General features: G+C 36.9%; 1 protein-coding gene across 4 annotated transcripts; it reads left to right on the top strand.

Moving 5' to 3' along the window:
- Positions 1 to 3,654: 3,654 nt before the first annotated feature.
- On the top strand, positions 3,655 to 104,467 carry WDR27 (WD repeat domain 27). 4 transcript variants are annotated; one of them, XM_017817613.1, is made up of 24 exons: positions 3,655 to 3,972; positions 4,863 to 5,004; positions 6,388 to 6,512; positions 6,981 to 7,094; positions 8,158 to 8,209; positions 9,269 to 9,342; positions 10,080 to 10,194; positions 12,000 to 12,132; positions 14,614 to 14,717; positions 15,151 to 15,218; positions 16,132 to 16,265; positions 18,797 to 18,873; positions 20,415 to 20,493; positions 21,018 to 21,089; positions 22,292 to 22,395; positions 25,101 to 25,190; positions 29,382 to 29,503; positions 30,086 to 30,219; positions 31,437 to 31,534; positions 31,830 to 31,951; positions 36,084 to 36,181; positions 47,827 to 47,929; positions 60,649 to 60,747; positions 103,769 to 104,467. In XM_017817613.1, exons 1-24 carry the CDS (start codon positions 3,790 to 3,792, stop codon positions 103,814 to 103,816), a joined length of 2,490 nt encoding a protein of 829 aa, XP_017673102.1. In that variant the 5' UTR covers positions 3,655 to 3,789; the 3' UTR covers positions 103,817 to 104,467. The 4 variants fall into 4 exon arrangements, with proteins under 4 accessions (XP_017673102.1, XP_017673099.1, XP_017673101.1 ...); XM_017817610.1 differs by lacking the exon at positions 103,769 to 104,467 and adding an exon at positions 63,967 to 64,074; XM_017817612.1 differs by lacking the exon at positions 103,769 to 104,467 and adding an exon at positions 63,967 to 64,073 and having other exon boundaries at positions 9,272 to 9,342.
- The last annotated feature ends 12,587 nt before the right edge of the window (positions 104,468 to 117,054 follow it).

Raw genomic sequence — 117,054 nt, 5'->3', positions numbered from 1 at the left:
AAAAGGGAGGTAACTTGTTTTATATCTTTATAGGGGCCCAATTAAGTTTTACGACTTGTTTTTCTTTTCTCTCCAGGTCATATTGACCTTACACTGTTTTCTCTTAATTAGCTCGAATCATTTTCTCAGTTTATCACAAGGTGGAACTTCCTGTGCATCAGTTTCTGCCTGTTGTCTATTGTCCTACTGAATACCCCTTGATTTCATTGATTTCAACAGATACCTTGACCTGGCTGAGCTTTTTAAAATCATAAGCAAGAATGAAGGATTGAAATGAAAAAAAAATCTGCATGAAGTGCTTTGTGTTCTGGAAGATTCAAGAGAATCTGTGTATGTACCCCAGGGGCCCTGTATTAACTGAGTTAATGCTCTGTCTTCAAAGCCCTCCAATTTCATAAAACCCACGTAACTTGTTCTGTTCATTCCTACCTCAAACAAATGGGCTGCATAAACCTGCCAGATGCAGATTCTCATAAATTTCATCTTTTCAAAAATCAATTTCAATCTTATAAACAGACTACTGCTTAAAACATTAAAATATTAAAGCTGCTAAACCTAATTTTTAAAGTTCTTCTTACAATGATTGAATATTGAGACCAATAGAAATATACTGTTGGACACAAAAACATGATATGGTAAAGGACTACTATTTCCCTAAAATGCCCTAAAATTGCAACAGTCTCTGATTTTCCACATGGCTGTCAGTTCCAATTGACATGGGTGGGTACCCAGGATGTGGGAACGTGCTGGAGCCAAGATCCTTTAGGCATTGTTTTGCGTAGAAACAGGGCATCACCCGGAGGTGTTTCATGGGGGTGTGGTGAGGTAAAAAATTCTCTTTGCACACTCAGACATCATTAATGTTCTCATAAAACTGTTGCCTTGTTCCAACAGGGCAGAAATCTGCTGCCTGTTATGGTGCTGGATGAGTGGCATCTTGGCCACTGAGAAGCAACAGCACCTACTGGAAGGGTGAAAAGCAGTGATGGTCTGAATTGGACTCCATCAGATTGATGTTACTGGCTCAGGGTTCAGCTGCAGGAAAGCAGTTGGTGATCTAACTGCTGTTGCATCAGTCAAGAAATCAGTTCAAGATCTCTGATACTTCCTTGGATTGCTACTAGTTCCCTACTTGTTACGGACAGTAAGATGTTGGAAGTATTATATCTATAAGCATTAAAGATGCAAATGAATTATGATGAAAATTGTAAAAAAGCATACTAGACTGCCTAGAGGCAGTTACAGAGACACAACATATTTCAGAACAAGTTCTTTAATACTCATGGGGGTTGTTTGCCTGGCAGAACAACACCTTTTTTTCTGTGTCAGCGTTTGTCTTTTTTTACTGATGACTAAACTGTCATAACACATTCATGACTGTATCACTCATGAAAAATTGTCACCAGCAATAAAATGTTCTCTAGTATTTCCAGCCATGAGTCACAGTTCAGAAAATCACTGTCATGTGCAGTGCATTGAGTTACCTCTGTGCAGCTGGTGCTCAATACAGTGGCTTTACCCAAATTCACATGCAGACACAAAAGAGAATTTGGACTCGTACTTTCTCCAGGCAAAAGTAACACAAGGAGATTGTTTTCTCAATGATAATATATATATTAGATGCCCATATAGGGTAAAAATGCTCATAGTCCTAATTATAGACACAATAAGATATTCCTGTAGAAAGTATCTTTTTGAAATGCAATTGAGGTAGATATTGAGTCCACAGATTGATCTACATCAAAATGGTTTAAGTTGGTGCAGATCACACGCTTGATCATAAAATCATAACCTGGGGGTTGAAAGGGGTCTCCAAAGTCCTCCAGTCCAACTTGCTGTTCAAAACAGTTCTAATTAAATCTGGTTGCTCAGAACAATGTCCATTTGACTCCTGGACAACTCCGGGGATAGAGACTCTTAAGAAACTTGTTCTGATATTCAACCACCATCATGGTATTAAAAAAAAATTGCTGACATCCAATTGGATTTTCACAAGTTCCAGCTTATCGCTGAGTGCCTCTGAGAAAAGTCTATCTCTGTCTTCCCTGTATCCTACAATTTTGTAGTTATAGGCAACAATAAGGTCTCAGCTGCCTTTTTTTCAGGCTGAAGAGGCCCAGTTCTCTCAGCCTCTCTGTGTACATCACCTTCTCCACATCCCGACCATCTTTCTTGCCCCCTACTAGAATTGCTGTAGTATGTCAATATCTTTCTTTTACCAAAAAAACCCAAAACTGGACACAGCACTGCAGATGTGGCCTTCCAGGTGCCAAATAGAGGGGGAAAAGCACTCCTAGGACCTGCTGGCTACTCTCTATTACTAACACAGCCCAGGATGCTGTTGCGTGCTTCTGCTGCAAGGGCACAGTGGTGGTTCATATTCAGCTTCTCCAGCAAAATCTCTGGATCCTTTCTGTGGAGCCCCTTCCTAGACAGCCATCCTTCAGCTTGTCCTCTTGCCTGGAGTTACTCTGTGCCAAATGCAGGACTTCACTTACTCTTGTTGGACTCCAAAAAATTCTCATCATCTGCTTTCTGACTGCTCCTCCCCATTTGGCATCATCCACAAACTTGGTGAGAGCGAAAGGTTTGTTTTTTTTCTTGGTGATGCTGCTTCATGTGCTGTCATGGGTTGGTCTGTGCTGTGCCCTCTGCATCACAGAACCACTGAAAGGATTTGGTTGGAAAGGACCTTTAACAATCACTTAGTCCAAACCCCCTGCTGTGGGCAGGGACACCTTCTAGTAGATTAAGTTGGTCAAAGCTTCATTGAGCCTGGCCTTGAACCCTTTTAGTGGCAGGATATCCATAGCTTCTCTGGGAAACCTGTTCCAGTGCCTCACCACCTGTGCTGTAAAAAGTTTGCTCCTTATGTCCAATCCAAATCCACCCTCTCTTAGTGTAACGCCATTGCCCCTTGTCCTGACACTACAGGCCTTGGTAAAAAGTTTCTCTCTGTCTTTCTTACATGCCCCTTGTATATATTCGGAGACTACTATAATGTGTTCCTGGAGCCTTCTCTTTTCCAGGCTGAAAAAGTTCCACCTGAATATGAGGAAGAATTTTGCTGCGTGAGTAACCATGCACTGAAATAGATTGCCCAAAGAGGTTGTGGAGTCTCCCTCACTGGAGATATTCAAGAACTACCTGGACACAATCCTGTGCCATGTGCTCTAGGATGACCTTGCTTGAGCAGGGAGGTTGGACCAGATGACCCGCTGTGGTGCCTTCTAACCTGACCCATTCTGATTCAGTGAAAACCCCAACTCTTTCATCCTGTCTTCTGACAGGAGAGGTGTTGGCATCCGTCCTTACAGACCGGCTCAACACGTCCTGCCTGTCTCGTGCTGGATGCAGTGCTCCAGCTGGGGTCCCGCTAGAGCGGAGTCGAGTGGGGCAATCTCTACCCCGGACCTGCCGGCCACACTGCTTTCTGTGCAGCCCGGCTGCGGAGAACCGCCACGTCTGGAGAGCGAGGGAGCAGCCCCGGGCGGCTGTCGCCGGCCGCGGGGCCCGTTGCGCAGGCCAGGCGACCCCCGGTGCCGCCGCGGGCCCGCCGCGCTCCGCGGCCAGCGAGGGCTGTCCCGCCCGGCCACCCGTCGGCGGCGCCGCTGCCCTGGTGACGGGCCGCGCCGGGCGCGGCGGGAGGCGGAGGGGCCCGGCCGGGCGGGGCTCTCCGGCTCCCCGCGGGAGGGTCCTCCGCCCCGGGCCCTGTGAACCTCGGCCCCCGCGGGCAGGGCGCAGCCGGAGAGGAGAAGCCGGCCCCGGTGGTCCGTTCCCAGCCTCAGGATGGAAAGCGCCGGGGCCCGTTGTTCCTCTGGAGGAAGCTGCGAACCTGACGTTGTCTGTGAAAAGCGCTTGTTTAAAGCCAAACTGCCCGAGCCCCTTGTTCAGCTGGCGTGCAGTCACCACCACTGTGCTTTCCCTGTGAATGGCAATGAGTTATGCATCTGGAACACAGCCACCGCTCAGGTAAAGCCACAATATATCCCTGCATAGTTTTCTACTTTAAACTAAGGCTTGTAAGGGAGATATACATAAAATATCTGAGGGTAATGTAGAAGGGTCAGGCTTCACTTTAATGCTGGAAAGATATCAGCACTTGTTGTGAGCTTTATTATTGTGATAAGAGTAATATAAGCTGTTGTGGTGGGTTGACGTGGCTGGCAGCTAAACCATCACACAGTGTCCTGATCACTCCTTCCCAGTGGAGTGGAGAGAGAGCATGGGATGGGCAAAAACGAGGAAAAAGTCTCAGGTTGAGTTAAAGATAGTTTAATGAGTGAAGGGAAGACAAAGAAAGAAGCCATACGAAGGCAGTCATTTACCACCCCCTATAAGCACACCAATCCCAGTACAGGCTTCAAGGAAAAGCCAGCTTAGAAGACAATCCCCCAGGCCCTCAACACCTTCTTCATGCAGTACCCCAGTTTTGTTGCTGAGCACATCATAGGGTAGGGAATATGCCTTTGCTGGTTCAGAAGAGTTGTCCTGGCTGTGTCCCCTTACAGCTTCTTGTGCATCTTCAACCTATTATTGAGATGGGGAAATTGAGAAAAAGTGGTGAGAAAGAGAAGGCCTTCATGCTGTGCAAGCAGTGTTTGGCAACAGCCAAAACACTGCTGTATTATCATCACTGTTTTTGTCACAAAATCCAAATCACTGTGCTGCTATGCAAAAAGTTATTTCCATCCCAGACAAGCCCAGTATAGCTACATTGTAGTTGATTAAGTGATTTTGAAACAATAAATAAAAACTAGTTAGTGTTTTGTTGACTGCATGTCATCCATTTGTAGTTTTGTATTGTTCATAACCTTTGTTTGAAGTGATTAATTTAACTCTTCTTTATCTACATTTGTCAGTCATTATTTTTGTCAGGGCATCATTACTCGATTTCTGCGTTGTCATTCGGAAGTAACATCAGTCCACCTCTTGTCTGCTCTGCCTCTCATGAACGTGTGATAGTGTGGAATCTTGATGAATGTACACAGAAGGTGCAAGAAGGTAGTGTGTTATTTATATAATATATATCCTTAGGAGTGGCTGAAGAATCACAGTTGGAAGGAACCCACAAGGATCATTGAGTCCAAGTCTTAAGTGAAAGGCCTGTCTAGGGATCAAACCCACAACTTTGAGGTTATCAACACCACACTCTAACCAACTGAGCTAATCTCAGGGTCTCTATATAACATATATATAAAAGGAAGTGATACAAAGGGAATCATTCACCACCAATCACTCAGACCAATACCCAGCCAGATTGAGCAGTGGCCACCTCGAAGACCATCCCCAACATCTGCTTTTCTCCCGCTGTTCCTTATGTAACAAGATTGTTATTTCTGAGAAGCACACCTCAACCACTCAGATTCAGCATCCCTAACAGCGATATCGGTGCTTTATTTCTCTGTTTCCCTTCTTCCTCGGCGACACCGTGCTGGGCCGGGGGCCGGGGGCTGCAGGCGGGAGGCGGCGGCGGCGGCCCCGCCGGGGCAGCCCCGGGAGCTGACCAAGGTGCTGTGCGGGAACAAGCGCCTGCCATCAACCTCGGGGGAAACGCAGGGAAGCACTGCAAAGACAGTGACGTTCTGCCGCTGTGGAACAAAATGGACAGAAAAAAAATAATCATAGCAGCACTGCATAATTAAACATGCAATGCCAAAATAACTAAATTCTACCTTGTCTGGAACATCTGTGGAACTAGTGTTTCGCATCCCGCCTTTTCTGGTCCTGCCTCTCCTGTCTCTGGAACACCGTTGTCACGTGTGTGTGAGCAATGCAAGTATCTGATTTGTGAGGGAAGTGTGTCAGTGAAAGAGAGTTATGGTGACATAACACACAGAAAGCAGGAGTTTTAGTATCCTGACCACCATATAGGTTTGGAGCCTCAACCAATGAAGTTAGATTCTAGGGAGCAGTTCTAACCCCTCTTCAAGCTTAAATAGATTGGAAAGTAGAGAAATAATGAAAGAGGAGAAAAAAAGTATCAAGACGTATTTTTCAAAGCCCTGTCTTGCTGTGCTTCAGTCAGGATTTCTTATGTCCAAAATTAATGTGGCTCTGCTGGGTTCCATGGGCACATCACCCTACTCCAAAAATCCTGTCTGTGGCAATCTTCAATGGAAGCATAACTTGATGGGAATTTTTAATATCTCAAAGAGTACCAGATCATGTCTAGGCCACAAGGCAGATGGAGGAATTCTGATGGTGCATAGTTCTGTGCTTTTCAATAGCCTGGTGTAATGAAACAGTGTGTTGTTCTGTACATCTTCCTGACAGAAACTGGGACAGCTTCTATAGTTAGATAACTACTATGCGAAGTTTCTAAAAATCTCACTGCAACAGAGTTTTATATTTCATTGAGTATCATTAACAATACAATTGCTGCAGGGTTTACACCTCATGGAATTGTTATAAGAACTCTTTTGGGAATGGTGCTTCATGTAAGATTTAGCCCAGATGATCAACAAGTGGCAGTATGTGCTGGAAATCGGATCTACATGTTAAGTGCAAAGGTGAGATACCATTCTCTGTAGCCATGGTGCTGGTATTTCATTAACTGATTCACTTTCAAATAAAATCATGATACAGAAATGTTAGTATAATTAAGCAAAAGTGTTCATTTTCTCTCATAAAATAAGTGTGAACAGATGTTTGATAATGCAACACATACCAAATAGAAAACTAGATTAAAAAAGCTGAAGTGAAAGAATATCTCAATAACTTAGAAGAAGAAAACATTCTTAGGTCATCTGAAAAATTATTCCTATATCATTCATTCTGAAGAACCAAATGTAATCTGTAGTGGCTTTGTCAGCAGGACGATATACAGGGCTGCAGTTTCCATGAAAAAAATCTTATTGAGTTATACTTTGAAAACAAATCTGACAATGTTTAGCAACAGTTATTATTAAAATATTTACTTAATAGTCAATTTTAGTTTGAAACCTAATGTGTTTTTGGTTTTGACTGACTAATCACAGAATGAAGCTATACTAGCTAAGTTGGATGGCCACCTGGCTCCAGTGACTGCTGCTGAGTTTTGCACATGGGAGAAAAGCATGCTCATATCAGTGTCAGAAGACAGAACCTTTAAGGCAAGGAAATTGCATAGATAAACTTAAAAAAGAATAATTTAGTGAATATGTGAAGTAATTTTGTTCCCCTTGAAATATTATGTGAGGATAAAGCAAAAAACATCTTTGATTTTATAGAGAGAAGGACATGGTTCTTAGAGATGCTAAGAATTTTTGTAAAAATTATTGTAAAAATTAATTTCTCTTTTTTAAAAGAACAATGCAGATTTTGTATATTCAAAACTTTCCACGTGAATTGTTAACTTTGGTGATTATTATCATCTAGCACATAGGAAGAAAATAAAATATTTTGATTAGTTTCACTGTAGCTGAAGTGTTTTAGGTATGCTAAACTGAATTAAAACATTTCACTTTGAGTCTGCTGACATTGATTTGAATTTTCCCTTTTGGGAATATCGGCTTGGGTTATTGTATGCAATGGCTGGGTTATTGCATATTGGTAGGATTTTTTACAGACAACATTTTATATGATGACACCATGGATTGCTGCTGCTGTGCGTGATGACAATTGTAAGACAACTTAGACAGTAAGAGGAAACAAAAAGCCTGAGTGAACCCAGATGTATTTTCTAGGAGATATTGGGATAGGTACCTTGATTGCATACACTTTAATCTACTACTGATTGTCCTCAATATGACTCTAAATGTAGCCCAAAATTTTTTCTACAAGCTAAAATAAATATCAAAGGTTGTGGGTCCCTCCCCTCTCTCCCCTCCCTTCTCCCCTTCCTTTCCTCTTTTTTAATTTTCTGGTGCATTAATGTATGAATTTTCATTAATTTAGTTAAAATCACTAAGATATCAAACTAAGCAAAGATGATAACAAGTACTTCTAATTACTTCATGTAATCATATTATGTAAGTTTCACCTTTTACACCATGGATGCTTATCAATTAAACAAAGCCCTTTGTATTTGGAAACAAGTGCTGAAAAAAATCCGTATCTAAGGACATCACTTTCAATGGCTGCATTTCTCTGTTTTCACCACGTGATGGCCGTTAAAGGTTGTGTTTCCTTAGAGACCTTAGTAGATACCTATCTACGTCTTTTTTTTATTCAAAGGTGTGGGACTATTCTACCGGCCAATTAATATATCAGTCGGGAATAATAACAGGTAAGTTTTCTATTTTTATATGTATTTTTTCATAGTCTATCATTATTGTAGAAGTTTTTAGTTGATTTAGTAAAAATAATTCTAGAAGACTATGGAGCAGTAAACATATTATCCTTTAAAGCCAATAGTAACTGTATGTTCCTTTAAAGTGGACTTCCTGGTGGATAGTTTTAGTGTACTTTTATAAACAACTCTTTTTGTACAGGATGTGTATGTAACGTGCCACTTACTGAGATACACAAATGGAGCTCTCTTGTTTTATAGGCAGAATTCCACTATCTGAGTACTGTGTGCTTTCTTTCCTTCAAGTTTTGTGCATGACATAAAAAGAAATACTACACCATTTGTAGGTTTATTAACAGTGTCTGCAGTTGATGGTATATATTGACTTTAAAGATGAAAGCTTGTTTTTTGGAAAGACGAGCAAAAGGAGAGAAGAGGAGGAGGGCAAGCATTGTCTTCGGTGTAGCAGGGACCCCTCCTTCAAAGCACTTTTCCTACAGGAACCGTACAGGTTTCAACAGGACCTACTCAGAACTTCCCTTTGGTTGTTCCTGCTTGTGGTGCTGTTAGTGGTGACTGGAGCACACTCTGGGGGTGTGAGTTGCATGGAGCTGGTTGTTAAGCTTTGTACATAACGTTTTGTTGAAGGACCTCATATAAACTAAAAGCTAAAAACACACATTAGGAAAGGAGAGGGAGAAGCAATGAATCCCCCCATTTGCCTGTGGCAATTGTTTAGCTTGAAAACCTGCCATGAGCACAATGTCAGTGTTTGCAGGTGCAAGACCATGAAACCAACTGCATGGTTGAAACAAGGGAAAGCTTCTGACCACAGGGGTTCTGAAAACCATGCCACAGCAGCTTGGGTAAAAGGCAGTTTGCAAACCCGCAAGTGAAAAGCCCTTAGCAGCCCAAAGACTAAGGCACACAAATCACTGTGCAACTGTAAGAAGTGCAGTAAGGTTTTTTCCCCTATTTTTATGAATAGGAGGTATTAAATTTTGAATCATGTGTTTTAATTAAATGTATTTCAATCAAATACTTTTTTTTTCCAAGCAGCGTTTCCTTTGCTAAGTCTGCTAATTGATGAAGAAAACAAACAACTTGTCACTGGATGTGCTGAGGGACAGGTAAAAATTGCCCATTAAACTTAGTCTCTATGTCAAAACAGTCAACTATTATTAATGTTTCTGTCTATAAAAAAGCTTCACAAACGGCATACAAGTTTTGAAGTGTTGCAGTGGTTATTTTAGCAATCATAATTCAATTCTTTGACCATAAACCATATATAGTATATAAGACTTCTATTACAAAACAAACTTTTTCCCAAAAACCAGGAAAGTTTTTAGGAGCACAATCAGTGATTATGTAAGAAGAGTATGCTGAGAGGCTATAAATATACCCGTTTTAAAAGAAAAAAATGTGAAAAATAGGACTATGATTTCAGCATGTTGGAATTCTAATACAAATGTAATAACTGTGAAGATGCATTTCACCTCTTTAATGTTAGTTATATATTTTTATGAGATTTTTCAGCTGTTTTCCTTCATGATTACTGTTCAGTGAATTCTTAAGAAAATTAAAGATTTAACTACACCTTTGTCTTAAAAGAGAAAGGTATAAATGAAATTCACCTACATGACCCAGTGAACAATAACATGCACGTTACCTGTGATTTTTAATTGTGGGAAACAGTCTATGAGGAGTTTTTTTCAAACACATAAACATGTGGGAATTTGATGTGCTGTTCAAAGAAGTTCATTAGTTACATCAAAAGTTTTAAATACTGGATCTTTAGTTTGTATTAATGTAAGCTTTATATTTAGTGTCAAAGGGTTATTGCAATTGCTTTTTCTTTTTCTTGCAGCTTTGGATCTTCAGTTTAATCAGTGATCATAATTATCGTTGTGTAACACATATCAACTTAAAGAAAGAGCAAGAGAAATTCTGTAATAAAGTGTGGAAATCTGGAAAAGAAATAGGTAGCACAGTGCTTCTAGAATGCTCTATAGTTGTTAGTGGCTACTGAGTGTGTGCTTTTTACACCCCGTAAGATTTTAATGTAAGTGATAGAATTATGAGTCTCAGACTATGGCATGGAATTCTTACTGAAGCTGATATGTAGTTGGGTATTGGCCTATCTGGAAAGAATTACACATGTATGTCTGTAATAAAATCTTGGCCAATGCATTTGCTTATAAAATGTTACATGATGTGCACTAGTAAGTAATTTGTTTTTTACTGAACTCGTTACCCAAGACTACAGTGAGAACAGAACCAATGCCTCAGAATTAATCCCTTGTCTAAATGGAACAACATTTCTCAGTTACCTTTGAAGTTTCTAGGAATCTCCTTATTTTTTTATTTTTTTTTTTTTTATTATTTATTTTTTCTTTATCCATAGCAGTCCCTCCATGATATCATTTTTCTCTGGCTATGGTATTTCTAGTGGTATAACACAGAGTACTTCTGAGTCTTTAAAGGCTGCACTGGTAGCCTCAGCAGGGTGACTCCCTGATATCAAACTGATTTGATAGTTCTCTTGTTCTGCCTCAGGTCACCATGAGCAGGTAACATCATTGGTACCAGGAGAGGTAACTGTCTTCCCAGGGGCAGTGCCAGTGCAGACACCCATCCCCTCAGCATTGCTGTGGCTGTGTCTGCATTCCCTTATCCAGTTCTGATTCTTCCTCAGAATTCTGGAAGTCCTTTAGGGCTACCTGCCCTGGCCACTGTGAGCAGTGCAACTGCAGTAGCAACAGGCGTGCTGAGCACCTGATTGTCCTGCGATGGGCATGTTTGCCGTGTGGTTGCCGCATGGTGGGCGTGTGAATGGTGCGTGATCGTGGTGTGCCACCCACCTGCTCGGCCTGCCTGCCACAGAGTGCCCAGAGGTTGGGCGCACCAGGGAGAGGGTTACCTCTCGTGGTACCTGACTCCAAGGCAAAACAAGAGAACTGTTGGAACATTTTACACCTCTTAGGGATGTGGTCCCTTGAGGATTCTCGGATCCTCCTTGGATCCCTGAGGATCAGGCATTCAGACTACTTGCACACCTGCTGAAGTGGGTTGAGGTCCTTCTAAAGGCAAGCAAGACAGAGCTTTCTTAGGGAAAGGGACATCTGCTTTCCCTTGCTTACTCTTTTTCTGAATCAATGACTGCTGTATTCTTACTTGCCTAGTGGTCCAGCTTCCATAATTCTAAGCTCCTAACCTAAGGAGGAAGACTGCTACATTTCTTGTTATTGTTTAAAATATATGGATGTCACTGTTATGTTTGAAAGACAGTGATGTAATATTTGTGCCTAATGCTGAATTTAATGCTAGTAGTTCTTAGTGGTGAATGCACATTCATGATGGGTTGGAGACTCCTTGGGAAGATGAAACTGAAGTGGATTTTCACCTTGTTTTTGGATTGCATTGTAATTTTAGTGTCAAGGGAATTTTCAGGCTAAGTGGATCCCCAGCATAATTAAGGATATATGGCTTTCGGTGTCACTTTTTTGAGATGAAAACACCTACATTCTGCAAAATCCTTTTCAGTCCATAAGTAGGCTCTTTGGATTTTATCTCTAGGTATTTGAAATAAGACATTTGAAGAAAGCACATTAAGAATCAGGAAAGCAATTTCAAGAGGGCTAGGATGTATCCATCTTCTGAAATAGAAGTTTCTTGAGTGTGGTCTTAGTTCATGCTCCTTCACTACTTCCAATTCTCTCTTAAATCCTATCTGTTTCCCTTATTTTATTGTCTTTTGATAGCTAGTATTGTTGATTGTCTTTCTTAGGTGAAGGGCAAAATGATTCCAAGGTTTGCAAAACAGACAACACGAGACCAGAAGGATCAGTGGAAACATCATTGCCTGTTCTCTTAATTGAACATTGTGACTTTTCAGTATGTTTCCATAATGAAGAAAAGATGTAAGTCCTTTAAAATACCACCTAGTATTTGTCTTGAATTTATTCCTAGGAGTTCCTATTGGTTCTTGGATTGTTTTTACTGCAACTTAATATTTTTTAGAAAATGCAGTAGGAAAACGATATTTTTAGTGATCTGCAAGTTTTGATGGCCTACTCTTAGGAAGATAATATACACAAACTTAAAACTGGTTGTTATTCTGAAAAATAATTTTATAAAAATGTCATTGGGAATATCCATTTTAACATCTATTGATACCAGTTGATCAGGGAAGATGAATTAAAAAGTAATTAAGAAACCAAATTTATTCTGAGTTTGCTTTCCTGAAGAAATAAATCTTATGCTGCCACTGCATAGTTTGCATTCCAAATTTAATAACTTTTGAACTACATAAACCTGCTCCAGTCAAACTTCTGTACTAGAGACAGAGATTTCAGAACATGATGTTTTTACTCCTTCCATGAATTAATTCTTATGTTACATTTCTTTCCTGAAGAGAAATTTATCCATATTATCAGGCACCCAGGGATCTGTTCAGGACACTGCCACAAGAAGTGTCTTATAGAACAACTTGGGTTTTTTTTGTTATTTGTAATTGTCATTTGGATAAATTTCTCAGCCATATCATGTTTTAGGAAACTCTTGTCCTGACCTTTGCCCTATGGTGGGTTTTACAGATGTAACTGATTAAACTCTGGTTAGATATATAAACAACTTCTGGTAAACAAAGAAGAAAAATATCCAGAAGTCCTGGATAATTTTGGTTGTCTTTATGTCCAAATTAAGTAATTATTAACAATTATTTTCATAATGCTTGCATTTTCAGAAATACTACCACTGAGAGGAAGGAAGTGGTGATTTTTAAGATGCACATCTCAGACATACTTTAATGTAATGCTAACACTTTAAGGCCATATGATGAATTATTACAGTCAGTCTTATTGCTTGTATAATATCACTCTCAAATTATCAAAATTTTGTCTGCATAAAACCCATAGGTTTTATTTGAGCTACAGCACATCTTTAAAGATTACTAGTTTTCTGGTGATAAAGAATCCACCATGTCCCTAGTTAAGTTGTTCCAGGAACTGACTAATTCCATTTTATTTCTAATCTGAGTTACCCTCTTTTTGTGTACCGTTATTACCTTTAAGTATATTTTTTAATCTTATAGTCCAGGGTCCGCCACTATCAAGTTCCCTCCTTGGACAGCAAATTCTAGCTCATGAACAAATTACCTCTGCACTTCTGGATGAAATAGTTTGTACATTGTATAAGGCATGTTTTGTGTAACATTTTTAACATTTTAACATTTCTTTTTCAATCTCCTTTTGAAACATGGTTGCCTGAAATGAATCCACAGTAACAGGTTATTTGAAACAATTTTCTGAATTGAAATAACATCACTTTCCAATACCCACCTGTTACTGCCTCACATTGCACATCTAAGAATTATTTGTTCTTTTAGCTCTCACATCACAGTTGAAGGTTTTGTTCTGCTTATAAACTGTCTATTCAGGTCTTCTTAAACTATTTGACTGTATGTGTTTGGAGGGGGTTTTTTCTTTGTTTCTTTTATTTTGTTTTTAATTAAAAAAGGTATTAAGCCACTGTGGTGAGTATTTTCATGCCAAGTTTCAGTTTTATACTTTTTCATTCCCTTATTTTAACTCTTGTGGTCTGACTTTACAAATAAAACTAATACGTCTACTCACTCCTATCTGGAAAATTTATTAAGATATTGATGTCAATTTTTATATATTCTGGCATCAAAACATTTTTAGTTCTTTGAAAATGACAACTGTTATTTTGTTACAATCATCTTATGCTTGATAACATTTTTCTTCTGTGAGGGTGTTGACTGAAATTGTAACCAGTTGATTTACTCTGTGGTGATTCCAAAAGCTGGATTTCATTACCTAACTGCAGTACTGCTGCCACTAAGCACAGACTGAGACAGACATTCCAGGCTTGGCTGGGTTTTTTTTTCCTCTTAGTTTGTGCTGACTTTTCTCTTATACTTTAATTATGTACAAACATACCTTGAATTTCACTGGTTTTTGAGTGTTCATGTGGAAGTGGTAAAAGTAAGACTATATGTGGACTTGCCTCGTTGTTTGAATTTACTCTTTGTGTATACAGTGCTTTTACAACATCTCCCAGCTCTTACAAACCACAGTAATTTTTGAAGAAAAGTATTTCCTCTGTTGTTTTAGACTTGCCATAAGCACTTATGTAAAATCAAGGGTTGAGTTCTGTTCTTGGTTTTCAAAACTTCACCAATTTTGTTTGAAAGTTTTTACTTTGAGCTATAGATTTAAAAAAATATGCTGTAAATGAAAAATCTTTATTTTAATGGGGTTTATTATTGTTGTCCTGGGACTGGGTAACAAGTATTAAAAACGCTATTTGCTGTGTGTTGTGTGGTAATAAAAAAAGCTTCTCTATGCTACTCAGAGATATTTTTCTCCTTTTTTTAATAGGTATTCTGCCCTTAATACTAGCTATTTTTGGATAGGAACCTCTACTGGCTTGTTAATAATTAATTTGGCAAACTTTGAATTAGAAGCTTTTTTGTCTTACAAAGGTATGTTCTGTGAGATATTTGACTACACTATAATGTGATTGCTTTTATTATCTGACATAAATAGTACAAGAATTAGTTTGTGAAATAGCAGAATACAATTAAAACTGTTTCTTTAAAAATAGCTTTCTTCCAGTTAATTTTTATATGGTTTCCTGGACCTGATTTTCTCAGAAGACATGTTGGCACTAGATTTGTGTAGTGGCTGGCAATTAATTTTTATTCAATTTTGCAGTTCATGAGTGTTAAATACAAGGAATGTTATTCTACTCCTACTTAATAATGTGAGGGTAGGCTAGAAGGATATATTCTGAAGACAGTGGATTAGGTTCATGTCAAATTAGTATGAGTAATTTTTTTTTCTGTCTTGGGGATGTTAGGTTTTTCTTATGAAATGCAAATACAATTTTATAGCTCTGTGTTCTCTTTGGTAAAGATTACAGTGACCTCAGCATTCGGTTTGCCAGATCATGTGCACTGACAAAGAAGACAGTTAATGGAAAGGTGAGTATACAGCAAGCATTGATTTAATGAATGTTTACACTTCCAGTATTTCCAATAGCTAGTAATTATATGTTTTTTTTAGAGATTAATATGCGCATTTGTTTTACTTGGTGTGAATTACACAGTAATTTCTTTGGAGAGGACTGGTTCTACTGTATGAGATGTATTAGTTTTAATAGCTGGATAGTTTTAAAGCTCTCACAGCTTGTATATAGTCTGTAGGGATTAATAAGGAGAAGGTGAATTTTTATAGTGTTCGGTGTGTATCTTGAATGTTAAGAATGACCACTGGGGAAGGAGAGGCAATCTTTTAGGGGAAGAAAGATATAAGCATTGTTGTTGTTTCTCAAACAAATGTTAGGATGAACTACTTTTGAATCCTTCCAAGAAGTCTGTCAAAACTATTTGAGTTGTGGAAAGTCATTAAAAGTGATTTAAGGAACTGGAAGGCATTCTGGTCTGTATACTCCATTTCTGATGTTGCAGGTTTCCTACAGAACGGAGTTTAATCTAGGCCTTTCTGTATACTTAACAAAGCAGTGTCTTGCTTTAGAGAAGAATTTTGTTTTAAATTCAGCTCTTAGAATGTTTCGTTCATGTTGCTGAAACCAGTCTTTCTTCCATGTGTACTTCTTGTCTCACAACTGTTATTGCAGAAATAGGTCCAGTGTAGAAGCTGTTGGAATTCCTCTCTCTGTTATGTATGCAAGACTGTTAAGACACTTACTTAAGCAACATAAGCATAGTTTTGAAGGACAGTATTAACCACTCTTTGCTGCTTAATGCTCTTCAGGACCAATCCATGGATATTTTTGACTAATTTTCATAAATGACAGAAAGTGATTTTGTATTATAAATGCTTTGTTGTTGGAGCTTGTAAACAGAGTATTATTTTATGGTATAATTGCTGCAGGTTTTGTGCTTGATCACCTCCATGTTTGAAGATACGATTGCTGTGTTGGAAGTTAACCTTGCTACATTGGTGAGAACTCAGAACAATGTTTTTCTCCCATGTGGAAATGAGAACAGTCTATCAGTTATTGCCAGGTACAGAATAATTCAATGTTTTTTTTTCTCTGTGTTGGATTGGGCATTTGTTTATCTGGCAAATAAGGTGCATCACATGGTATTGTACAGTGCTATTTGTTGATATGGTTTTATTTTACTTCTTTTCCTGTCATGCTTTAGTTGTATAGAGTGTGAGAAATCACAGAATCACAGAATGGTTCAGTTTGGAAGGCAGTTTGGAAGGCACCTCTGCAGGTCACCTTGTCCAACTACCTTGTTCAAACAGATCCACTTGGAGTCCGTTGGCCAGCACCACATCTGTGGTGGTTTCACCCCAAAAATCCAATTTCCAAGCTTTCCCACAATTTGTTTGGGAGTAGAGAAGTTTTCAGACAGACACAATTCAGCATGGGGGAAGGGAATTATATTAAAATTATTAACAGAATAAATATAATACATATATATATATATATAATCTTAAGTATGAAAACTATAACTAAAGAAACTTAAACTAAAGAATAAATAGATACACAGCATTAACACAATTTCTACCACCCCTAGACGCTCCCACATCAGTTCAGGAGAAGTTTTCAGGGCGATAGTTAAAGTCTCTCTTTCTCAAATGGAGTTTTGGGGGTTGGGCTGCACCCCCACCAACTGCTCGGCCTCCGTCGAGCAGCTTCTCTTGGGTTTCGAGGGAACTCTAGTCTCACCAGGTCTTTGCCACAGTCAAGGAATTAAAGTTTCTGAGACTTTTTTCCTATCCCGCGGGCTTCCTCCTGGGGGGGGTAAGGTTCAAGGACTCCTCCACGCTGGATCTATTCTCCCCACCAAGGTCGCAGGATTTTTCTCTGTTTTGCTCAGTCTTTTATATACCCCGAAATTTCATTAGAGTCTCTTCTCAGAAAAACCTGCTCTGTTGGCTCTATGCCACATTCTAGGCCTGCTCTGCTCTATTCCGTGCGTTGCTGTCACCACTTCTTCACAAGGCCTTACTCAGGGCCAGGGTTGGACGGCCCCGGGCCATCACCGCCGCACCGGCGTCACGGCTGCCGCTCCAGCCTGTCCCGGGCTACTCCGTGGCTGCCGCAGGGCTCTGCCAGCTCCTCACCACCGCTTCCCCCCCGCGGTGGGGGAAGGCGGTGAGGCCGGCTGGGAAACTCCTGGGGAGTTCCTCTCACTCCAGTGCCGTGCCTGGCCACCGGGGCTGGCCGCTCGGGGCTGTGCCGCCGCCCCCGCTGGCAGTGTGGGGGGAAAACGGAGAAAAACTCCCGCAGCCCTGGCTGGACCAGGGCAGCGGGGGCCCAGGGGCTCCCCCAAACTCGAGGGGGACTCCCCTCGGCACTTATATGGCTGCCCGATTTTCCAGCTACGCCAACAGCTTCCCTTCCCAGTTGTTGTGCTATGTTAATTTCACAGGGGCGAAACACAGCTCTCCAGTGGTCCTACGTCAGAAACTTACTTGGGATTAACCATGTCCAGCCCCAGGGGGTGGGGCCAGGTGGGTGAAACCACCACAACTTCCAAACAACTTTTGGATATCTCCAAGGGAGGAGGCATCATAGGCTCTCCGGGCAGCCTGTGCCAGTGCTCAGTAATCCTCACAGTACAAAAGTATTTCCTGGTGTTCAGACAGACTCTCCTGTGTTTCATTTTTTGTGCATTGCCTCTTGTCTTGTCAGTGGGTGCTGGACTCTGCTTTACAGCATATACTGCTGCATAGGGTTGTTCCTTCTCTGGTTGTTCCTTCTTCTTTGCATTTCACCTTGATGAACTTCACAAGGTTGCTGTCAGCCCGTCTTCTCCAGACAGTAAATGTCTCTCTGGATGGCAGCACAATTTTCTGCTCTTAAAGGCACTCCTCTCAGTTTTGTGTCATCAGAAAACGTGGTGAGGGTACACTCTGCTCCTTCATCCAGATTATTAATTCAGATGTTGAATGGAATTGGGCCCAATATTGACCCCTGATGTACTCTGCTAGTTATCTGGTTTTCAGTCCACCTCAGTGTGGGCTCACCCAGCCCATACTTCATCAGCTTCTCTATGAGAATCTTATGGGGAACAGTGTGAAAAGCCTTACTGAAGTCAAAGTAGACAATATCCACTGCTCTCTCCTCATCTACTGAGCCATTCATTTTATCATAGAAGTTTATCAAGTTCACCCTTGGTGAATTCCTGCTGACTACCACCTTCTTGTCCTTTAAGTCCCTGTAAATGATTTATGAGAAAATACTGACATCTTAAAGACAACAAAAAACCTGCAATATACACTGAAGTGCAGATTTCAGTGCTTATAATAAAATCAAGTCAACATGAAATAGGATCTAACATGTAAATGCAATCATCTGTGAATCCAGTCAGGGCCAAGGCTTGTCTATGCTGCTGGGTATCTTAGCTAATAACTAATCCACTATGCCTTGTTTGTTTTTATTAAAATGTCATTGCTGTTGTTGCACATATACCTGCCCACATGCAGAAAAATAGCTAAAAGGGAGTTCTGACAGCTTTTCCTAGTCTGATACTTTTGTCCATTGCATTGATCAAGTTTTGTTCTTGGTTTTATAACTTAGGTGTTCTTTATTGACAAATTCTCCATTGCTTAAAGGTTTAAAGAAAAACAGGAAAGAACCTTCTAGTAAAACATTTGGTAAGTATAAACCAATCTTGAAATTAATTAATGAAGTTATATTTTTAATAAAAGTAACTGACTTCCAACTGGCTTGTGCCTAATACAATCAATATATTTATTTCTGGTTTAAATATACATTACATTATATTTTTACTTTAGTAGGAAGAATTTTATACTGCTAACATTATTTCATATCCTACGTATGTATTCTAGTTGAAAATGGTGTTAATAAGTATTTTTCTTCTTTCAAAAGCAATTCTCTGAGAATTTGCTGTGTATTTTAAGTGTTAGAGTGTAGAATGTTTATATTTTCATAAGTCATTCTTTTTCAATATCATGCAGTGTATCTTTCTGTATAATTGTCATTTCTTTCTTAACTTTGGTTACCTGTTTTGGTAAATTTTGTTGTCCTGGATAGTCTTTTGTCAATATCTGCAAGTTTAGGAAGTTAATTTTTGTCTCAATGTCCTACTGTTTAAAGAAAGAGATCTGACTTCCAATTGCTGTTGAAGCACTGGTAGCTTTAGTTAGCAACAATAAAGCAAAGTCCAAAAAATGCTTACAAAATGTTTTCGTCATCAGCTTTTACTTAAGAAGGGTGTAAAAATGCTGGTAGATGTAGACATGTAGAAATAATCTATTTTTGGACCTGTTAGAATGTCAAAGGTTATGTTTTTAGTGGTTTATGATATTCTGAGAATGCATCTACAGTGTTTTAGCTAGAATTCCAGGCTGCTTTGGACACCCAGCACTGACACTTGTGCTACCTTTGTTGACATCTCATGATCAGATAAATGCTGTAAGGAAATCCTTTGGTCTCTTCAGGCAAGTGGCATTGGGAGCTTCTCAGGAAGGACCTTTTTCTGCCTCATTGCTACATAAAGAGAAAGGACAGTGGGAGTTGAAGGGAATCCATCCTCAGCATAGCTAAATGTATCCATGAGATCACTCCCAATGCATCTGAAGTTTTTCTCTGGGAATATCAACAGGATTTTCCCCTTTACAACATTTATTTGTTTCGTTTGTTTCTGCTGATATGAAATACTCATATTCAGTTTGGGACTGTAGGCTGCCCTTCAGGCTTCTTAGTATGGCAGTGTGCATGCAGACAAGTACCAATGACCTAAGACCCATAGAAGCACAAATACTTACATATACCCATCAGTCAGTTTGTTAATGATCTTTAGATGAGTTTTATATTCCAAATATAAGGTGTGAATACATTATAGATAGTGCATACAAAGTCTAAGCATAAAATAGGCAGCCAAAAACCACATTTGTGAATGAATGATGAAAAAAGTGATTCAGAACAATATTCTTGCTACTTCAAAGTTTAAAGAAGTTCTTAATCATTCATATTTTTGGAGAAGGGATGCTATACAATGCAACAGTTCATATATCTTTCCTTTCTCGGTAATCATTATTCTAGAGTGGTTGGTCAGAAATGTGTTTTGTAACATAAGGAGACATCCAATATTTATACTGGGCTAGCCTATCTACCTTAACTGTAAAAATATAATGTTAACCCCCCCATTTTAATGTAAATTAAATTATTATAGGAGTGAAAAGCACAGTGAAAGATAAGCCATTGGTTTTCCATAATAAAATCAAATCATCAGGATATACAGCAGCACCACGGTGAGTAGATATATTACTATTTTGCCTGTTTTATTGATGTGTGATATTTTTTCACATAATAGAGCCATGTAGTCTTATGACTGTGAAATTAATCACCTGTGAAAAACAGTTATGATGTTATCAAACAAAAGAATTGAAAAATATATTGCAAAACAGAATTTTCACAGCTTCTGGTTATTGTTCAGCTTCCTTTTGAAATCCATATTAGGCATCCTGACTCTTTCATCTGATTACTCTTGTTTCTTCAGCTTGCAGAAAGAATTGTCTGAGAACTTTATTTGAATGGATTTTGTCCTTTGGAGTGCATTATTCAACAAACAACTCACAGAAATTAAAGTGCAAACTCAGGCATTAGATCATTAGAAATCTATATTATCATCAAAGAGTACATTCTCTTACCTACTGACATTACCAGTAGACATAAATAGTAAGAAGGAAGTAGGATTGCTTTTGTTTTAAATAAGCTGTTTTTCTCATGCAATGTTTAATGTTTCATCTAGAAGAGTCTATTTTCTTTCTCATAGAAGGACTATGTTTTCTCCTAATACTAACCTGAATAAAAAAGAGGTATCAAAGTGGAAGACCAGTTGTAAATGGTAAGTAATCTAGTAACTCTGTTAGAGGAGGAACAAATTAAAATGAGGATAATTAGAGTTCTATTGAAAATATTATTTGTCTCTGTTACTTTCATTTGAATTTTTTAGTTAGGTGTATCTCTGGAACTAAAAGGCTTTGTAAATTTGATATAAAATGACTGCAGCAAGTGATTGGGATTATCAGACTATCAATTAAATTTGAGTGTTTCATATAAAAGAAAATATACATATCTATTTTCTTAGATTTGTATTGATAGAAAGAGGAACAGATGCTAAATATGGTTGGAAGTGAAGTCCCAGAATGTTCTTAAGCTGCAGTTCCAGTCAGAAAAATAGCTGAATGTGGCACAGAGAGACATAGTGATTTCAGATCATGTGCCTTGTTCACCCCTAAAATCATGTTATCTTAAGCTAATACAGGGATTTAATGGATTTAATCAAAATATACATAATGGTGCAAATTGACCATTCCAAAGTGGAATCTTCATCACTGTGGACTCAAACAACAGATTTTTTTTTTAGAGCTGGCACTTTCATGTTAATTTTTGTGGAATGTTAAATGAGGATATTGCACCCATTTTTTCTCTTTACTATTATATAGTCTTTTTGTCTATGTAGTACAAACGTAAAAGTAAAGAATGATTAATGCCATCATTTTTCTCATTTAAAAAGAGCTGTTAGAGGATTAAGAAAAACCACTTAATAGCTCAAGACTAAGTTGTTTTAATCCTTGCACACATAGGTAAGCTTTTACATGAGCACTTCAGATAATTTCTTTTTTGGTTTACACTGTTTTATGATAGGTTAACCTACTAAGTACTGTAAGTTTTGTGTGTGTGTGTTGTTTTTTGTGTGTTGTTTTTTTCTTAGTTAAATTGCCTTTTTTTTTTTTAGTTAATATTGCTTTTTGTCACAAGAAGGTAGAGTTTGCATTTTTTAAATACTTTTGTTAGATAGCTATGCAACTTAAGAAACTTGATTTTTTTACAGGTCTATGTTAATTCTTGATCTCATGAATTCATAACGGTGATTGGGGTAATTTAAGTATGACAATTTAAAATTCATTTGGCTCTTACCTTGAATTTAACATAAGTTTTCCAGGAAATATTTATATAGTGGTGTTTATAATAGTTCCCAAAGAACATTTATTTCATAACTGAAATGAAAATGTACTTCTTTCTTTCTTTTTTCCTTCTTTGAAGTAAAAATAAAGAATATCCATTGGACGGGGATCCTCCAATCAAATATGAGAAACAGATATCTGTTACTTGTAAGCCAACTCCAATTTTTTGTATTCAGTATTCTGGTAAGTACAGGGTTTGTAAAATGTGCCGTTCTGTCAGTGTGCAGAAAGAAAACCAAAATTTGTGTGGCATAGTATATAAAGACTGTGGAATCACTAGAAAAATTCCCAGAAAACTTTCTGGCAGTACCACATACTGTTTGATCATAATTTTTGTCTTGAAAAACCATTCAAGCTGTTAACATGAATGCAGAAGGATTCTATTTCTGATTTTATGTCTTTTCCTTTTGAATTTATTCTATGACTTTCCCACTACAACTTGAAAATGAGTAGTTCTTTCACTAAAGAGTTTATTTTCTGAGACATTTATTGTCATTAGGGTGTATTGTAAGTTGAGTTTCAAAAGACTCAGAATACTCATATTTCTTATATAAATATTATTCAGTTTTTCTATGTTGAAATATAAAAAAGGAATTCTTCTGGGTAATCCAAAGAAGGGCATTTTTCTTAACTGCTTTGGATAAATGACTCTTGCAATAGGGTTAAGTCAGTTCCAATGTAAATATGATTAAGCAGAAACCACTCCTTATATTAGCACTGAAGCATTTTACCAAGTATATAATTATGTCAGTGTACACCATGCAAGCCACAATAGTTTCAAAGTATTTAAAAATATATATCTTCATAAAAGGATTATTTATATCTTTATATAAGTATTTTGATGACAAGTACAACTTTCATCCTCAAGGAAAAAAGCAATTAGGTGCAATCAGTAACTTTTCTAAAATATACTCCAGCCATCTCTCTGCTCCTTAGAGAATGGGAAGAAGTTGTTATTTAAGGCTCCTGAAAGAAATTGGTTGCAGAGAGCTTATTTCTAGGAAAGTTTGTGCACTTAAAATGAAAAGTTCATTTTTAGCAAAGAAAATAATCACTACAGTTTTGATAGTACATTTTAAGTCTAAATCTTCTGTTACTGTGAGGAAGAAACATCTTTCTCTGTTTTTGTCCTTGTGTCTTGTCTCTTACCCAGACATGCATGCACACACAGGCTTAAACAACCACAGTTTAGCAAAAATAGTAAAGATTTTTTTTTTTTTTGGGTTAAAAAATTGTATTATTGTAACCTTGTAAGGAGGGGTTCTGTTACTGTTGTAGTCTGTATTGACCAGATGGTTCCTAGTTTTACAATATATTTTCGGCTACAAATTTGCAACTTTGAGTTCCACCTTGGAACAATCCCTAAAGTAGTCTTTGTAAACTGCGAGTCATAATAATTAACATTTATTAGCATCTCCAAACATAGCAGAAAGGAAATTAAATGGCAAAATTAAGTAAGACTTAAGATTTAAAAATTAAGACTTGTTGCTCTCTTAATATAAACTTTCATTCAGGATTTGAGATGATATTCCAATAAACAAGCCTCCAAGATTCTATGCAAAATTATTGTCTCTCATTCTTTATGCACAAGAATGTTTATATGTTGTTAATTCTTTGTGTGTGTCTATGGCTTACCTTATATGCATACCTGATATACTTATCAATCAACCCTTATGCTGAAAATCCATACTGTCAAAACTTTAAGAAAAGTGGGAGAAATCTGCAGAAGAGCACTGCATTTTACTCCAGAGACTTCATATCTTCAAGTTTGTGAAGAGCAATGTGTTTGTGAGGTGTTTACTGAAGACTAATTCTTTGTCAGTTGACTATAATGGTGCATATAGTTACTGGTAACAGAAAAAAGGATTCTGGTATGCCTCTTCTTAGCAAATATGTCAGCCTCATGTTTCTCACTTAAAATTCACTTTTAGTAGGTGACTCTCAGAGATTAGAAATATGGATCTCTTATCTGTTTATATTGCCATAATGTGGGGAAAAATGTGTTGTGGAATACAGTATTCGGAACCAGCTATGTGGATGGTACCTGGACACTGGATAGCAGTGCCTAAAGTTGGTGAAATCAAACATGACTTTTACTCCATCTCTCTGTAAAGATGCTCTGGAGATTTAAGAAGGGGGCACTCAGATGACACCTCCTTAAGAACACCGCTTATGGTGAACCTAGTAACATTAATTTGAATTCTGTTCTTCGTTTTCTTAATCTCTCCCTGTGCTGTCTTCTCTTGCTCCACCTTCCCTTGTTTTATCCAATTGGTTCATTTATTTGCTCTTTAATTTTTTTCAATGAAAACTTTTAAGTGAACAGGTAAATTTCACAAATCTCTGCCATTAATGTAGACCTTAGAGAGTCTATCCTTTCAATGTGTGCCTCTGCTGATTACCAATATAAATAAACAATCTAACTTCACTTGGATAGTTTTTAGGATTACCTTATGGAGGAAGTTCATCATCTATAAGAAGTAATCCAGAATGACTATTCTGCATTTTTTTTATTCTAATATATAAAAAGTGATATAACTTCAATAGGAAGATATAAAAAAGGAGACTAAGAAAATAGATTTAAATGACTGCTAACAATTTCTGCATTTAAATTTTGTAGCATACTTTTTGTGAAAAGTGAACTTCTGCCTTGTGATGAAAACCATTTAGGGAATATGTCAAGACAAGAAATCAATTGCATACAAATTCCAACCAATTCTCCAACATGAATTTGTGCTGTTCATACAAAATACGTGTTAAACATATGAAATGAATATCTGGTTTGTGTTTTGTTGTAGTGACATATGTGAGTTTTTATGAATCAAAGAAACAGCATATTAGGTCCTTGTTGCTTTCAAATGTAAATCATTAGATACTTTTCTTCATAGGGGATGGAGAGATGCTGGCTTGTGGCCTGGCTGACAAAACTGTACTGATATTCAATTCCAATCTCACCGATACATATAATGTTTTTTCAGGTAAATTTATGAATTATATTATTAAAGATATAGTGTATGATTGAGTTTGATCTAGAATGGCATATTAACTAAAAGATTCCACTTACATCACCTAGAGAAGAACAAGGGAGAGGGAGTACTGATGATTCAAGGTTTAGAATTATTTCTCTGATTGCTTAATTTTGTTTAGAATTAAACTGACTACCAGATTTTCCCATTTCTCAGCTTTTTGGGAGGTAAGTAGTAATCTGTCATTATATATATATATGTATATATATATTTTGCAATGTGCATTGTGTATGAATAGTACAATAATTAAATAGAAACAAAAAAGGCGATGTATTGCAATGATTATGCATGTGTATATTGGAGTAGTATATTGTAATTAGCCAAAAAGTTGACTGTGATGACTTGGCAAAAGATGTGTTTGGTTTGCAACTCCAACCTTCTAAAGAACAATTATTTAAAAAACGAGGGGCTATTCCTATGGAGAAATCCATATCTGCAGAAGTGTGTGCATGTGTGAACACATGCATTTTTAAACGAGTCTTAAAAACCAAATGTTTTCTAAATTTCTAAAAGAACTATCTGTTAAAGTTTTAATAACATTGAATGCTATGACTTTAAATTAGTCCTGCTGAATTAGTTTTCTGTGAAACTTCATAATGGAAGATGACTGTTTTTTACTTGCAGACCCTAACAAGTATTAAAAATAGACTATTTTAAGTTATTTTAGAAAATTATTTTTAATAAATAACTCTGAAAACTGATTTTTGAAAACTAGTTTTCTTTTTGAGTAATATTCATTGTATTTAGTGAAAGAAACTGTGGCATTAAGGAGGCAATATTGCTGATATTCTCCTTCTTGTGTGAAGAAATTTATGATAATATGATTTATGGGCAGAGTAATGAGGTCTTTTTCTTCAACAATAGCAAGTTCATAAACTTTGAAAAAAATTTTTCTTCTAATTTGAGCAAATTCGTAATGCAAGTTATATAATCTGCAATCAAGAGTAGTGTTTGGAGGTTTTATTGACATAATTTTGTTATGTAGGTAGTACTACATAACAAAAGCAACAAAACAGAAGGAGTAATTTTGTCCAAAGAGACCACCATATATCTGGAATATATTTAACAGATCAGGATTTCTAAAAAATGCAATTAACCCAAACAGATCACAATTCTGTATTTCCTTCCCTTATTTGTTACATGCATCTTTAAAAATAATGATACAGTATTGCTACAGTTGCAAAATTATTCCATAGGGCTCTAAATTTTCCTTGTGCAGTATGTCTTCTGTTTCTGTTCTTTGCAGTTTGTCTTTGCATCACAGATCCAGCTTCTGTCTATGTGAAATGCTACCAAGGCTGGTTTTACTTGAATGTGTATAGAGATTATGTGCTGCAGAAAGTGACATTTCAGTTCCATTAAAAACTCTTTCTTCTCGATATTTTTGTCACTGGAGATTGTTTTTATGCAGGTTTCATTGATTTTGGACTCGTAATAGCTCAGTTTTACCTTTGTTGCATATCCAGGAAAGATACTAATTTAATTGATTTCATTGATTTCATCGCATGAACACCTCCATATACTTGCTACATAATAAATAATATCTAAGGAATAATTCAATACTGGCAATAACAGATAACATAGACTTTAATAAGAAAAAATATTCTGAGTAGACATATTTGAAAGCAGAAAAAGAAGATTAGAATTGAGAGATTTCTACATTAAAAATACCCCTTAGTTCATGTTTCTCACTTTCATGAAGAATACAGTCGTTAGGTTTTGACACATTATTGACAGAAGGATTTGTCTTTCCATAAAATAAAATTAAATATGATGATTTTATAGGATGCTTCTGACATTCAAAACTCTCTAAAATACTGCAGTACTCTGCAAATTCAGGCCAACTTCTGATGAGAAGAGTAAAATAAGCTTCATCAAACTTCATGCTTCTACAGAGAATATTTTTCTGGTGCCAGTAGTTAAGATGTCGAGTTAGTTCTTGGTCTTGTTTTAAAAAAAAAAAAAATTGGTGTATTCCTAAATTGTTCTTCTGATTGTGGCTTTATTCTTTAGCTTTCTTAGGTTTTGCACTACTGTCTGATTTATTTCATTGTTGCCTTTAATCTCTTATGTCTTTTTTTTAATGATACAGAGTCTGAAAAGCAATGTAAACCACATTTTACTTCAGGCTCTTTAGGTAGCATAAGATTTAAACCTGTGGATCTAATTCTTTTCAAAAGCAACATAAATATGAAACTGCCAGATACTGTACTGTAGGGGAGTAGGAACCTCAAGCCATCAATTACCTGCTTATTTCATATACATAGTGCAATTCAGATTCAACTTTTGTGCAGTTCACACTATCATGAAATCACCAGTTTATTTTTGGTGCCCTTGGTTTAAAACTATCATAATATATGTTTTTTCATTAAAACCCATGATGCATTACTCTTATTAAGAGCTGCAACTGATGGTAATGTAAAACTATATTTTTCAAGAAATGGCAATTATGTTTTTTCTGGTAAAAAAAATCAATTTCAAGGCAGCATTAGCATCTGAATATAGCTGCATATTAAAAATCATATTTTTATAATGCAGCACCGGAGAGGAATGGTAAAACAACAGAATTTTTTTCTATAAGCCCATTTTATTCAACTTTGTTCCCTGAAGTGCGCAATTATGGTTTTAAGTAGTGTTGCATTCCTTTTCAGTGGTGACTCTTCAGGTGTCTGTGTCCCGTAAGTTAAGTTAATGTTGACCGACTGTGAAGAGTTACAGTCAGCATGGCCTTTTTGAAGAAGTCTTTTTACAAAACCAGCTGCTGTTTTCAATGTGCTTCAGGACTGGGGAACCCTGAATAATGCCAGTTTTGAAACTTTCTGGGCTCTTGCAAGCCAGCTGGCATCTCCTCCACTGTGCTTTGGGACCAGGGGGCCTGGAGTGCAGAGATTATAAAGCTTTTTGCGTGGCTCTTCCAATTTTCCAAATCTCAGATTTTCCTAAAATTTCTCATGTTCCTTGCCACTTTGGAAACCTGTTTTGTATATTTTGTTGTGGTGGTGTTTTTAGAAAACCAAAGCCTCTAAATAAATCTTTGTCTTGTGAATAAAACAAGTATAGTACTTATATATGTATTTATACACTACCTATGCAGTTCTCTGGTGAAAATTCTACAGGTGTTTGGTAACTGGGAATTAAAATATCTCATTTATAAGTTTTTTATAGACATATGTGATCATGGAAGATCTCAGTCGCTGAGATAAATTGAATAACCTTCCTACAGTTTAAAGCAATCTATTTTTTTAATGTAAAACTTCAGTTGATTAAGGAGAAAATGTACACAAGGGGGCAGCAGCAGAACTTTGAATGTTTTAAGGCTAGATGAAATTCATCAAACTTCATCTGACAAATTAGAATAATATGGGTCAAAATTTATTAAGTTTGATTGAAATATGTTCTTTCTTGACCTTTTTGATCAGCATCAATATAATTTTAGATCAAATTAATCATTTTAGCTTTTACATAATGTTTCTGGCTTTTGAGTTCTTTGTAAGTTTACAATCTTGTTTTTAACTATGTCACGCCAAATATAAAGTCTCTTTCTAGTAGATGCAAAATGCAAAAATGCAAAAGTTAATAACAAAAAATCTATTGACTGGACATTATAATGCTTTAAACTATAATTTTTAAACAAGCAGTTACATTTTTTAATCTAATGAGACAGTCCTGCAGCAGCTGTTGAAGTGGTGTGTTCATTATGTTTTTACAAAAACAGCTAGCTCACTAATAAAAGGCTAGCAAACAAAATAAAGAATTTCAACTATTTGTAAGGTCTTAAGGGATTTCCAGATCATGTTTAATATAAAATTTCATTATAAAATATAATACTCAGATTCTCTTTTGAGTAATACTGTATCTTTGCTTAAACTTAATTTCAAGGATCTTTCTTGAAAATGCTCTTCCAATGACTTGAAGAAATTAAAGTCAGAATTATCCTTGTCTGATTATTAATGAAAGACATTTTCCTGTGTTTTTTTGGTGGAAGAAAAATTCACACTGTTGCAGTTTTAATCCGACCATTTGAAGTCTATACTTAAAATGTATTATAATATTGTGCATAATTATATTAATACAGTTAACTCTGGACAAATGTGTGAACGCAAGAAATGAGCTTTATGGTATTTTCATTATTATTTTTATTAGGTCATGATGGTGCAGTTAACTCTGTTGGCTGGAGTCATAACAGGAAGTGGTTAGTTTCTGCGTCAGAAGACAGAACTTTAAGGGTCTGGTCAGTCTGCAATAAGGAACCTGCCTTAATTATGGTAATTAGAAACTTCCACTGGTTTGGACACAGAGGACACTGTTTTAGACTTTCATCTATTTTCATTTTAAGAGCTCTATAGAAGGAACATACAACCTAATTTTTAGAGCTACTGAGTGGTGACTCCAACTAATATCTGGGTGTTCTCCGTTAACTTAAATTAAGTTTTTCTCTTCATAATTTACAAAAAGAAAAAAAATCAGCCTTGATAGAAGAAAACTAGTGGGCTTGTCTGAAAGTTTTGGTTTTATTGTCTGCTCTGTATATTCTGTTTTCACTGGCTCAGTTCTGCTTGACTTTGTAGTCTACTCCCCAATTCAAATAGAAGTTTAGAGTATGAAGTTAGATTCTATTAGGTTCAATTGACTACAGATTCTATTAAATTTACTGCCAACTAATTTATGCAGAATGAAAACTATTTTTAGATTAATAGATGTCAAAAATAGGAAGGATCACTACAGTACATTAAACTCTTGGCCTTTGATCAGGATAACAGGGAGTCTTTGCCTTAACACCAGGAATCTCAGACAAAAAATATTTGTTGTGTTTGAATCCATTATTAATAAATTCCTTTTCATTTCAGGGTAAAGAAAACTTCGATAAGACTGTACGCTTTGCGCAGTTTTATTTTTTAGATACATTTATATTACTGTGTTGTGGAGCTGAATTTCATCTATTAAATTTCCATCTAGACACAACCAAGGATGACCTCAAACGGTGAGTACAATTTCTCTTTAACAGACAAATGAAAGTACTTGTACTGTTTGATCTGGGATTTTGTTGGTGGTGATGTGGACTGGGGGGCAAAAGTATTACAGAAGAAAAAAAATTGAACAAATTGTAGAAGCTAATTGCAAAATATCTTTGTTCTGAGTGGAAGGACAAAAAGAATTAGGGCTACAGCACTGAAGTCTTAGTTGATATTGTGAATGGCATGTCCTATCTGTTCGTGATATTAAACAGTATTGGGTTGCATCCTTAGATGGGAAAAACTGGCCTATTTCCTTGGTAGTGTTGTTGCTGAACATAAAAGCATACTGAGCACAAGCTTAAATATGTTTTTGAATAGGAGTGCTTTCCTGGATTTAGGCATGAACCTGGTAGGTGAAATTTCACTGAAATGTTAAATGGTCAGACAGAAACACGTAATATCTTTCTTCCATAACCTGATTACCTATTTTCTGTGTTGCCTGTTAATTCTTAGCTTATGGAGATATTACTAAAGCAATAAAAAGGTAACGTAAATTGCTATATGAACTTTAATCTCTAAGAGACAAGAACTTATGTAGTGTCTAGTTCAGTGTGTCCACAAAGCCTGGCTTAATTTTAATTGACTTGAATTGAACATGTATAGGACATGTAACAAATGCATTATGAATCTCAGTTTACTGTTGACTTTTTTCTTTTTATGTGAAATTCTACCTAGGCAGATAACCCACATGACCTTAAAGAGTTCTGTGTATTTTGGGAAGCAAAATTTCTTTGGTAGTGTGTGATCAGCCCCTGGTTCTGCTCCTGCCTAAGTGGAAATTATTCTTTCCTCACTGTTTGCTCCTCATTTTCTTTCTGATTGCCCTATGATTAGCACATTAAATGCTATACTGAAGCTAGTGGACTTCTTGTTGAACATAGGTACTTCATAGATTTTTTTTCTGTTCAACATTTTCAGTATACGTACGGGATTATTTTAGTCTTTCATGTTGATGGAAGATCAATCGTATGTATATGAATATCATGTTTCTTTTCATCTAAATAATTTTGGTTACCAAGTTTTTTAATAGAGTTCAACAATAAGTCAAAAGATCTGTGGCTTTAATTTTTAATAATGAAAGAAAGCGTTTTGATTTTCTTTGGGATTCCAGAGGGAGTTTACTGGTGACCACAAATCCTAACTTATTTCATTAACACTAGCATTCATTTGATATTCTTTGCAGATACAAACAGAAGAGTGTTTGCAAACTGGTACAGAAATTCCCCATGGCTTCAACAGTGGAGATTACCAGCCTTTCAGCAGTAAATGATTTTTACTCTTGTATCCTTTGTATTTTGTATTTTCTTTGTAGTTCTTTGGACTTAATGACATGGACATCAGTAAGTAGCATCTGATTATTTACTACTCTGATTATTTACAGTAAAAAGCTGTAATTTTTTGTGATGTTGAACTTCCTCCTTGGATAAAAATTTTTAGTGCTCTAAGATTTTTGGTGCTGCTCATAGGTCAATAAATAAAACAGAGTTTTGATATTATATATCTATCTTTATTTTTGTCTATCTATGTGCTTTTGTTCCTTTAGATCAGTTTAACTTTAACACAGAGACCTGAACAGATATCGTACTTACAGCTGGCAGTAACCGAGCATTGGAAGTTTTTGACCTCAATGCAGGCTGCAGCACAGCAGTGATACCAGAAGTTCATACTAGATCAGTCCATCAGATCTACCAAAATAAGGTATATACTTTATTGAATTTTATTTGTAGTACCACTACAACACCATGAACAAAAAAATTAGAGGGTAGAAATATAACAGATAGTAATAGTTTTTTATATGTTGGGGAGAGTGGGCAAGGACATGAGTCTGTGTGATAAAGGCATACAGATTTCATTTGTTCTCTAGCATAAAGGAGAGAGCAGTGAGAATGACTGAGCAAGCTTGCTATTAGAGAAGTGTTTATTACCCTTTGCCTTACTCTTGCTAGAATGTAATAATGTAGTTCAGCAAAAACTTTTCCTTATGTAACTGTTCTCCTCTAAAGTTCAATCTGACATTGTCTGATTTATTCTGAAACTTCAGAAACAGCAACAAAAAAAAAATTCTCAGTACTGCAATGGAATAGATGGCTAAAACCCTCTCATCCTTGCTCTTTTTTTTCCTTAAAGGTTGATTTGAGTGTTTGGAGTTTTTATGGTACCGTACATTCTGGAATGCCTACTGTTTTAGGTCTGGTTGAATGTGGTTCTTCTCTCCCAGTTTGAAAGTCCTTGCTTCTGTGGATTTAAAACAGTTCCTTATTATTACTGTTGTAGAACTCTTTGTGGGTTTTCCTTATAGATGCGATCTGGAAAAACACTTAAAATTGTGCTAACTATTTCAGTACTGTTTGTAACACATATAGGCTTAAGGTTCTGGCTTTTCTTCTTGCTTGGTCAGCTTAGTGCCTTCAGATTATTTAATCAAGAAAAACTTTAAGGCTGCAGGCAAATATTCACTTGGGAAAAAAACCAAGAGGTATGTGGTATAACAAAGAAAATTGATCATTTTGGGGGAAAATGGTACATCAAGGTTCTCTTTTTTTTTAAATTATATAAAATTAATACTTTAGATAAGTCAAGAGGAAAATGACACACCATTATTTTATTACATTGGATAGTTTAAAGCTATTAGAGTAAATATAACTGCATTTTCATTAAGATGATATGTTAAAATATATTATAAACTTATAAAAACATGCAGAATGCTGTGTGCAAACTACATCCTGTTTAAAGTTTGAACCCCGTTGGAATATAAGGTTAGCTAAGGATAAGAGTTGATGCCATAGAAGCAGATCTGTGGAGTGAAACAGTTGATGCTAAAGATCTAGTGCCTACACCTCAAAATTTATGAAGGCTTTCCTTTGGACTATTCCTAATTTCTTCATGTGGACTGAATACTTGTTAGTGATTGCAGTGTATATATATATATATATATATATATATATATATATATATATATATACACACATAAATACACATATATATATTCTACATTAGGGAAGGTGTGTTCCAATTAAGTGTGGGAGAAACCTATTAGCAAATTATTAAGTACATAGGATATCCTAGAAACCTGGGAGTTCAGCATGACATTCCGTTATTTTTGGTTTTGGACAGAGGCAGCTGTAAGCAAGTACATATAATATGCATTGTAATTACTTTGATTTTAAATTGTCCCTTTGATGTGTTCTAGAGATTGCGAGAATTACCAGTGTGTAAAATTCATCTCAGCCTGCAGTGAACTTGATTAAGCTTATTATATCATTCCATTGCTTTGCATACTAACTTTTAAGAGACATGGTAAAAGGAATTGATTGAAATATCAAAATCATGTTCCCGTCATAGAGTTTAGGAACATCTGAGATACAGAAACAGATGGCAATTTGAGATCAGGCCACAGAGATTCAGGGCTTTAGTGTTAATAATACATTTATAATACTGCAAAAAAATATTCTCTGGACAGGACTCTATCGTTGCAAACCACAAACGTTTGGATGGTAATTATGCTCTACTAGCACATTTATAGTAATTTTCACAGAAACAGCAAGTTTTCAGTTTTCTGCTCAGACCCTTTTATTTCAAAATTCATTGGTTCATTAATTAGGAAATGTACCTGATATGAAGTATGAAAAAATTAATAGGCAACTCAGAAATTTCAGTTAGTTAACTTCTTTCTACAATGCTATCTAAAGGTATGTGCTTGCCTGGAAGGTATGGAGTGCTTTCTGAGACATCTGTTGATTGGTGCCTTTAGCATGAGCCAGCTGCACTATTTGGATGACATGAATGGTGCTCATATGGAATTAGTGAAAGAAGTAGGGATTCTGTTGAACCCTGTCCTTGAGGCCAAATTTTATGTGTAAGTTGCCATGTAGTTAGTCTAGAGAGAAGCTGAGAAGGGATTACAGTAGTGGATAAGCAAGATGATGGGGCAGAGGCAAGTGATTTGTCTATCAGAATGAAAGAATATAGTTTCAAGAGTGTGTGGGAATATGCTACTTTTGCCAACAGATTCTCCTAAATAATAGATTATCATAAATTAAGGGACTATAAAACCACAAAGTGATAAATGAAATTCAGCTTATATATTATCCCAACTAGTACATATTTTCTTGTCTTCTATAATCGGTATTCAGTAGCATATATATTTTGAAGATACAAGTATAGCTATGTATTGGTAAAGTGTATTACTGAGAAAATGTTGTCAGGGCAGGGAAGGAACAAATGTATTACACTTCTTACCTAGTTCATTACTTAGTGTATTCTATAGTAAAGGAGCAGTGCCCAAAGTAAATGTGTATGTGTCTGTAGAAGTTTTCATATTTAGCTCTGTGATCTTTGCTGGCTGAAGCGAGGGGTGGTGAGTAAAAGTTCCAAAAGCACAAGAAGAAAGGGTGCTCTGTAACTTTTAATGAATGTTATCCTTTGGACAACTACTGTCTTTGTCTTTTGCATTACTCTTTTTTTTTATAGTTATACACAGCTAAATGTGAGAATGTGTAGACTTTGTTGGGAAGTCTGTTGCACAGTGCATTTTAATTCATCTGTTAGAGCAAGCTATACACTAGCTTCCATAACAAATAGAAGATTCCTGGCAGTCAAACAGTGATTGCAGGAAATTACCTTGAGGTTTCTGTGAGGTATTTAGCCAAATCAAGAATGTGAATGGTAAGGAAAAGAAAGAGAAAATTTTAACTGTTTATATTTAGTTCCCTGGAGAAAGATGTTTGTAGCCAGCAAAATGGCTGGGATTTGCCAACGTGGATGTTAAAAAATCATAGGTTTTAGACTGGGTTTAATTATTTTAAATGTACAAATCCAAAATTAGTCCTGTTATGAATAAATGTGGTTGATACTGAAGTCAATGGAAAGTGTGCCCACTTAGCTCACGTCTTATAGTTAATTGTTGAACTAATCTTTGATCCCTCCCTTTTCATTGCTCTTATTACCTCCCCTAAACTTCCCATAATGTCTTGTGCAATCACAAAAAGATCTTCCCCTATGTTACATCATGGATCCCATACCCTAATATTTAATAATCCCCAGATGATCCAGAGAGCCTCTCCCTTTCTTTCATTATGGTGGGTGTCACCCCTGGACCAAAGGGCTTATGGCTGTCCTGGGACAGTGCTGAGAGGAGTGGAGGCAGTGCTCCATTTCTCTGACTGGGTTATGGGACTTCCTTCACATGCCACCTTTCCTCTTCACTCCTTTGTGTATGTGCAAACAAGCTATTCTCACATAACCTAACAAGAATTTACTGTTTATTTCTTAAGTGGACTGAATTCTTCACCGAGAGCATGGTTGGTCACTGGACCAGACTCCTCAGGGAAGTGGTCCTGGCACAAAGCCTGTAAGAGTTCAAGGAGCATCTGGACGATGCTCTTAGACGTATGATGTAGTTCTGCAGGGAGCAGGGAGTTGGCTTCCATGATCCCTATAAATCTATTCCAACTCAAGATCTTCTAATAATAATGGCCAGTCTTTGCGAGCGAAGATTTGGGAAAGGTCATTAACCCTTTGAGCCTGCGCAGTGGATTTTTTAGGTGAGACACAGCGTGCGCTGAACTGAGCCCACCCTTTAATCCTGAGGTTCATCTGCCGGGGCCGAGCAAGCTTGGACAGTGGCAGTGAGGTCCTCAGAACGTAGGTTTGTTTAGAGTGACCTTCTCTTAGATGGATTGCCTTACAGGGCTGACGAGCTCCATCTGCCCGGGGGGCTGGGAATCAAACCCGGGTTGCAGCGATGAAAGTGCTGCACCCTAACAACTCGTAAAACTATCTATAAAACACCATGAGGATACTTACCTGAAACTGATTTACTATTTTACAGGGATCATCCTTCAGCACTCAGCAACCTGAAGCTTACAACCTTTTCATGACCACAGCTGCAGGTGATGGCATCAAACTGTGGGATTTAAGAACACTGAGGTAAGAATGAATTAGGTACCTTGGAATAAAAAGCCATGGTTTATCTTGTCATACTTGCTGTGATATACCAGTAGAAACCTGGATGTGGAATAAGGTCTACAGTCAGGCCTTTAAGAAAAGAATGAAAGGCTGATTGAAATTTACTAATTTTTAGAGACCAAACAGAATGCTCATTCCTCAATTATAGTTATAATATGTGGAAGCCATTAAATATTTAAAATTTATCACCCATGTTAACTTACCTTTGTAGATCTAATTGTGTGTCTATAATAGTATACTGAACTGAATGGTAATGGTATTTCCAAAACAGCATGTCATTACCTCTAAAAGAGGTAAAATTTATGATCCGTCTTTTAAAATATAAACGCAATTGTAACAATATTACTACAAATCATGCATGTAGTGCTATAAATTTGCATAACACATTATCATAAGCTCAGAATTTCTAAACACGTGGCAATGTTATACTGGGGAAAGCTGTGGGACAAAGGAATAGCACGTCAGGGAGGGAACATTGCTCATGAAAATAAATACTTGGGGCTTGTGCAGGCTAAAAGAATTATGTGTAAAAGAAGAGGGGTTTGAACAGGAGGATGTTAAAGTTCTGAAGAATAATTTCATATTTGTTTTCTGTGAATGTAAACCTATATTTATTGAAAGACGTAATATAATTTTTCTAGTACTGAATTTTCTATCTGGGCAGTGCTGAATGAGCCTTTAATTTATTTCTATCTTTCTATGGTAAGAATATGTTAAATCTGCAGGGGGCATGTATGTTCTTTCCAAGAGCATTTCTGTCTTAGTTGCACTGAATGCCAGAAAGTAATGAAACTAGAGACTGCTGGGGATTGGAATCTGTTACCTTCTTATGTTTTTCTAATAAGCTGCTCAAACTGTGTTGCTGAAGAGTAATGAAACAGTAGCAAGCTTTTCACAGATCACTTATCTATCTCTTTGTTTCTAAATACTAGTATAAGTAAGGTAGGTGAATGGTAAAATAGTTAAAGTGTAAAATCTGGGCAACCAATTAAATGAATATGTCTTGGGAAGAAGGGACTAATTTATGTATGTTATTGCTCTATATTTAATTTGGCTAAGTCAGTGTATTCTAGTGTCTGCTGTGTTCTATTAGCCAAACTTCAAAAAAGTGATTCAAGTCCTTAACAACAGATATTTTAAGAGTGCTTATTAGGTGTTATGTATATGTGTGTATTTGTTACACATTAGACAGATCAATGGTATTAACTGTTGTGGAGAAGAAATAGAGAAAATGAATCATTACTAGTAACTTTCAAGAAAAAAAAAACAAACAATTTTTTAAAATGAAATTTTCTGTCATTGCTCAGACCAGAGACCGAGTCTTCTATATTTTGAAATCTCTTCTTGAGTTCTCATGAGGGAAACTCTTCAATTTTTCCTATGTGTTCACCAGGTGTTTTTCACATAAATAAATTTAAAATGTCTGAGTTTGGAAAGCTCTATCTGAACTCGGAACAAGTCTCTGCTCAAGTGTTAGGTCTACTATAGTTACTCAGACTGAACACTTTTGCTTATTTTTTTGGTTCATAGGTCTTGTCCAATCAAATCCAGTCCATCCCTTGCACTGTTGAGTACTTACAGGAGAGATTAGTTCCTAAACAATCTTATGGTGGGTCAGCACCTTTAATCTCTTAAAGTTGTTGACTTGTAAAGTTGATGCATCAGCAACTGTGTTTTAAATGGTCCTTCTGGAATGACCTCTCTGTTTCTGCTTTGGGTTTGCCAGAATAGGGTCCCTTTAGTGAAATCTTTGTCCAGTGTTCTTGAAATATAGCAAAGGTAAGTCCACCTTCTCATTTATACTATTTGCAGTCTTGTGGATAGTAACTGCAAGATCTCACCTTTACTGTTTGTTAATTTTGTTCTACATATCTGCCCTAGACATCCACAGTGAACATTTTGCTTTTATTTAATCTGCTTCTTCCCCTTAAGGAGTCTATCCATTGTTATTTTATGTAATAATACGGTAAAGTACCAATTTCTGATTAAATAGGGGGAAGAAAAACCCTCCAGTACAGTGCTTTTCAAACTGCTGTTGAAAGCATGGGAAATAATTTGCAGATTACCTCTGCACAATGTCCCTAAGACTCTTAGGGGTTATTTTATTCAGTTTCTTTGAGTATTGTTCCTTTTTTTATTTTTATAACATGCATTCCTTTTCTCACAATTGACTGAGGAGTCGTAGCAGGATGCTCAGGTTCTTTTTTGATCTTTGCTTAGATTAAATCTTCAGACATATTAACCTGGCCTACGGCTTAATAAGTTTTGAATATATTGATATTTTTGTTCTGAATCCACAAGAATTTTTCTGTTCAGTCTCTGTTATAAACTACATTTTTTTTCCCATTGAAAATTCATTTAATTTATCTGTTCTTTTGTTCCTAAAGTTGGTGAGAGTATTTTGCAACTTCAATTTTCATCATCTTTTCTGGATAAAGCTGTGAATCTGTCTGTCTCTTTCACTATTGATAATCTGGAGGCATTCCAAAATTGCTTCAGAGAGTGCCAGAAAGTCTTATGGGTTCCTCTGAAGGTGGTACAAGAAAAGGCATTTTAACTTTCTGATGTTGCCAGCCAACCTCACACAGCCAGGTCATCTTGCCAATAAATGAGGGAATCTTGGACACTGCCAGTGGTTTTTGGATTTACTCAAACTCCTGCTTCATTTACTTTGAAATGCACGGGTTTGTAAAGTTTCATCTGAATCTTTTGAATATTTTTATACTTCTCCTGCATGTTCCTTGTTTATAACTATAGCTAAGAGAAGAAAAGCTCCAGACAATCTACAAAGCAGACTTAGGAATAAAGAAACAAGGGGAATAGGTTTTTTTGGGGAAGAAGAACCAATTATGGCTACTCTTCTTCCAGGTTAGGATAACGAACTATGAGGCCTTATGAATACATGCTTTAGGGTAAGATAATGACCTTTGACCAACTTCCAAGACATTTTGAAGAGCAATTTAAGCCTATCTTTCTAAAAGAATGGCTACTTGCAGAACAAGTAAAATTGCTTTCTCTTGTGAAAGCAGTGAACACAGGGGTTAGACTGCATGGAATCTGATTACCAGATCAGGATTCCCAAGAAAGACTCAGGCAAATATTTTATGTTTAGGAGGTACAAAAGGTTAATGCATTCTTACATTTTTTGAAGGAGTTGAAGTGTTCTTTGTGATGAAATATTGTAGACTCTTATTTCATATGACAATTTTTAATTCTGCTTTACCAATCTGGATCCATTCAATTTCTCACTTCCTCCCACTTGTAGATTAGATAATTCTGTGCATTAAATGTCCAGAAGAAAGGAAATTTCTTTCATTTGTTATGTTAGGAAGAAACTATAAATTCAAAATGTTGCCCTTTTCACTTTGTTAAATGCATTTAGAATATTGACTAAACACTTAGTAGCACCAGCTTACATTCACTAGCAAAGTTTCATGAACACCCATATCTTCATGAATGGCTGATATTGAGAAAAACAGTGAGTTCAGATTTCTGCAGCTTCCCTTGCATGATTCATTCCAAAGAATTGCTTTCCTAAAGAGAGGTTCCAGAATGTAAAGTAATGTAAACTTTTCCTCCCCAAGGTGGATTTCAGATCTTCTGTAAAGCTTTTAGGCACTGATGTGGCTCTTCCTTGCTCATCAGTAAATTATGGCTAAAGGCATAATACAGTAAAACTTCATCTTTCTTTGTGCGAGTAATTGGAGAGCAATGTCATGGAAAGGGACCTGAGTGTCCTGGTCGATGGCAAGCTGAATATGAGTCAGCAGCACTCTGGCAACCAGGAGGGCCAACCGTGTCCTGGGGTGCATCAGGCAAATCATCGCCAGCAGTTTAAGGGAGGGGATTGTCCTGCTTTGCTCTGCACTGGTGTGGCTTCACCTTGAATACTGTGGCAGTTTTGGGCACTGCAATGTAAGAAAGATATTAAGCTCTGAGAGAACATCCAAAGGAGGGCAACGAAGATGGTGAAGGGCCTTGAGGGGAAGCCGTAGGAAGAGAGGCTGAGGTCACTTGTTCTGTTCAGCCTGGAGAAGAGGAGACTGAGGGGAGACCTCATTGCAGTCTACAACTTCCTTGTGAAGGGAAGAGGAGGGGCAGACACTGATCTCTTCTCTATGGTGACCAGTGACAGGACTCAAGGGAATGACCTGAAGTTGTGTCAGGGGAGGTTAAGGTTGGATATTAGAAAAAGGTTCTTCACCCAGAGGGTGGTGGGCACTGGAACAGGTTCCCCGGGGAAGTGGTCACGGCACCAAGCCTGCCAGAGTGGAAGAAGCATTTGGACAATGCTCTCAGGCACACAGTCTGACTCTTGGGGATGGTCCTGTGCAGGGCCAGGAGTTGGATTCAATGTCCCTTCCAATTCAGAATGTTCCAAGATTCTATGTTGTCAGTGTACCTGTCTCAAGTCCTGCCTCTAGCCTTGTTTCCTGCATAGATATTGACCTACCTTGTAGGTAGTTTGCTTTGAGTTCTGTCTCCAGCAGACCCATGTAGCAGCATTGCCTCCAACCCTGTATCTGACTCCATCTCCTGCTGCTTCTGACTGGACTACCGGGAGGGACTCTGGATCTCGTTCATCATCTCACTTCTGCTGGTACTGTCAGTGTTACCAGCACACTACTTTGCCTACCCTATTCAAATACAGTGGGACAGTGCCCTGGTCAGTGATGAGACTGTGCCATGACCACCACTGGCTTCTCACTCATTTTCCCTTTGCAGAAATTTTCCCCTGTAGCAGCCCTGCTCTTGCTGTACTCTGAGAGGCATAGTCACCATTATATTTATTTTTCACACAATGTACATAGGTCTGCAAAAAGCACACAGATGAATGCTTTTATCTTGTTTCTGCTCAGAAAAAAAAAAGCTACTAAGTTGTTCCTGGTAATTATCAAACATGTGATCCATGTAGTTAATTGGAATGCAAAAGCTGCTTAATGTTCTAAGCAATACTCCTAACTTGAATTTCTTCCACTTCTGAAAGGGATAGTAAGAGAGATAGAAAAATATTTTGGGTGAGTGAAGAGCTGCTCAGGTCTTTTCATGTCCTAAGACATCAAAAAAATACTCTGCTCTTGTCGGCTATTGCCTTCCATTTGAAGGACGAAGACCTGCATCAAAAGCAGACTTCTTAATCTAACAAATTCAGCTTTTGGCAGAATGAGATGAAACAAGGCACAAGTTGTCTTTATGACTGGAGCTTAGGGGGTTTTATATGCCTTTTGCAGGGATGCCCATTATCTTGTGAGCCTGCTGACTCTCTGAGAATGCAGGTTCTCCTATGGATAATTCTAGGCATTCTGGGTCAGTAAGATAACTTCATAAGCAACACCTGGGTGACTGGGGAAATCGTACTGAGGGCTTATTTTTCTCCTCCTTCCTCTCTCTTGGGTTTCTCGTTTTGTTGGCCACCTCTTGGTAATAAATATTGTTTTTTGTTGAGCTTTCAACAGTGTATGGTTTCAGTTTCAGCATCCTTTCGAACTTTCCCTGTTACAGAAGGGTTGAAAACTGTCCGAATGGGAACCTCACTGGGTGATAAGTCACATGAAGTCTAGTTGGAGGCCAGTAATTAGCAGCGTACTCCAGGGATCAGTACTGGTTCCAGTCCTGTTCAGCATCTAAATTAACTATCTGAATGATAAAGCAGAGTGAATCAAGTGACACAAAACTAGGAGGAGTGTCTGATACAGTGGAGGGTTGTGCTGCCATCTACAATGGCCTCAACAGTCTGTAGAACTGGGCTGACAGGAGCCTCATGAAGTTCAGCAAGGGGAAGTGCAAAGTGTCCCTGGCACCAAATGCAACCCCCAGGCACCAGTATATGCTAAGGGGGGCAACTAGATGGAAAACAGCTTTGCAGAAAAGGCCACCAAGAGGAACATGAGCTAGAACACGTGCCTTTGTGGCCAAGAAAGCTAATGATGTCCTGGGCTGCATCAGGAAGAGTGTTGCCAGCAGATTGTGGGAGGTGATGGCTCCCCTCTGTTTAGCATTGGTGAAGCCACACTGGCTCTATGTGGTCAAGTGAGGTTGTATAAGATGACCTCCAGAGCTGCCTGCCAACCTCAGCCATGATGTCAGTTTGTGATTCTATGAAATTATCATTTGTTCTTTACTTGCCGTAGAAATATAGGTATGGAAAACTTTCTGGGGGAACTGATGTAGTATTGAATAAGAGAGCAAGATGGACAATAACAGATGAAACTGAAAATTAATTTAGAAGGCAGGAATGGGACAGCTGTGCTGTGCTGTCAGATGTGATTGTTATCTACCCAGAAATGGGGAAAGCAGGGAAAAGTTAGTACAGCCCAGTTTAGAGGTCTAGGATGCTGCCATGGTAGGTGTGAGGAGGTAGATGTGCTAGCTGCTAGATTACTGTTGATTACTGTAGAATATTGAAGGTAATGAGAATAGCACGGTCAGGGTGTTAGGAGTAGCTCCCAAATCCTGCCACACTAACATCTCAAGTGACAGGAGCAGCCTGCTCTGACTCACGCTCTGATCACTTGAGAAACAGAAGTTCAGCTGCTCTAATGCTGTGGTGCTGCTGAAGTAGCCATTTCTCATCAATTTCTGAAAAAAAAAAAAAAAGAAAGTCAGTGGGTGCATATTGGACCACAGTGAAAATTTGAGGACTATTGGACTACTTACACATACTGAATTGCTTCTGCAGAATACTCAGCTACCTGATAATGCTTTGATGTATGATCCCAGGGAAAATCAGTTTCACCTTCTTTCAACCTCTGAAAGGATTAGCCAATTGTATAAAAGATAGTTTTAGACATTAAGGTAAAATCTCCAACTAGTATTATGATCCTGTGCAACATATTTTAGAAGAATTCCCACAGCCACATGGAACTCATACATTTTCTCACAATTGCACTTTGAGAGCCTTAGGGTCAGAATTGCAGTTTGAATGAGATACTTCAATTTTGAGATACTTTTTAGTTTGCACCTCCACTGTGAACTAACTGCTTGACATCATCCTAAACAAAATACACATATACACATACTCAGAATTTGATTACTTGGTTTCTTCTGAACGTGAGGATATCATGATTTATCGTATTTTTTTTCCTTGGAGCTTTTGTGTCTAGTTATATGGATTCTTAGGGATAAAGCAGTGGCTGGAGTTCCTCCAAGTTTGAGAGTGGAGATGCATGAAAGTATAGAGGATGGGCAACATGTAGTCCCTGCTGGAGGCTAGGGTGAAAATATGCTGAGCTCCCACTTGAAGGATTTGGTTTGTGTTTAAAATGAAACCCATATGTATAGTACATCTAAGGTAGCTACTGCTACTGTCATGTTATACTTGGATTCTGCAGAACCTCAGTGGATCTGTTGGTACTGAAGGGTCTCTAAACAAATACCAGAGCACTGGGAACAAGTAATAGAATACAAGGAGAAAGGGTTAGAAAAAACAAAAGACAATGTTGGTTTGCAGGTTTTTTTTTTAAAACAAATCAAGTAGAATTAAATAGACTTATTTGTGAAAGTATCCCCTTATTCATAAAGACACACACCATTCCAGCATCTTTTGCTTATAAAGACAAATAATATATTTCATTTTTTTCTAATATTCTCCAAGTTTTTTTGCAACATAAAAAGATACATATTTTGGAATGTAGACTAAAAGATGTACAATGGAGAACATAGGGAAAACTTGGCTGTTTGCTGTCCCATGCAATTACCAGATGTTTGTCATGGTAACCTCTGAAAAACTCTGACCAGAAAAGCATTCTTAGGAGGCTGGACAGCATGCCAGCTGGCCACGTAAAGCCTGAAATATCCAAAATAATTTTGATCACCACCTGTTGCTACTTAAAAAAAAAAAAAAAGGATAAAGAAGCCTGAAAGAAGAAACCCCCTAAAAGAATACACATAGCATCTATCTATTTATTCTAGGATTTTTTTTCCATTTTTTCCATTGCTGTGATACTTGGAGTTATCTGGAGCTAATAGATTGCATAACAAAGATTCTACTGAACTCTGTGGAAAGTTTAATTAGAATAATTTTTTTTAATGTGTTTTTAGAACGGGATTTTGAGGGGGTGGGGAAGTAGCTAAACTTGTAATAGAACATATATCCTCATATAAAGAAAAAGTTGAACAGGAAAACCATGAAGAGAATAGAATCCAGGGTATGGGTTATTACTGTGGCTGTACTAGCACAAGGAAAGAGGCACTCTCCTATGACTCAGACATTGCTTTATATTGCTGTGGTATAGCAGAGAAAAGATCAGTGAAAGCCTTGGAATACTGTTAGTTTTATGTATCCATTTATAAGTGAAGCAATCGAGTTATTGGTCACAAATACAGAGGAGTCAAATTCTTTTGAAAGGAAGTGGTTTGCAGCATTTTATTAGCAGACTTTTCTGTGAAGCAGAAACACCCCCTTGATGAAGTTATCTTTTACAGCCCCTGAGAATGAGGTCTTAAAGACTTAGAAGTAGTCCAGATGACCAGTGCTTTACTTAAGGAAGAATGCTCATCCTGAAGACACGTTCAGGAAGGACAATGGATATATGAATTTTGTTTATTTTTCTCAGGAGGAAATTTCTTTCATAGGGTTCTGATGTATCTTACAAGTATAAGATTAAAAATAAACTTTTTCTTCAAATTTTCTATTAAAAGGCACTCAGAAGGAAAAGAAAAACCTCCCTGAAATTTGTAAGCAGTGCAACTGGGACTCTGTCTGAGACAAGAAAAACATGATTAAGGCTGATTTTTGGGACAGATTTACTCTACACAATGAATAATATTTGATAGGAGCCTAACTGAGGGCAAAATCTTGCAATGCCACATCTGACCATAAAGGGGAACAACAGACATATCAGGCTTATGTTTTATTTCTCTCTGTCTAGGATATTTGAAAGAAAGATGTCCTCAAAGTTACAATAGTGCCTTTGCTGTTAATCACAGTATTGCATCATGATTGTGGTTGGAAGGCACCTTTGGAAGTCACCTTGTCCATCCACCCTGCTTCAAGCAGAGTCACCTGGAGTCAGTTGCCCAGAATTATGTCCAAATGACTTTTGAATATATCCAAGGAAGGAGACACCATAACCTCCTCTGGCAGCCTGTGCCAGTGCTCATTCACCCTCACAAAAAAGTGGGGAAGTAAACAAATGTCTCCTAGTGTTCATAAAGAACCTCTTGTATTTCAGTTTTTGCCCATTGACTCTTTTCCCATCACTGAGCACCACTGGAAAGAGTCTAGCTCTGTCTTCTTTAGGGTCTTCCTTCAGCTCTCCGATGGCTGATGTCATTGTCAGGCCACTGTCAATTATCTTGGAAAGATCATGATGATCAAGAGAGGTGCCTGAAGACTGAAGGAAAGTAAATGTCACTCCTATCTTCAAAAATGGCATGAAGGAGATCTAAGGGAACTGAGAGACCTTGATCCCTGGAAAGGTGACAGAACAACTAACTCTGGAAACCATTTCCAGCGACTGAGCTCTGGCACAGGTTTCCCAGTGAGGTTGTGGATTTTCACACCTTGAAGATATTCAAAACCCATCCAGACACAGTCATTGGCAACTGACTGTAGGTGAGCAGAGTAGCTGGACAAGATGACCTCCAGAGATGCCTTCCAACCTCAGTCATTATGTGATTTTGTGAAAGCTGCGGCATGTGAAGCATAGGCTGCCCTTCATGTTTTCTTTCAGGTTACTTCCCAAAAAGTAAAGCTTTTTGAAAGTATAAATCAAATATATGTTCTATGATGTGTCCTCCATTACCTAACCTTTGGAGTCATATGTGTTAGAATGCTGGATATGAAAGGAGACTGAGGTAGCTAGTATTCCCCTTTACTGTCAATAGGAAGCTTGAACAGAGGCAGGTTATTCAATAGACCAAATTCACAATGTGGCCATTGCTTATTGAAAGTCTCTGAGTATTCATGAGAGAAAACTGAAGTTGAAAAATGTTTTTACATCTCAGTCACAGTAATTGACTGCCTTTATAAGTTGCTTTTCTTTAACTGTAGTATACTCTTAAATTGGGTTATTTACAGCAGTTTTAGGGTAGAACTAGTTTGACGTGAAAGGTCTGGTTACTGTAAGCTCAAAATGTCTCTTTATATCAGTAGCTTTGTTATACAGAAATTCAACCATACACATACTATAAAGTTTGGAGTTAGGCTCTGTAAAATTTTGTATTTTCACGCATTCAAAAGTATCTCTTTTATGCTTTAGTAAGTAATAGCAGTTGGATCAGTCACAAAGTAATGTTTTTGTTTAATTATGCCTGTTTCACCTGGGTGAATGAAAACAACTTGGCATTTAATGCATTCTTACACATACATGCGTGTCTACAACAGAACAATGTGGGGTAAAAATATAGAGCTTTCTGCATGTAGGTTCAGTCAATTGAATTTACATAGCTTCTGTGCTTTTACTGGCCAGGAAAAAGTGTATATCACAGATGTTGGCAGGAGATTTTAGTATTTCAAATTTGTTCCTGGACCTAGCATATGTTAAAAAAAGAAAAGAATATGTGACAGCTGCATTATAATGAAGTATGTGGATTTGTTTTGTAACAAAAAAGTAGGTTGACAGCATTCATAATAAAGGCAAAAGAAGAACACAGGGTATTATAAGTCTGTTTTATACCTCATGGGTATAAAAAAAAACCTCTGAAATGAGGTCTACATATGTAAATGATAGTTCTGAATGGGGTTGAAACTTGTACTAAAATGTGTTTTAATATTGAAGAAACTCTAAATAGTACTTTTTTCCCCCTTAGTTTTGTATTGACTGCAAAGCTATCACAGTTCTTTACAACCATGTATTTTTTTTAGATGGATATTAATCTTCATCTCATTAAAAACATTTTTATTATTAAATGGTCCAAGTGTGCTCAGCTACCAAAAACCTACTCCACAATGCTTCTTGCAATATTAGCATGAAAAGCAGGAAATTAATTCTTTGTATTAGATTTAAATGCATTCCTTCCTTTAGACTGTATTAATGCAAATAGGTAAGAATTTATTTACAGTTATAGGCTAGATATAGCTAGATTTATCAGTTTGGAATGTCATTTTGATATTGCCTTTCTTGAATTACCATATAAAATAAAACAAAGTTTAAATATCCAGATTTGGTTGTAAAAAAAGCAAGCAATAATTATTTATGTTATGATTCCACATACCATATCTTCATTTGATATAAATTACTTGAGGAAGATTTCTAAATCTTTACAGAGCAGACTTCCACAAGAGCTTCTTCTTAATGCAGGAGTTCAGCTTTCCCTTCTGAGTTGGCTACCTAGGGTATCTTAATGATAGGCATTACAGCTCCTAATTTCTATTTACTGATGATGTTTCTACCTCTGTAAAATAAACAAGGCCAAAGCATGTGTTTGGTCATTGTCCTGGGATAGTTTTGTGTGTTCTTTTTATTTTTAGTCATTAATGTTCTTTAATGTCTTTCAGTTTTTTCAAAACCTACTGCGGAGATATTTAAAACTTAATTTGTGAATTTGCCTTAGTCAATTTGTAGACTAAGGAAAATGGATGAGATTTCAGTGGGATGTCATGAAAATGGCAGTAAAAAATGTAATTTTTACTTAGTGTTAACAACACTGAAATTTCTCTGTAGGTGTGAACGTCGTTTTGAAGGGCACAGTAGCCGCTGCTATCCATGCGGAATTGCAGTATCTCCTTGTGGACGATTTATAGCCAGTGGATCAGATGACAAATATGTAAGTAATGCTTTTGCTTATTTTCCTCCTAAACTATAGGAACTACTCATATTGTATATAAAAGAGTCTTTTTAAGTGTGTTTCTAGGATTCATTTTAATGTGTGAAACTGAGGTCTATGATACTTTCATGTAATTAATTCATATGTAGCAGTTACATATGATTCATGATCTTTTTGTCTGAAAAATCCCTGCACAGCTACATCTTAGTGCTCAAAGTAATTGTTGAAAACTTGTTTCTACAGGTTTTTATAATGCTTGACTCTGAATTGTCATGTGGCATCAAAGATGAGGAGAATGTAGCACATTCCTGTAGCACAGCTTTATCTGTTTTATGCATATCTGACCACTAGGAACCATGTAGCAACTACATATAAATTTAATTAAGCTCCCAAATACAGGGTGGTAAATCTTTTTTCATGGGTTTCTTAGGAACCAGTCAGCTGAATAAAAAATGAGAAGTCATTCAACTGGAATTGGAACTTTCCACACCCTTGGTGTGTGTTTTCTTCCCAGACAGGTTCTCTTTTCAATGTCAACCATCTTTAAATTATTACACTTACGAAAGAATCCTGAGTAAATGTGTATTGCTACGTTTTTGAGTATGCACCTAATTTTAATTCAGTTGTGCCTACATTGTTGGCAGAATGTTTTCCACAGTGTTTGCTAAGAGATAGATGATTGCTAACTTGTACTAAAGGCATTTGAAACCAAAGTTGAATTGGGTTTGTTGCAAACACAACCTTTCAATACAGGTGGGTAGGGAAGTTTTAACTTTCTTCTAGGCATTTCTAGGTGAGTCATCAAAACATGACACTGTTTCTGGTCAAATTCAGAATGAGAGGAATTTACTGTTGTGGCTAGTTTTGAAATACTGGCTCAAATCATGTATGAAGGTTAGAGATTTTGTTGTTAGATTTCTGGATTTCTGGCAACAGGTAGTGTGTTCTTGACATTTCCATGATAAAATATACTTTTCAAGTTTCTTGTAAATTGCATTTCAAAATGCAAATTGCAATACAAAAGAAGGGCTTTTTGTTTTGTCTGTGAAACAAACACATCTAATATTCATCTCGGTTCATAATGTACATGATACAAATATGTTTATTTGAGATTACTAATTAAGGCTGCTTTTGAATTGTATAAAAAGAGGTGCAGTCACAAGACCTGTTCTCTTCTCTTTTGTGTTAAGGTATTTGTTTGGAATTAGTGCTGATACAAAAAAGAAAGACAGCATGATTTTACCCTTACTCCAAAGTCTTGGCACACGGTGGGTCATCAAATAAAGCTGAATAGCTAGAGTGCATCCTGCTCCACTTGGCACACAGTCCCTGGTGGGCACAGTGCCAGCCAATACTTTCTAGTGTGGCTCCTGGGTTAGAATTTTTTGCATAATTTGCATCCTATGTCTGTAGAGAATTTTCATTGTCCTTGTCCCCTTAGGAAAACTGGGTCAAGTTTTGGAATCATGCTTACACTGTACTGTTAGGACAAAATGCAGGTTTTGGGCATTTTTAGGAGGCTTCCTTTTGAAGTGTTGAGACTGAATATACTTTTGTGTTTCCTTTTGAAACAGAAAATTAAATGTGGCATTGAATAGCCCATTCATATTGTTCAATTAAAAACATCCTGACAGATGGGCTAACGTGTAACTGGGACAGTTTTGATAGAATCAAGAAGTCACATAGTTTTGCAGATTGTATGAATGAATGTCCATTGGAATTAAAAAAACATCATAAAAAATCAGCACTGTGGATACAAAGCGCATTCTGGAAATAAGTTATGTAACTTTCCACTGAGCAGTAACTGTATCTTCAATCATCTTGGAATTTACTTTATCAAGTGCAAATCTCGCACTCTGTGGTTAACAAATGTGATTGATTTTAAAGCCAAAAGAGGCATAATTGGAATATAATTGAGAGACATTAATCTTAAACTGCCTTTTATATTTCACAATATCTGAAGTATTTGACAGAGAGAAATATGTTGTCTACATTGATTAATAACAAAATCACATTCCTTCATGTCATAGAAACAGGAAACCAAAATACGTTATTGTAAGATAAAGAGATGAAAATTCTGTCTGCCTTTTTCTCTACTTAGAAAGTGTATAACCTATTTTATATAAGAAGAGCTTGGTTTAGCTTCTGTGTGGGTGAAGTAGCCACTTGGTTTTATTTGAACTGCTTTCGTGTGTGTTAGTGTGAGATTTGTAGAAACTGTAAATTGAGGGTTGAAAGTGTTTCCCTAACTGATTACTCCAACTTCTTTAAGAGAATTTTTATCCAGACCCGTATAGGACCTGATAGTCTGATCAAAGTGGGTAATCAGTATCCTGGTTTTGAACGGTGATTTTCTTTTACTTAATTAATCATGATTAGAAAATATAGAAAGTTAACATTTCTAACATCAGATTTTCTCTTCATTTTGAATAGTCTAAGGTTACAAGTGAAATTGGTTGACTTTTTCTCAACTGAATATACCTAATATTTTAATTTCTAGCCATTTTACAAGGGGACAGTTTAAAGTTTCTGACTATCAAACAACACTATTAAGGATGTTGGACAAATATACTCTAAATTGGGTTTGGATTTCCATTTTGCTGGGCTCTGTACAAAAATGTTTACCTAAACATTTGTTGACTAAAGAAATCTTAGTGTAAAAAACCAAAAAATATCTGGAGAGTGTGAAATGCTACTTTTTATAATAAAAATAACTAATTTTCTTCAGTGCTCCATGTAGTTATAGTTGGGTGTTTTACTTCCTGTCTAATTAGGTTCTTAATTTTTGTCTTTGAAAACCTTAGGGCTCTCTGAATAAATTACAAGTTTCCAGAAATGAAGTAGGGAATGCAGAAATAAATATTTTTGGCTCTTTAATTGTTTTCAGACTTATTCTTTCTAACTCTCTTTGAACTGTAGACTCTAAGAGGCACATTTTGACCGTAGTGCTGAAATGGAATTTTCTGAAATAAAACTCTCTGTCCCTGTCAAATCTCAAAGCCTGGGTTCACAGTTAACATGGATTGACCCATACTACAAACCCAGAAGTTTTTCAGCATAACAGGTTGCTACATCAATAACATCAATAACAAAAATACATGGGTAATATATGACATTGTCTTCCCTTTTATTTACACTTTCCACAAAGTCTAGGATTTTACCCACTGCCTACTGCATTGTCTTTGAAATTTTAAATCCAAGACTAAATTTATACCTTTTAACTGTGAAGGCACCAAAGTTAGAGTAGGAAGATTGTTTCTTCTTACCCAGAGGGCATCAATACCCAAAGGGGTAACAGAAGACAGGATAAAGCAATTTCATGATTATACATAACCTCACTACTTGATCCCCTAATTGTTTTTTTCAAAATTGGTTTTAGAGTAAATTCCCATTATGCAAATGATGCTGGAAAGTGATTCTGGTCAGGGGCATATGCAAAGAGTTCTGCAAACCTGTGAGTGGTGTCTGAATGCAAACCCAGGCCTGATACTGTGTGCAGACTTGGTTGTTTTCTGATATAGGATTCTGCATCAGGCATAACACCAACTGCAGAATTTGTTTACAGTTGACACCTTGATTTTAAATAGCTACAGAGGTTGATATTCCAAATAGAATATCAGTCTTCTTGCGTAATAGAATATCAGTCCTGCTGAGCAATATATTCTAGTGTTTTGCTACCAGAAAAATACATTTGGAAGTTGGGTTGCCAGCACTGTTTTGTTCTGTACATCTTGCACTGCACTACTTCTTAATGTAATCATTTCCATAGACGTTTATGTTATATTTCTTAATTCCCATAAATATAGTATTAGTCACATTGGTCTTTCTGTGGCTCAGTTCTGACTTATGAAATGGAGATTAGCAATGATATGTTTCTTCTCTCCTTTTAGCTTTAAAAGAAGAATTTAAATGTGGCCTATCTCAGTTTGTTATTCCTGCGATTAGTTGATCTGATCTCATTTATATAAAATACTTCCATCCTTGTGTGTCTGTGGTGTGATAAAATTTAAAATTTCATCAGATTAGGTCCAGGATTGCAAAAAATGGTCTAGATATCAAAGAAGAAACACCTCAAGAGTGCCAAAATTTAAATGATAAAATAATGCGGTTGTTTGTTGTCCCTTTGAGACTCCAGTTTGCTAGAACTTTCTGGTATGAATGAATAGAAGGTGAAAGACTACAGATGGGGGAAGAGGCAAGGGGTCGGGAAAGATATTCTGGTATGGATGAATGCAAATGTAAGAGAGAGGATTTGTTAACAACTTAGAATGTTTAGTTCTATATCTCTTAGGAGTGTATCTTGGAGGTATCACTGATGCTTCAATCAGGTGTCTTTGATACAATAGAGTATGCTTTAATATTTGGCTTGAAAACAATAAGAGAAATTTTTTTACTGCTTTACTTGAAAATTACTTTTAGAAATGTGTGATAGTGCTATTATATAGTATTTATTGTTGTGGTCTATGCTTCATACCAGAGGGCTTGCAGAACAGAATGTATTCTATGAGGCAGTAGTAGCAACTATCTGAAGTATTTTGGTTTTCAGTGTCATTGGTATCCCAATTATATATTGCTCAAGTTTTATTTTATGTGTCCAAACTGTTTAACTAAGATAGGCTTTAAGAGAAAACATCTGGAGAAAATACCATTAGTGATGTTTACTGTGGAAAAGGCAGGAATGACATTGTTTGGCAGAACAAAATCCAGAGAATATGACAGCAGAGAATGAATGACAGAGACTGAGACTGCCTCTCTGTCAGCTATTGCTAGAGAAAATCTATCTCTTCCAAAGAAGAACAAAAATTTATGTTACTCTTGAATCTGAGTTTCTTGAATTCTTTGGTAGTGTAGTTGGCCCTTAGGCTGATTGTCCTAGGAATCAAGAGATAAATAGTGCTTTCTTATTAATACAGTCATGATTTTGGGTATGCTGTTACCTCACTACCTCTTTGGGTGTATCTTTGAAGATGACTGAAAATAGTAGCCTTGGTAGATTATTTTATGAACCGTGGAATTATGTGAATATGAGTAGATTAATTGCTCTTCTGTGCTTTTTAGTCAGTTTGGACTATTGCTTTGTCTAGGCTGCTGCACCTCAGACCTGACCACCACAAAATCAGACTGGCACTTAAGAGAAGTGGATGATTTTCTGCTGGCTATATATGTGTTGTTATTTAACTAGTACAAAACACCTTTTTTTTTTCCAATCAAACTGAATTTTGTTAGTCTGTAGTGTGTTACTGTGTTAACATTTCAGTTTGGTAATGTTTTTGAGAGCTGAGAGGAAGTATGAGAAATTAGCCTTTTTGCTAAAGAAAACTAACTTTATAGAAAATAACATGTGTTCAAATGCAGGCAAAACACAAAGTCAAAGTAGATATGAATACCAAAGGTTCATTTTGGAATGTATGCAGCAGTGAGGCGCTAAAAGTGGATATGTATAGTTTTGAACCCACAGGGCTTACGTTTTCTATACGTGCAGCTCTTGGTCTACAACTCTACCAGTAGCTGAATTTTGTGTATCATTGGTACATATGACTGTAATCCTACTAGTTGATTGCATTTTGCTTGCAAATTTATTAAGATGGGGTAATTCTTTCTAAAGGTACTAAAATTCCCTGTTATGCATAAAAATCTGATTAAAGATCCTCTGTACCATCTGAATCTTTCAGTACTTTTGTCAAACAGTCGACACCAGTACATAAACAGGGAATGTGATTATTGGTAGACTTGCTATAGAGAAGGATCTTAACAGCAGTCAGAAAAGAGACATTTTGAAAGTGAGTGTGATCCAACCATCATGTTTCATAATGAGAGGTGAGGTAAATTTTCTTATAACAAAATCTTCAATTAATAATTCTGCACTCTGACAATACTACCTTTATTGTAAAAGTAAAAGCAACCTAAATACAATAGTGTTTGGTGCTACATAAATTTCTTAGGCAGACAAATGAAAACAATCATATATATAAGGCCTTGAAATTCACAAATGAAATAGAAACTAAAATGGGCAAAAATTACAATTTGGATGCTTCAGAGAAGGGTGGCTTACAGAGGCAAGTCAGAGATACGGTTTCTGTAATCTTTTTTTAGTGAGGAAAATTCAAAATGTGTTAGCTACAATTGCCATCAGATTGATATATCTAAAAAGTATCTTTGCAACCTGAAAGATGACTGACCTTGATAATATTGACTATTAATAATAAAGAGCATTTTTAATATTCACTGGTACTCTTTTTGTAGTTATATCAAAGGAACTCATATGGAAACTGGAATCTTACTGTAGTGGGAAATTTCCTGTGACTAGCACAAAGACAGCCTCCATAAGTGGCATTAAAAGGGGAAGGGACTCTGAGGGGCCATACTGTACTCAACATTTTGATGCCAGGCTTGATTAAACTTTCCATGTAACCATGTGGCAAATATGTAAGAAATCTTGGGACTGAAAAGCATTAATCAGTGCTTAGGATACTTGTGAAATCTTTTTTATTATGTGTGAATTTGGCACTGATACCTATAGTTAAGGTAGTTTAACACTTTCCACTATAATTCTGTTTTTGTTTGCTTATAACTGAGAACATTTTGGGCTGAAACTTTCCATGTTGGGTGTCTGCTTCAGGCTGATTGTTTTTTTTTTCTTTAGTATTTCAGGAGCTTTTTCAGCTTGAGATTGAGGAAAAATACATGATTCAATGAGATATGTGCCCCAGTATAAACAGGGGACAATGGAGTTCAAATCAAGCAATTATATCATAAACTCTGAGATTATGCATCAAGTTTGATGGCACTGATGGTGACAAATGAAGAATAAAGCCTTATTAATAAATGCAGATATCTTTTATGAAATCATAAGTAAGATTATTTATTTATTTTTCCATCAAGGGGCTTTAACACTTCTATCTTCTGTAGCTCATTTGAAAGATTAGAAAAAATAGTCACAGAAAAGGGATGACTTTGACCAATCTATGCAAAACCTGTGAAGAAAAAAATTCTCTATTTGCTTATGGCCAAATTAGGCATCCTAGACATCAGTGTCTTTTTGGTTTTTGTTAGTGGGGTTTCTTTCTGTGATCTGTTTGTAAACTATGTACTCCAGTTTGAGGCCCCAGCAGTTACAAAGGGTTTTCCTGGAAGCTGGTGTTGCTTTTCTGATCCCTGTCCAAAAGGTGATAACAAGGAGAATTTTTGTGTTATTCTTCAGTGTTTCTGTTTCTGATTTGCTTCCCCCTTTTTCTCATCTCAGGAGGGGCTAGGAGTATAAGTAGTTTGACACAAATGCATATGGCCATGGATTGGATTAGGGAACAGATGGGGACAAGTTTCCTTTGAAGATAGCATGTGAGAAAACAGAGGAAAGAATTTATAGTGAAACTTTGCAGATAAAGAGTCAATTTATTTAGCACACTCTACCAATGCAGTAGAATAAAGTAGTTTTCCAGTTGGATATGAATTCCTCCACTCAAGGAGGGGCCTTCACCCTTCTTTTCTGTCTCTTGGTACAAATCTGAAGAAGAAAGCACAAGCTTATATACTCTTGTAAGGTGCTAAATACACTGTCACACTCTGGGTTAATGAAAACTGACTACTCCAAATTTTCTTCAAACAACAAGTGAAAGGAAATACAAGTAAGTATGTGGTTATGGGTGCAGGAAACTTGTTTGGAAGCTAATGGGTACAGGTAAATTATTTTTACTTTTGGCTGACCCTGAGCAAGAAATGGAAAGGAAATACCAATATCTACTGAATCAGTATTTTTATTAGAAGAAATTGGTCTTAATATATAAAAAAGGAATTGACTTTGGCTAAAGTCTACAACAGATTATATGCACATATGTATTTTTTGTATTGCTGAGTACTTCCTAGACTGTTTTGTTTTCTTTTTTGTTACATTTGGTTTGCTGAAAATCTGTTCTTCCTCTGTCATTGATTTCATATTTTCAAGGGTTTTTTAATTCTATGGCTACTGTTCTGATATCATTTATAACTCAGTTACTAACCGTTTTTTGGGGGCTTTTTTTTTTTTTTTTTTCTGTAGAGAAGAAAATCTGCTAAGTATAGAATAGCAAAAGAATTTGAATGACACCAGGAAATACAGTAAAACTAAAATTATGGCAGACTAACATAGAAGAATGTTTATACTGGAGTTATTTCTCTTCTTATGAATGTTATTTCTGTTAAAACACAATTCTTTGTTTTTTTTTTTTTAACTATTGAAGTTAAAAATGAATGTATTGAAAAGTTTATTTTCACTCTTGAACCAAGCTAACTTTTATTCTCAGAATTTAGGCTATCATTACCTAGTTTAAATATCTGTGACTAGAGTTACTTAAACAGAAGCTTTATGTGATGATGTTTTATGTGATGATGTTTTTCTTTTAATCACATTTCATTGTGTTACATGTCAAAATTACTCTGATTGAAAATTATTATTACTTTCCCTTAAATCACAGTTATTGGAAGAGAAGATGATAGCTGCCACGACATAATGAACTATTCTTGGATGTAGCTAGAGACTGTGCCCCTTTTTCTGTTGAAGTTGAACTGTGACACCTAAATATTTAAGATTTATAGGGCTAGAAGTACAGTATCAGAAAGATGTTTACCACTAGTTCCATTCAGATAGAATTGTAAGAACGAAGTACAATGGGCAGGTTGCATTCCCAGCCATGTTCTGTGTGTTTTGTTTAGCAGCTGTTCAGTATGAACTTAGTCTTTGTAGTAAAGGTCAGAGTAAAGGTCTTTCCCATGTCTTCAAATGCTTTGGTGGTTGGCTACAGATGGGGTTCTACCTGTAGTTGCTTGTCACTACTTTTCTCTGGCTCAGTGAATCTTCTTATACAATGTGACGATTTAGAAGAGTGTTGCATCCCAGCCTAATCTCTAGCTCAGGGTTTAGAATAATTTTTTGAAAGGTGGGGGGTAAGAGTTTGAATGCTTTTTAGTTTGAGAAGTGTGATTAGACCACCAAATACACGCTTGCTGCATTCTACTGAAACTGTACAAATGCTTCATAGCATTTTTTGAAATAAAAGTATGAGCCAAATGGTTGATTTAGAAACTGTGTGGAAGAGTAAAAATTACTAGAATACCTGGGCTTCACAAACTTTGGATTTGTCTTCAAAAAAATAGTGAAATATTATCACATGTATTTTACAGAGTGGAATGGGAACATAAAGATTTAGCCAAAAATGAATGTGGTCCTTCCTGAATTAAACTGAGAACCTGGAATGGAAAATTAATTTTTATTGGATAATTTTGGCAAAGTTCTGTAAGCTACTGGATTATGATGGAAAAATTTCAGCTTCATTAACCATGTCTCTCTGTGATAGGTTCTCTTGGTTAAAAAATGGAGCATGTTTCTTCTTAGCTTAGAAATTGTTGGAAGGCATTGTAGATCTGTGAATCAGAGCATTTTGTGCTCTTGACTCTTGCCGTCATTGACTTTACCTCTTCTTTGTGCCTCCTTCCGATAAAGGGAAGGAGAATAGACTTGAACAGGAGAAGTAGCAGTAAAGCAATTTGAAGCCAGAAAGAGAAAATATGGTGAGTGATAGAAAGCATAGTCCTGTCTGCTGCCTGTACCTTTCTGCCAAAGACTGGTCTGAGTATATGGAGAAGAACTGATGCAATTGGAGAGTAATTAACTTGTGAAGGGAAATAATTGCTTGCAGTAGAAGTTTTGTAAACCTATTGTACTAGCTACCCATGTGTCAGTTGTGCAAAGTCCAGATAACTTACAGTATGTACCAAGCACCTGAATTTTGATTTTATCTCCAGTGCAGTTCTATTCTGGTTAAGTTCTTATATCTAACGAAGTTCTGCAGTTTGTTAAAAAACACAATTTATTTGTCCTGTTTTGGTCATTCCCACAGTTCTAAAGGGGATAGATGTGCTCAATAGCTATGAGGAATAGGATTTGACTCTTTTATGATACAAACACTTCAAACTGTCATGACATTACTGAATATTTTGATACCATTGAACCATTTTGACAAGAGATCCTCAAGATTTTGGAGGGCTGTTTGGTAAGAATGATTTCTCCCTGTTCTCACAAATACTCTTTCTTTAGTTAGTTAAATGCGGAGGAGTTCTGGAGAGTGCAGTGCAGCTTGTAATACTTCTTGCTCACCTCTCACTCAGTGCACTCCTTTCCTTTCTGGAATCTCCCTGGAATATGGATTTCTGTACCATCTTATCTCTCATTTTCTTGAGACATGCATATTCCAATTAATTTTGTGAGCATGGCTGTTGTATTCTGCTCTGGAACTGTGGCGGTGATAGTACAACCTGACTGCAGTCTCTACTACACCTCTTCTTTGCTGGAGTACAAAGGTAATTTCTAGCACTCTGTTTGTGTCCAGCCCTATCTGGACAAAAGGGCTGTCCGATACAAAGTGTGGCAAAGCTTGGCTAAGAAGAAGAGAGCACAATGTTACCGGTACTGAGATATCACATACCTGTCAACATCTGATAATTTTGATACCGTTTGAGTCATGGTATAGTATCATCAGAGTGAAGAATGGAAAGCCACGATGTAGGCAGGAGAATGTAAATAACCAACACTGCCTCTTTATTCTTTTATATCAATAAAAGATGAATCTGGAGGTACTGGAACTGGAGGTACTTATAAAGAACTGTTCTTCAGTTTCTGTATGGTGACAGCAAGAACTTGAGTAGTCCTGTATACAGACTGATTTTACTAATACGTGGTCTTGTACTTCCTATTAGAGCAAATACTTTCATGTCTACAGACACATCGGATCGCTTTCCTTTGTGTCATTATATCACTTTTGTCTTGTTTGGATTCCCCTTACCTATCTGTTCCCTTGTGAACTGATCATGTCCCAAGTGGTGGAAATCACAGTAGCTGTGTTATGGCCATGTGTTTTAAAACAAACAAACAGTTGCTGCTTTCATACTACTAGCAATGACTACTCATTATAACTAGTTTCCTGAGATGTTTTAAAGTAGGGAGAAAGGTCTTACTTTTTAAGGTAGGATTTGCAATTAACAAGCATTTGCTGTATCCATTTAGGAAGGACAGAATGATTTTACCACATTGCTGGAGACAATGCTACTTTCCCAGTTAGCATGGCAATATCTGTGTGGAATGCTACCAAAGATCCAGAGTTTAAAAATTCATACCTACATTTCTGTCTGTATTTAGGTACTCCATTTGTGCCAGTAGGTGGTTTTAATTCCATATCCTGGGCAGAATCCAGGATATGTGAGGTTTATAAAGTGGATACAATTAAGTAGATTTACATTTGGCTTCTTGGTTTGCATAGCAGTGAATTTGGTTATGAATGGAATACTTGACACTGAGGACAATCCAGTGTTGCTTCAGTGCTGGTTAGGACTAGAGAATCTTAGGTGTTGAATCATAAGATTTCTTTTCTGAGTAGAACATTACAAGTTTTTCAGGACCTGCATTGGTCCATGAGTCCTTTCATATGTTGGGAAGACTGTCATTTGAGTCTGTAGGTTTTTTGGACATATACCTTGCCATTTGCTGTCTGCTAGGGGAAGCTCAGCTGCCTTGAGTCTGAATGATTTAACTTATTTTAGGGTACTATCAGCAAAAAACTGAAGTTGCAGAGTGATACACTGTTGTAATAGCATCTATACACAGTTTGGTTTAGTTTGTCAGGCTGTGTTCTAAATTCCACATTCATTAACTGCAGAGATTTGGTAAAGACAATGAAACTTTAATTTTTTTTTTATTGAAACTGTAAAGTTTGGATTATCATTTTAATATTTTTTCACGCTTTACAATTCATTCTATCTTTTGAGATACACATTTTATTTATAATGTACCAAATAAGTCTACATATGTTATGTGTCTGTTTAATATGCCTTGTGTATGCCTAGTGTATCCTGCAAACAATTGTTATTTTACTAGATAAGGAACAGTCTAAAACAATCCTATGTGTCTGCACATGACTTTCGCAAGTATTTCTTATGTGGAGGACTTATCCTCCTGGATTTATTTTCAAACCTTTTTTTAACGTAAGATGATGCTAATTTAGAATCACAATGCGATCATTTTCATAGCGTCAGTATGCTTATGACTTTCACTGATTTTTGGATTGGTTTCTTGATGCAGTGTTGCATTTGCACTGTTTCATTATTTGAGGCTGTACCAGTAAAAATTTAATTTTCTTCTTGGAAGGTGCTTTTCCCCTTTTTATTTTGAGAAACAAAAGCAGGCAATATATTTTTGCTCACTGATGATACCTGCATCATTTGTAATATTATTGAATTGTTATTGAATTCTATGCTGTTCAATTAAAAACTGAAAAGATCTGTGTTGAAACTGAAAAATTTATTTTAAAAGAGAAGTTTTCAAATTTAGAAAGGTCTTAGATTCTACTTAAAATAAAGGATTTAAATTCCAAAGAACACCATTTAAAATATATTTTAAGAGGGTCATTGTTTTACCTACGTACTTGAAATATACCTAATGTTTAGTTATTTATGGGGAAAAGATTCTAAATATTCTCTCTAAATACTTTTTTTTTTCATTTAACTTAAGCATATGCTAAATTATCCCAAATTATAGAAAACAATTCTAAGATGATGATTTTTATATCTTTTTAGCTATGATTAAAATTTTCTAACTTCTCCGTAGGCTGAATATTTAGCCTTCCTATACAATTTAGTGCTTCTAGAACACAATAAATCTTTTTATAGTGAAAATATGGTCTCATTTTTTTTAGGCTTACATATATGAAATGCGTTCAAGCACTTTCTTACATAAACTGGGGAGACACACAGAATCTGTCATCAATGTCACCTTTAGTCCTTCATCTCCACAGGTAAGTCATTGCTTTTTTTTCCTCTGTAATTAAAACACGTAAAATCTTGTAACTTTGTAATTTTAAAGTTACAAAATTTCCAAAAAACTCCTCACTGTAATCTTGCTTTTTACTGCTCTTTTTTTTAATTGCCAATATGCTGTGCATATGTAAGGCTGTTCATCTACTTCCAGCTATAGTGTGGTTATTGTGCCAATTATAAACTCATGCAAAATGCCTCATTCTGCAGAGACAAATGCTCTGACAAAGGGCCTATAAAGAAGACTTCTGGCCTGGGAACTATATTGAGCCTGTATATGTTGAAGGTTGGGAAAATGTACATCCACATCAAATTACCTGAATAGACTACTAATTCAGAGTATGTAAGGGAAAAATAAATAGGGACAGGAATGTGACAAGGGGCTCAGGCCTGCTGTCATTACTCAAAGGCCTGAAAGATTTAGAAAGCAACATTATTTTAAGTGTACTGTGTCAGAATAAATATTGAAATAGCTTTATCACAATATTTTGAAAAACTGTTAATGTTGTGCTTTGAGCCTTTCAGATCTCTATAGATAAAAAGTACTCCAAAGAAGTTAGGCATTATGCAATAACAGGTTCTATTTTTTCACTCATCATTAATACTATGCTAACAGCATTATATTTCAATGTAATGGTTTAATGATAGTGCAGCATTATATACAAAGGACTTTGCTAAGTTTTATCTTGTCACCCAAGCTTCCCTGCATCTTGTTTGTCATGTGTATACTGTTTTAATCCTATGGATTTTCCTTCTTTGTTTTAATATATTGAATCTGCATTGAAATGTTATACTTTCTACTTTTTTCCTTACTTAAAAGACACAACAATGATCACTATATATACATAAAAGAGTACACAGTAGCTCCTGTTTACTCACTATCTCCTCACCACTGGCTATGCGTGCTACTATTAAAAAATATTTATCTGTAAGTAAAATTTCTTTACATTCAGGACTATTGTCACATTTATGTATCTCCTTCCATTTTTTAATAAATGTTCTAGCTTTTTAGTGATTTTAGACTTCCTGGAAGTTTTATTCGTTGTGTATATGTTGTTTGAACTGCAAAATTGTTGATCGCTATCTTGTGGTGAACATTATGTATCTCTTGGTTTGGGATTCAGCAATACTATATTCAACCAAATGGTATGTTTTATTAAATTTTACACCCAGATTAAGACTAATAAAAGGTTTAGCACTGAACACATTTCTGCAAAAAGGTGTTATATACTAAAAGAGTAGACCTGACTGGAGTCTGGCAGCACCTTGATCTGTGGTGCAGCTGTTGGAATGCAGCTTGGTGGGAAATGTCTTATTAGAGTTCATCTGTTAAAAGTCTAGTGGCTCAGTTGTAGTAATATTATGGAACAAGGCTTTGAAATAACTAAGTTCAGGCAAATCAGCTGTTGATCAAGGGGGAAAGAATCCATAAATGGTGTAAAATAAACATTGGCTGTGGCTCCAAGCCAGTCTGCTCTCAGAGTGTGCCTTGGGGCACAAATTCTGAACTTTACGAAACATCACGTGGTCAGTTTAAGAGCCAAATCTGAAGTTCACGGGCCACAAATCCTTTTCTTGAAGAGCTCTTTCCTGAGAAAGAAGATCTGTTGGATTTCAACCAGCTAATGAATCTCCCCAAAAATATGGTTCTGGGGGAAGATTTTGAAGCTGATATTATCAGGAACATTTTACTAAAAAGCAAGACGTGTGCAAAACCTGTTCCTTTAAAATATTACAGATAAAATATAAATTTGATTACCCAAGTCATTGTGCATAGTAAGCTCTTCAAAATGCTTTCTGAGTAAGTATTTTTGGGGGAGTTACAGAACAAAAAAAAAATAAAGTTACCTGGGCTTTCCAATATAGAATTTAGCATGAAGTTACATTCAAAGGCACTAGAAGAAAAAACTAAGCAATGCAATGATAAGCTTGTATAGTGGAAAAGAAGAAAACCACAAATGAATCAGAAAAGGATAAGCCTTGAAAGAGAGACTTTGTATTAGGCATCCAGAGCTTCCAATACTGGAAGACTTTTATACCTACTGTTACCACTAGTTAGGGATTTAAAACTGACTCTATTCTTGTTTCATCCAATATTTGAATGAATGCAATTAAGAGTTATATTAGGTTCTGAATAGCTACTGCACAGAACCCCATTGCATTCAAAGGGATACACTGGCAGGAGAAGGAGAAAGGGGAGCAAAAAGAAAGTGACCGATGAGTGAAATTCAAACATTATGGCTAAGCTTTCTGCTGTGGAAAGATGCAGCCAAAAGTGAGGTGTACTGGCAGTGCTCCTGTTCTGTCATTGCTTGCCCAGCACCTGTCCATGAGGTAGCTTGTTCCAACCAATTTTATAACTCTGACTTGCATAAATGTTCTTCTAGAAAAGAGAGAAAAACCCTGAATGGGTATAATAGTGGCTTTTTATTTAATTGATGGGGGCATAGTTGCTTTCATCATATGGTACTCTGGAATGATTTATAAAGTTATTTCTATGAAAGCTGGAGAAAGGAAATAAGATAGAAACTTTGCATTTATTTTAATTTTCAAGATGATTTTTCAGTTTTTATTCCTTATTGTCATTTCCTGTTTTTCAGACATTGTTCAAAACTTATGTAGGGAAAAGTGGTTCTCTTACTATAACCACTAATAGAATTTCAATTTATTTTAGGGAATACACATTAAGGAGTGTTATAGTGTTTAACTACAATAACTATAGTTATTAACTATAACACATTTGAGCCAGTCTAAAGTAAAAAACAGTAGGAGTCTTATCTTCCAAATATGGGAATGTTAAATAATCTTTGAAATGTTTTTCAAGCAGGATAAAAGCAAACGGGGACACCGTTGTCGTCTGCTGGTTTTTGGCGGGTTTTGTGAAGTTGGGTGTTAGTATATACTGTGATAGCAGTTATTTTTCATGACAGAATCATGAGTTTGAAATCAGCATGCATTGCTACCACCCTACTGATATACTGAGAGGTAGCTCATCCCTTTGATGTGCTGGGGCTAAATATGCAGTCAGTCAACTGGCTTGGCTGAGAACCTTCTGATGCAGAGTGTGATTAAATTTGGGTGACAAATCAGAAGAAAGAGAGAGACTATTTAATATTTTTCCAGCATGTTCTCATGTACCTCAATAGCAAGTCTGCAACTCTTTACTCATTTCACAAACCTGTTCTCTTTTCTTATACTAGTTTAATCTGCTGAGGAAGAAATTTCACAAGTTTTCTTTACAAGCAGTAATGTGCAGTAATGTAGTCATTGTATGAAGACTGTCTTTGTCAAAGACTGTTCAGCAGTTTGTGTCTGGTAAGAAGATATTTCCTTTACCAACATGCAGCCAAAAAAGATAGTTCTTTAAAAAGAAAAAAAAAAGAGTCTGCTGCTGACTTCATATATGAGATTTCTGAGTTTGAATGTATTTTTCTCCTTGTCTTCTTGAACTGTTAGCTAAATCTGTGTACTCACAGATGTGTAATCTCACAGAATCACAGAATATGCTGAGTTGGAATCATTGAGTTCAGTCCTCAGTCCTTCACAGGACCATTCCCAAGAGTCACACCATGGGCCTGAGAGTATCACCAAAACACTTCTTGAACTCTGTCAGGCTTGTCACTGTGACCACTTCCCTGGAGAGCCTGTTCCAGTGCCCAACTACCCTCTGGGTGAAGAAGCTCTTTCTAATATCCAACCTAAACCTCCCCTGAAACAACTTCAGGCCATTCTCTTGGGTTCTTCACTGGTCACCACAGAGAAGAGATCAGTGCCTGCCCCTCTTCTTCCTCTCATGAGGATGTTGTAGACTGCAATGAGATCTCCCCTTAGTCTCTTCTTCTCCAGGCTGAAAACAGACCAAGGGACCTCAGCCACTCAGTGAATTGAATGAGAATTTGGAGTGGATATTTCTTAAATTTAATGAACATATCAGTTTAATTTTCCCAAATTATTGAAGTATCAGTCTGATGAAATTTTATTAATATTTTATTACAATATCCTTCTTTTATCCTCAGAGTTAAGATTTATTATCATGGTATTAATTGAAAAAAAAGTGATGGCAGTTAATGCAATTAGTATTAATCTTTCATGGGCTGTTCCAATTTGATCAACTTGTAAATGGTACCAAGTAAAGTAGTATTCGTGTAAAGTAGTCCAAGGCAGCTGCATGTGCCCTTTCTTTTTCTTATAAGACTCTAAGACTTGTGAGAGGGGGAAGCTGGGGTGAAAAGATCATTTCAAAAGGTAACAGCAGCTAGAGTATTGTTGAGCAAACAAATCATCGTGACAGTGAGTAAAACCTTTAGGGTTTTTTATGTAAGATGGTGTTTTTTAAAAAAATTATTTGCCATAATTGACTGATGTAGCCGTGTAGTTTACAAGCCTACAACTTGTTAAAAATTTTGGGATAGTCTTCAGATGTAGAGAATTGCATAACCGTTCAACTTCCAAACTTTCAGCAGTTAAATGGATTTAGAAATGGAGCCAAAGCACAGAAGTGCTAGTCTAAGTGGCTTGGGGGAAAAGAGGAACTTCAGCTTTAGGCACCTTTGGGAGATTCTCAATGTGGGCTTGGTTTCCTACAGTGTCGTGTTTGGCTACTGCCTTTAACTCTCTGATTACACTTGCAAATCTTGGCCCTTGTCATTTTAAAAACTGCTTTGATGGCAAAGAACATAGAGCTCTGGGTTGTACCACACTCCAGCTACGAGGGCAGTTGAGCCTGTGGAGACACAGCAGATAGTCCTACTGAGTTAATTCCAACCCCTGAGAATTCAGACTTAGAGTCCATTACTGCACATGTAGGTCTCTGTTTATAGCAGAAAGATAACTCCTTTTGCAGTTTCTAACAAACCTCAATAATGCTGTGTAATGATATAGTAAAATAGGAGTTTGATGTTGTTGTGGAAAAAATTGTTTATACCAAAGAAATTCTTTCAAGTATGTATGACAACTCTGAAGAAGGATGGCAGATTTTAAAAGAAAAATAAAAAGCCTCTATAAGCTAGAGAGGATGATACAATTCAGTTTACTCATTGGATACTCCAGCCATTCTAACTGTGTTGCCAGCAAACAACAGCTGTACACCACATGATTTTAGAGGAATATGCTTGCAGAGGCAAGCTTCTCAACTCATAGCACATTTGTCATAAAATCTTTATGGCATTTCTTACAAGTAGATATTTTACTGAATGGCACTACTAGGTTGAAAGAGGTGGTACAAAACAATTGGTTACTGAGCTGTTCAATGTGAATTCTGTTTACCAGTATCTAGGCAGGATTCCCTGTGGATTGGAAAGAGAGAGAATTGGCTGGGAGTGGGAAGGAAAGACACTGACTGTAGGGATAGGGATAATTTGGAGAACAGACAGGTTCTTGGAACCTGTCAGATAGAAAGCAAGAGTGAAGAGGGAGTGCTGGAGACAAGTCTAAGAACTGGAGGGAAAGAACATATGTATGGGGAAGTGATGATGTTGGAGACATGAAGAGAGTGCCTAGAGGGAGGGAATGAAAGCCCTGAGGAGAGAAGTAAGAGATGATAGCTGCAAGGTTAAGACTTACAGTTTCTACACTTCTAGTTAAGCCTTTTTTTCTGAAAAAGATAGGAAAAGGAGATGCCCATGGACTGGTTTTCAGAGTTGCTGAGAACCAGAGGTTACTCTTGACCTAACAGTTCTGAGAATGTGTGCCCAATGCCTAAGAAAAAAACTGCTTTTCAAAGAATGTAAGGGGAAGTTTCCAGAAGAAATCAACCTCTCTTGCTCCCTTCACACACTACAAACTGTCTTCAGGAGCCAATAATGCAATATTGAAAGGAATAAGCAAGTGAGTGTCTACTTTTCATGCTCCATGAAGGGGCATGTAGAAAAATATTTTGTGAAGTGTACTTTCACAAAATACAGTGTCCTCCTCTGTCCAGGAAAGTTGAAATGAGGAAGCTTTGCCAAATAGGAAGAACTAAAGGACTAATGTTTAGGAGTTTGTTCAGCTACGTTTTTTATACAGAAGTTATTCTATAAGAATTAGAATTTAATTATCTTACATAGCTCTCTAGGAAGCTTTCAAGATATCTTATTTCTTTTTTGTACCATCTTGAAAAGTGTTGCTATCATGTATTTAACTCACTCAACAAACAGTATTCACAGAATGCAGTTGAACATTTGCTGATACTAAAAACCATTCTGGAGGAAGATTCAGTTCTAAAATTCCTGAGCTTTTCATGTGAAACAGGTACAAAGATTCTTCCCCCACTTCAATTAAGAATCCAGCATTTGTATTCCAAGAAGATTCTCTCTTCTTACATGGTCTTTGGGAAATTTAAAGCCAAATCAATTGGCAATCATGATACAAACGTGTAGTGGATGTATAACAAATCAGAATTCAGACATTAAAAACATATTTAGATGAAATACAAGGAAAATGAAGTGTGAAATAGAGTGCGTTCTGAATGAGCTTTTGGAAAAGGGAAAGCTAAGTCTTAGCTAACAGATTAAATATGAAAAGAAAAACAGACTCAACTTCTGTCTTAAATTAAAATAGCAACATAAAGTGATTCCAGCTGTCTGATGGAGTATGATATAGCCACGCCAAACATTTTGGCTGAGCTCCTGGCTGTATCTGAACTCTGTAGAGCGTAGTAGGGGAAAGTGGAAAGTAGAATTCTTTAAAGCTGCCTTTTGTACCTCTTTTCTTCCAGTCCACTGCATAAAGTACAGCAGCCTCAGAAGTGCTTGATGCTGCCCTCCCTAACAAGTTTTCCCTGTGAGCTGATCTGGCAGCTGAGAGGGACTTCTGCTTTGCCTTCTTCATTTCAGGCCTATGATGTGTGCTGGAGTAGGCAGGCAAGAGTACCTGTTGATAAAGGGACCCTGTGCCCCTTTTCCTTATCTCATAGAAACATTCAACATCTGCCATCACCCAGCCACTGTGCTTCTGAAGAGTGGTATTTTATGTGTTTAAAAACTATGGTAATGCATGCATTAGAATGTTGGCATTGTCATCTGAAGGGATTGGTTCATCTATGCTTTTTCATAAGTCATTCACATTGTATCTACTTTGTCTGGAATATCACAGTACCTGAGACACACTGTGACGTTTTTTTACAGAATAGTAGCTGTATTCTATCCAGCTAGTTGCTTACTAATGCAAGAACATTTCTAGAAAGAAATAGATGATTCCCCACTGATATGCCATGCCATGCCATGCCATGCCATACCATACAGTGCCATACCATGCCACACTACAAACCCACATTTGGGACTTATTCCAGCATTTGCTACTTTCATTTCACCTTCTCTGCTAATGTCTGGAGAGAATGACTCTGACTCTGCTGCTACGTTTTTCTTCTCTGATCAGGAAGTGGGTGACCTACATTGTTCATTAAAGAGGGAAGTTAGATCTAGAGCAAGACAAATGACAATGATGAAGACTATCTTTTAAAATGTCACCTCAGTATGTGCATCATTCTTTAACCTGAAGCATAGAATGTCTTGGGGTGGGAGGGACATTAAATACCATCTATTTTCAATGACCCTGCCCTGGGAAGGGATACCACCCACTAGACCAGGTTGCTCAGGGGCTTTATCCAACGTGGTCTTGAACCTTTCCAGGGATGGGGCAACCACAACCTCCTTGGGCAACTTGTTTCAGTGTTTAACTACCCTCCAAGTAAAGAATTTCTTCCAAACATCTAATCTAAATCTCTCTTCTCTTAGTTTAAAACCATTTCCCCCATGTCCTGTCACTATCTTCCTGTGTAAAAGACACTCTCCTTGTTTATAAACCCCTTTCAGGTGCAGAAAGAACACAGTAAGGTCTTCCGGGAGCCTTCTCTTCTCCAGGTTGAAGAATCTCAACTCTCTGCTTGTCTTAGGAGAGGTGCCCACTCCTCTGATCATTTTGTGGATGTGCTCCAACAGGTCCACATCTTTCTTGTGCTGAGAAGCCCAGAGCTGGGTGCAGTACTCTAGGTGGGGTCTCACAAGAGCAGAGTAAAACTGGAGAATCGTATCCCTTGACCTGATGGCCACACTTCTTTTGATGCAGCCTGGGATGTAGTTGGCCTTCTGGGCTATGAGCACACACTGTTGTCTCATGTCCAGCTTTTCATCTACAGGAAACCTCAAGTCCTTCTCCACAGGGCTACTTTCAATGAGTTCTTCTTCTGGTTCATACTTACAGCTGGGATTTCCTTGACCCAAGTCCAGTACCTTGCTGTTGGACTCATTGAACTCATGGGGTTCTCGTGGGCCCACTTACCAAGTTTTCCCAGGTCTCCGTGGATGGCATCCCTTCCTTCTGTTCAGTCATCAGCACCACTCAGCTTTGTGTCATCTGTAAACTTGCTGAGGGTGCACTCAATCCCACTGTCTTTTAATTGATAAAGTTATTAGAGAGCACCAGTCCCAAGATGGAGACCTGAGAGACACCATTCATCACTGGCCACCACATAGACATTCAGCCATTGACCACAATTCTCTGGCTGTGCCCATTCAGATGATTCCTTATCCAATGAATAATTCACCCTTCAAATCCGTGTATCTCCAATTTGGAGATAAGGATGCCATGTGGGACCATGTGTAAGGTCTTACATAAGTCTGGGTAGATGACAACAGGCAGTTTTTCCTTGTTGGCTGTTACAGTCACTCCATAATAGGAGGCCCCCAAATCCCATGAGGAGCAGCTAAGGACTTTGAGCTTGTCTAGATTGGAGAAAAGAGGCTAAGAGGCGACCTCATTGCTCTCTACAGCTTCTTGAGGAGGGGACATGAGGAGTCTTTTCCCTGGTATCCAGTGACAGGGTATGTGGAAATGGGTCAAAGATGCATCCATCAGGGGGCTTTGGACGTGATGTGATGAAACATTTCTTTACAGAGAGGGTGGTGAAACAGTAAAACAGGCTTCCTGGAGAGGCGGTCAATGTCTTGCGCTTTAATATCATGCTTTAATTTTTGGTCAGCCCTAAAATGGTCAGGCAGTTGTACTAGGTGATCCTTATAGATCTCTTCCAGCTGAATTCTGTTCTATTTAATTCTAATTCTAATTCAATATCAAATTCAAATCTGAATTCTGTTTCTGCTATGGAGATTATGGGCGCTGAAAGAAATGAGGCTGCACACCACACAGAGTTAGATTTCGGGATTTGTCCCTCAATCTTTCTGGCGTTCCCCTTTTATTAGGGTTCCTTCATAAACAGCACCTGGTATGTGTCTTTTAGTTAACCAAAATTGCCAGGATCATCCTAAACCCGCGCCTTGATCCCACACATTCACTTTACATCACGTGGCTGTGTTCAGACACGAGAGAGCAACACACACTATCATGCAGACTGTTCAAAGTGGTTTTCACTTTGAGAACACTGTGCTTTCTTTATCAAAAACACCAGTCAAGGCCAAAACGCTTCTTTTTGATCCTAATTAACTGAATGCAGGTGCTGCTGGCTCAACTTGCTCCCACATCCTGCTATCTCCTCCTTTCCCTAGCAGTACATGCTGAAGAGATCTCTGATATTTCTTCCCAGCCCTGCATTAGTAGAGGGCACTGAATGGCTAATCATGTCACAGCCTAGGCATTGGCTCTATCCCTTTGTGGAAAGAAGTCGTGTACCTTCTGATGGGTGTGAGAGCTGTGAATCTTCTTGCAATGATTTGACTAACTGAACAAATTTGCAAAAAGTGTATATGAAGTATGTTTTTTGGAAGTCTTCCAGTTTAGCTGGGTTTCCAGTTTTCCTGTGAAAACAGGATGTCAAACCCCTGCATCTCTGACACTAGCAAGGCTCAGTGATTAAGCCCTCAATCTGAAGCAGAGTGTGCTCCTGAACTAAATGGTTGCAAATGTTTTTGAGCTGAGCAATACCTGTTCATTTCCCTGTGGATTTTTTTTCTCCTTGTAATAAATTTTAGAAATGCCTGAGCTGTTTTCTGTGGGAAAAATGCTAAAACAAAAGAGTCTGAGAACAGTAGTACTCATCAGAGCGAAGGTTCATCTGGCCCAATACTCTCTTTCTAAAGCAGTCAACCATCATTTTCTAAAGCAGAGCATATGAGCTGTGCAGGTGCCAGGGAGTGCTTGTAGGTCTCAGTGGCTGGGACTGGCATTCCCTGGGACCTCCACCAACATTATCTCCTGTGAAGGGCCCAGGGGATGTGTCTCAGCTCAGCTGGGACCCTCAGTCCCTTCCTGAGCAGTGTTGTAGATGTGTCTGTTTCTGAACTCATTTTCTTGGTGGGCCTGGGACCTGCACTGCAGATTGTTGCTCTCCTGGATGACCCCTCATGCTAGGTCATACCTTGTGAGGCATAACGTAACTTCTATTCTATTCTATTCTATTCTATTCTATTCTATTCTATTCTATTCTATTCTATTCTATTCTATTCTATTCTATTCTATTCTATTCTATTCTANCTATTTTCTATTCTATTCTATTCTCTATTCTATTCTATTCTATTCTATTCTATTCTATTCTCTATTCTATTCTATTTTCTATTCTATTCTATTCTATTCCTTGTGCTCACTGTGAATTGAATAATGATGAGACTGCCACTTGCCTGAAATGCAAGGACTTTTTCAGCTCTAAACCCACTTTCAAGGACACATGTCACAAAGATTACAAGTAGAAACAGGATTTTTATTTGTTTCCTTTTGTCTTCTGAATCTGTTTCAGAGCCAATGCTCATGAGAATTAACACTGTCTCACAATCTTCAGATTATTCAATTTTTTCACAACTAATGTAGACATGTAAAATCTTATCATTTAGTGGTCTTTTCTGAATCCCAATAATGTGTTAAAGTTTATTTATTAATTATGATGAATTACTTACGATAAAAATTATTTTACAAGCCAATTTTTTGTTGGCATGACTCCATAGACTTTCCTTTCCTGAAGACTGTTTCTTGTGATGCCGAAAAACCTCGGCATGATTAACTGCTCAGAGACTTTTGCATCTTTAAGCATTAAGGTATTTGTTTATTCAACGTTGGGAGCAACCCAGCTCGTGCCGGACAAACTTGCTCGACCTGAAAGTGCAAAAGCAAGCACTTTAGATACATGGTTACATCATTTAACATATATTTTAATAAGTAGGCTGGTCTCTGGGCAGAGTCTTTCCAGACATCCGCAGTCTTCTACTGCGGGGGTCTTCTCCTTGAGCCTTCATCCCTCTGGTGGCTGCCATGGATGTCTTCCTCGATTTGACCTCTTTAGGTTAGGTGACCTGAATCCTTCAAGCTTGCAAAATCCTGGCTCTGGGCCTTGTATATGTCATTCGAATGTCTAGTTTACCTAACTTGTTACATTGTATATACTACTCCTATTGTTTCTGTAATAAGGACTTTGGTTCAGCAAGCAGAACAGCACATGATATTAACCAGTGCTCCTAAAATGTTCTTCTAGCTAAACAGGTAGAGCAAACAGGACAAGGTATACCAGCTGAACCATTGTTAACTCTTTTTTTGTGCCTTTTTGCCATCATTGTGTCTTACTGAAGTAAAGGAATTATTTTTGCCTCAAAAACGTTTGAAGAAGAAAGGGCTATACTTTTTATTTAGAATTTTTGGGACAAAGTGAAGCCTTTTGCTTATTAACAAGTTGAAACACAAACTTTCATTTAGAAAATTACTTGCTCAAGGGAAGTACAATTGCTGTGATGCAGAGTCTTTGAGAAACGATGAGGATAGCTAAATCCTAAAGAAGTATCTAGCCATATTTGTCTGAATGGGTGTATGTATTTACCATCTATGTGTACCATATCCATCATAACTAGACATATAAATAATGCATTTAAAATAATGAAAGAAGCACTTTTCTGTTAGAGTGTGAAATCTGTGAAATTCTACATTGAATTGTTAAAGCTAGAAAAACTTTTTAAAAAAAGGTTGGTGTTTTTATTTCTAAAGAAATTTTGACCTTGATTAGACCTTTTATTAATACATTTAAAATATGTTATTTTTTTTACTTTCAAATTTAGCAATTTAATAAAATATGAATTCTTGAAATGGAAATGAAGTGGAAAATATAATTATTTTCTTGTGCTTCTTTTACTAACACAGGTCTTAAAAACTGATTAGTGAAATATGAATCTTGTTTCTTATTACTATGCTGAGATAAATTTCAGGCAAAGGCTTTGCATTAGGGTATCCAAAATCGGATAAAGTGCTCATAGTTTTAAATCCCAAATTATAAATTTATATATACAGCAGAAATAGATTTTTTTTTCCTTGCTTAAAGTCAAGACAGAATCATCCATGTTCTCACAGTATGTACTCAGAACTCGTGGCCATAAATTCAACAGTATTTCTTAGGAATATAGACCTTGCATTGTAATTATGTGATAGGAGGGTTCCTGAGTTGCAGCACAAGTCTGTCAAGTATGGCTTTCTCAGGCATAAACTGTGTGGATCATCAAAGGATTTAAGGAACCTTCTTGTTATCTATCTTCCATCATGCAGTTCTGTTTTCACTTACCTTTGAGTTTTTTGTTGGTTTGCGTTTTGGGTTTTCTCTCCTTTTAAGCATTTGAAAAAAAATTAAAGAGGGGCCTTTCAGACTATTGAGATTTCCTGGAGATATTTTAGCATCAGAAACTTCATGGATAAGGTGCAAATTAGTAGGATCACTATCAATACAAAAACATCCTTCACTAGTAAAAATGTTGAAAGAAAAATTGTTGATATGCTGATAGCCTATTACCCAGGATGAGTGATGGACTCTGCAAGGAGAATTGTTCCTGTGTATCTACTTTAGTTCAAAATTTTGAAATCCAGCCTTTCCCCACCATTTTCCCCCTTGGTTCTGTAAGGTCTGGCATACTGCAGGCAGTGAAAAATTGGATATAATATGAAACATTTTATTGTAGGCAAGGGATTCTGGTGCAGACGCTGATCACACGTAGGCAGTTTGAGTCCATTAGCCTTTACTAGCTCTGTCTCAGCTGTAGTCCTGAAAAGTCACCAGTTGGTCTTCACTGGTTTAAAATAGTTTATGCTGAAATGTAATATGTGCCATTGCAAAATGAGATTATGTTTTTTACAATTAAAATTTTAGGTTTGAGTTATAATGAATGTAGTATAGGAGCCTTTGTAAAGGAGAATAATTACCCACTTTGGAATTTGGACACAACACTGGGGGTGAGAAACCTGCAGTGGTGAAAAACAACATCTGATTCCGGTTATCAGCTAACCTTCCTATATTAAAGATTTTTTCAGATCAATGGGTAGTGCCAAATATAATAAATAGTGTAATAATAAAAAGGGAAACGGAAATCATAGAGCTATCATTCTAAGAAAAGGCATGAAGTAAGATTACTGTTTATACAGAGTATGACATAAATGCTGCTCTTTCAAGGGTACATATTTCTATTAGAATTTCTTAAGAATAATACACATAGAGCCAGCAGATGAATCTTGAGGACTTCCAAGAAGATGTACTGTAAACTAAAAGACATACTATGTCTGGCAGCATTTTATTGTATCTGGAGACCATAACATTTTCTTCTGTGATTCTAACTAGAAGTTGAATTCCTTCCATTTTATTTTCAGGACTGTTTTAATATGAAGTCTGATACAAAATTGAGAAATATCTTTCTTTGATTTTGCTTAAGAAGCAGTCCAAAAGTCTGTAGGAATACATTAATTATAACAATAGCTTACTATAAATGCCTACCATGACAAGTAACAATAGTTACAAAAAAAATGTTGTTTTGGAAAAATCACTTTTTCTTTGGGCCATTTTAGAGAAATATGTATTAGTTCTCATCTTAAGGTTAAAAAGTACCTAATGAGGAACACCCAAGGTGTGATTCATTAAAAAATTCATTAGGATTTCCAAAATCCCTTCTCTATTGTTTTAGTGTGACATATGAACATGGACTACCTTTTAGTTTGCTTGTAATCTAGTCGTGATCTGAAAGTTTCGTATAGGTTCCAGCTAGTACCTGAAATGTTGGCATACTTATCAAGAGAAGTGTTTTTCACTTCAAATACTTTTGCTTTCCAAATTTCAGACTTACTCTATATTTGAAAGTTGGAACAAATTCTGTCTATGAATGACTCAACTTCAAAATGTTTTGTTTGCACTGCAGAATATGATACACTCTCCATTGGGAAGCTGCTAGTCTGGCAGGTTTAGCTAGTTTTCCCATTGACTTACCAAGTGTTATGCAAGCACTGCTATCCCATGACTCGAACAGCTCCTGTTACTTTTACTTTAGATATGGAAACAGAGCTTTAAAACATCTTATAAATAATAAGGTCCTTCATGAAAGTTAAGTGCAATATTTCAAGATACAAAGGTCTGTATGAAATAAATATGATTCCACTTTCTTTAAGTGTGAGTTATATGCCTTAATTATTTTTAAACAGAATATCCTTTTCTCTTGAAAATATTTAAATATGCAATATGTCATTTAAGACTATGGTTTGGCATTTGAATTTGCTATGATCTGAAAAATAGTTTCCTGAGGAAAAGGTGGATTACCTAGCAATAAAATGAACTTTGTTTCTGTAGGTATATAGATATATGGTGAATTAATTCATGAAAAAATTGTATTTTGAGTCCCAAGCAATATCATCCAGGCACATATACACATTATAAATTGCTCAGCCACAGAGGATGAGTACTATCCAGAAGAAAACAAAACCTTTACAAAAATGAAGCAAGGTCGAATTACTAAAACCAGTTGTTACCTAGGTCATTCAGATTGAATGATGAGGTTGTGTGTTATGGAACTGTGGGGTTTGTTAGAATGGCAGAAATACTTCTTCCAGCTACATTATTTTAAAAGGCAAATCTCTGTTAAACTTCCAGGAAAATCTGCCTAACATATAACCAATAAATTAAAATTGACCAATGTGATGGAGTTTTATACAGTGAAATGAGTCATATTATCTCCTGTTTGCATGCAAGGAGAGGTAATAAAATTAGCTAGCATTTCTGGCCTCTTCAAGAAGGGAATGCAAACAAAGGAGACCATGATGGAGTCTGAAGGAAAAGAGGCTGTTCTTCAGGAGCAATTTAAAGAAAACAAATGTTAATGTATTTATTTAATTACATAGTTAAGACTTGTACTAAAACAGGGAGAGGCTTTTCATTAACCTATTACATTACATGGGAAACTGTAACGAAGCAAGAAATTTTTATTTTTTTCAGTAAAGGGTTTTGTAAATAAACTGTATTATATCAGGTCTGGAATCCATTTGATTGACATCACTGCAGCTGGCCAGCCTGTCACAGTGCTTACAGCTGAAGTGAAAAACTGCCATAGTTTCTAAGCTCCCACTTCTGTAAACATCTCCTGTTGCATTGAGTTATTTTTGGAGTTTAAATGTGCAGTGGTTCCAAAGAAGTGGTGCCAATGAGTAGAGTCTAAAAAGCAGTATTGAAAATCACTTACTTACTTTAATTTAGTAAAATATTATATATTAAATGGCAAAGTGCCTTTCAACTTAGCTACGAATACCTTTATTTCTGACATTATTTGATTTATTAAATGTTTGCTGTTTTGTGCCTGATAGACACCAAGTATGGCCTTACAGTTAAATAGGAGAACAAATGAGATGGTCCATCAGAGTTATACTCAAGATGTAGAATGCAAGGCTTCCTAAGAGCTAAATTTGTTACAGGGCATTAATGGACGATATTCAAACCAAATGCAATGTGCATCCTTCCATTTTCATTTCCACTATGTTTTTAGATTTAAAAATTGGAAAGATTTAAAAGTAAAAATAAATACTGCTACAGTTAAAACAGAATGTTAAAGTGACTGAGATTTATACAGTAGGTGGGAGGGACAACACTCTGTAGGAAATAGAATTTTGGAGTGTAGCTAGATCATACAGCAATGTTCATGACAGAGTTGCTCGCAAGACAACAGTGGCTCTTTATTAATAGTGATATTGGAGACTGGAAATAAAAGTAGATTGCAAAAACATCGGCCCATATTAATGAATCTGGTTTTGTACTTTTCCAGGATTTCATGCAGAAGAGTCTGAGGTATCTGCTACAGATATTGGCTTATGGACTAAATAGTAGGATATAAAAACACTCAAGTGATTTAGGCTTCTGAGAGCTTAGAGATCCTTTTTGAAGATAGAATTGGAACCTGTTCTTAAGTCAGTTATTTAGTTATCATTTATTAACTTGTTAGATATTTTATTCAGTGTTTGAGCTTTTAGTCCTTTAGCTCAACTTATGGAGGCTCTTACTGTTGTTGAATGGCCTGAGTCAAATTCCTCAAGCAAACCCACAATGGGTGGTCATAATACGTTGACAGTCAGGGAGAGTCCACCAATAACAAATAGCTCCTAAATAGCATGTATCATGGGTGGTCCAAGAGTTTCCTGGGAGGGACAGTTTCAGGAAGACACTGTGGCTTGAATGGAAGTAGTGCTCTCTGTTTATAGATATGTTCTTTGTTTAATTCTGCTAAGCATGGCTAACCTTGTGACAGCCACTCCTATGGGAAGGGGGCATTGTAGAAAAAGAAGATTCTGCATACATAATAACTCCATATGAAACAGTCTCACTGGTCACAGTCTCATTTTTAGGCATACTTTGGTTAACTGGCTTTCTATTTTTCAGTGAAGAAAATCAGAGTTTACAACTCAGTTTGTAACTATAGAGGCAGGTGTGGCTACTGGATTGTGGTAAAGTAGTGAAAGATCAGAATATCTGATTACACATCTTGTAATATCTTTACATTAATTAGTATAGTTGCATTCTTCTGAAAAGAATATAGTTTTACTACACAATACTGTATACAGTTGCACTCTTGTGCTGCTCTCTTGCCAAGCTATAGAATTTTTCCAAACCAAGCTGAAAGGAATTTGTGTGCCAAAATGCTGTAGGGAAATGTTAATCTGAATTATGTTTGCCTAGTATGGAAGTGAATCACTTTGATTACCTCGTTATTACAGCAGAGTTTCTTTTTTGTTGACTATTACTTATGAATGACCCTACCTCCAATAGGGTAGGGTCCAATAGTACAGCTCCCTTTGTTTAAAAATCAGTGGTGCTGTCACTAATGGTTTCAATGCCTTCCGTGTATTCTCCATCTGCCAGTGCATTTATCAGTTCTTAGTGGTTTATATTAACCTATTTATATCAGAGATGGCAAACTGAAATTTAGCCATGACAAATCAGCAAAGTAGCCAATTTTTTTTCTTTCCAGTCTGGGTAGTATATGCTTATTCTTCATTAAATGCAGTCTTATGTCTTTCTTTTTATAAAATGCAAATCCTGTAATAGCAAAACCAATTGTTTTAAGTGGAAAAAATGAAGAAAAACCAGAAAAAGCATGTTGCTATAAACAGCTATTAGGGTTGAATCATACTAGAATTTTGCGAATGTTTTCATTTTAGCATGTCGGTTATTAATTTCTGATGTTTTCTGCTTTTTGGGCAAATTATTAACACATGTTTTTCTTCTCAGCTCTCAAGAAAAAAGTGTTTTCTTATTTTTAAAGTAAAAAGTGAGCAAAAAGACAATTTGCACTTGTGTGTGTCTGTCTTGAAAAACACAAATTCTTCAGCAACATGAAATAGATGCTAAAATCATATGAAGGATCTCATATTTTCAAAAAGTATTTTCCATTGGTTTATGAGAAGAACACTGTTGCAGTTCTCTACTGCATTATGTTGTATATGTGCAATAAACCTGACATGAATCTTTACACTGCTTAATTTTGGGGGAAAAAAAAGGATCACAAAGAAACAATAAACTACACTGGATTAGTATTGATTAATTCTGACACACAAAATAGCTTTAAGATTAGTTAGAAGTAAGCTATTGGTAATTTCATAGTTAGTTATGCAAGCATATAAGCCAGTCTCTTCAGTTATTGAAATCAGTAGCAACTCCATTTGTTTTTATTCCCCTACTTCTCTGATAGTATGAGAATAGAAACAGACTGATGACATCTTTTTTTTTAGCTGTAATTAGCCTGCTTTTTTATTTTTTTTTGGTATTTGCTGTTTAGAAATACGTAATAGTTTAGGCTTCAGAACTAAAAGTTTGTTTCAAGATCAACATCGATCATGGAATTTGCAAGCGCAAATTTGACAACCTGTTTGAATTTACTGCAATTTTGCTTGGTGAAGAATTCAGAAAAAATGGCTCTTGGTTTTGTTTCCAAAATTCATAATGTGAATCTGAAACCAACTGTTGCCTCATAACAGTTTGATCTCACAATTGATTTATTGGATGATATGGTTGCTCCTCTGTATATTAGTGCTGATGAAAAGAGTAAACTGTCCCTTTTTGATTTTGAATTCACATAATTGTTTTTCAGCACACAAATAAGTAAGACTTTCCGTATGTACAAATGCTAGTAGAGATCACCAGAAAACCTATAATTTACCATCCTATTCTGAAGAATGCTTCAGGTCTAACTAATATTGCCAAACTACAGAGGGTCAGCCATGTTCGGAATTCTTACTTGGCGTTTAAATGTCTCTAGTCAGCAAAAATATGTGTCTCTGAAGATGGTGAAAGAGGAGTTGGGAATGCAGTCTTGTAAACTAATGTTCTTTGTAGGAGGGGCACTAGTAGTATGGAGGAAAAAAACCTGTTATATACCTTATTAATGGCCCAGTTCCATCTCAGATCCTGAAAGTGTTAGCCTGATCTATGGTGAAATCATTCCCGTAGATTTAAGCGCATTGGGAAAATTGTTTAGCTTTCATACTTATGTACATTAAACTATTTGTGCCTGCCATTACAACCTGCTTATAATTGTGATGCTATAAACATTGTTACGTGTTGTTGAAGACATTTATTCCTTCATCCTATTTAAGAAATGCAGATATTTTTAAAAAGTTAATTAATTCATTGGGCAAAATAAAAATCTTTTTTTCTTATAGGTAATGGCAAAGAAGTCTTTCATGGGATTGCAGTAAATGAAAGCAAATTAATTATCTATTTGTGCTTTCACATGTGTTTGAATATTTCTCAGTGGGAGTCAATTCAGGCAGCAATCTCTTCCTGTCAGTACAGCTGAAAAAATATTTTTACACAGCTAGATCCCGTATATGATCTGATACCATGTGAGGATAATTAAATCTTGCGGAACTGTTGACAGCAGTTTTTGATTTCCATTTGTCCTTATCCAAGCTGCTCCACTGTAATTTTAGGGAATCTCTTATTGGTAGGTGGCTGTGCTTGACAATACATAACCTTGGCCTGAAGATTGCTTTGCATTTGCTTTGGAAATTCAGTAATGACAATATGCCATTTTGGCTTACTTTTGTAAGTCATTGCAAATGCTCCCAAATACAGTTGAAAAGAAAGTATATATATTGGCTTAGTTAACAATACAGATCCTGATGGTAACTGTCCCTATTGAAAATCAGCTTAATATTAATCATGCCTTTGATAGAAAGGTGCAATATTGTGTTTTAAGAACTGCTGGTGAAATCTCTTACCAGTTCAGTAGTAGGTTTTAAAAGATCTCATGCTAACAGGTTTTTCAAAAAGGGAAATATCTGCAGAATAGCTCATATGTCTCTGCCTCATACTAATGGACTGTGAATGCTGAGGATGAATAATGAGTGGTAGCCTGATGTTATCAACACACTGTAATTTTGTTCTTTGCCTTATATCAACTAACAGAATAAGATCAGTCATAAAAGTATTTGTAGCAAAACCAAACTGTTACTTCCCTCTTTGCTGGTTTGGGTTTTTTTTATGACTTTCTATGTAAAAGTTATGATAAGGGAAAACTCACAAGTTGCCAATTTTCTTAAGAAATTGTTATATGTCAAGAACTGGGTGGTTGTCAAAAGTATTGACAGGGCAGTGACATTGCCAGAAATATAGTCACCATCTAGTCTTCTGCATAGCATTTGATCTACAAGGAAACTGTGCCCTTTGGAAACTGCATGGATGCCAAGTCAGCAGTGGAGTGGAAGTGGGAAGGAAGTAGGTTGATGAGAGTGAATTAAATGTAGGTAAGGAAACAGTGCAAGGAAAACACAGGAAACCACGTGGAAGAAAAATGAACAGAATTACCTATTTTGACTGAATTCTAGACATTTTTTAAGGATGTATTTCTTTGGGATAAGCACTAGGGAATTTTCTAAACCTCCAACAGATGAGCCAGAGAGTTTGCAACAAGGGAAGAATATATTTTAAAGAAATGACTACATGAGCATCCATTGTGTGTCTGCTTGATTCAGCAAGTTTCTTGTTACAGCATTCAGAGATTACATACCCTGACTTAATTATAGATTATCTTGTGCTATAGAGGAATTCTACAGTCAATCTGTGGCTAACTGTGAGTATTGGAATTTCACATCAGTCCAACATTCAGCATGCCCAAAGCTAAACATCCCACATTCCAAAGAAGCTTAATCTGTGCTTGACATTAGCAATTTTTATTGAATGCCCATTTTAAGCTATTTTTTGGGCACATGCAAGTCATATTATTCTAGTTGATGTAATATGGTCCTTTTTTTTAACTGGGAGGTTATATAGATTATATGTTATATATAGCTATATATGAAATATTTTGAAAACAGTAAATCTTTTAAATTTTAAGAATTGTGATACTAAAGAATAATAGCTGTCTGTCTGAATTTTTAAATCACAGTTATTTTTTTCCACTTGCCTGTGAGGCTTCCTTATGTTGCTGAGAATAAACATATAAGATTTTCTCCATCTGTAAGTCTGTACTGAATCTTTGATCATTTTGTGAAAGAACTTTATCAAGCAAGGACATTTTCTATTAATAACCTTCAAGTTATAATACTCTGGAAGACTAATAGTGTACCTTACGTTCTTTTACTTTATACTACCCTAACAGTAAACCTCAAAGATTATTACAAATTTGTTTATAAACTTTTCAGAAGTAATTTGCTTTGTCACACAAACATAATCTTTTTGATTTTCCCATTGTAGCTGTTAATTTAGTTTTGAAACAATTAGATGGATTTTTATCCATGCAAGTAAAAATATATCCTTGAAGTACTAATAAACACTGCAGCATCCCACAGCAACTGTTTGGTTCTTTTAGATGGAAGAGCTGGCTAAGGAATTATTTATTGCAGTTCTGTTTAATGCAGATGAGTTGTGCTCCTGTGTAAGCACACAATGCTTAGATGTTCAAAGCTGCATGCAGAAACAAACTTTGGAAATTTGGTAGTGAAAATGATTACTTTAGGTCTGCTGCAGTGAAAAAAAGAAGGGAAGGTGGTGGCATAGTCACAGTTTTATTTTGAATCAGGGGTGACTATAGTGAAAGAAAGGAAGGATAAAAGCAATTAACAAGCTCAGGTAAAAGGACATTGTTGCAATCTTTATGCAGACTTAGATAAATATTTTAGCTGTTTAAATGAATCTGGAAGACCATACTCTTGAGATCTGAAGCAGGAAGAATTTTTAGGACTAACACGTAACCTAGAGGTGATGATGTAGATGGAAATTTAAGTTGTAGGTAATCTTCAATTTTTCTGTCCCAGTAACAAGTTACTGTCTACAATGATGGAGAAGGTTTGAGAAAAAATCGCAGTGAAAGAGAAATAAGGATCCTTGTTCTAATCTTGTTGAACTTGAAATAATGGTGAATCATTAGACTGGTATGGAGATCGGTCTGGAAGAGAGGTTTAACTGTGAGTCATGCTTAGAGAAATACTAGCTTGACATTATCTGAAGTTAAGATGTGAGGAAGCAGGATAAGAGAAAAGTAAGGGCAGACTTTTGTGAAATTTTGTTGGAAACTGACTGGGAAATAAGAATTCTCTTCTGAAGGACTGATAAAAGGTAATCAGAACAGAGAAGAATCAAGGAAGCCAAGACAGAGCTAAAATCCAGGAAAAGCACTGTCAGCTTTATTGAAGGCAGCTTGATGCATGGAAGCAAGTCAGGATGACATATTTATTGTCACATATGTCTAGGAAGAGATCATTAGAGAGAATTTCAGGCATCATTTCAGTGAAAATCAAAGACGAAAGGTACATTTGGCAAGAAAACTGGAAAAAAAACCCACCAAACCTGACTGCAAACAGCATATGCTTTTTTATTAAGTAAATGAGAGATGATCTGTAACTGGGGAAACAAATGTGGACAACAGCAGGCCTTTTAAGGACACAGAAACTAAGGAATGTTTACATTGGAAGAAGGAAGAGTCAGATGACATTGATGTGTTAATGGAGAGAATAAAGGAAATAAGTTAATATGTGAGATTGGGCCTCTGAAGAAAGGGAAGGAGAACAGAAGAGAAATATCTCAACTGACAAGGAAGCACTGCAGTAGGGGAAAAGAAAAGGAAGGCAGAAGTCAGAAAATACTGTGGAAAAATAAAGCTGGTTAGGAAAGAAACCGTGGGAATTACAGACATGAAATTTCATGCTAGAAAAGAAGCATTATTTAGCCAAGGTAGTAACCTCACCAAGAGCAGAGAAAGAAAATTATCAGAATCATAATTGAAATGCTTGCTGACAGTTCCTGAAGTTAGACCTTTTCAGTTCATCTGCTCAGCTGAAGCAGCACAGTTAGCCAGATCGCCCCTGGATCTGTATACATACCAAACAAACTTATTCTGTCATTAGGGCAGGGATATTTCTATTTCAATTTCTGATATCTCCAGTAGAACTTGTCTTTGAGATCTGTACTTATAAATGTAGAAGAGATAACGTTTTGTAGAATGTGCAGAAATCTCTACAAAGGTTCTTTATTTAATCTTTTTTGGTAATACATATCTTCATGCAAAGTGCTGTGAAACTCATGCTTTTGGGGAAGAGGATGGAGTAGAATTTTCTTTAAAGGCCTTTAGAACGCTTTCTTCTCAATTCTAACTGACATCAGTTTGAGTCTCTTAAAAAAGTTTCTTTATTAGCTGTGTAGGGCAATATATTATTCTTTATGGACTAAATTTCATAGGAATGATGGCACCTCAAGGATATGCTCTTTCAAAGTGATCCATCAGTCTCACAACACCTTTAAGTTCTGACTTTTTCAACTGTAAAAACAACCAAGGGAAAAGATGTGCTTTATGGATACAATTTTTACTCATGTTAGCTTATAGCATTGATGTTTAGATATTTACATGCCAAAATAGTTAAACTTTATATTCTCCCATATGAATTGAAATACTAGATTCTTAGAAGGCTAATTGCACCATCCTACCTTACATTTATATGGAACATATTATTATTATGATTGCTTATGTTTATTCAAAAAGTAGCTTTAAAAGGTGAGGCATTAGCACTGTGCATGCCTTTCAGACCTTGACAGTTTAATGTTCTTGACTTTGTACTGGCACTTTAAAAAATGAAGAAAAGATTATTTGTTTCCATTTGCAAATTCTTTTGTTCCTGAAGGAAATACATCTACTGGGTAAAAATGTAATAAGATTTACCCCTGTTTCTTATCTGTGTATGACTTAAAGGAGAAGTCTTACTCAGGAAAAACTACAGAGAAAAATATATCTAGATCACAAGCTTGTTCTTTGGAATATATTGGAATATATTTGACAGTGATTTGAGTAAAACTTAATCTTCAAAAGAAGTATTATCAATTTATCACATCAGAGTACTAAAACATTATGTAAAATAATTGTATACAATTAAACTCACCAAGCATAATAAAAGAGAAATAGAAGTAGAACAGAATCCAGAAGGAAAGAAAGAGAAAAAGAATAACTGTTTGTTCACACCATTTTAGTGCAAAGCTTTAAAGTTACACTAAAGGATAGAACTGACATTTATTTGTATAAGGTAAAAAGTTCTCAAAACAAGAAAGAGTAATGAAAAAATACTAAAAAAAAAAAAGAAGTTAATAAAAAAGGATATGCCTTGTACTTGCAAGACAGTGACATTAGAAATGTAATACACTTCACCAAGAATAAGAATTAATTATATTATTATTACATTATTAATATTATTTATATTGTTATTAACATCATCAACAAGAATAATAATAAACAACAATTAAACAAATAGAGTTTGCACTGATAACATTATGGGAGAAGATTTGTGTTATGCAGCAGTCGATTATCTTGTTATTGTTTACATGTAATATGAAGAGGATTTTCTGGATCACTGAACATAAAGATGGACTGTAGTTGTAGTGTCACACATACTTTTCTGAGTAGATCCAGTTTTCCAGACTTATAACTTTAAAAAATATATTTTTAAATCCCGGTGTTCTGGGAAGGAAATTGTTTTAGTAAGTATTCTATTTTTAAAAGATATAGCATATTATTAATTTATACCAGAACCACTTTCCAATACCTGTTAAAATTATAGAAAAACTGGAAAATAGCTTAATTAATTATACAAGGGATTTCAATCCTTTACGATATACAATATACTCACAGGATTGAAAACGCTGGGTTTGACAATTTTTCATCAAGTGTTTATAGACAGATCCACAGTGCTATTTTATTTGGCTGTGGAGTCTGCTTTTTAGGCCCAGAACTTGAGGTTTGATTAGCCTAAATAGGACATTATACAGTATGGTGAAAAATCTTGATATTTGGGGATAGGATCTCTTTCTAAATAAGGAACTTTGTTTAAAGGTTTGTCATTGTAGTTGTACTTAGTTTGACAGTGATTTCAAAATACAAGCGAGAGTTGTTTTGTGTTTGTGTGCTCAAAGTACAGGATTGAAACTATAAACCTTTCTCTGATTGGCATTAGTGGAAACAGCCCTCTGTTTCATTTGGAGCAGTGTCGTGTCTGGAGGCTGTCATGAAATAACAAATAGTAGCAAAGTCTACTGGAGTAGTACCTAGAGCCACAGTCACGATGTTATATAACATTAGGAACCCAAATACAGAAACTAACACAGCTTGTTGCAGAAAGGGTTTTTTTTCAGAACTTCTTCAAGAAAATGTTAACATCTTGAAAATCTGAAGAAAGATTTTTGTAATTATTTTCTGTGTAAGTATTTCATACAGGTGGGTGCAACTGATTTCCCTAGGTTTTCATGCACATCTCTGTATCTGCTAATTAACTTGATGGACTTAGATGTATAAGGATAAAATTAAAAACTGACTCACAAACCTCAGCAGTAACAAGATCTCAGGCTTTTTATAGCCTCTGCAATACCTTGGGACACGTTCCTAATTTTTCATTATTTACTGTTTGAAACTCTTAGAGAATGTACTACCTCTCTTCTTAACTATTCCACAGAGGTAAAGTTCTTCTGATGTAGTGCTTTAGTTTTATTGAGCATGTTCATGTTCTATATTAGTTACTGGGTTTTGGTTTGTGTTGCTTGAGTGGACATTTTAATTTTGTAATTTTTCTTTCGCTGTTGACTTCTCTATCTTCTCCTAGAAGTCACATAATCGACCTTTTGATGTTTTTCCTATATTGCTAGATCTTCTGCTAACAGGACCCCCTGTAGGAAGATGCCAACTTTTCTGCTTCAGAACCAGTTTAATGTTCCCTGCTGGATCTATCTTTTGTCATTATTTGAGCCTCTAATACACTTTGTTTTGATTCTACTTTTCCAAGCTGTTTTCCTTTAGTAAATACAGAGGAAAGCAAGGCAGCATGTTTCCAAGAAAATTACTTCCCATGCATGGTAGAGATAAGTCGTGACTTCAGGACCTGCTCTGCTTACCAGTGCAGTCTTGAACTTTGGTGACAGACTTGTTTAATGGATTGGAATGAATCTTCCAGACAAACTTTATAAATCTGTTCCAAGGAATATTGTATAACTCTGAGGGTTAAAGCAAATTTACTTGGTGCATAATTAATAATGTAAGGGAACCTGAAAATATGTAGTGCAGTGGACATGGCTTCCCTTTATCCTCAATACTAGAGCAGAGGCACCCCAGCCCCACCCCTCTCGACCCAGGAGTCCAGGGTAAAGGAATGTTGGAAGGAAGACTTTTCCTTCATCAAGGAGGATTGGGTTAGAGAACACATAGGCAAACTTAATGTGCAGCTAAGTCCACGGGCCCTAACTGGATGCACTCGTGAGTGCTGAGAGAGCCGCAGACAGCACTCGTGAGTGCTGAGAGAGCCGCAGACACCATAAGCAAGGCTGCTCATGACCATGTTTGAGATGCGACAATCAGGATAGGTGCCTGACGACTGGAAGAAAGCAAATGTCACCGTCTTCAAAAAGGGCAAGAAGGATGACCCAGTGAACTACTGTCCAGGCAACCTCACCTCAATTCTTGGAAAGGTGATGAAATGCCTTTTTCTGGAGGCTGTCTCTCTCCATATAGACAACAAGAATATGATCAGGAGTAGTCAGCATGGATTCACAAAAGGTAAATCATGCTTGACCAACATCATGGTCTTCTGTGATGAAACAAATGCCTGGACGGACAAAGAGAGAGCAGTGGATATTGTCTACCTCGACTTTGGCAAGGCTTTTGACACCATATCTCACAACATCCTCACAGGCAGACTCAGGAAGTGGGGACTGGATGAGTGGACAGTGCGGCAGATTGAGATCTGGCTGAACAGAAGATGCCAGAGGGTCATAATCAGTGCCACAGGTCTTGCTGAAGGTCTGTCACTAGTGGTGTCCTTCAAGTTCGGTACTGGGCCCAGTATTGTTTAACCCATCCATCAATGACTTGGATGAAGAGGCAGATGCCTCCTCAGCAAGTTTGATGTGGCACAAAGCTGGGAGGAGTGGCCGATACCCCAGAGAGCTGTGCAGCCCTTCAGAGGGACCTCATCAGGTTGGAGAGATGGGCACAGAGAAACCATCCGAACTTCAACAAAAGCAAATACAGGATCCTTCATCTGGGGAGAAATAACCCCATGCATCAGTAAAGGCTTGGGGCTGACCTGCTGGAAAGCAGCTCTGTGGAGAAAGCCCTGGGGGTCCTGGTGGACAACAAGCTGTCCATGAGCCAGTAGTGTTTTCTTGTGGCCAAGAATGCCAATGGTATCCTGGGGTGCATTAGGAAAAGCATTGACAACAGGTTAAGGGAAGTGATCCTGCCCCTCTACTTAGCCCTGGTGAGGCCACATCTGGAGTGCTGTGCCCAGTTCTGAGGTCCTCAGAACAAGAGACATGGAGCTCCTGGAGCAGTTCCAATGGAGGGCTTCAAAGATAATTAAGGGACTGGAGCATCTCTCTTACAAGGACAGGCTGAGGGAGCTGGGCCTGTTCAGTCTTGAGAAGAGATGACTGAGAGGGGACATCACCAATATCTATAGGTATCTGAAGGGAGGGTGTCAAGAGACTGGAATCAGGCTCTTCTCAGTGGTTGCAATCAATAGGACAAGAGGCAGTGGCCAGAAACTTATGCACAGGAAGTTCCATGTGAATATGAGAAAGAACTTCTTTACTGTGTGGGTGACCAAACACTGGAAGAGATTGCCCAGAGAGGTTGTGGAGTCTCCCTCTCTGGAAATATTCCAGAACTGTCTGTACACAGTCCTGTGCCATATGCTCTAGGATGACCCTGCTTGAGCAGGGAGGTTGGACCAGGTGACCCACAGTGGTCCCTTCAAACCTTACCCATGCTGTGATTCTGTGGTTCTGTGATATTTATGTAGGTGTGCATGAGGGATCCAGCCTTGTTGTAGTCACACCAGACTTAAACTCATCAGTGGAGTTCTGACAAGCCAGTTTGTGGTCTGGGACAGTTAAACTGTTTTATTCCAGCACTGTAGATGAGCTAATGACTCTTGCCATCCTTACTAACTCACAAGATTGCACCAAACTAATGTGGCTACATTGCCTGTAGCCACAGGCAATGAGCTCACACAAGTAAGACTGCATAGCACTGTGCTAAACCATTTGCACATATTGCCTTGATTCCCTGTTGACTCAAGGATAACCACACCATCGTCCATTTCACAGTACAGACATGCCCTAAATTTCATGCCTTGAAAGTTCTTTGTTTTTGTTTCTGTGATGATATAAATGGAAGACTTTTCCTTATAAGACTTACAGTCGTTTTAAAGCTTGGGTTTAAACATAATGTATTCAGTCTAACCAATCCTCCTCCCCCCCCCCAATTACTTAATGCAAATGTTTTTATATGCATATTTGAGGTACAGCACACTGAATGAACTAGTTACTTGACATGCTACATTTAAACTTCTCATTTGGCTGTACAAATCATACACTTAGGAAAAACACATTATAAGAAAGCTATTAATCTAATTTCTCTACTGTTTTTCTTTTGTGAGCTAAGAAGTTCCAGGAAACTAACTCTGGTTAGTCTTCAGTGTTCTGAGTATTTTGTGAGTGTATATTATTTTAGTAATTGATTTTGCTCCAAATTGCAATTTGGTGTTGCATTTTTTCCTGGAGAATATTTCTCCATATTTACAATTTTGAAAAGTTAACAGATATTGGTCAATATTCAGTGCTCTGAAAATTAGAATATTATTGAAATTGTGTGTTCACTGTGTTGCTAGCTAGAGGGAATATTTATCAGGGTGCATATTTAGGTCCTTTCATATTTTGTATGGTGATAGTCAAAAGTATATATAGCAATCTACATACTTGCCAATGATATGATAGAAAATAAATTAAAACATGATTTAAAAAATAAATTATTTTGCATTTTTGCACAAAGATATTTTCATTTCAGCTTTCCTCTGTGATATATTTATATTATATTTGCTGTCCAAAAGATATCAGGTTAATGAGGAACTGACGAACAGCAAAGTTTATCGCTTGTAGGAACCTCAGATACAGTCCTTATTTCCCAAATGGCAGTAAGAAACATTAAATAATTTGTTTATCCGTAATCTTCATCTCATGAAAGGAGTAGTTCCACACTTGGAGCCTGCTGTCACATAGTCGAATCGCAATGGCAAGGAATCTTGAAATTACACCTTTGATAAGTTTATTTCAGCTTACCAGAAAGATTAAACTTTTTAATTTAACAAAGTTAAATGTAAAGTGAAAAGCAAAATCAGTTCATGTTGTTCTTCTATTCCTGCTAGCTTTTGTGGGTGGAGAAGTGAAGAGTATTCCAGATGTGATGACCTACACTTTGTTAAAGTGGAAGGTTAAAAAGAAAAAAATATGTACACCCTCATCGAATATTTTGCACAGGAATAGGAAACTATTGAAAGGACATTTATATTTAAGTATCATTTCAAATATTTAAAGGTGAATCTGCACAAGATTTCAGTATCTTAAAAATTTCTTTTTAAAATTAAATTTTATCAAAACAGGACTACCTATCTTTTTTCATATTGTGTTACTTGGAATATATTTATAAGGTCAAGAAAACAATACTTCTAAAAATATCTTACCTATATAACACATGCAAATTCTCCCTCTTTCTTGCTTGTGAGATCTTGAGTGGTATACCAGTTCTTTCATTCTACCTACTTTCACGTTATCTCTAGGTGGTGGGAAAGTCTTCTTATTCCTATTTTCAAATTGGGTAGGGCACTAAGAAACTGGTTTTTGCACTTGGCCATGAAGATTTAATTTTCCTGATGAAAACCAAAATGAGCATGGGTACGCACAGTGGTATTAAAACAGGTATTTAGACCTATTTCCTAATCCGACTAGTTTAGCTCAGCCCTGAAGACACTCATGAGCTAGTGGTGGGAGGGTTTCATGAGGGTTGTGCTTGAGAATGGAAGTGCTTTTTGACACTGTTCAGGAAAAGACCTATGTATGGTCCCAGAAAATTCATCATCTTAGAAAGTTTTTTCACCGAGGCAGTACAAGAGAAAGATGTGCCTATGACGTGTAGAAAATGCCTGTGAACACCATGAATCAGCCCATCCTGGTGGGCTTAATTTTCAAATTAATTGTGAATCATTAGTCTGAGCTTTCATCTAACAGTCTAGAGTTTTACAGCTAATGGGTACTTGCTATTCTCTACCAGAAAAGCCAGAGGCAGCCTTTGTTGACTTCAGATAAATGGCATATGTGTTCTTTGAGAAATTCCACTTAAAAAGAATGATCTACATTTATGTGTTCACAGTTGTGCCATAGTTTGCCATTGAAAATTTGCATCTCAGCACACTTCTTGTGATTACTAGTGTCAACGATTATAATCTCAAAATATAAGACTATTTGAAAAAATTTAAAATAGTCTGTTGAATGACAAAAGTGCAATTAGTGATGTCCTTCTCCTCAAGATGATTATACATACTGAGGTGATCCTGAATGGAAAATTCATGCCATACAGCTGATCCTGCCATGGAGTCTTGTAGATGCCTTTTAGCTGTCTGCACTGTAAAAAATCATCTTTCATTTTTTGATAAGAGAGCATTCCCTTTTTAAGGCAGGAAAGCACTGGGACTTAGGGCTCATCCATGCTTTTTAGTGTGTTAGATTCCAAGTGACAATAGCCCATGACTCTCAGAGCATAGCCTGGGGAGACTACAAAGACACACTCACATTGCTACTAATGAGTCACCTGGACTCTTTCACATACAGGCTGTTGTGTCACTAAGTAGTGGGAAGGTACTTTTTTCTTGTGGTGACGTCTCATTATGTTTTATGTTTTTTGACTGCCAACAACTGTACTTCGTTATATATGGAAAACACATTTGGCTTCTCCTTCTCTTCAAGGTTCATCTTAAGAATTACTTTCAGCAGTTGTTTCCAGACGTATTTTTGACAACAGTGGAACCTCTTTCATTCTTTGGGAAAATGATAATATAGTACTAGTGCAATGATTTTTTATGAAATCACATTTCCATTACCTTGATCAGGAAGGTACAATTCTGCAGTTCATGTATAAGGTTATATTTTAATTTCAGGTTAAACTTTGTTACATACAAATATTATGGAAGATGTAAATATAAATTTCCTTGTTTTCAACCATTTTAGGCCAGATCCACAGACATCTGAAATTATTTTTATTTAATCTATGTACATTAACTTTAATAAATTTCAAAATATATGGGTATTAGTCTGCCTAAAAGTCATTAGTAAATATAGAGAGGCTTTAGAAAATTTAACTCACATAAAAAGATCATACTGCATTTTGTAGAGTAGAGCAGAACTGATTTTTTTTAACATTTCCATTAATTTAATGTATTTTAAAAATTACATTTATTGTATTTTTAGAAAAACAATATATATTTAAACAGACTTACTATGTCTCAGCAATTTTTTTGGTATAAACATATAAGAAGATCAGTAACTAATAATTGTTTATTTTCTTTATTTAAATTGTTAACCCAGAATTAAACTAAAATGCAGCAGAATTTAGGTTTTCTCCAGCCACTGTGGTAATTGCTAAATTTTTTTATGATCTGTCTGCTTTTATACCCCTTTCTTTTAAACAACCAATCTGAGAGATTTTCTATGAATAAGAGGTCTTTTTATATTTTAAGATCTTTTAAATTATTGTGACGATTTGAACTGTATATTTAGGTACCCTGAAGAAATACATCCATTTGCAGTTATTTTCTATTGGGTCTAGATCTGCCAGGCACAAATGACTTCATAATGCTGCTTTTTGCATATGTGGTCAGCACTTAACACTACTTGGAAAAAAAAATGTTGCTCTTTCTTGAAGCTTTTGTACAGACTTTATGCCACTTGGAGAAATTTTGTAAATACCATATGGGGATAGAAATGACACTACTCAAGATGAAACGTGTTGAAAATTTCCTTTTACTCTTGCTTTTTGCTTTGAGAATGTTGAATGCAAGAAGTAATAGAAGTACCTTCATACAGAAGGTTTACTCTTTGGATAGTTGTCTGTCTTTTCTGATACATGATGAACTGACTATTTAAAATATGGAAATTGCATGAGAATATCTGGCTTTTGGGGGAAAAAAAGCATTATACTCTAAGTAAATGTGAGTGTGGACTAATAAAAGAAGAAACGTGGGCCTGTTAAATTCTGATACGAACTTCAGTTTTGGGAAGGAAAATCCATTTCTCTGGTGGTTCAAGGATAATTAGGGGTATAAAACTACTACTTTGAAAGGGACTGCCTAACTATGCTTGTGTGGCTAGGTTTGCATGAAAGAATTTTGTTTTTTTAGTGTATTTTGCTGTGAGCTAATGTCCAGATTTTGAAGTGGAATTTGAAATTATACACCTGAGTAGGACCCTAGTAAAACTCTTTTTCATGTTTCCCTCAGTTTTTTAGTTACTGAGTGAAGACACAGGATTGTAATGAAAATGATGTCATGCAAACATTAGTAGCCTCAGAGATTGTGGCAGGCTTTTGAAGAATGTCTGAGATTACATTTAAGTTGTTTCAAACCCATCATTAAAGCAAATGATCTGGAAAACATTCCTGATCATTTGTCCAGCCATGTGAGTTCCAAGAGTATTTTGCAGACTTTCAAAAATTGCTATTGTAAGAATATAGTAAAAGTGTTTTCTGCATTAAAAATGTATTAAAAATACCATCAATTATATATTTTAATTTTTGAAAATTTAAATGGATTTCACTTAATTCTACCAAAGTTTGACTAATCTTGGCACCTTCTTTCTTATATAATAATGATTGAGGCAAATAACATACTGTACTGCATTGCACTCTTTGTTGTTGTTCATCATGGAGTATCTTCAGATCCCTGCTTCACCAATCTAGTATCACAGAATTACAGAATGGTTGAGGTTGGAAGAGATTGGTGGAGGTCATCCAGTCCAACACCCTTGCTCAAGCAGGACCTGCTCAGCAGGTTGGTCAGGCCCATGTCCAGTCAGCTTTTGAATATCTTCAAGAATGGAGACTCCACAATCTCTCTAGGCAAACTGACAGTAACCTGACTGCTCCAAGATGGCCTTCAATATGCTGTAATTATGACAACTGCTTTATTACAGTGCCCCACATTTAAAGTGGAATAGGTGAGAGATATGTCTGGATATGTGGCTGAAAAAATGAGCAACCAGATAAGCACCTGTCCTCTGATCTGTGCAAATTTGTGTCTGCTGTACAGAACTTGAGCTACGGAACTATACGGAAGGGAGAATTGCCTGAAATCATGAAATAGTGAAATATTGTAGAATGTGAAATTCTTAGTAGAATCCTTATTTCATCCATGAAACTTTCAAAAAGTATTCCTTAGAAACTGCAATCATGGAAAAACTGAAAACCTCTTTTCTATTTTCCTGCCTAATAATCAAATGAGCGGGGACCTGGAACAACTTCTAATTGGAAGAGCAGGGACAGAAAAACTTTTAATTGCAGAATGGATCTTGATGATACGTGAAACAGATCAACATTTCTTCATCTAGAATATTCTTTTCATTCCATGTCCTATACTCACTTTGTGGGGAAATGTCAGTGCAGGTTATTATTTAGTTCATCTGGAGATGAATGACTCTGCCAACTCCTGCCCATAACTGCAGCCACATGCCATAACACATACTGGAGTTTCCCTTCCTAGCATGAGTTTCTCTTACATGGTATCAGTTCTTTGATAGTACCCAAAATTGTGGAGATCCTTGTCTAAAAGTGTTTGCTGTTTGGAGTACCTTTATATATCTATATCTCTATATCTCTGTATCTCTGAAGTGAATATTGAATAAAATATTCAGAAACTAAAAAAAAAAATCCCTTGTGAATTGCAGTAGTCAGCCAATAGTTACAGCAATGCAGGCCATAAACAACCATTTTAAGGAAAGTGTTCTAGACTTTGAATCCTGAGTGGAGGTAGCTTCCCACTGCCTAGTTCATGGTAAGGAGCCAAATCCTGGGAAAGGATGGAAGGCATACCTCTGATTTCATCATTTCTTTGTTGGATGTGTTGGCAAATATCTCCCTACTCAGCATGCTGCTCTTATGGATTCCATTCTGAGGTGTGTACCTTTCCTTGTGGTGTTTTATGGAGAGCTGTAGTGGGTTTCTGTGGCTAGGTTTTGGTAATGAGGGGACAGCTACACGGACGGCTTCTGTTAGAAGCTGCTAGAAGCTTCCCATGTCCGATGGAGTCAATGCCAGCCAGCTCCAGGATGGGCTTCCTGCCACTGGCCAAGACCAAGCCAATCAGGAGTGATAGTAATGCCTCTGTGATAACATATTTAAGAACAGAAGGTTGTTGCACAGAAAGAATTCCAACCAGGGAAGAGTGGAGTGAGAACATGTGAACAATGTAGACACCAAGGTCAGTCCAGAAGGAGGGGCAGGAGGTGCTCCAGGCGCCGGAGCTGAGGCCCCTGCAGCCCGTGGTGCAGATCATGGTGGAGCAGCTGTGCCCCTGCAGCCCATGGAGGACCATCAGGGTGCAGAGACCCACCTGCAGCCCATGGAGGAGCCCATGCTGGAGCAGGTGGATGTATGAAGGAGTCTGTGACCCCGTGGGAAGCCCAAGATGGAGCAGGGTCCTGCCGGAGACCTGCAGCCCATGGAGAGGGTAGCCCACGCTGGAGCAGGTTTTTCCCGGGTGGGACTTGTAGCTGCTGTGGGGGATCCATGTTGGTACAGCTCATTCATGAAGGACTGCACCCCATGGAGGAGTGATCCACAGGACAGCAGTTTGTGAAGAAAACTGCTTCCATCCGAGGGATGGACTCATGCCGTAGAGGTTCATCAAGGACTGTCTCACGTGGGAGGGAGAGCAGGGGAAGGACTCCTTTCCCTGAGCAGCAGCAGCAGAAGCAACAACTGCCCATAACTTCCATTCCCTATCCCCCTGCACCACTGGGAGGGAGGAGGAAAACATGGAAGGAAGGAGGGGTGATGGGAAGGTGCTTTTAAGATTATTTTATTTCTCACTCCTTTGCTCTTATCCTGTTAGTAATAAATTTAAGTACTATCCCCACTTTGAGTCCATTTTGCCTGTGAAGGTGATCAGTAAGTGATCTCTCCCAGGTTTTCTCTCAACTCATGAATCCTTAACTGTTTCTTTTCTCTCCTCTGTCCAGCTGCAGAGGGAGAGCGAGAGAGTGGCTTTAGTGGGTCCCTGGCATCCGGCCAGGGTCAACCCACTACACCATCTAAAGAATTAGTTGCATGGTCAAATTTTGTGGTAGAAGGACTATTTGCAACTGAGATGTAACTGACGAATATATCAGTCAAAACAATGGAAAAGTGAAGTTAAAACATGTAAGCCGGTAGAATTATCCAGTTTAAATCTGGTCAGCAAAGAGAATCTGTTCCTAAGACTTTCATTGTTCTTACAATTCAAAATATTTTTGTAGCATTCCTATTCCACATCTCAATCTCCTCAGGATTTTTAAGTTCTGTGAGTCTCTTTTTGTGACTACAAAACAGATGTAGCAGTCAATATGAATACCTAAAGCAGAAGTGGTAATCATTGTTGGTGGTATAAACCACAAACCCCTAGAGGTTATTTCCAGCTCTTTGTAGTTGCTGGTGACTTTCCTCTCAACTCCAGTGGGAACAGGGCTTCATGCAGGAATATGGAAATTCTTCAGCCTTTTTGTCAGAAAGCGAAGAAATGCTGACTCTGAGTATGAACTCTCCAAGGGAATCCCAAATGTGGGGATAAACATCTTATAGGCTGTTCAGATACTGTAAATTTAGAACCAGTTGTATAGGTTTAGGTTGAGTTACTCTAACAATGGATAAGTTTATTCCTTATACTATTTTTATGTACATGAACCAGCAAAGTAGACATTTTAGATTTCTTCACTGTAATATCCCGAGGCAAGCCAGCTGTATTTTAAATTGTGTTGTGTGTTTGTATATGTTAATTGATGTGTATTTATAAGGACATGGTAATACTAACATAGCACTCTTGTTTAAATGCAGCTTCCTGAACCTTTGTGGGTTCAGTAAGAAAGGCTCTGAGGTATTCTTTATCTGAAACACAATCAGTACATAAAACAACTTTTAAAGTTTGAATGAAGTAAACATAAAGTCTGTGTATGTATGAATATGAACTCATGAACAATGCCCATATAAACATGCATTGTTAATGTATGGCATGATTTTACCAATAGGGCAGTAAAGCAAGGTTATAATAGAAGAGGAAATGTTCATGGTATGTTCTTAATTTCTTATTGATGATGTAATTGAAAGAAAAAAATTGAAAGAAGAATTAACAGTTGTAATGAGGCATAGGAATAGAATGTATTTTATTTGTGACAGAAATAAAATTGAAATAGTGTCAGGTGATTAGCATGATGCCTCTAATTAAGGTAAGATTGGTAAAAGAATGCAACTGTGTTTATTGAGTCCTTTCCTAAGTTCACTTTTTACTGCAAAGGTGTCTGGAGGTTTTAAAGCGACTATTCTTTTACTCTTCATCTTTCTGCTTGTAGTGAAATCAACAACAAAAGTAATAATAGTTTTTGACATAAAAACAGGTATGATGTTGTAAAGCCCAAGCTAATATAATGATGTCATTAAAAATTCAAAAGTTTGGAGAAAGACAACATATGTAGTGAGCAAAGCTCACACTAAAGAGAGGAGAAAATAATTTATTTAGGTTCATGGTATAAATTTTGTTTGAGACACTTTCCCAGTAGTTCTCCTGTCAAATAACACTTTGTCCTAGTGTTCTTCACACATGAGAGTCTACTGCCAAACTGGCATGCTTTCTGGAATGGAAATATTTAATATGGACTGTTAAAAGAAAAACAGCATTTGGGGGCCTGTTTATGTTGTCATTAATAGTATAGCAGCAAGTAGTGAAAAGAGATTCTTTGGATTGCTGTGAGTTGCAAAGAGTAACTAAATTAGTGTGTTGTTCCAGTTTTAAGATATTATTTAAAGCCCCTTGAAGTTAGAGGAAACTTAAAACAAAATTTGTTGGACTTAACAAGCATTGGCTTGTATCTTAAAGCTGGAAAATATACAGAGCTTTCCCTAAAACCCTATCCTGCATTACATTTATACTCAAAGCATTTGCATTGCTATGGGGTTGATGTGTCTTCCAGGACTGGCATAAAGATATAACTACCTTCTCTCATGTATTTGTTTCTTCATTAGCTCTAGTGGCAGAAGAATATGAAGTAGATTATATTCTTTTAGATTAGGGTCTTTAATTTGTTTGTTGTTTTTTTTTTTCGTCTTGCTGCTTGAAGATTATTATATACTTACACAGATTTCTACCTATGTTTGAGAAGACTAAGTCAAACAAATCAGATCCATTATCGGAGTTTGCATTTATTTGAGGTGGCTTATTCCTTCAGGTTTTCTTCATCAATATCATATATAAGTGAAAAAGATTTCTGAATATTAGTATAGAAGCATTAAGATGGATTTGAGATTGTTTGATATATTATATTTTGGTCAAGTAATTTTAACGCATCAAAAGACTTGCTGGGAGTTACTAGTTTTACTTGCCTATAAAAATGTCATGTTAAATACAGATGAGAATTTTGCTTTTATTGAGCACATAAATAATATTTACTAAAGTCTGACAACAAAGAGATGCAGGTGCTGAAGTGGGTAATGCATTTAAAAATATGATACATTAGGGAAACTCACCAGGATGTTCCAGGAACATATATCCAGAAAAGATTAATTTAATCTGAGTCATAATGGAACTAAGGTTTTAAAACTGAAGGTCGAGTTTGGGATGACACTTCTGTGAAAGATCAAGATGCAGAATTTCTGTAGCATCACAGGTATGTCAGAGGCTAAAAATAGTCAGGTAGAAAAAGGCTTCCAAAAAAAGAACTAGTGATACGTTTGCACAAATAATAAGAAATAAAATGGGAAAACAGAGTGGTCAGCACTGGGCAAAAGCAGCCTGGATGATCTGTTAGGCTTATCACAAATTTGATGGAAGAAGGGTAATCAGTGAGGCACTCCAGTGCATGATTGCAAAGTGTACAGGGAACACAGACCACATCTTGCTAGCAGTGGAGATATGCTTTATGTTAATGACAGCATAGAAGAGAGGCAAATTAATAAACCTCAACAAGTAATGAGTCCTGTAGAGACTGAAATTCCAGTCCTGTATAGGAAGAATACAGCAGTGAATTTATACCCTAATAACAAGGCCAGGATGGCAACACTGTCTGTGTTATGATAGATCAGTGAGGGCAGGAAGGTCCATTACTCTTCCATATCAGGATGTATGAATAGATCAGATTTTAGATGCTGGGAATGACTGTTTCATGCTGAGGGTGGTCACCGGAGTCAACCCTTGACTACATCAGCAAATATGTAGAAAATGTATTTGTCTCAGGAAGTCATGGAACCATAGAGCCATTTTGTTTGGAAAAGACCCTTAAGTTCATGGAGTATAACCGTTAACCTAGCACTAGGTTAGACTCCCTAGGAAAGACTATCTCACTCTTTTGTAGGTATTTGTTTATAGCACTTCTGAAGATACCAAGACAGACCATAGCTCCAGCTCTTTGCTCCAGTTTATCTATTCTTCTCCTCCAAATAAAAGCATTGCCTTAGGCACCACTTTCTGAACAGTTAAAATATAATAAAAGCCATTTCCACAATGTCTCCTTTTACTGTTGCTCTTGATTGTTGCTAGTTGTGAAACCAATGCAAGATTCAAGAGCATTTGTTCTACTTGTGGCCTCTTATTTTCATGGAATAGTTTGAATAATGAAAGCTGAAAATACTAAACTCCTAAAATTTATATTCTCATCTGTTCTGCTGAGATACTGGACTTTTGTCAAGATGATACTTTTTGCTGTGCAGCTAGAAGACTTTTTCAAAATTTGTATCTCTACTTGAATATTATGCATATTTATACTAACTAAAAGAAAGCAAAATCATATTATGTACCTCTAATGTGAAATTAGCTGAAATTACTTTGATTCTTGTTATTTTCTGAAGTAGAGTACGTCTTGAAGCCTGCCCTGTATTCATAGATACACATGTGTTGTGTGAAATATTAAAACAAAATATTGGTTATATGCATTTCTATACAAATCCAACTGTTCATGTTTGTGGCTTAAAATTTTGAGGTCTCTAATTTATAGCATGTTTTTGGGGTTTTTTTTGTGTGGCATGACTACAGAAATGTATTTCCCACTCACCAAAGATAATTAAAAAAAAATATATACTGTGTTAGTATAAAAGGGAATGTAGTGGACAATGTCTTGAAATTCATTCTGTTTGTTAACTGACAGCCTTCCAACACTGCATGGCACTGTTTTAACTTTACTGTGTTAAACTTTTATATTGTGGTAAACTTTTGTATCTTGTGCAGCCCATGTAAAGGAGAACTGTGTTCAAGAACTTGTTCTCCTCCCTGTTCTGGCGCCACGTGTCTGAGGTGCTTTCTAAACCTTGAATTTTCTGTAAAAAGCTCTAAAATGCACAAAACTTCAATCTTCTCTGCCCTACTTGAAAGTCTTTTCTTCCCTCATGTATACATAGACATAAAAAAATAGTCTACTCTTTCATATGCCCTCTAATATTTTATAATGTTCTAGTGTCCTATACGAAACCTTTACATAGGTTTCAAATTATTCACAGAACCTATGCCAAAATTTGAATATGTAATAGTAAGACACAATTAGTTTGGGGTTTTTTGCTTGTGTTTTTTTCTTTTTTTTTATTTGTTTGTTTGTTTGTTTGTTTGTTTGTTTTGTTTTTGTTTTTTGGGTTTTTGTTTTCGTGGGTTTTTTTTTAATTTTAAGTAGTATATTGATTTAACTCCTATTGAGATTTCAAATATAGTATAAAACAGTTTTGGAGTATCGTGTTTGCGAGCTGAGGGGTTTGAATGAAGTAACATACTTGCATTATTGGGAAATGTAATATTGGCATAAGTTAAACATTTTTCTTTAAAATCTTACTGGGATTTCTATAAATTCTAAATATAGCTCAGAACATCCTTCATTAATCAATTTTAATAGCTCTTAAGTGTAATAAATCAGGAATTTCAGGGGTCCTACAGGTTAGATTTTTAGTACCTCTTTTTATCTATATTAATAAAGGTTGCAATCAACTTTATACTGTTATCCTATTACTATTGTACTACTAATTAAAATTTCTATATTGTCCGAAATTTAACAGACTGTAAACTGTTGTTATGGGTATTCCACATTTATCTTCAGTCACTTCTGAAAGAGGAGAAGGGAAGACTTAGGGGAAATCTCATAGCACTCTACAACTTCCTCACCAGGGGAAGAGAAGGGGCAGGCACTGATCTCTTCTCTGTGGTTACCAGTGACAGGATCCAAGGGAATGGCCTGAAGTTGTGTCAGGGGAGGTTTAGGTTGGATATTAGAAAAAGATTCTTCACCCAGAGGGTGTTTGTCCACTGGAACAGGCTCCCCAGGGAACTGGTCACAGCACCAAGCCTGACAAGAGTTCAAGAAGTGTTTGCACAATGCTCTCAGTCACATGGTGTGATTCTTGGGGATGGTCCTGTGCAGCGCCAGGACTTGGACTTCAGTGATCCTTGTGGGTCCCTTGCAGCTCAGCAGATTCTATAATTCTATGAAGTATGCCACTTAGACAAGTGAAAATGCTTTTTCAGCATAGAAATCTATTCTAAAATCTGAAGGCTAAACTGGGCTTCCTGTGACTGTGTATTAGCAATTTAGTTGGATCAGAAATGTGCTTTTGAAGTGATTCAACAAGTTGTCCCTATTTATCCCACTTCACTTCTCACTGCTGTATGGTTTGTGAGAATGCATTTTGGGCTTGTCTCTGGTGAAACCAAACCGGAAAATGAACTCCAGGGATGCACTCAATGTGCTAACAGACTTTCAATCCATTGGACTAGAGCAGAGCTAGTTTACATTAACCCATATAATGTCTAGATGTAACTCAAGGGAACCTGAGTCTGAGAAGAAAAAAAATCCACACCAATATTTAAAGAACTCAGAATGCTAATGACTCATTAAGCCCATTGAAAACTCTTTTTTTTATGAAATATTTCTTTAATAATTAGGCAATTTTTTGTATTATGAGTGTTGTTTTAACTGTCTAATAATTGATATGGTGCTGCCAAAATTGTGGAGGTGGTTAAATGGAGTAGAAAGATAATTTTTTCTGATTAGTGAAAACAGAAGGACTCTGGAAGAATGTAATAGCAGTGTAGCAAATACATTTAGCAGGTGGCAGCCAAGCCGTGTTTCAGTACTGTCAGAGAATATGATCGGAGGATTGACCACACATTGCAGTTTTTGAGGTTCAGGTTGGACATTAAGGAAGGGCAGTGCAGTACTGGAACGAGTTGTAAAATTTTCTTGAAAATTTTCAATATTTAGTCAGACAAAGCCATAGCTAAACTCTTCTAATGTTTCCAGTGGTTGCACCTAGAGCGTGAAGATGGACAAGATGACCTCCTTGGGTCTTGTAAAACTTTAGTTTGTTTAAAATTATTTTGTTTTAAATTGAAAGCTAAACAAGGTTTCTGTATTATCTCCTGTAATAATGAATCTTCAGTATAGAATAGAATTCATGTCTGATTTCTCAGGTAAGATCATTTCTCTTTTGATAACATGAAATAATAATAAAAGCATTTTCTTTTTTTGTTTTTCTTCCACAAGATAAATGGCTACAGAAATTTAGAAAGGATACATTATTTAGATATTTTATAGATATGTCATCTTTACAATATGTCCTGGGTTTAGCTGTGATAGAGTTATTTTTCTTCCTAGTAGCTGATGTGCTTTAGATTTAGTATGAGAATAGTGTTGATAGCACACTGATGTTTTAGTTGTTGCTAAGTAGTGTTTCTAACAAGTCAAGAATTTTTCAGCTGCTCATGCCCCGCCAGTGAGAAGGTTGGGAGGGGTCACAGCCAGAGCAGGTGACTCAAACTGGCCAAAGGGATATTCCATACCATAAGATGTCATGCTCAGTATATAAACTGGGGGAAAACTGACCTGGTGCATCTGCTTGAGAACTAGCTAGGTATTGGTCAGTGAGTGGTGAGCATTGTGAATCACTTGTATCTTATAATTATTTTATCATTATTTCTTTCCTTCCTTTTCCTTCCCATTAAACTATCGTTATCTCAACCCATGAATTTTCTCACTTGTTCTTTTCTGATTCTCTCCCCCATCCCACTGCGAGTGGATGGAGGACCTAAGCAGCTGCACAATGCTCAGTTGCCATCTGGGGTTAAACAACAACACAATAATAAGTTACAGAGGTAGATAAGGAGATACTAGAAGTCTTTGGAGATATGTAATAGTCTTGGATAGCTGTAAAAAATAGAGCTGGAGGAATTAAATCTGACAGTTTTTGGTAGTCTATACTTTCATGTTACATAAATGAGAGTGAGAAAGAAGAAAATAAGAGAACAACAGTCATGGTCTTGGGAGATAAGAGTTATGAGAGATTAGAAGAATTGAACATTGGAGATGTTGAAGGAGGGAATGCAAACCCAAGAAGATAACTTATTGACCACAGAGGCTCTTCATCCAAAGTAATAAAACAAATTATTAAAAGCATCAAAGAAAGAACAAATCAAGAAAAATGAGAATGTGCAAAGTTAACCAAATGAACTGGTTGGAGAATGAGATGCACGTTTGGTTCCTGCTATTCAGACTTTTATCGCTGGTATGAATAACTGTAAATTCTAATATGCAAGGACTAAGCATCTTGAAATTTTCATGGAAAATAAGTGGTACAGTTTGTAGATCATCCCTTTCTGAGATACAGCAGGTTTTCAAGTGCTTGTTGGTAGAAGTAATTGCAGAAAATAGTATTTTCTCTTATTTTATAATTAAGATCTGAGACTGGTAAAAGAAAGCTAAATGCAGTTGAAGGCTCTTTGTGCATGTATTCGAGACTTGCGTCTTCATAGAAGTTTTTCAACATACTTTATTGCAAAGGAAATTCTTATTCTACATTTAACACCAATAAAAATTAGAAAACTGCATTTGTTGGTATGCCTGATTTAATTCACAGTATTTTCCATTTTCATTTATTCCAGCTCTTTCTTATTTCTTCCATACTCTCTTCTTGAGTCATACACATTGAAGTCTGTTTGACTTTCTATGTGGTTAAAACATATGCTTCAGTTTTACAGACTGTTGATGTGTTAGCGGATGTTGACACAAATTTGAAAATAGTTGGAAAAGAAAAATCTAAGTAAAATGGAATTTTCAGATTAGCTTCGTTGAGAAGAGTCTATAGGTTAAGTTGCTCCTTTTTTTGGAAATGAATCCTGGACATCTTAACATAAAAGAAATATCTTAATGATCTTCATTTGGTTTGTTACTCTAAAGCAAACTGTTCTCACTGGAAAAATCTTTATTAAAGCCATATGTTCTTTTCTTTTGAACTGCAGCTCACCACAGCCACCTTGGATGGTAGACTCCAGTTGTTTCTACCCTGATACTTGCCAACCTGTGGGGCTTTGGCCGTGGTACTCTGAGAATAACAACTTGCTGAGAGAAAGAAGACTGCTAATTGGCCATAAGCAAGTTCCCTCTAAACTACAATTTTCTTCTGTCTTCATTTTCTGCAAGTTCCTCAAGCTGTTCCCAAAGTTTTTCTGTTGTACAATCTGTTACCTTTATTGCAATAATAAGTACAGAAGATCAAGAAAAGAAGGAGTCTACTCATTCTGAGTAGACCTCAGAAGTGGCTTTCAAAGGACTTACTAAATGTTTATAGTTAGTTGTATTCTGTAGTGCTTTGCTAGTCTGAGACTACTTTAGACTGAAAATGCAAGCAAAATAACAAGTGTTACATTTTTAAAGCTAGATCTGTCTCTGACAAAATTTTTAAATTAATTTAAAAGAAAGAAGGATTGTATATCTTTCTGAAATGCCATGGGAGTCCTGTTATACTTCTTTGGGGTTACTGGAGTCAGCATAGCTGTTGTTTGAAAGCAGAGTTTTACTGGCTTACTATTTACACTGCATTCTGTAAATTTATTAGGGAATATGTGACAAATATCTTCTCTTTAGAAGAAACTATTTCTGTCTTTTAAATAATTGTTAAATATTTTCAGAAATGTTAAAGTAATATGAGAATAAAATAATGGGAAAAATGTTCATTTCTTGTATTTCTCCTAGTTTATTTGTCTCGATATTAGAAAATATTTTTTTAGACAACTTTTTTTTTTTTTAAAAACTAGACATTCTCAATGTTCGTTGACTCTAGGTAAAAGCAGAGAGCATGTATGTGACTGGTGAAACAACACAGATTTTTTCTTTTGCTTACAAAATTGTGCTGCCTTTTCAGTTAAATTTGCCAGAAGAGAATTTATTAATCAGTTTTCTTTAAAAAAAAGGGAAAAACTGAAATTACCACTCCCACTTTAACATCAATCAGTATGGCCAGATCACTTTCAATACTGGAAAGAATATTATATTTAATAGACACCTCTAATTTATGCATAAAATATTTAATATAAATAGATAAAATTATTTCTGTAAGTTGTTTAGTTTCCATAATGCTCTTTGGTAAAGGCTTTAGCAGTTTTTTGTTGAGCAAAATCATATACTGTCAGTATGTATCATATCCAGATATTCTCCAGAACACAATGGTCTCATAAATAACTAAAGGAGTGTAGTGCAGCCAGATCATACCCTGCAGGACTCTGAATATCAGAATCAGATTTGGTATGATCAAAGCAAATGTGGAATAACCCACTTCAATACTTTTTAATACTTGTTCAGTTCAAAATCAGATTAACCAAGACATTACCTTCTGTGCTGCAGCTTCATACTGGTACACTACATTCACAAATTTTCTGCAAGATTTAAATATTTATTTCCACCACAGGGATTCTCAGGATGGTCTTTTTCAACCTTCAGTTATCTTACTTTCTCATCTGTGTGCTTTGGACTCCACATCAAGAATCAGTATTCAAATACAGAAGAACAGCATGGTCCATAGCTGTATTTTCAGGTAAAGTGTTTCTAAGCCATGGGCTGCAACTTACTAGTGACTGACTCTTCAGAGAGTTTGAAACATCTGCTGAGGAGGTGTGAACTGTAACTATTACTTTTTTTTTTAAGGAACCACATTTTTTAAACAGAAGAGTAACATTCTCAGGCTTAAGGCAAAGGACACACGTAGAAAAACTTGCGTGCTGCAAGCATGGAGGTTGTCACAATCGCCATGGGACTGAAATAAAAGGGAAAGACTTCCATTTTCTAGAGATCCTACCTTCTAGGACTAATTGCTCTCAGTCCCGCATCAGCCAGTATGTATACCCCAAACCCCTCTTATTCCTGGGCTAGTTTGATCTCTGCAGGAGGAGCTCTTCTTCCAAATCTAATGGATTATCTCTCTTTCCATTAAGTGAGACTCAGCTGTATGGTGCTTTCTGTTTACTTTCATCAAGGATTTTTCCTGGACAGAAAAGCCCTTTGGAGCATTTTGGCCATGACCACAGCATTATCAATCCATGATGAATAGAGTCCTTCGTCTGTTCAGCCCTCGCAGATGTGCAGCTCTTCCACAGCCCAAGAATTTGTTGACCCCTTTTTCCCTCAGGGGAAAGAGGGAATTTGCCCTTCCAAACAGGCACTAAAGCTTTTCAAATGGAAATTCACAAAAAAAAAAAAAAAAAAAAAAAGGAAAATTCCCCCCTGGATTCCTCATAAATGCTTGAATGCTTGTGGTTTTGAGGATGGAAAACTTCAGCTGACACACTTCAAGTTTGGCAAAATTAAATGCTTGAAAGCAGGTTTTCTAATGGCAACTAGGAGGATAGTGTTACCATCTTGTAATATTATATTTAGAATTTTTATCATCACTAAGTTTTTCTTCTGAGGTCTCTTTGACAGAAAGACACAGGAGGCTGTACTTAATTGCTAAAGAGGTGCAGTCATAAAAGATTTGTCTTCAACAGAAGAGTGTATCCACAGAAGCACTATCTATACCTTTGTTTTTTAACAGGCAAATCTGACTGTTTATATGTTCAGTTTCTGTCATAAATACATGACTATTAGAAATTAGACAGTCCCAAAAGCAGATAGGAAACGTTCCTGGTTAGCTAAGGTGGATAGCATGTCTCAGCAATAAAAAATTGACACAGACAGCTGTAAGTGTAAATATTTAATAGGTCATTGTGAGGAATTTTGAGTATGCTTTCAGACTGCTTTTGAAAAAAAAATAACTCCCAAATACCTTTAGAAAATTAAAAGTCTTGCTTTGAAGGAATATGTAGCAATACGTGAGGAAAACAATTGGGAGAAGAATAGTCTAGTTTCATTAAATATTTGCTGTGTCATCTGTCCCTGAATGTCCTATATGCTGGGAGGAGGACTGATGTGACTTTTTGTGTGCTGTTATGCTAGGGACTTTCCCAGCTGAACATCTTCTACCAAATGCCACAGAATTCTTAAAATGGATTTGCACAGCAGTTTACACAGCACCTTCTGGTGCTCTGAAGGTCAGAAAGCACAGTAGGGTGGCCATCACTGTTTTGAAGTGGATGTTAAAAACTCTTTGGGATTAAGTGGCTTGCAAAATATGAGATACTACTCAGTTTTCTTTGTAGAATGAGAGCTATGGGCGAGTTTGGGTTATACTGTCAAGAAGAGGGGAGGATCAAGCCCACATATGAACTCTGCTTTACACCATGAAAGAAGTGCTCTTTGGATGTATTCTTCAAGACTGTATTGCTTTCAATTATAAAGGATGGTTGCATTTAAATGCAAAGTTACATACTCCTGGAATATCTGGAGGTAGTGAGCGGCACTTGTTCTTTTCTTTCTTCCATTATTTCTTCATTTAATCATAGCCAATTATCTTTTCAAAATTGTGTTGTTACTCATATTTTCCCTTTTGAACAATGGATAGATCTATTTTTCTCATGGTATTTTATTGCAGAAAAAGAAAATATCAATCAAAATGCTTAAAAATATTTCAAAATATTTTGGAGTATGCTTAATAAATAAAAATGAAGTAGTATGGAATTTCTCTTAGAACGTAATTTAGGATGCCTTTCTTCAGTGCAGGACCAGCAGTTCAAAAATATGGACAAACTGAAATTAAAGACTAAAATAGTGCTTTCCTGAAATCCTTGCAGGTTTAAAAGTGCAATCTTTTTTAAGGACAGTAAGATATTTTTCTGGGAGATATTACTTTTTTCCTAATTGTCTACATTGAACTTCTACCCACCCGCATTCCCATGATTACTTAAGACAAATTCTGCTCTTCAGAATTCTGCGCTTCAGTAAAGCAAGAGTAATTCTGCTTCGTTTTGTGAACATGGTACTGCTAGGAGTGGACTCTGTCTCAGTGTTTGCTGGATCCTGCATTTCAGCTCATTTTTCCAATTTTGATCCTGTGCTCCCAAATGCCTCCAGTACCTCCATTATTAGTATTTTCTGTAAATTGGATAATTTACAGAATTTGAGAGAGCAGTGGAAGTGAATTCCCTGTTGATTTGGTTCCTAGGTTATATATTCGCTGCCAAAGAAGGTGTTCATTTTATTGCACTTACTCTAGATGTGGTCAGGGGGAGAAAACATTCAGTGAGACAATTAGCTGAAATTACTGCTTTCATGGAAGTCAGGACACTTCAGCTTTTACTGATGTTGTTGAGGTCAATAACATGTAAGTGTCATTGTTACTTTGTGTTATTGTTACTTTACTGTGTCACAGTGCGGATTTCTTTTTCCTTCACAAGGACAAGGACTCTGCATAGGTGCATTATTCCTCTGCTGTAAAAAACAGTCATGTACACATCTTAGTCTTATTAGAAGGCGTGGGCTTTGAAACACTGTGTGGGTCTGACTGTTCAAGGAGGTTCACAGAATTATAGAATAGCTTGAGTTGGAAGGGATCTTTAAAAGTAACCTAGGCCAACCCTCCTACAATGAGCAGGAACATCTTAAAATAGATCAGATCGCTCAGAGTCCCATCCAGCCTGACCTTGGATGTTACCAGGGATGGGGCATCCACCACCTCTCTGGGTAACCTGTTCCAGTGTACCTACCATGAGAAAGGCAATTGGCACTTGGACCAGCTCTGTTGGCCACAATGACTTTGTGATTGTTTTACACCTAATCTCTGCATTAATTTTCAAAGAGCTGTTCCTCATTTGCACTGATAGAATTAAGATCAGTTAAATCTCTGATTTTACTTCCCAGCAGAGTCCTTGTATTGAGGTAGCACTAAATGCTGCTGCTTGGCTGTGTTGATGCGGCCTCAGGGAATTTGCATCTTTTGGAAAGGGACAGGGGAAAAAAAAAAGGCTACCACTCTCAAGAAAGCATTTTCTAATGTTTTATGCAGCTTTCGTGTAAAGGCTACATTGCACCACTTCAAGAACCTACTGGACCTACGGGAGACTCCTGACTGCTGTTTCTCCCATTAGCTATGTAAAGTACAGGGAGCTTGGATATTATTGCATAATATTTCTTTGAGCAGTTCAATTAACAGATGAAAAGAATTATAAAATTTTTTTAAAGCCAGAGGAAAAATGAAAACTATGTGAAGTAAACAATTTCCCCATTGTTTCAGGCTTTTCATGTGGCAATTAATAGCAAAAAAGCAAAGGATAAAAGTTAACCTGATTTTGCTATGACTTTTTTTGATTTTAAAATAGGACAGTTTTTCAAAATTCTGAGCTTTATTAGACTTAAAGCTCTGTTAATTCAAAAATTTTTAGTCTCTACATGAAAGAGGACTTCTAATCATCTACAAGCATCACCCAGCATCTTTTTGCTTGGGGACTTCAATGTGGGAAGTTGGGCTGCACAGGGAGTAAGCTTATGCACTGCCAGATCTTCATGACACATTCCATTATTTCAAGCCACAGTAAAACAAAAATGAAACAGTAAATAAGAAGAGGCAGCTATAGCTTAAATACAGGCTCAAATTAAGGGTTCACTGGAATATTGTTTGAGTATTTGCCGTTTGTGGAGTATGTAAGGGCAAACCTACCCTAGAGCCGGCTTTTAATGTGAGCTGTGAAAAGTAACAGCCCATACTAATGTAGCTGTGGTTCTGCCAAAATGCCTGTATGAGGCACTTTTTGCTTTCTCAGGACAGCACCTGTCCCAGATTTGCCATTTAAGCTCCCATTTTGGAAGAGAGATGTCTGTGTATAGTTTACTTTCCACCAATGCCCAGAGGTGTCTCGTTTTACCAATTTATAGACAGGAATCACAGGCAGCTGCCAATCCCTGGGCAAAAAGCATTGCCTCACGTCTGTGCACGCTGACTAACTGATCTGAAAGCCATGCCCTGGGGAAGGATGCCGGTTTCAGGTGGTAATGATCCCAGCAAGAAGGAGACCAGAGTTTGAAATTGTTCCTGGCCCGATGCCACACGCTTGGCTAGGGTTACACCAGGTGCGAACTTGACCTAATGAATATAAAACACACCCTCCACAATCATAGATAAAAAGACATCTTGAGGAAAGGAAATAGAAGCTGAAAAAAATGAATGAAATACCTTCCACCATGTGTGATCCTGGGGTGTGAAAAATACAATTGGAAAGAGGTTTTTTCCCTTCTCTAGCTGAAACCATTTTGTTTGGTGATCTGACAGAGTGGTATGTTTCATTTTACCCATTCTTCCTCTTTGCTCCCACCCATGAAGTCATAACAGTGCATATATTCAAGTGAAGCATGATGTGTAACTATGGGATTCAGTAAATGCAAAAAATTACCTTTTTTGTTCACTCATCAAAAGGCTTTTTCATTCACTAAATTATATTTCTTAATTTTTTATTTCATGATAGCAAGATATACTGAAAGAAAACAAAGTTGTGTAATAAGATAGTGGTAAAAAAATCATTTCAGGTTCCAATGAAGAGACATACCAATGTGCTTTTATTATTCTTCTTTAGAAACATTTATGCTTTTACACTTTCCAGATTCCCAGTTGATACCTGAATAGAAATAGTCATCTTCATCATCTCACTTTTAAGCACCTACTAAAATGATTTGCATGCTGACAAAAGGCAGAATAATCTAATATCCAGTGATTAAAATAAAGACTGTAAGGATGATGCGAAAGCAACATAGTTGAGGTGGAGGAAACTGGAGATTTAAGGCATTTTTCTTCAAAGTGTAGACATGCACTAAGAATAATGAAGTTGCACACCCATTATATATGTCATAATATACACACGCACCATCATCATCCTTCATAGTTCTTTGGCAAACAGACTGGAAAAACATTTGAAAGTAACATATGACAACTGGAACTAACACCCAGCACTATCCCTGCGAATTTCATATTTATTGTGTAGTTAATGCATTACTTAAGAATACACCTATAAAATATAATTAGGAAGGGAAATAGCTTTCTCCCAAAGGGAAGCCTGGGAGAAGGGTGAGGTTTCCTCTTGTAGTGCTTTTTCCAAACTCTTTTCCAGTAGGTTGCCAATTTGTGTTCAATTCCCAACCTTCTCTGAGATTCCCTAGGAACATATACTCCTTGTATTTTCTCTAAATGGAGCAGAAGAAGTGATGTCCAGAAAATGAGCCTGGTTAACTGACTAATTTTATGTATTTTGACTTATGGTGTTACCAAGGCCATATGTGATAACAAAAGCTATAGCCAAAATAGAAAGGATTTTTTGCTGATAATACTGACTCCAAGTTCATGGGACCCTCACATCAGGTAACCCAATGAAGAGTCTTCCCAAAAAAATTGGCCTTCAATGTGATAGAAAAGAGATATTTCTCTAAAAAGGATAAATAAAATGAAATTAGTTGGTACAGCCACTTCCTGACAAATCCTACCCCCTTCACTAATATTCAGTTGGAAAAACTTCTTAATGTAGAAGTCTGGATTCAAAAGTAATGTCAGAAAAAGACACTGTGAGCTTTCCTTGGTCTCTTGACCCCTCCTCTGCATCTGCTTTTGCAATTTGCCATTCACTAAAAAAGGACTCTTCTAGCCTTAATTTTAGAGTAAAAAAAGCCTCATATGAAATGCCTCAGACTCCAGAACTCATCCTTGGGATTTTTTCCTTAAGTAGAGCTCTGCAGAAATTCAAAGGTCCAGTCACATTTAGTTCTTGCTTCCCTCGCCCTTTCTTTGTGTGCACACTTCAGAGAGAGGGGGAATGTGTCTCTGGTTTCCATCTGAAGGATGGAACTAACAAATAGCCCCATCCGTGGTGCTGACAAAATGAGAATCTCTTCTTGGGAAATGTTGCTGTATTGTTAAAAGGGCTTTGTTCTAAATGTGGACAAAATGCCAAAGGGCAGACTTTGGGGTTCATTTCCCATCACGGGGAGATTTCCAGGAAATTCTACTTAATGAAAGAAAAAATTAAGTGCTCTGCTCTCCTTGCTGCCCCTGTCTTATTTGTAAGCAGCCTGTCTCCACATTCTTGCTGTTCAATATAGAATGGATCATGGGAAGGTGGTTAGTCAACAAGACAGATACCTGGTAAGGAGACCCCCAAAGTCCTAGGTGAGCTCTAGGAGACAGTGAATAACTGCTGGTTTTCCCAAGCAGTGCAGGGAACAGCAGAGTCTGGAAGCCTGAGAATCAAAATTACTGGATGAGCAGGGAGCTTGCCATGAAGTTCACTGCTTGACTGCTGGGCTGGCCCATACAGTAAAGGAGAAAAACTTGGAGAACTGGTGAGCTGCTTACTCACCTTGGAGTAGCCTCTAACACCTATAAACCAAAGGCCTTCAGGTTCCTGGCATGTACTTGGAGAGCCTGAGCAAAAAACAGAGAGGTGAAGACCTCAAACAGGTTATTCACCAGAATATGTACAGAGAAACCAGAAGTTCAAAGTATAGTTGGGTTGAATTGACAAACAAGCAGCCAGTCCTCTGCTTTTTCTCATGGAAAATTCTCTCCATGGAAAAATTTCCACTACAGCTAGTTAGCTGTTCAGTATCACCAAACACCAGAAATGTACAGGTTTTCAAGACTTGGACTTATAGTGCCCATTTGCTCTGACAGGATATATCTGCAAATCTAGCCTAGAAAAAAGTCTTGCTACTCTGCCCTTTCAGAGTAAAGAATCTGCTGGTCCATATGCTGTTTTAAAAAGTTAATTGCTTTCCTTTCCACTAGTGTTCTCTTAGATGGTCTCAAATCCTGAATTTCCAGTCTGGGAATAAACTACACTGCTCATCTCATCTCACTTCCAATGTGTATTTGCAGAAGAACAAGAGATTACATTTTTCACATTTTTGTCTCATAAATCATTGTCTGTTAAACCATTTATCATTTTAATAAAGGTTTCAATCAGAAGATGAGGTTACGACTAGACTAACTGGTAAAATCCCAGTGAAAGTAGTGAGCTGAGGATGCATCCTAATGCACAGCAACTACATGGGATCTCCAGGCTATGAGAAACATATTTTCTCAGTGCAACCCCCTGGACAGCTGCTAGACCTGGCAGATCACTTTGCGTTCAAGAGGCCTAAATTCAGTAGCAGAACCACAGCTTCAAATTGTATTAACTTTGTTTTGCTGAACAAAGCAGAAAATGCAGTTTTAAAATCAGTTGCTTGCCATTCAAGGCCTGTCACTTATGTTATGTAATCTGCTCCCTCATTTCTACCTGGAGATCGCAGACCACAGGGGATTTGCAGAGGTTGATCAGCCCATTGTGATGCTTCATTCACTGGAGAGCCCATGTGTTTGGGAAAAGTCAGTCCTAGCACTGACACATTGCCCTGATGCTCTGTGCAAGCACAGGGTCTCTGCCTGCAGTGTTAGTTGGGATAAGGCTATGACAGATTTGTGGGATGTCTGCTAGATATCCCAAGTCCCCCAGTTCTACTTAGACATAGTTTCCAGGCAATATGGTAGGAGAACTAGCCCTGTGGACATTCTCCCGGATCTAACTCAGGAATCTCTTGTATGCAAACCAAAGGCTGTTCCTTTGGGCTGGAAAACAAAATTCAGGCATTAGGGTCTGAAAATTGTCCTGCTTTACAGATGAGATTAACTCAGTTGGTTAGAGCATGGTGCTAATAATGCCAAGGTTGCAGGTTCTATCCTAAAATGGGATATTTGCTTAAGAGTTAGACTCGATGGTCCTTGTGGGTCCCTTCCAACTCAGAATCTTCTGGGCATATGGCATGCGTGGAACTCTGCCTTGAGAGGAGTCAGGAACCATTCCAAAGCTTGCGGGTCAAGGTACCGGGCAATGTGCTTTAGGGAACCTTGTGTGCGCATGGGGGGGTGAATGAGATGCTTTCCTGAGGTCATCTACAACCTCAGTCATACTGTGGTTCTATAATGAGCTAGGTAGGCATGAAATATGCTGCATTGCCATGATTAATCAGTCACAGGGAGGCTGGAAAACACTCGTGATGCTAAGATAAGAGGACTAAACATTAGCCTTTTGAAAGCATGTCAGACTCCAGCTTGACTTAGTTGCTCTGGCCTAAATGCTACCTAAGGGTTTTGTCAGCTAAGCTGAAAAGCTACACGCAAAATTACTGCCACCTAAGGAGTAGAGTTGTGGCAGTTCTGACAGACATACAGTATGCAGAAAAACATATCATGTTTCTGCAAATTCAATAAAGAAATTCCAGTGCCATTTCTTCTTCGGGGTAGCTCAGTGTGTGGCTGAGAGGAATTTGTTTATATCCCAGAAACAAGAAGTAAGTTAGGTTTGAATATTAATTCTTTGGGTTAAATTGTTTTTGTGACTAGTATGTGCTTCTTGGACAAAGAAGTCAAATTTGTTAGCAATTGACAATGAAATTCAGAAGTGATTTATTCATAGCCCTTACCATGTTTTTTAAATAGGAAAAAAAACCATATTTCAACTCCCTCTAGCCTACGGCCTTATATCTCTTCCATTTGGTCTCTGGAGAACCTTTGGAAATCCAAATTAAGAAGTAAAACTTTCAATATTACTTTGTTAGGAAAATAAAAGCATTAGGTCTCTACTGACATGAGTTTCAAATGCAATCAGAAATATGAAACAATATTCTTGATAGTGTTTTAAGTTTCCTACCACATAGATTTTCTATTTCCAATATTATCTATTGGATGAGTATGTGTAAGTGTGAGGATTGTGGTTCTCAATGATTTCGAAGTAAGGGACATTCATAGCAAAGAGGTACTCGTGTGATGCAAATTGTCATATTAGTACAAATGCAGAGGTGCAAAGAGTTAAAATTCTTGGGTCTGTTGAACTCACTGGCCTCAAGGTAACCAGGGCAACCAGAGGCCAGTACTTGTGGGTTCTGTTCCTATCATGTGTGTTGAACTCAGCCTGCTGAGGCATGAGTTACCCTCAGGTTTTACTGTCCATTGTTTGAAATTTCTCTCCTAGACAGTTTTAGCTGCTTTAAATTCCTTTTGTGTCTGAACTCCAGATAGCAAGATGATTCAAAGATTTGTTTTTACTTTGGTAGTGAAAATCAGTCCAACGCTGAGTAGTCAGGCTGGCTGGGTACGCTGTGTCAAAACTCAAAGGCAATATTCTGCACAGCACAGTTGGAGCTGATATGTAATGTAGGATTTACCCCAAAGTATAGGCAAAGCACAATAGGTCAGTGTTGCTATCTGGATATTCTTGTGTTGCTCCTTACTGGGATAGTGGGGCTCTGCTCTCACTGCTTCTGTAGGAGCTTTGCTCTCTGTTTCTCGAGACTCTCTCCTCAAAGGCTGAATTTTTTTGCTATGATGTTCTTTGTGAAGATTTAAATATGAAATGCCAAAATGCGCTGCATGCAAAAGAAAGATTGTCACTTCCAGTTCCAATTGTGAAGGGTGATAATGAAGGTCACGTAACATATGGGAAACAGTACTGCTTTGTTTAGCCACTTGGCTTGAAAAGTAGACTCCATGGTGCTTGCTATGCAAACAATGCTCAGTTGATCCATCAAAACAAAATCATGGCCATATATAAAACTAACAATTAAATGCTTATTCTCCGTGATCATATAACATATGGCTTTGTGCTAGAAAGTACACAATCCCAAAGGATATTATGTGAATATAAAAGATTGTTGACTCATGATGCCCTGTTTGTGTTCTCTGGCAACATCTCTTCAAGAACAGTGAGACATATACACAAATATGACCCTAATGGGATTTTTTTTTCCCTCAGCTTAATGCATTACTCCAGCAGTCTTTAGGATCTTTGCTAGGAAAATTACACATAAATATATTGGTAAGTTTGAACTCTGGGTTGCATTGATGATCTAAGAAGCCAGATTGAAGGACAGGATATTGACATTTTGCAGAAACTTTGAAAATGTATTTTTTTCATTCTATTTTGCATGATGCTTTTCGTCTGACTTTTAATTCCTTCATGAGATAATAAATAAAGAATGAGGTGAGAATAGCTTGCTTTGATTCATACAAATCCTAAGAAATACTGTTGGTGTTAGGCACAGTCTTTTCAAACCTGCGTCCTCTTACTATTTTGGCTTCTTCTTTAGTAATTTTTTTATTTCTCTTTCCTTGGACACCCCTCTTTGGTGCTAACTTTTTTTCATGTCTTGTATCTTTTTTTTATAATTCTAATTAGCCCTGATTGACAACTAGTGAACCTTTTATTTTTTGAGATACGGAAGGATGGGGGTGGTCCCCACAGTTCTGTTTATGTGTTTCCTCTGCCTAGGCAGCCCTTACTGGGATCTGGACCCTAGTGCAGATGTGTGACCTCTGCTGCCTTCCACCAGAGTGGAGGTGCACAGAGGCAGGAGTGATATGATCAGTACAGGGGTCCAGGCAGGACTCTGAGGTCCTTGGGGGCAGAGAAGGAGCAAATATCTCTCCTGGATGGGAGCAATGACAACCAGGGTCTGACAAACTTGCTATTAGTAAGTTCTAAAAGGTGCTGAAACCTCCTACTAAGAGGGAGTAGTGTGCCAAGCCTTCTTCTTTGAGGTGGGAGTTATTGTCTGGATGGCTATACCAGAGTCCTGACTGCAGCGCACTGCTCTGCATTTGACTATGCCCAAAACCTGGAGTCACCTTTGTCCTTCCTACAGCAGATTTCCACCTCTTCAGGTGTATTTAACACCTGAAGCACAGTGTGGAAGCATTGCTGCATATTTTCAAATGAAAATTGGATTAGTAGGATTTACCCAATAATTTGTTCACAAGTTTTGTCCCAGTTCTATTATTATCATTCATTCTGAAGTGTTTCTATCTAAATATAGGTATTGTAAAAGTTTTTTTTTCTTTTTTTTCCATTACTTGTGTGTGTAAAAAAACCAGTGTGTTTGAGTATGTGAATTGCACAGGTGACTTATAAACTGAGTTACCTGCAGCTATTTCAGTCCTTAGATTGGATGAAAAATTAAATTTCAGTAGATTGTACATCTTCCAGCACAAGCAGTGAATACTTGTTCTGACTTAGAGGTCTTCCTGTCTGACTTACAGATGGATTTTAGCAGGAATATATAAGTACTAGATGAAGCTCTGCATTTGTGTTAATCTGTTGCTGACTGTCCCGGAGGAAACATGGGTGTTACAAAACAAAAATCCTAAAGTTTATGAAAATATTTTCAAAATGATCAACTGTTTCTGATTAATTAATTATAATTTTCAAATTTTGTTCTTATTCTCTAAGTATGTTCCTGTTAATCTGCCTGCTCTGATGCTTTCAGTTACCTACCTTCAGAATGCCCTGGAAAATCAATAAAGTCCTTTACTTGTCCTCACTGTGACAGTTTAGTTCCTCCACGGAGGTGGAAGTGGAGGTACAGA

This window comes from Lepidothrix coronata, unplaced genomic scaffold (assembly GCF_001604755.1).
Source record: "Lepidothrix coronata isolate B3197 unplaced genomic scaffold, Lepidothrix_coronata-1.0 Scaffold61, whole genome shotgun sequence".
Taxonomy (NCBI): Eukaryota; Metazoa; Chordata; class Aves; order Passeriformes; family Pipridae; genus Lepidothrix; species Lepidothrix coronata.
Note: the sequence above shows the minus strand (reverse complement) of the source record. Positions and strands in the feature narration are given on the sequence as shown.

What these genes read in the sequence shown, in the direction of transcription:
- WDR27 (XM_017817610.1), top strand. Translation starts at nt 3,790, where the DNA reads ATGGAAAGCGCCGGGGCCCGTTGTTCCTCTGGAGGAAGCTGCGAACCT. An exon ending in CTGGATGTGCTGAGGGACAG is followed by an intron (nt 9,343 to 10,079) that starts GTAAAAATTGCC and finishes TTTTTCTTGCAG; the next exon opens with CTTTGGATCTTCAGTTTAAT. An exon ending in TACATATAATGTTTTTTCAG is followed by an intron (nt 25,191 to 29,381) that starts GTAAATTTATGA and finishes TATTTTTATTAG; the next exon opens with GTCATGATGGTGCAGTTAAC.